At 37.1% G+C, this 144,179-nt stretch overlaps 3 protein-coding genes across 12 annotated transcripts in view; 1 reads left to right on the forward strand and 2 right to left on the reverse strand.

Moving 5' to 3' along the window:
- Positions 1–1,595: 1,595 nt before the first annotated feature.
- On the reverse strand, positions 1,596–44,636 carry TRAPPC11 (trafficking protein particle complex 11). 5 transcript variants are annotated; one of them, XM_016144010.2, is made up of 31 exons: positions 44,457–44,636; positions 43,305–43,387; positions 42,484–42,708; positions 40,521–40,690; positions 39,805–39,875; positions 38,896–39,010; positions 33,818–33,917; positions 33,386–33,459; positions 29,264–29,360; positions 27,522–27,655; positions 26,748–26,895; positions 24,624–24,717; positions 23,805–23,884; positions 23,626–23,704; positions 23,493–23,547; positions 23,031–23,176; positions 22,570–22,631; positions 22,315–22,447; positions 21,773–21,903; positions 19,382–19,537; positions 17,793–17,980; positions 17,522–17,670; positions 17,224–17,345; positions 16,626–16,745; positions 13,814–13,879; positions 13,548–13,704; positions 10,776–10,887; positions 8,750–8,841; positions 7,617–7,750; positions 5,997–6,164; positions 1,596–2,569 (listed from the first exon to the last, which is right to left on the reverse strand). In XM_016144010.2, the coding sequence occupies exons 3-31, from the start codon at positions 42,685–42,687 to the stop codon at positions 2,525–2,527; spliced, it is 3,402 nt and encodes a 1,133-aa protein (XP_015999496.2). In that variant the 5' UTR covers positions 42,688–42,708; positions 43,305–43,387; positions 44,457–44,636; the 3' UTR covers positions 1,596–2,524. The 5 variants fall into 5 exon arrangements, with proteins under 5 accessions (XP_015999496.2, XP_036084570.1, XP_015999498.2 ...); XM_036228677.1 differs by having other exon boundaries at positions 44,543–44,561; XM_016144012.2 differs by lacking the exon at positions 43,305–43,387 and having other exon boundaries at positions 44,472–44,636.
- A 173-nt stretch (positions 44,637–44,809) lies between these two features.
- RWDD4 (RWD domain containing 4) lies at positions 44,810–59,806 on the forward strand. 3 transcript variants are annotated; one of them, XM_016144014.2, is made up of 8 exons: positions 44,814–45,090; positions 47,513–47,593; positions 51,419–51,528; positions 51,611–51,758; positions 53,206–53,323; positions 55,501–55,550; positions 55,689–55,691; positions 57,969–59,806. In XM_016144014.2, exons 1-8 carry the CDS (start codon positions 45,067–45,069, stop codon positions 57,999–58,001), a joined length of 567 nt encoding a protein of 188 aa, XP_015999500.1. In that variant the 5' UTR covers positions 44,814–45,066; the 3' UTR covers positions 58,002–59,806. The 3 variants fall into 3 exon arrangements, with proteins under 3 accessions (XP_036084572.1, XP_015999500.1, XP_015999501.1); XM_036228679.1 differs by lacking the exon at positions 55,689–55,691 and having other exon boundaries at positions 44,810–45,090; XM_016144015.2 differs by lacking the exon at positions 44,814–45,090 and having other exon boundaries at positions 51,423–51,528.
- A 77,496-nt stretch (positions 59,807–137,302) lies between these two features.
- ING2 (inhibitor of growth family member 2) overlaps positions 137,303–144,179 on the reverse strand; it is a 7,554-nt gene continuing 677 nt past the window's right edge. The window contains exons 1-2 of one of the 4 annotated variants that reach the window (XM_016144019.2): positions 143,206–143,329; positions 137,303–139,739 (exon numbers count right to left, since the gene is read on the reverse strand). In XM_016144019.2, coding sequence (XP_015999505.1) covers positions 139,069–139,739; positions 143,206–143,293 — 759 coding nt within the window. In that variant the 5' untranslated portion in view covers positions 143,294–143,329 and the 3' untranslated portion in view covers positions 137,303–139,068. Of the gene's footprint in view, positions 139,740–142,507; positions 143,113–143,163; positions 143,330–144,179 lie in introns of those variants that run through there. The other 3 variants (XM_016144018.2, XM_016144020.2, XM_016144017.2) reach the window with 3 other exon arrangements.

The following is a 144,179-nucleotide window of genomic DNA, read 5'->3' on the forward strand; positions in this document are numbered from 1 at the left end:
GGTCTGCTTACGTGGCAGCGTCTCCCACTGGACCACTGGTCTTCCGGAACAGGGTTCCTTACTGGCTTTAGCTACCAGCACTGACGCCAGCCCACAGCAGGTGATCAAGAAACTCCAGCTACTACTGTTGGACTATAACTGCACGAGTGACCTCAAGCCAGAAGTGTCGTGATAAGCCCCTCTTGGATTCTTGACCCACTAAAACTGAAAAAGAATGATTGTTTTTTTGGGCCAGTATGTACTGGGATGATATGCCTTGCAGCAATAGATAACCAGAACACTGAGCAAGTTACTTAACCTCTCTGTGCCTCAGTTTCCGCACCTTTAAATGGACATAACAACAGTTCCTACACCGCATTGGGCTTTTACTAGTATTAGTGAGATAAGAATATAACTCCCTGGCACACTGTAGCACTCAATAAATGTTGGCAATTATCATTTGGGAAACATAGTTTAGAAATTCTGACCAACCTAAAAAATATTTATTTACAAGTTCTCACTTGCCAGGCATGCCGATGATACATTTGGGATAAGGGTGAATTTCATAAATTAAAAATCAACTTTAAGGTTGCTATGAGTTTTGCAATCTTTCAGAGAAAATAGAATTTAAGTCATCTCTCAGCCTGTAATATGCATGATATATACACCCTGAAGTACAGGAGTGCTTGGCAGTTTTGACTTTGGTTCTACTTCCGCCTTTGGTAAAATATGCTTCAGAAAGGAAAAACAATAAGGCCTTGTGATCACTTTCTCTTTTGTTCTCGGGCATAAGTAATTGAGTAGAAAGGAAAATTTCTCACAAATTTCATCTTTGAAGAAAACCTGAATATAATTAAATTATAAATTTCTTTTCTCTTCTATAGAAACGTGAGATTTTATACTCACTCAGTGAACTGTATGCAGTTATTTTAAGTAGATGTATCTGAGAATGGCACTGTTTGCTAAAATAAAAAAATAAAAAAAGATGGTATGGTGCTCACCAAAGGATGACATGACTATCACTTGTTAGGAATGTTTCAAAACAAACCCATAAGCAAGATGAAGTGCACATTTGTATTTGGTATCCTGTATTCATCCAATGGTCACTAATCACTGTCACACCTGATTGCTTCTCGAAAATTAGAGTCCTTACTATTTATTCACTTTACCATTAAATGACACAACTCAGCTCTAGGAGCCAAGGACACTGTAGGTGCCTTTTCTAGGGATCTGCTGGGACCGCATGAACCACGCCCCCCCCCCCCCATTAAAAGGGTGAGCTCACTTTTCCACTTAAAATGTTTTTTCCTTAAAAGAACTCCATTCTCTCTCACTGCCAACATGGAAATTACAACTCAGAATTCTTAACAGCCACTGTTAGGGAGAGTATCAACTGGAAGACTTTTAGTATTCTGGGTGGAGATATAACATGGGCCATGAAAGAAACAACTGAATTAAAACAAAAGTAAAGAATCTTTCCTTCAAGTGATATGAAAGGCATTTTAAAAAATTCAGTCCTCTACTCTCTGCTGTACCTCAGGCAACAGTGCTCTTAGTAAAAGCTGTTACATGGAACCAAAATCAAACAAATCCCAAATAAAATACATACAGGCACATTTGAAAGAAAACATATTTATTTACATCATTATTTCTTTTTTACACCTCCTACACTTTTAAATAAAAAATTTCCAGGAAATTGGGTGATTTTAAATTACGATATTTTAACAGAAAATTTTCACAATATGATTTTTATTTACATGAATTTTCAAGAGTTTTAAATAGTTCTTTTAGGACTACACTACATAACAAAAACCTTTTATTTAGAGCTTGCATCTTTTTCAAAAACGTTTAGTTAAGGAAATTAAGCTGATAATCAGATCCCTACAGTTCAGACCCTTAGAGATAAAGATCTGATTGACACAAACAAAAACTTGCTCCATAACTGATCCACGTTTTGGCTGCGAGCTGGACCTATCTGGCATGTTTGGATGGTAAGCAAAGATATGTGTTAGACAACTGAGACTGCTTTGACTAAAACTTTCTAGAAGTTTTCTGTATCAGCCATGCAACTGCTTATAAGTTCTTCCATATGTGTTATAAGTACACCATGAACTCATGCAGATGGATGATCTCCAGCTTAGCCAACTCTAAAAGGGACTCATGCGGACTCAGACCTGAACAGATACCGGTACATTTCCCTTCCCTTGTCCCCTCACATGTGGGACGCTTAATTTTCCTCTGTGCACATGCAAATAACTTACTTTTTAAAAAAATTTACTATTCATAAAATGACTTTCAACAATAACAACAGTCTGACATCCTTTCATGTCACACTGACAGATTTCAAATATTTATTAGTGAAACTATACGAGGGTAGATTTTCCTAATACTTTAAGCATGAGTTCCTCCAAATAGTTGGTATAACATCCATTAAAAAATAGAAAAGATTAACTTTTACCATGATCAAAGCTACAGCTCACAATGAAAAACTTATATAGCTCTGTCCAACTTCTCTGTAAAAACAGCCATGGGCCAGTCTTGAAGATCATGCAGCAGCAATAGAGGTATCATCCATAAGTCGACCCTGTGGCTTTAAAGTGAGAAAACAAAACGGTTCACAAAATAACAGCAACACAGGTTGTTAATTGAAAAGATTTTGAAATTCTTAGAACTGTTTCACAAAAATAGATAAACATGTGCAGCTAACAAAATAAAATCTGTTATTCTCCTTTTTTCTCTGCACCTTCTTTCTTCACTAGAACCTGCAGGCGGCGACTGTGTGCCTAGGTGCTGCCCCTGTTACCTCTGAGCCCAGTGCAGACATCAGACACTACTCGCTTAGCCTGGTGTTCTAGCAGCTGCTGCCAATCTATCATGGACAGCGTGTTAAAGGGAACCTATTTATCATTCTTGCTTAAGTGACAAAGTTTTATTCTCTTCTCTTGCTCAATGCGCTCCTGTGTCTCAACCTCTGATAAGTAAGTTCCTTGGGGATTCAAGGTCTCCCAATCTCCTGTTTAGAAAAAGTGATTCACGATGAACTCTAGGCTAGCTAACAATGAATACTACTGCCAGGATAGCAGTAGCAAATAAACACAAAAATTTCTCTTTCTCTAAGGTCCCTGAATGAAAAAATTTAAAACATGATATCCAAAGAGTAAAGGTTAAGAATGAATAAAAGGTATTATAACTGTCTTTAGGCGTAAAATTTCTGACAAGTTAGCAACACCCCAGAATAGAGAAGCTAAAAAAGTGAAATTCCTGCAAATAATTTTATTTTATTATACAGATGTACAACAGCAGACCTCTGTGGGGAAAACATGAGAGAGATGTGTTCAGGACATGAAAAAGAACAGTGTTACGACTTCACCATCAAAAGCCATTCGGTATGCTTTAAGCAGAATGATTCCTGAGGGATTCTCTGAGGGAGTGAGGAAGGGCCCTCCTGTTTTCAGCGTGGCTGCTTTGTGGCTGTGCGCACGTGTTTGTGTGTGTGTATGTATGCACCTCTATATGCACGCATGCATGTGTAAGTCAGGTCTCTGACACTCAAGGCAGGAACAGAATGAATGAAAGAATAGGTGCCTGGTCTTTTATACTTCATATTATTGTTAGTACTAATGGATGATGTTCACTTTTAGAAACAGAATAATGGCTCAACCTAGTTAAGTCCTTATTAAACACAGCTTTACAAACAGAGGCAACAGACAAGTACATCATGCAACCAGAAAACTAAAATGTATTTTTCAAAGGAAGAAAAATATTGATCCCCACCTTGCTCTAGGGCAGCACTGTCCAAAAAAACTTTCTGATGATGAAAATGACTTTATATCGTGCTGTCCAACAGAATAGCCTGACTTACACATGTAGCTATTGGGTACTTGAAGAGCGGCCAGTGCAACTGAGTAACTAATTTTTTCATCAAATTAAATTTTTCCCCCTCTTTAATTCCCCCCTCCTCCACTTCCACCCCCAACCCATGGAAGTTGCCATTTCTCCTTAAGAACTGTATCTCTGAAAGCGGGGTGTCTCCTCCCACACACTCACGGTGTGCACCCGAGGCCTGGCACACCCAGAGCCCCCAGGGCCTGGTGTCCCCAGCACACTCAGGGGGCCTGGTACACCCAGGGCATGATCTATGGCTCCACCTGGGGCACGAACCCAGGACCTTCTGCATGTAAAGCAGACGTGCTAACCACTACCTTGTGGAGGCACCCCTCATCAAATTAAATTTTAATTAACTTTAATTCAAATCTCAGTAAGCAAATGTGGCTTGTGACTACTATATTGCAATAGCACAGGCCTAAGGTTTAATGAAGGTGTGATAAGATGTAAAATTTTAGTCAATGATTATTCAATAAGTGTGAAAAGGGTAAATTAATCCTCGTGCACGGTCCTTCGTGTGACAAGTAAAATGATTTTAATTGTTTCCCCAATTGATGAAAGAGTTGGCTCTGAGAAATCCAGAAGCAGTCAAGTTACCAGAAGGTGGTACTTATATTTGAGAAAAGATCATGGCAATTAAAAATAGCATGTTAATTACAATAAAACTTATGTTTATTGTTCTGGAACCTTTTCTTATGGATTTAAACACTACCCAAAAGAGGTTTACTGTGAAAGAAAATCTGAAGACTGAACTACCATTAGTTGGAACTAAATCTGGATATACTAAGTGCTACAGGGAAAAGAATGAAAGAGATTAAATGATGGAACTGAAATCCTGATTTCTCAATATGATCAACTCTTTCGCATCTCAAACAAGCTCTGTGTATACAGCTAGAATATGACTAAGTCTGCACACCGATACATACGTTCACAAGGCTTACAGCTGACTTCTGAGTTTAGAAACAGCAAATTTCAGAAGGTCAAACAGCTGAAAGGACATTAGAGACAGACCATCCCCACACCACTCCCCACCCGCCAGGAGACTTTGTTCCTACAGGTGACCTCGGACACCCAGCACGGAACAGCAATGGAAAATGTTTTTAGAATGTAATCAGGTGAAAAATGTTTAAAAAACCACTGTTGTGTGGGGGCAGAGGGTATACGGGAAATCTCTGTGCCTTCCTCTCAATTTTGCTGTGAAACTAATAATGCTCTAAAAACAATAAATTAAGTCTTTTTAAAAAGTCACTGTTTAAACACTGGAGATCTAAAATTATGACTGAGTTTGTTTTTTTTACAATTAAAAGTGTAATATCAGATAGGAGCTTGAAAGGACTAATAAAATGATTTTCCTGCAGATGCAAAGAAAAAAATGTATAAGTCTGGAAAGATAAAAGCTAGGAATATTATGAAGGATACATTAACACTGACTACTTTATAATTTAACAAATCCCAGATTATAAAAACAAGGCACCATTCCCCAAAACTTAACAGACACAAAAAAGGAAACAGTAAGCAGTGTAACTTGTTATTCCCAAATGGGGTATGAACTGCAAATAAAAAGTGGGCACACAGGATTCACATACACTTATGGATATCCGAGTTAGCGAGGGAAACCAGAACTACCTGGGGGACAGACAACCTGAACTTCAGGCATCGAGTGGCCTAACCCGACATGAAGCACCGAGCTGGAGGAACCCCCTGTGCAGCCACCTCACTCTCACACACTGTGACCGTCTACATCGTTTGCAACAGACGATCACTTGCAGAAAAGACCCAAATCCAGTACTGCACAGTTCAACTGAGGGTTAAGAAAGTTCAGAGATCATATTTACAAAGTTAATCCATTTTGATTAAAAATTAGTAACTATAATTTAGTAAAGCCAAAGAAAAAACCTGTTTAAGGTACTATAAAGAGAAACCATTATTTACCTAAGAGAATAAAAATCTTTGAAGTTAGTCTATAAAATAATAGTAACTGTAGAAATGAGTAGTAATATTGCCAAATTCATATAAAAGTCAAACAATTATTGTTAGTTTGAAAATACTGTTTAGTGAAGTTTATATGAAAAAATATCTTCTTTTGCTTGTTTTTAAGACAATTTAAAAGGCAGAGAATTTCTAAAACTTACCTTTACAAAAATACTGGTGGGTATAAAACGCCTGAGCAGTTGATTGGTGAAATTAGGAAATCTAAGCAAGGTGATGTTGAGAGATGGCAGCTGCTGGTATCCGGCCATTAGAGGGTAGAAATTGTATAACATTTCCTGTTCGGTGCCAGGTAGGATACGCAATCGAATCTACACATAAAAAGTTATAGATGATCAAATATAAAGACTTGCAATATCTATATGGTGTTACCCCCACCTTATTTACAAATGACTGAACACCCAAAACTTTCTTGTGAAATATTCTCTCTCCTATTCCATCTTTCAGAGATTCCAAAATGTAGGGCTGAATTAGTATGAGGCTAGGACCATGCAGATAATACATATATTAAAAACCTGTGCACATTTTGCAGTTTCTACCAAAATCTAAAAGGCAACTTGTCCCAACTTAAAAATGAGAACACTAGATGGATAGATAATTTTTGCATTTTAGACTATGTAGATTTTACAGTCACAGAATGTTATGGCATAATCTGTAGAATAGAATCTTCATAAATATCATGTCAACATAAGACAAACTAGTTGTTTCTTGTGTTTTCTTTTAGAAATTTTACCTTTGTGGTAAGGTAAGCTAACTTCGGAGGAAGAAATGTTTGGAAATTTTTAGCAATATTCTAGAAAAAAACACCAACGGGTAAGATTTTGGTATTTTACATTATCTAATTAATATGCAAAAAAAATCAGGACACTCAAAAAATGCTTACTCACTTGCAAATGAGTACATATAGGTATATGAAACACCAAAGATATTATATGCATATATGTACCAACATATATAGCTAACATTATACTTAATATGTAAGTTTCAATTAGTGTATGAACTTACAGCATACTTCATGTATAATTCCATTTTGCATTTAACAACAAATATAGCGCTTAGAATATGCACAGTATAAATGATCAGACAGGAGAGGTACTTCTAGATGTCATGACACATCTGTTCCTCTAAGTATGTCCTCAATATAAGTATTTACTGACTATTAAGGGGTGTCTGTTACCATTGTAACAGTGGAAGACAGTGCAGTACTCTCAATGGAACCTGATATTGCCTGACGGTGTATGTTCCACTCAAAAATCTGATGAACGTTTCCACTTCTGATTTGAATGGATCAAAACACTTGAATAATTTATGTGTAGATACAAAATTCTGTCTGAATGTACCAAAGATAAGTAAATCTATACAAGATCAGAATTTCTGAAAACTTTTATGGTAGTTTAGAGGACAATTAGACTTTTAAAATGGGTAGTCATGCCTCTAGGCCTCAAATTAAAAGACAAAGACACACACACACACACACTCATTAGTAATAAAAGGGAAATCTCTTATAGTCCAAGGATTTGTGAACTCTTGTTTTATAAAGAGAAAGAACCTATATGTCTGATCTCAATGTAAAGAGTTGCTCATTTTAATCCTCTTCTAAAGGGAGTTGTACTTAAAAGGTGACTAAAAATTCACTACTATCAAGACAGTAGGGACCACAGTCAGCCTTATCAGTCCATTTGGAAAAACTAAACATACAGCTCTCCATTTCCTGGCCACAGTTTTGTGTCTACATATGCAAACCAATGAGATATGACATGTACCTGTTTAAGACCTGAGAACATGAAGGCATCACTGGGCTCCACAGAAATCTCCACATCTTGAACTAAGTTAGTCTTATTCTGTAGGTGATACTTGACAGGTAGTGATTCTCTGACACGTCCAAATGAAGGCAGATCTGCAGAGGAAGATGACACAATTACCTGGGTTAAAAAATTATCTCATTTAAGGGTTCTTTTTATAAATAAATCTCATTCTGCAGACATGGGATTATTTAAACTAATGATGTTACTGCACACTTGCCAAATAAGAAAAGTCTTTACCTGAACAAGAGCCATGGGACTAAGATAAAAACAGGCTAAGAAGAATCAAAGTCTCCTTCTAAAAGTGATTAACTTAGAAAGGGTCTTGGCTATCAGGAGTTGAATTATGTTTTAGGATTAACTTTTAAATCTACAAAAGATTTCCTAAGTATCAAACATGGTTCAAAAGGGAATGACAGACATTACTTGCCTCTTGATAGGAGCATATACCATTAACTAACTATTAAGTATTCTTGCCAAAACCTTGAACTTAAATCTGACCAAGTCTATAGCTCTAACTACCAATTTATAGGGATAGAGAAACACTTAAAATGAATCAACATAATCAGCAAGATCCAGGCTGCAGGAAGCTCTATAGGACACACGACTCAGCTTCTTCAGTAAATGAACAGCCAGAAAGTGAGGGTGGTGGCAGTGATGTAAGAGGTGGCAGTGGGGTGAAAAAGAGGGACTCTGTCTACCTACAGATTTCAAAAATATGAGACCTCTATCAGCTGCAACGTAGGGACCTTAGGATAAACTAAAGAACATTGAGCGTTAACTAGGGAAATTTCAACACTGGAATTTGACAATATCAAGAAATTACCGCCCATTTTTAAAGTTATGATAATGGTATTATGATTATGTTTAGAAAAATAACCACTAATATTAAAGATGCACACTGAGATATCTATAGATGAAATTATATCTGGGATTTGCTTCAAAATAATGGGGGCAGGAGGAGTGTGTAGAGGAAGAGATGAAACAGACTGCTCATGTTGGACATTTTTCATAATAAAAAACATTAAAAATCTTAGAAGCTAAAATAAATATTCTTACTGAATTTTCTGTATTAGCAAAACGAATGCCATTACCTGCGTTCACGTGGAGAGGAATATTTTCTACAATCACGTGTGGCAGAGTGATGACAGTAGTGATGACCGGGATGTTTTCGATGGTTGATGTCCTATGACAGAAAAGGGCACTTTTTAAATTCACATTTCATGTGAGAAGTTAATTTAAAAACAGGGAACATGTATATTCATCCACTAATTTCAAAGAAAATATACATTACTTATCCATTTTCTAACTTTATTAATAGAAATAGTTTTGTGAAGGAAGAACTTTTAAAACCCCATTTTTGTTTTGAATATTTCCAATTAACAATGTTATAACCCAAGGCTGCTGTTTGGTCCCAGTGGGTGACGAAGTTAAGAAGTTGTGCCAGAATGTATATCAACTATACCTTAAGCACACCATTTCACAGTGTTTCGGTAGTAAAACGTTCTCAATGTAGGCAGTAGTGCAATAATGATTTACATTATGACGCAAACACCTACCACACTGAGGGTAGTTCACAGATGAGCACAGGCCACTGCAAAGTGCACCATTACAATTACAAGTACACAGCAGGAACGCAGAACTAAAAATATTTTACTACCAATAAACAGTGTTATTCCAACATTGCTGAGATAAAGTGAGTAACGATATGAAACTCAAACATTTTCCCCTGTACTCCAGTTATAGTAGAACTATGGGGGTGGCTGGCAGTTGACCGCCAAGTAAAGCCCTCGGAAAGAGTCTGTATCTACAGGTGGAACGGCTGACACACCTTGCAACCACCACAGAGCAAAAGCAACAAGCAAAAACATCTAATGCCTCATCATTAAGAAATATGTCTTTATACCATCACAGTAACATGATGGAATAATTAAGTCATGTCTTCAAAATGCTATTGCAATGCCTATACATACATACATACGTGTGTGTGTGTGTATGTATGTTAAATATCAATATGGTAAATTCAGAAGAAAAACTAGTTTCTTAAAATAAAATTACATGTTTTCCTTTCTCGTTTTTAACAAATCTTATTCACTATTTTATAATTAGAATTTTAATATGCCTGAAATGTTTATATACAGTATATAGCCAAGACCCAATTTTTTCCGAAATGGATGCCCAACTGTTTATTGCCAATTATAAGAGTTCGTCCTTTCCCCACTGATCTACAATGTCACATCTGTAAAATATAATGTCTGTATGTGTGGACCTATGGATCTATTTCTAGTCTTTTTCTGTCCCACTGGTTTACTTACACATCCCTGAGCCATAGTGATGACTACTGTAGCTTTACAAGAAGTCTTAGAATTTAGAAGGGCAATTACCCTTTTTCTTCTGGAGTACTCTGACTATTTATGACTTTTTGCCTTTCCATATAAATTTTAGAATCAAGAGTCTCAAGTTCTACAACAAGAAGCTGTTGAAATTTTGAAAAAAAATTGCACTGAATCTCTAGAACAATTTATAATATTAAGCCTCATCCAAATCCTACCCAAGACCATTCTATATCCTTCCCATTAAGTCTTCCTCTAATGTTTTAAAGTTTTATAATCCTCTCCATAAAAGAAATGTGCATCCTGTTAGATTCCTATGTATCTTATAATTTTGGCTGTTATATAAATGATACTTATTTCAAAAGTACAAAAGGTTCATTACTGACATTAAAAAATCCAACTGACCTTGTATATTGTATCCAGCAACCTTGCTGAAACTCTAATAATTCTAATAATTTATGGATTCCCTTGGGTTTTCTATGTAAACAGTCCTATTGACTGCAAATACAGGCAGCTTCTTTTAACTTTTTTAATGGTCCTATCAACAGAATTAGTTTGGCTAAAATTTCATCAGTGTATAGGTCATAAATTTTGATAAACACCAATGAAAGTTTTATTTTCCCTTTTAATCTTTGTGTTTTTGACAAATGGTCAGTGACGGCATGTGACTTCTGGTCTGCTCTGCAGGACTGACAGAAGTTCTCAACTATTCAATGGCAATGACAAATAATAAAGGCATTAGAATAGCATGCACAATGAAGGAAAGATGGGGCTGATACAGTTTTACCTCTTCCAGGAGATAACATAATGCCCAGTTGCTACTCCACCTTCGACATTTCCAACAGACGGGCAGCGAAGACAAAAGCATTCACTGGCACTCTCTCCGGTCTGTAAGACAACTACGAGAAAGAGATCCCTATGCAATGATTTCATCTGTGAAAGGAGAGTTTTACATGCAAGTACTATAACAAAAAAAGAAAACCTTATTACAAATTATTTATAGAGACTTAGAAACTAAGGCTCAGAGATGTTTAATGACTTTTTCAAGGCCACAAAGTCCCTATTCAATGCTTTTTTTCACATCTATAAATATTCCATTATAAGGAAAACAGGTGAGGCATCTATACGTCTGTGACACATTCCTATGGGAACTAATGAAAGGGAGAAGTCTGGAGTCAGAATAATACTCTTCCAGTGATTAATTTCATTTCTCAAAATTATTCCAAAGGGAACACTTCATGATAGGGAAAATGAAAACAGAAAAATTTAAGTACCCCTTAAGGTACTCAAAATGTCACTCTACAAAACTCTGGCTTTCTCTGAATAAACACAAGTTATTAATACCACTCAAATGGAAAGACATCACGTATCACCTCATTATTGCCTAATGTGGCTACTTACAAGGCTTTCCTCTTGCCAATTTTATAATAGATCTCCTGATGACCAGATAAACACTCATCTAAGCCAAGCCCTTCCCTACCCTTCAGCATGTCACAGCCTGCAATGTCACTCTTTTAAATGCAGGCTGGCCAAAGAGCCCATCTAATGCCAACTTTAGCAAATCTCCAAGAGAAAACTTATATTAACAACAAAGTCTTTAATTGTTAAGTAATTGTGGTTTTTTTTGTTCTTTAGTGAAGAAGGCTGTGGTAAATTAATAGTTATGATTGTGGGTAGATATGAGAAGAGAAAGGGAAAAAAGCTGGGTATGTCTTTAATTAACTACTTTTAAGTAATTTTTAAAGACTAGGACATAATGCTATAGCCCAATAAATAAGAAAGCACATCAATTCAAACCTCTTAAGATAGCCTTTATAAAAACGTGGAACACTCGTATGAAATTCTTCCAAACTCCTCCCTAATTCTAAGAATTAACCGAAATGATCATAAACTTAACAATTAACACTGGGGGCAAGTTTAGGACCTAGAAAAGTTGTGATTTTTAATGTGTCAAACACAAATTTTATAGTGCATCAGTTCTGGTGTTCTGGAGGTGGCAGACATAATAATGTCAACACTCCCCCCCCAACCCACCCCAGATATCCATATTCTAATTCCCAGAACCTGAGAATGTTACCTTAAATGGCAAAAAGAACTTTACAGATGTGATTAAGATAAGAATTTTAAAATAGGGAGATAATCCAGTTGGTCCCAATGTACTCACAAAGGTTATAAGGCAAAGAGGGAGGCCAGAGGGAGTCTGTGACAATAGAAGCAAAGAGAAAGAGAGATCTGAAGACGCTACATAGATAGTTTTGAAGGTAAAGGAAGGAGCTACGGAATCCAAGTGGCCCCTGGAAGCTGGGAAAAGTAAAGACAAGAGCCCAGAAGAAAGGAGCGCTGACATCACTTCGATTTTAGGATTCTGACCTCTAGAACTTTAAGACCATAAAACTGTATTGTTTTAAATCACTAACTTTGCGGTACTTTGTTATGGCGGCAATAGGAAACTAGTAACAGGAGACTCAAACTAGACATCATTCATTAATTTAACGAACATGCATTAACCAACTACTATGAGGCTGGCAATATAAAGAGGAGGAAGTCACAGTGCCGGCTCTAAAGGAGCACACAGTGTAGCAGGGGAACCATGTTTTACAAATAAATAACGATTACAGAATGGAGTTCAAGTGTTGTAAACAGTAGTATGTACAAGATATCATGGCAGGAAAGATAGAAGAGTGCTTAGCCCAGCTTGGTGAGGATAATAAGGTCCAAGCTTACTTGAACCCTAAAGAGCCAACAAGAGTTCACCAGGTTGAAAAGGAAGAGGGAGAGAGTTTGGGAGAAAACTCTTATTATGTTCAAAAACAGATGGGGGCAATGTTTGCTGAATGTAAAATGTTTGGCTTGGTTGAAGTCTTGGAAAGAGCAAAGGGATGTAGAGAGACTGGTGTAGAAGCAGCTAGAAAGGTAAGCTGAGCCTCACTGGGAAAGGTCTGGTATGCGCATACAAGTTTTTAAAGTAGGAATGACAAGTTCAGAATAGTTTTCTGAGGAATCAAACTCTGGCAGCAATAAGAAAGACAGACTAAGGGAGAGACCAACAAGGAGGCAACCAGCTAAGAAGCTATTTCTAAAGGCCAGTTGGGAAATGATGAGGATGGCAGTGAGAATGGAGATGAGAAGCTGGATTTAAGAGATGTGTAAAAGGGAGAACTGGCACTTTAAGCGAAATGACGTATAACAAAATCAATTATACCACAAGCTTATTGATATAAACAAGAGTTAAGTTCCTATGGCAGTTCATCAATGTTATAACAAAACAACATTGAAATGAAAGGATGTTATTTGAAGACCTGCTGTATTATTCTATTTTCAAGTACCTTTGTCAAAAAATAACTTATGGTAGCAAAAAGCTGATTTTTAAAAATAAGGTAAACACAAATTGTAAATGATACTAATTCTACTTTAATTCTAAATATATTTGCTTTTGTGAGCATAAGTCTTAAGTTCCCTCCCTGAACAAAAAGCTAACTCTTACAGTGCTAACCTACACAAACACACACGTGTACATAAATGTCTTCTGCTAATTAAGGGGAATGATCCATATTCTCACCTTTGTCCACTTGGGACTCTAGCTGATCCACTGGGGTCATAGAAGGAGCAAGCTGGAGCTCACTGGATATAATAGTGAGGGCCCAAGGTGAGGCACTTAACAGGTCTGTCATCAACAGAAAGGGGATGTCAGCATAGACCCTTTCAAGGTGCTCAAACTGTCACAAATGAAGACAAAAGGTCCGTCAGGAACTACGTTAATCCATTTATTTTTTCTGTTAATTTCTATAACTTCAATGATTTCCAATATACTTTACAGTGATTTACCTTTGTAGAAACAAATTTAACTGCAACATCAAACGGAAAGATAGTTTCTATTGTCACAGTTTCATCCTGCAGGAAAATGTAAAAGGCACATTCAATAGCTTTTCTAAATATTAACAATAAATAAGTTTTAAAAATAGAAGGCACACAAAACACAATCTATTAATAACCAATAAATAATTTACATATTAAAAAGCTAGGATCTTTCTGTTAGATAATATTTATAAAGATCTATGTAGTGAGACCAGACTATTTTTTCTAATTATCTTATGCTATTACAACAGCTCATGCTGCAAAGTGCTTTCTTACACATTATTTTTCTCAGTATCTACTGAAAGTGGGAAAGGTAGGCACTGTCACCATTTTATAGGAGAGGAACCAAAAGTTAAAGAAGATTTTAAGTGATTGGCTTTAAGCCGCAAAGCTAATGGTGCCAAGCAGAGAATCTAGGAATTTTGTCCAAGTTCTTTTCCTCACCTTGACTCAGAATGACTGAAATAAGTGATATTAATGATAATAAAAATAATGTAATATGACAGTTATAATCACCATACATGTATTATGTAATGCTCATAACTCAAGGAAACAGATGCCATTATTACCATCATTTGAAGATGGAGATGTCACAGAGCTAGTAAGTGACAAAGGAAGAAAGTAAACTGAATCTGATCCTGGAGCCTGTACTTCGAATCAACATGCTACCTCTCCTCTCTACAAGAGTCCACTCAAAAAACAATAAGGTTATTATATCTCTGGAAACAAATAACACACTGTTAGTTGAGAAACCTTTAAAAAAGGTCATGTTGGTTAAAAACTCAGGCTCTCATGCCAGACAATCTGGATTTTAATTCTGGCCAGATACATACTCACTAGCTGTATAGACCTTGGACACAGTGATGTGACCTCAGGAAAGTTATATGGTCACTTTAAGTCTCTGTTTCATAATCCTCACAGGGTTGTTACAATAATTAAATGAGATAATGCACACAAAGCACTTAGTGAAATGCCTAAATCATGTTTTGTATTACTATATGCTTCAAATTATTTCCCCTTTCAGTATCATCAAGCTAACTTTTTAGAAAGTATGATTGGTAGGATATATAACATTTTTATTTCAGCAGTAGGAAAAAAGTGTGCAATGGTTCCGTGCATCTAAAGTTAGGGCCTCAATATTCTCCCACAGAAAAGATCTATAAAACCAAAGAAGCAGCTCAATGATTAGCTCATTTTAGGCCAACTTTTAATTTCCACATGGCCTGCAAAGCACTCATGTACAGGTAAAAATGAGATTTAATCCAGTTCAGGGAAAAGAATTTACATTTAAATTTCCAAAAAGTGTCTTCCAAATAACACCAGGACCTGTAAGATAGTCCATGAGAACAGAGATTCTTGGTGAAATAACTTTGAAAGACAATCACTATAACCATTTGCAAAGATTCTCAATACAAATTAGCAAATTAAATGCTGTGCTATATCTTGAAGTAAAATACCTGATTAACACCTTTTAACCAAGTACTGTCTAAACATATATGACTAATTCCTTTTTTTTGTAACTTCTTTTTATATCCCAGAATAAGTGTCCCTTAAAAGCACACCTTGAGAATGGACTGGCTGAGAGAAGAATACATATCCTCTTCTCTAAAAAGTGACATACACCTCAATAATTTCATGTCTTAAGGAGAAGAGAACATTGTTAAAGATGCAGCAGCACAATTTTAGCCTGATTCCAGGATAGCTATTAGGCAGCAAACAATGGTTTTAAAAACGTAGATTCTAAGTCTACCATACGTTTCATTATAAGTAGAAATGATATCCAAGGGTTAGGACTCTAAAACTGCACAGAACTTTAACACTATTAAATTGAGGCCAAAAGAAGTTACATGGCTAGACTATTTCCAAGTTAGGAGGTAGTCATGTGATTAGCACCCTTATTTCCTAATTCACCATCCTGGGTTCTTTTTATTACATCTGGCTAGATGAAATTTTGACAGTATATTCCAAGCCTTCCTCCCTCCCACTTGGGAAATAACTACTCATTTTCTTAAGATAGTTTTGCCACCAATAAAACGGGCCTTGGTCCAGACTCTGCAATAACTACACTATAAATCCCCAAATTGCTAGGCCTTTTCCTCTGTTGGACTGAGAACTCAAATCCTAAGAAAAAGCTAAGACAACAGGGCTGACAGGACTAAGAAGATACTAAATATCATAATTTTGCATTAATAAAAGAGGAAACAAGCATTAACTATAACAGGGTTAAATCTATATAAAAACATGTCCTTCCCGCCCCCCCAATCCCTATAAAGAGAAAAGAGACCAATAAAAAAATATCATAGTTAACAGCAGCTGTCTGAGGAGGTGTGACTACGACTGTGATTGCTTTCCTATTTTCACGCTCTTCTATGTACACTACCAAGAACAGTTTTCAAAAGAATTGATTTTAATAGAAAAAATATTTCATAAAGGCCGCCTTTCTTCCGAAACCTTCTACATGTAAAATCTAATCACACATTAGATTTTAATCTAATGTGTGATTTTATAAACCAGAAGAAGTTTACAGTCTCAAGACTTTATAGATCTCAAACTTGTTGCTTCTCTATATGAAAAGCCATGTAGGCCAAGTTTCTAATGTTTGAGCAATGAATACCTTATTATCTTGTTCATAATAAATATGATTTTTTTAAATCAAGAGATGTTTAATTAAAATTTATAATAAACTATAAGCACCTAACTGCCTATTTTATAGGTAAACTAAAATAATATAATACGGAATATTCCACATATGATGCTTCTTGAAGTAGCTAAAAAAAAATACCTTGTGACATTTGCAAACAATTTCTTTTTCTTCAATAGTTGTATTGATCAGGTAAGAAACATACACGAGAAACATTCTTGAACCCACTGTTCCACAGCGAACATATAACATTTTTTCTAGCTGTAACAAAATTAAAGTATTTTAATTTAATTATATTACAGAGATTTCCTCCTGATATATATATTCATTCTAGAGTAATGTCACCTTTTCAAGTTCCAAACGGCTAAAATCCTGAACACATTTACAGGCTTTTCCGGTCAGAGCTTAAGAGTGGGACCACTACTCCTCAATCTTTTTTTATTATTATTCTCAACTTCCTAAGAATTTTGTGTGTTCAATTTGAAAAGTTCACTGAAAGGTTACTGCACATAAGTTACAAACTTAGGGTTATTTAGTTATTTTACAGGCAACTAATTCTCTACATTGGGGTCATTTGTTCTAAAATTCCTTGCACATTTAAACATGTAAAATATGTACAAAATGTGCATTAATTATTTTTTTAGCCTCAGGAATGCTGTGAAAATGCTCTGGAACTCACTACATATTAAAAACTACAAACTAATTGATTTCCTCCCCAATCATTGTTGCCCAAATTTACCTGCTCCCCTGGATTTAAGTCTCCAACAGGAATGTCAGTGAGTAAAGCTGGGCAGGACTCATCGCACAGTTCTGCTCCATGAAGAGTCACCTGAGTTTTCTGAGTTAAATTGGCATCCTGTCCTAAAAGTGTTAATATTACTGTTTTAAAATACAGAGAATTCAAACACAATCCTAACAATCAACACTGTAATAAAGAGCACTATATAATAGCCAGATTTTAAACTTCCTAGAATTAACACGACTTGTGCTTATTCATATTGAATTAATACTGATCAGATTTTGAAAGGAATGTTTACCAGGTTTTAAACCAGCAGTGAGCTTTACATCTCTGATTTGGGTCTTTTCATGGGACTGAACAGTCACAACCAAACAATACATTTCATTAGTCAGGGCAGGAGGGTCATGTCGCAGATGTACAGAAATGTTTGGAACTCTGGAAATGATCCTTCAGGGGGGAAAAAAAAACATAGCTAAGTAACTGATTGTTTAAAAAAACAAACTATTCAAACAAAGTATTTAAAGGAAATAAGATGACCTTTCCCCATCTGCCTAGCAAGGTTGACTTACATTGTGCTTGCCTGAATGATTATACTGTCCCAGTGAACCTCATTGTTGGGGAGCTTGGGTCGTCTTTTGAAAGAACGGGAGGCTTGTAAGGCTTCTTGAGATGAAGCAGCATCTCCTCCTCCTCCCTGCCAATTTAAAACCACACATCTTCCCGTCTCCTGGCCCAGAACCAGATCCACAGAGGTAATCTAAAAAAAGGAGGTCTATCAGAAATGTCAGCTCATTCTTGTCATCATTTCCTCTCAACAAATCACATTGTAGATTGCTGGTTTATTGAGTTCATCTAGAAACCCAGGGTGTGACAGAAGTCCAAACACCTGCTGTTAAGAACTGTATCCTGGTTATTAGCTGGGCATTGGCTAAGAGGATGCTAGGTTTCAAATTCTTCACCTTCAGAGATAATAACCTAACTTTCTAGCTAAGACACTGACTGCTATGATTATAGCAACTGCCAATGTGCCTGATGTAATGGATGCTTAATTAGTGGCTAAGTTAAATAAATGATGTTTTACTAACCATTAACATATTCATGACCTAATTCCTAATTCCACATAGTTTCCTAAAGACATCTATATTAACAATGAAATTCTTTACTAATTGAACAAACATTCCTTTCAACTAAATCTACTAACAAATGTACTCAAAATACCATTCATTATGATTTACATCTAGTAGGCTTCCTTAGATACTTTGTAAAAAATATGTAATTAGGGATTTAGTTAAAATCATGAATTTCTTGTCAATGAATAAGCAAAAAACCCTGAATATTAGTTAATAATAAAATCAATGGATTCACAAATTGTTATGGGAATATTGGTAGTAGAGTCTAATATTTCTATCTTAGAAATGGTCCCAAGAATAATTAGCCAACCATTCTCATTCAAGCCATGGAAAACATGCAATTAATGAGTACTTACTACATACTAATGACTATTCCAAGCAATTTACATTAGTTGATTTAATCCTCATGAAACTCTAAGAGGTAGGTACTATTATTATTCCCATTTTACAGATGAATAAACTGAGACACAAAGAGGTCGAGGAACTGTCCAGGGCCACAAGCTAGTAAGGTGGAACTTAAGCCCACATGGTTTGGCTCTAGAGTTTATGCTCAATAAAAATATTATTGTCATCATATATTTCTGAATAGCACTTTAATTATCTACATTAAATGAGTCCTTTAAAATATATATCATTTTTTCTTTAAAAATACACAATCAGCAATGTTTAAATATCAAAATGACAAAAATCTTTAGACTAAATTATGTCATTATATAATTGCTATTTTCCATGTTTTTTAAAATTCCTTAAGTGATTATGTCACCATTAAAAAATGAGGTTGGTCTTATGTACTAGCAGGACTTGACAACTATTACACTATTAAGTGAAAGCAGCCAACTACTGACTACTATGTACAGTATATCTCAATGAAAGGAAACCTACCAAACCATATGAATGGTTTCCCCTGGAAAGTCCAAGTGGAAGATTTCCATTTATTTCGTAAGCTTTTATATTGTTTAAAATTTTTTCTGACAAACACATATACTTTTACTACTCAAAATATCTTTTAAACGAATTTGATAACTAACCTCAATTTTCTTCCCCACATCTTCAGTTTTTGCAACAAATTTAAATAAAAACTTTCTTGTTTTACCAGGAACTAAGCACATCTTTCCCTGAGTCAAATTTTCTAAAACTTCACTTGCTTTGGATGCTTCCTGGATTACACAGAACTGGTTATATTCCTGAAAAAGAGGTTAGCAAGGGTCAGTTTATAAACATCAAATGTCGTATGTTTTGTTAACATTAAACACAAAATGATTTGGAGCTTGCTAAGTTTAATTCCACTAAAAGTGAAACATTATAAAGAGTTATTAATAAAAAGATGTACTTTTTATGCCAAATGGAGGCATTTATCCACTCATCGCTGCCACTAGACAGATAATTCACTACATACAAGATGATTTTGAAAACATTTAGACATCCCTTTCCTAGAGAGACAAAGACCTATTCTTTGTTGCAATGGATGCTATCACCTCCTTTTAAGAGCTTTCTTTCTACGTGGCTTCTGTGGCACTAGAGTATTTCGTTTCTCATCCTCCTTGACAGGGGTGAGAAACAGGAGGTATTATCCCAGCAGATGAATTATCTTCACAGAAAATTCTTATACAGTTAAGTTTTATAATTTCCCTCTATTTTTCATGTCTATTCCATGCTTATAAAACCTAAGAACTTGCTTTTTCTTATGCTTTGTATCTTGAATTTCAAAAAACACATACACATATTCAGAATATAATCTAATTTTAAAAGCATTAAAGCATTGTGGTAGTCTATGTTTGTTCTTTTTTTAAAAAGGGAAGTAAATGGAATATCAGGATATAAGTAAAATAAGTCTCTACATTGACCTTCTAATTCAATTTAGAATATTTCATAGTGAGCAAAATAATTATCTGTCCCCAGGGAGCTTACATTCTAGTAAGAAAAACAAGTAATCTACCAAATAATCACACAAACGTGAAACCACAGCTGTGACAAGTATTATGAGTGGTTGTGCAAGCCTGGCTAAGTTCAATTGGTCATGTGGGTCAGGGGAGGTATAGCTGAGGAAGTGAGGCTTTAGGGGATAAAACATGAGAAAGAAATGTGAAGAAAAGAGAGGAAGAAAGTTAATCAAAGTAGAAAACAAAGCACATACAAAAGCTCCTGTCCTAATACTGTATGATCTCATTTATATGTAGAATCTATAACTTATAGAAACAGACAGTAGAATTTTAGTTGCCAAAGGATGGGAGAAATGAAGAGATGTTGGTCAAAGGGTACAAACTTCCAGTTATACAACAAATAAGTTCTGGGGACCTAAAGTACAGCACATTAACTATAATTCACAACACTGTGCTATATGCTTGAAAGCTGCTACAAGAGTAGATCCTATTGTTCTCATCACACACACAAAAGGTAATTAATTATATGTGGTGATAGATGTGTTAACCAACCTTACTGTGGTGATTACATTTTGTAATGTATGTGTATCAAATCATCATGTTGTGCACTTTAAACTTATACAATGTTATATGTCACATCTCAATAAAGCTGTAAAAATTAATTCTAAAATAAATAAAAGAAAGAGGTTTTGACTTGGGAAAAAAAGGCTCTGTCCTTTATTCATCCTATCTCCATTTTTGATCCTCTATATATACTCAGCAATCCAGACTTACTTACTTTTAAATGTCTCTATACCCCTTTATCTCCCACCACTAAAGCTAAACTTTTACAGGTTCACCAGGGTGCTGAGAATATTGTAACTCTCAATAAATCCTTCCTGGTTAAAGGCTCAGTATACTTTTTTGGGTGACCAGAAGGTAAAGCTATTAAGTGAGCTTATAGCTGAAATTTAGAATGTAACCTAGTACCTGACTAGACTATATCACACTATGTAAGTGTCCAAATGTAGGAAATATAGTATGATCCCAATTCTGAAGGAAAAAAAAGTTGTTTATATATATGTGCACAGAAAATGCCTAAACTATTCAAGAAGTTAATAGTGATGCGCACTGGGGATTGGAAATGGAAGAGTGTACATTTATACATTTACTTTTCATTTTATATCTACTCCACTTCATTTCTTTAACACCAAATATACAATAGTTTTATAACAAAAAACTAATAAATGCTAAATTGTAAAACAAATGATTTTGAAAATTATGTTTCTTCTGAACATGTTATTTGAAATTCAAGTTATATATTACAAAAAATAGACAAAGTTCTTAGGTTTCATAAGCATGGAACAAAAACAAAAATTAGATGGGGAAGTATAAAACTTGAATTGCTGATACAGAAGTTGAGAACTAGAAAAACGTTAATTTTTAATTTGTTACTATGAAATCATTAAGACCTGAAATTTACCAAGCTTGTTTTTTCTAATTTAACATAAGTTACAAAAAGGTACACACATGGTAAAAACACATTGAGGATACCATTACCTGATTATTAAAGCTGACACAGAGCTTAGAAAACCTAATGGGATGTGGACAATCAGGCTTCAGATAGATATCAAACTGCACAGGAACATCAACATGAAAACTTGGGGCATGAAACTTGGCTTTGCATTGTACTGGAAATAAAACAAAAAGAGCTGAGTCACACACTACCACCGACTTTAGACCTACACACATTATTCTCTGATCCACATTAACTCTGCAGAAAGGACACATCTACACTAGACAGTCTCACTGACTTCTGCACATGAAGCATTTCAACAGACATAAGAGTAGCTCATTTTTTAAAAACAAACCAAACTTAAATAAACTTTAGCTCTCAAATCATTTTTAATTTTAAAATCATAGTTGCTCCTAAAATATAAATATAACTGATATAAAATGTTAAAGGAAAAAGAACCATTTTGTTAAACTTATTCCAAAATATCTGCCCAGACATTAAAGCATAACCCTTTTTCTGCATCTGTTCATTTTCTAGAATTAAAGAGGATTCCCCTGAAATAATACCATAGATGTTGGCTACCCACCAAATGGCACAAAGTCCTGTACTCCTATTGTGAAAACATTGCTGCCAGCCAGAGAAATCCGGTCCGCCCACAGCTTCTGAGCAGTTTTCACAGCCAAGATATCACAGTCAGGTTCAGGATCAGGACTCTCGTTCTGCACCAACAGAGTTAAACATTCATTCAGCTAGTTATAAAAAACACATACATAGAAAGAAATACAGATCTAGGCATACGTTATCCTTATGACATATTTTATATAATGAAATTCCCACCTACCATTAAAACATTTATGAGGTTCTTTTCTATCCGCGATTTCTGGTCATCTTTCAGAGTTGAAGCTAATATGAAAGAGGAAAAAAATTACAACTGTAAGGCAAGCAAGTAAGTCCACTGCCCCCACTTAAGGTATTAAAATATTATAAAACAAATGTCTTCTTAGATGGCTAAGCACAAATCCACAAAATTGACAGATGGCACAACTTTCTAAAAGTTATATATCCATTATATATACTTGCATTGAATTCTATGTGAATAATTACTTAATGCCATATTTTTAAAAGGCAGAAGAATTTTGTTCTTCTCAACGATGAGGCTCTCAATTCAGCAAAGAGACTTGCACATAGTAAAAGCACTACCAAATATCTGAGACTAAATTATTCTTCCAATGTTAAGAATAACATTGCTCGGAGTGCTAAATTGTAAAGATTTAGAAGTTTACTGAAAGAACATCAAGTTACCTCTTCCAAGGAGTTCTAGGGAATAAGTAATGTAATCTTTTAACTGGGCCATGAGGTAGGAACACTTCAGAGCTGTAGTCAATACAGACGTGAGTAGAGTCCACCATCCTTCACTGCGGTAATCACACATCACATAATCCAGCAACCTAGAACACAGAATATATGATAGACTGAAACCGCTTCGTAAGAGTTTGAAGAGTTCTGGGAGTGCTTTACTCATTTTTTACATAAACTTCAGAAAATCTTACTAAAATAGTTTAACAGGTATTTTCACATGTGGCTAATGTGAAATTACCTTGAAAACGACTGTAGCAACAGACAGTACTTGAAAAAACTCACAGAAATGAAGTTTAATAGAAGTAGAAATACATATGGAAATAACAAATCCTTCAATACAAATTTTTATTCTAATTCTGCTATTAATCAGAATACTTCTAAAAATAAATAGTGAATAAGACTCACTTCAAAGCTTTGGTATAATCCTTTGCATAATAATATTCCTCTCCCATTTGAACCACTATAAAAGAAAAAATATTTTATGTTCACAATTAAATATTATTCAAAGGTGCATGAAATGTATGGTATGGATACATACTTAGATGACTTTTCATTCTTGGACACTTATACTTCTTAAATTGTGCAACAGCATTGCTCAGAAGAGTTATTATTACTTCCTGTTAGAAAAGATAAAGTATAAAATATTCCAATAAAAATATTTTCATATTTTCCTTAAATACTGTAAAAATTGTTTATCTGGGAAAAAAAAGAACTTACAGAGTGAACGACACTTCTCTCCTTCAGCTGAATGGCAAGAATTCCCACCTTTTCTTTTTCAGGATCAGAAAGATCAAAACCTGTATAAGATAAGACGCAACCCATTTTAGATAGCTCATTTAATATAAATCCGCATGAACACAGGGTGTGTACACTCCTTGAATCCTTTACTTTAATATAATGTATTTAAAATTCTTAACCATTCTAGAATTTTCAAGATTCTAAATGATAGCTTCATTAGCATGAAAACTGCTCTGTGATATCTGTTCTGAAAAGAACATCACTGAGCTCAATATTCTTTTGCCAGGTAGAATCAACCACCTGAAGAATACCACTCTACATATTACTCTCTACCTAGAAGAAACTTCCCGGAGATTAAAGTAAAAAATTTCTTAACACTAAGGTTCAATTGCCACAGAAATTGTTCAAATTAAATTATGTATAAAACACAAAAAAGATATAGAGAAATTATTTTTAAGATGATACAAGTTAATTTCGTTTTAAAATGTCAAATCATTAAAGTTAACTGAAATTAAAATATTTAAATAGATCACGGTGGCTTATTAATTGTATCGTTTAAGATGACAGATGTCCAAATGTTTTAATCATACCCACATCTTTGATTATGTTATTCTGAGATGTAGTGATACAAACAAAACATCCTAAAAACTAAAGAACTGAAAATCTTTCAAAAAATGTTTTAAAAGCAGAAATTTTACCTTAACGTAATTTGTTATGCCTAATGCAGGGAATGGAAAAATTATGATAGCAATCTTAGCCTTTTGAGGTTGAGAGAAAAAGGAGGGAAAAGTTATTTACTTAGTATTCCTTGTCGCCATGATCTTTGTCCATAAAAGTCAAGAACGCCTGTTTGTGTTTCTAAGGGATCAGGATTGGGATACATTATAGAAGCCTGTAAATTAAAACACAATCCTAAATAAGAGTTTACGTAACTCATCACAAACCAACTCTCTCAGTCTTTGATAGAATAACAAAGTTTTCATTAACACAAATACCAAACACTTTCAAATATCAAAATTGTGAATATTTTAACATAAATTTTCACAAAAACTAAAAATGTTTCATTTAATATTTAGGTTGCCTCATGAAAATTGAATTGAATAAATCAACCTGATTCTGATAAATGATTTCGTAGTACAGCAAGTCCTCAAATAACATCATTCCATTCAATGTCACTTCCTTATAACGTTGATCAGATGCTGTAGGAACTTAATTTTTATTTATATCAATTAGCTTAAAGTCTCAGAACCTACTGACAATGCTGTGAGGACTTACTGTAACTAACTTTCTTACAATTTTTTACCTTTGTTACACTAAACCAGTAAAAATATATCACAAATGCTTGATGTCTACTGTACATGTATAAGTACTTCTGTGCAAATGAAAATAATGTTCTAAGGAGCTTAAAAAGAAAAACTATTTTCCTTGTTTATCACTAGTATTTAACTCCTGGTATTGGTAGGAGAGGGGTACTTTTAACACCAGAATTTACAAATTTACATGGCTTTAATTTTTTTTAACTTTTTCCCTCTGAAACCAAAATGTAATACAAGTACATTGCAGAAAACATCCAAAGATAAAAAGGACAGAAGTTTAAATTACTTATAAACCTATTATCACTGTTAACGATGTATACTTTACTCTTCCAGATTTTTTAGGCGACCATTTATTATCAATTGGAATAATTTTTCACCCTGCTCTTTTTCATTTATGTATATTCTATACATTTTACCATACCATTAAATATTCTAAAACATTTTCAGTTTCCTGCTATACCACATTTTAACAAACTCCTCATAGCTGTTTATCTTATTTAGTTTTTATATTACAATTACTAAATCTGTCAGAACAACTTTATAAATAAATCCTAGTACCTGTCTTTGAGAATCTCTTATCTGCAGTAGGCTTCTAGAAAATGAAATTCTGGGTCAAAAGACATGCATGATTTTGAGGCTTCTCACATTTTTATTTGATAAAAATATTATTTTACATTCTAGCCAGTGATATTTGTTAATGCCCGTTTCCTTGTATCCTTAAAAAATCTAGTTTTAATCACCTTTTAAAATATTAAGTTCAAATTACAACATACGAAACTTATAAAATGTAAAACATGCAATGATGTTATATACAAATAAAATGGTAGAAAATAATCTAGTTATATCATAATTTGATGGGGTAAAATCCATACATTTGAAGTACTGATATGCAAACTACTTTTGGAATAGTTTTTTAAGTAGTACTTTTGATAATAGTTATCTATATTCAGAGAAAAAGCTGTAAAATGAAAATACAGTGATATAGCTACATGAATGTAAAAGTATTTACGTATATACATATTATGTTCCTATTTTAAAGGTAGTAACAGGGAAACTTGTATCTAAATATAATCATCGAAGAGAAAGGCAAAATGAAATGTCAAGCTTAAGAAACTATGCAATTAACATTATGCCTCAGATTTTCTTAAGAGTTTTCCATAGAGGAAAACCCCAAGAAGAGAACTAAGTCCAAAGCTGTCCTCTCCGGTGGATCAAAGTAAAAGCACATACTTTCAGTGTCCTTCAAACTCCTACAGACCTGACCACAGAAACAAAAACACTGGATTTATGGTGTGACATGGATTAAACTGTGGCTTCTATTTTAAAGTAATTTTCTCTTCTTTAAATCACTAACTTATTGACAACCACAAATCAGTTCTTCAAAGAAAAACTTCTGTTTAATTTACAGGTGAATGTACTCAAGCTAAACCTGAAAATAATCGTAATTATTTTTTTCATAAATTCCTGAAAATATAAAATATAAGAGAAAAATGGATTATACTCAAAGTCTTGGAAACAATTACCATTACCAATCACCCTTATCTTCTTTCAAGAGAAGATGAATCCATTTCCTAAATGCCAGATAACACGGGAGTCGGTAACTTACTTCATGGCTACAGAGGGTTTTTGCAAGCTGTTTCCGCTCCTGGGCATAGTATGCTGCCTGCTGGTAATAGAAACCAGGATTCTGAGTTTGTATGGCTGTCAACCCTAACTTAATAGCTTCATCAAACAAATCTCCAAAGGCTTGGAATCTTAAAGAAAAAAAAATCAAGAAATAAAAAAAATGAAAAAGGAAAAAAAAGGCTTACTTCTATAATTATTCATCCTGGAACCTTAGCAGATCATATTAAAAGAATGCTACTGATGAACTATAAATTTGAGGAATTTCTTGTGTAAATACTAATAAATACTAATTAAACGTAATTTACAAAGAAATTCTGTATTTAAGTCAGCTTTTTTGTGCTAGCAAGTCTTTATAAATATACCATCAAACTAGATGTTAACATAGTTCCTACCACTCAAATACATTCTTGTTTCTAGGAATAATTTCATTTTAGCAATTTTTAAGCAGCAGTCTCAAACAGCAAGTTTCACGTCAGCAGGGATTTTGTTCTGTTCACTGCTTTCTCAGTACCTAGACACGTGGTAGAAACTCAATACACGTTGAATGAAAGAGATGGTACCATGAATTACGTGATTTCCATTAAGGAACTGTATGAATCAATATCTATTACTGGAAATGTGCTTAACTCTAGATCATTAAAAACCTACTGACAAAAATCTTAGTTCAATTTAGAACCAAAGTTCATGCTAATTCCATCCCTCCAAATTTCAAGTTTTTTTTTTAAACATTCTGTAAGTACAATTTAAAACATACTGTTTAGACATCCATGCAGCATGCTCAAAAGACAACTCTGCACTTCCGATTTTTTTCTTACACAAGTCGATGTGTTTTCTGAACTGAGCAATTGCATCCAATGGGGTGTTGTGCTGAAAACACAGCCTACAGATCTGCAAAATGTAAAATGAACCCCAGAATAAAAAAGAAAATCAGTCGAAAGCCATATTCATTTAAAAATGTGTAAAATTTGAGACTAACTTTAAAGACTATAAAGTTTCCATCTCTGAAGTTCTTTGCGATAGAACTGATTTTCTCTATCAGACTGGTTATGCTAAAACCAAAGGTTATATCCCTTTGATAAATGAAAAAAATTATTCAGTATTTGTACTGAACCTATTCTGTACCTTAGAAAAGTCTTTTAAAGGTATAGAATAAAAATATGTACCCAATGAAGAACATAAAATATGGGCAGATATAAAATATCTCCAACAGGAAACTGAGAAGGGACAGATTTATTTTCAGTTTTAGAACAGTCGGAAAGCTAAAGATTTTCTGTAGCACAATGAGTAGCCTCCACATAAAACAAAGATTACAAAAATTCTTAAAACTGTTGATCAGGGATGCTATTTCGAAGCAGTAATAATCTATGTATATGTAGGGTAAAAGGAAAAACAGAAGAAACACAGCTTAAATTTATTTCCATACATTTATTACCAGTTTTAATTTTATTTTTTAGGTACAAATGAATTCATGAAAAGTTAAGCCTCACATCTATCTCTGTCCCTCAGCCATCCAATATCCCGTTCCAGAGGTAACCAGCATATGTTTCGTGATATATTCTATGCGCAAGTGTGTATGTGCATTTATATATAAAGTATTATTTTTATACAAATAGCATCTCACTAAATAGGCTGCTTTGTGCCTTACTTTTCTCACCTAACAATATATCCTGGACCTCATATCGTATCAGTATGTAGAGTTACCTCATTCTTACTAGTCATATAATATACTATTGTTTGGAGTTACAATTTATGTTAACCAGTTGCTTATTGCTGAGTTGTTTCTAATCTTTTCCTATTACAATATGCAATAAATATCCTCATCTATGTAATTTTCAAGTCTCAACACATGTGACAGATATATTTCCTAAAATGAAATTGCTGGGTAAAAGGGAACATTCATTTTAAGTTTGTACGGTCACTGTAAAAACATTCTCTGTAAAAATTGAATCAATTTACACTTACAGAAATAATAAATTAAAGTGTCCATTTGCCCTCAGTTCCAACTATCTTTAAAAGATGAGTATGGAAAGATTAAAAACAAAACAAATAGCTCTCCCTTGCCTTCTGGGAGCATCTATTTCTACCATATCCAATCTTAAAATGCGTAAATAACATATATAAAAGTTTCCTCAAAGGTGGAGACATGCATCTTTCCTATGGCTATGCCATTAAACCAAGGAAGTCTTACATAGTTCTAATATGTTGCACCTTTTAAAATTCAATAATATAGGCGGCTTTCTTTTCACTTCTTCCTGCTCCCACTTACACAAAAGACCCTCCTAAAGAAGTGAGAACTCTGAGACCCATAAACTCAAAACCAAGCATTACAACCAGTCTGCTAAGAATCAAGTATCTTTGAGATAAAGGACATAAAAAAGAGAGCATAATTAATCAAATACTTTTCAGAGCAAGTAACTAATTTCAATCTTCGATTTTTCCTTTAAAAGATAATCTGATACTTAAAAATAAATTTTTATTTGAATGTAGAACTATTACCTTGTAGTTTATAAATCCTGCCATAGTCTTAATTTCCAGAATATTAGTTTCATGGGCTCTCAATTCATGTACAAGATTATAGGCGGTCCTATAATTCCTAATATAAACATGGAAAGGTGGTTAATTATAAATATTAAGAAAAGATTCCTAAAAACAATATTATTAGAAATAAGATAATATTGACTCAACATTTCTTAGCACTCAAAAGTTCAATAACATATATATTAATCTCTGATTTCCTTAAAAATGATATGTTGATTAATAATGTGTGAGAAGATTCTATGACTTTTCACTAAAAATAGTATCATCAGTGCACACTGTTCTGTCATTAACATCTGTCAATAACAGACAATAAGTTGAAAAACAAAATAAAGTGAACAGTTGTCCAGAATTAAATTTAAAAACTAGCATTCTGTTAAAAAGATAAAAAGTGTTTCTTAAAAGCACTGTCATGAGCTCAAATAAACTGTATGACCCAAAAGGTGCTATCAAGATAGCACATATCAACAGCTTTTAAACCCAAGCATCTCTACAAGTAAGCGGGTATCACTGGCCTCAGGCACTGGCTGGAGAGAGGAACTGTCCTTAGGGCCACTCGCTGGTGCTGAAGGAGAGAATGTATGAGAAAGGAGAGCCTGGTAGGAGGAGGCCTTCCCCGAACATGGCAGGTAATGAGGAAATCTCAACAGTTTTCTCCAAAGAAAATTGTTTGCTCCTAACGTCTCCAAGTAAAATTTGCCTTTCCAGAAATATTTTTTTAACAGAACTGGAACTGAAGGTTTTTAACTAATAAAAAAATAAACTACATTAAAGCTAGTTTAAGTTACGTGAAGTTGCTGAGATTTAGAGAACACAATATTGCACTTTGTACCTCAATAATAAAAAGGTTTCTACTTGAAATCTATGATTTTATTAACCAATGTCACCCTAATAAATTTAAAAAAGAGGTGTCTGCAATAGTCCTCTGAATAACAGACATTTTTATTTATTTCTCTTTTTCTCCACTATACACTTAACCTCTCCTTTATTTTAGGATTTATCAATTTACCCCTTTGCTGCACTCCACTGAAAATTTTCAAAAATTGAGATAAAGCTAGAAAGAGATCAAATTTTATTAACTTGTGCTTAGTTAAAAGCAAATAAAATGTTTAACCACTGCCAACACATCTGCAACTACTCATCGAAGCACTAAACAGAATCTCTGAATGAAGAATGATGCTACTGACAGGCATTATGAACTAAAAAACAAATTTAATTAAAAATAAAATCACAGGGGCAAAAAATTGGTGTAGATGAGAGAGGCTCTGTTCATCCCTCTGGTGACCATATCGAAGTGATGGAAACGAGCAAACAGCAAGGAAAAACCGCTTGGGATCTAGGTGAAAAAGCCATACAATTAGGGAGAAAAATAAGAAATCGCCCTGCAATGGCAGAAGGTAGGTCGGGGTGAGGACTCAGGGCTGCCAGGTCTCGATCAGCTAAGACGGAGGTTGCGTCACAGCAGAAGCCTCTTAAAGGGGTCGTGCCCGCGAGCAGATTTTCATGGTGACGGAACGGCTCACTCTGGGCACCAGAGCCAGCTTGGCTATGCGCAAGGGGCACCAGGGACTTACAGGGAGAGACTGTTGGAGTGAGGGCTGAGACAAGACTCCTTCTGTGTAGAAGTGCCAGCAGTATCCATTGTTCATGTTGAGCCCTCCCCACTCCCAGTGCGCAGACGCAGCATCGCCATAGCTCAGACCTCATTAAACCGGGTAACAGAGATTACTCTGCCCAGAGGATTCCCTGGAACTCCGCCTCTCCCAACCCACAACCCCACCCAAGTCCCATGTAGGTGTATCCTCAGCAAGTCAGGTGCTCCTCGCAGAGCGGCGCCTACACTCACACTGGAGGCAGCTGGCCTCAGTTTCTGGTGTGGCCTTTTGAGGCAACTATAAGCACAGCATCTATGGTTTCCTTGCTGAATCTTAACAGTTGACCCCATGGGGCACAGGCTTGGGCTAAATCTGGCCTACAGCTGAACCCTTCTCAGGATTGTGTCACTGGACACCTACTACACAAATCCGCACTAATAAGACCGGGAGAACTTAGGAGCTTTGCTTAGCACATAAAAACAGACGTGGAAAGGTAGCCAAAACGGGAAGACAAAGAAGCAGAAACCATATGGGAGAACAGAACAGAGCTCCAGGAATAATGGAGTCAAGTAATCTAACAGATGCAGAGTTCAAAACACTGGTTATAAAGATGCTCAATGAACTTATGGGAAGTGTAGATGAATTCAGTGAGAACTTCAACAAAGAGATAAAAAGTATAAAAATGGAAATGGAAATTATAAAAGGGAATCGGTCTGAAATGAAAACACATTATCTGAGATAAGAAGTAAATTAAATGAATAAAGGAACAAACAAAGCGAATAAAGAAGATCAAACAATCTATATAAAGGATGGAAAAGTCAATGACAATCAGAATGGCAAGAAAGAACAAGCCAAGACAATAATGATTTAAGGAGCCTATAGGACACTATTAAAGGTAAAAATATCCATGTCACAGGGGTATCTGAAGGAGGAGAACAAAATGTTGAATATATATTTAAAGAAATAATGATAGAAAACTTCACTAAGCTAGTAAAGGAAATAGACATACAACCCCAGGAAGCTCAGAGAATCCCCAAAACCAAGAACGCAAAACGACTCACACCACGACACATCATAATTAAAATGCCAAAGGTTAAATACAAAAAGAGAATCTGAAAAGTAGAAAGAGAAAAGCAGACAGTTACCTACAAGGGAACACCCATAAGACTGGCAGCTGATTTCTCAAAAGAAACTACGCAGGACAGAAGAGCTTGGCATAAAATATTCAATGTGATAAAGACCCAGCACCTACAACCGAGAATACTTTATCCAGCAAAACTATTGTTTAGAGTCAAAGGACAGATAAAGAGCTTCCCAGACAAAACTAAACTAAAAGAATTTATCACCACCAAGCCACTATTACAGGAAATGTTGGACTTCTTTAAGAAGAAACATGTATTGAAAACAGAAATAAAGAATGGTAATAACTATATTCCTATCAACAAGTACCTCAAATGGAAAAAAATTAAGTACTCCAACCAAAAGATAGAGTGGCTGAATGGATAAGAAAACAAGATCTCTACATATGCTGCCTACAAGAGACTCACTTCAGATTAAAAGACACACAGACTAAATGGAAGGGGATGGAAAAAGATATTTCCTTGATGGACCTAGAAGATATTATGCTGAATGAAATGGGTCAGATAAAGACAAATATTGCATGATTTCGTGTACATGTGGATCTAAAGAATAAAATCAACAACAAAAGCAGAAATAAACTCATAGATACAGAGAATATTTAAAAGGCTACTAGATGGGAGGGGGTTGGGGGATGGCAAAAGAAAAAAAGGCAAAGGGATTAAAAGGTACAAATGGATAGTTGCAGAATAGACATGGAGATGTAGAGTGTAGCATGGGGAAGATGGTTAATAATGTTGTAATAAATATGTAAGGGGGATGAGGGGTACTAAATTTAGCGGGGTGATAACTGCGAGTTACATGGATATCTGATCACTATGCTATACAACTGAAACTGATATATTATTGTATGCCAACTATAAGGGGGAAAAAACTCATCAAATTGTACAATGTAAATACAAGCAACTAATTGTCTATTTTATTTCAATAAAGACAAAAAATAAAAATAAAATAAAATCAGTTGAACAAAATAAATATACTATATATCTTAAGAAATTCATAGTCTGATTTAGATAACGTGTAATGTATATTTAATTTCAAAAACCAGTCTTAACACAAAAATTTTACTGAATATACAAATAAGAAATAGTCAATGCAAAATTTTAATATTACGTGTCTTTAGATCATGAAATTTAAAGTAGACCACTATGAAATTTACTTCTAAAAATGGAATTTTTTTAAATGCCAAAGTATCATGTTCTATTCGTCTCTAGACAACCAAATATTACATACCTGAATCTAAACCAACATAAACACTTTAAAATTAAAGTTTGGTGGAGATTCAGAAATTACCAATATATGGTTGACATAAAGATAAGAAAATTTTAGTTTGACAAATGTTAAAACTTACTTCAGAGCGTTTTGTGTATCTTGCTTCAACTCACTGAAGAAAGCTATTTTGAACTGATGTCTAACAAATAAAAGCTGAAAAACAACAGAAAAAAATCACTCATGTATATTCTCTAATGTAAAAATTATAGTGTTTATAAAGATATAAGAATATGAAAGAAAATATTCAAAATTAAAGCTCAAGAATTACTATTCCAATAAATATGTATAGTTAAGAAAACTATAAGAGTTACCTTTAAGAACTTTAAGGGCATAAGGTACAAACACTAATCCATTTTTAAATGCTTTAAAAAAATTTTAAAAGTACTGAAGCCATTTAAAATAATCAAAGTATTGAAAATAGTTAATATCCCCCCAAAAATAATCAGAGATGATTAATTTGCTCTAGAATGTGCCCATAATTTCCTTCTTTAGGAAAAAAACACATACCTACCTGGTGTGTTGTTTTATTCAAAAATTCTTTATGAGATTTCACTCGTCTGATCTCATTATAGTAATAAGTTTGTGCATGTTCATAAAAGGCATTTTCTAATCTGTTTTTTTAAAAAAAAAAAATCAAAATACTAGAGTTATATTAAACCAAACTGTTTTCAAGAACCATACCTGTAAGAAATGAAAGTAAAATTCTGAGTTTCTCTCATCATTAAGATAAAAAGTGAAGCAAATTATAACCTACATTTCTAGATTTAAAAAATCTAAAACTAAGACTCCTTAAAGACCATTTAAAATTATTTACAATCCAAAAGTAACTGGTCAAAATAACTTTTTGTATTTGTAAAAATTGGTTCATCTCTAAGATTACTTCTCCCTTTATCATTTTATAATAAGAAGTCTAAAGAAAACAAATATCCAATACTCCATTAGATTTGACTATTTATGGTTTTAATATTTAAGGTTTAAAGGAAGAAAACTAATGAGAAAAAGACCAAAAATAAGAATTGGCAAATAAGATGAAACAACATTTGTATGATTTAAAACCCTCTTCATTCCATAACTTTGAGATTACATAGAAACAAAGTAAATCTGGCCAGAGATGGATAAACAACTCAAAGCTCCTCTGTGACGTGAAGTACTATTTTTCAAAAGTATCTGCCTAGGGCATGAAAGAAAGCTAACGTCACAGTCAGATAAAGGTGGAAGTTCAAGTTTCTCCTCAGAATTAAACAGAATTTTGAAGTTGTATTCAAAGGGTTTAAACATATCTAAGAAAGTATGTAAAAAAATGAGTAAGTCAAAAAATTGGACTTTCTAGGTTAAGATTTTTTATCTTCGAAGCTACAGTTTTAAATTTAAATATGAAAATAATTTAAGTTAGATTTTAACTTTGAACGTTTGAAAGAATTCTGATAACCTAAGCTGAACCTTAAAATTTTATAAATGAGTAACAATAAGACACTAACTAGAATGTCTAATCCTATGGAAGCTAAAAATATGTCTATAGGTTATTCTGAATAATTAAAGAAAAGTTATTCTTGGCAGAGAAATCTGTATTATTAATCTATGTTATGTCAGTAAAGATGAAAGATAAGCTAGGTTTCAGTTTCCAAGTTGGATGTGTACGCAGAGATAAAGCATCTCTAAACAGTTAATATAGAGAATTAATAGTAGTAAGCCTGATAAATCCTATTATTTCCTATAAACTTAGTTATACAAAACCAAATCATTCTCTCCCTTTAAATATAACATTAAATATTTATAGAAACATTCCTGAATATACAATAAGTATAAAACTTTCCCTAATTCATACACTTCTTTGCTATTTCAGGGTTTTGTTTTTTTGAGAACAAACATAACCAGTTTAAAACATAAACGAATAAATGGCAGATCTTGTCAATATATGTGGAGGTTAGTGAGAAAACAGATATTCCAACGTCATACTGTTAAGGTAACATCAAATAATTACGAATGCTTTGGGGGAGGAAACAGACCTTGAGTTTGACTTTGAAATCTACAGCAGAAAATCCAACTGCCTTCGTATTTAGTGATTTAAACTCACTAGATTTTAAATATCTATGCTTTTTCATGATGTTCCTCTGCCCTCAAATAACCACTACTTCCTTCCCCCACATCTAAACCTTCATAGCACAACTGCAGTCCTTCCTCTCTTCCCTCCTAGAGGGAACATCTATCTGTTCTCTGAAATCCTACAGGACTTACAAAGTGTACCACAGATTTTCCACTTGCAGTGCTTTGTGGTATTTATCATGGATGTTTTCAGTCTCTTTGTAGATTAGTCCCTCCATGAAGGCAGGAACCTAATCTTGTTTCGAACCAGGTAAGACACAAACACAGACACACATACATGTATTTATTTATACACACACATATAAAAACGCAGACATCTACACTTTAAGTTATTTGACCTGTCTCAAAATAGAATTTCTCCTACTAGATAATTCAAATTAAAATTTTAATAATAAGCAGCTTCCTACTGTAGTGATTTACCAGAGAGTATGAGGTATTCACTGCAAAATTCATACAAAGTTAATCTGGAGTCCCCTTTCTGCTACCACTGCACTAGCACATTAATTAGGCACACTTTTTAAAGTATGTAAACACATAAGTCTCTACAGATTAACTTTGAAAAGATACAACTAACACTGAGAAATAGTTATTGGTTTTCTGGTCAAGAACATTCAAGCTTCTAAGCTATAGATGCAAATTTAAGTCTAAAAGAATCTTTCCTGGATTTTGCCAACTATTTAATAGGGAAAAATATTCACTACCTCTAGGAGGCAAAGAAAACTACTGTATACTTAAAAGGAAGTTACAATTCCAGATAGAACCTGAGCTTAAGACTGAAAACAAAGGGAGTAAGAGGAACAGAAACAACAGCAGCAAGAGTGTCACACTCGTTACATTCTTCTTTTTCCTACAGCTTTTTCAGTAAGGGGGGCAGGAGGGAGAGAGTCACACATATCTTCGATACTGTCTCACCCATCAAAATGTATACAGCAGTCTCAATTCTTATAAAAGGGCAAACAGATTAGAGGCCCAAAATCTAATCAAATGAATCTGTGTATGTGCATACGTTGTTTTACAATTCTAACAAGTTCAGACCCATTTAAACTTTGAAATAATTTTAGTTAAAAAATTGTTTCCAACAATTTCAAGGGTATAGTTGATGATGATAGCAAATAACTATATATATCATACATTTAAATTGGTCTCAAAAAAAAAATAATAATGCCAAGATACATTTTCTCTACAGCACAACTTTTCTCTGAAAAGCGATCACTTTCTCACTTATTAAAATGTCACCTTTGTTTTGAAAGGCAAAGTACAATTTTTTAAAAATCTGCTGCTTAACATGACACTGACAGCCTGTTTCCTACGAGGAAAAGTCTAAGAATTTAGAACACTTATCTTTTCATAAAAGAAAAATGCTTAACCCGTGTGACAATTCTTCTAAGTATTCTGCATTGAAATGATCAGTGAACCTCAGAAATAAAAGTTTCTCACACTCAATACATTACACAAGTTTATAAACATTCTATCACTTCAACACTTGAAACAAAATTAATCAAATCGCGGACACCTTGTATCATGTGTACTAAATACATCAAAATGTTCTGACAGCACGCAATGAGCGAGGGGGCCACCAGTAACTGCTAATTCCTCCCTGATCAGACAGAGTATGAAGATTTACTGATATTCAGCAAATATCTTGAGAAAATATAAAGATGAAGAAAGGGTCTAATAATGTCTTCTGTCATCTCTAATGAACTGCCTCATGCACCCCTGTATGCACATCCATATTTTGGAGGTCTTGGATCCAGAACACTTACTTTTTACATCAGTCATTTTGACACTGCGCTCCTATTTAAATGTTCCATTATTCCCAGATCCCAGTGGTTAAGGGCAGAAGCCACATCCTCTGTTTCTTCTGTTTCCATGACAGCACTAAATTTGAAATCTGAGGATGATGGGATCACCAAGCATTAAGGCAGGGCTCTCAACCTCACCACTGTCAATGTTTGAACCAGGTAACTTTGTTGTGCAGGGCTGCTCCTGCACTGTAAGCTGTATAGCAGTAACCCTGGCTTCTACCCGCTAAATGCCGGAATAGGACACCCTCTGTTGTGGCGATCATAAAAGTTTCCAGGTATTCCCAAATGTGCCCTGGAGGGCAAAATCACCCAAAAATCACTGGGTTGAGATATAGAATAGAGGACAATGACTTTCTAGAGGCTGGATGAGAACTAAGCCTTAAAAGCTGAGTTAAGAGAGAGCCTAAAAAGAGGTGGCTTGTGTGAAAGCACACTGACAAGAAACAGCATTGTGAACAGGGAGCTACTGAAGCACAAAGGACAAGGAGGAATTGGAAAGGCCCAGGGAAGTAATCAGAGGCCAGTTGGGAGGCCGGGATGAGTGCAGCAGAACAGGCAGTCTGCGCGTGCTACCAGCTATCTAGATATTGCCACTCTCCTCTCTGTGCTCCCTATGGGCTATCAGCTCACATTTCAAAACTAATTCTTTACACTTTTCCTCTGTATTCTGGGCAGTTGTCTCAATTTAACTATCAATTTGATTTTCTATAATATAGATTTGACTCTGTACTGCTTCCAGCGTGGAGATTTATTTTGCCAACTGCATTTAAGTTTTCTTGTACTTTATCTTTTCATTTGACTCTGTTGCCTTTTCATGTTCTTGCCTTCTGAATTTACACTTCTCTTTCCATGTCATTTACATATTAATGAGAATACCATATAACTTTCCCATAGATCACTTTCAGAAGTTTGCTTCTGAGAGGTACGAATAGATAAAAAGAAGCAATAATCAAAGATAAACTAAACTGTTCTTGAGTTTAAGGACACTTGTGCACAATGAGAGAGAAAAGCATTTTATAGTTAAAATCAGTGAAAATACTCATATCTAAATAGATAGCAGCCAGAAATATAATACTATAAAACATTTCCTCTGCAACACTAAATGCTAGAAAAAAATGGATAATGGTCACGTAATTTGTGAGATGTTGTAACCCCCAGTAATATGCAGAGTTTATACACAAACTTTATGAAGGTATTTAAGATATGGTGGGGCTCAGACTCTTCTTAAAGATTATTTAAATATACACATCAACATATTGAAAATGAAGTAAAACGTAGGCCAGAAATGGAAACACTGTCATATAAAAGAACAAATAAGTCATAAAAGGACAAACAGTAGTTACTGAGAAGTACATTAAAAAAATGTAAATTATTTTGAAAAAATGAAATTAACCTAGATGTACACATGCTGTCGATGAGGTAATGTCACAGTTCGATATATGTTGTATGATTCCATTTATTTCTATATAAAAAAGACACTTTTAGGAAGGAAACAAAGTTGTTGATAGTGGTTACCTCAAGGAATTGGAGGTTAAAAAGTTGACAAAGGGGACTTTCATTTTTCTCTTATAACTTCTGTATCATTTGAATTTTTTCCCCATGAACGTGTTTTTTTAATAAATGGCACTAAACTACTAATTTCTTAATACTTAATAAGCTAAAGAATTTTAGAGATCTTTACCTTATAATGTAACCCACGAGGTGGTCAGTGTGGGGCAGCACAAACAAAGACTTTCCTGAGAGTTCACATGCATTACATAAAGCTGCGGCCCTTTCAGAAGCAATGACATCTTCTCCTGTTGACAAGTCCCATAAAGTAGAGAAAATAATTAATGTATTTTTCTAAATGAACATTTCCCCAAATCTGAACAATATTATTAAGAATAAAAACCCAAACCACTTTCACCATGCCAGTAGGACTTTTGGGGTCCTTGAGAGCTCTGTGGGGTTCTTTGAAGTTACATAGTACATATCTGATAGAAAAACACTGTGGAATTTTCTACAGGGACAAGACAGACAGGCCAAGTAAAGCCAACAGATATGCCACACCTATTTCAAAAACCATAACTAAGACTAGAAGTGGTAACTCATGAAAGTGGTTTCTGAAACTATTTAGGATGCTGCAAGTCTCAACAAAGAGATAAAAAATACTTTGGCCTTTCAATGTTTGAGAAGGTAGAAGAAACAAGCATTTGAAACTAACACATTTTCTTACAGGAAACAAGAAATCCTATAGGATTTTTCTTGGCCTTACTGAAAATTACTAAAAACATATTACATAAGGAATATAATTTCAAATAGATCTTAGATAAGTAAATAAACTTTTAAAAAAAAAATGACTGCTTTGTCAATTGATATATGCTTACATGGGGAGATAAGTGAAAATGTGGGAGTAGGACTTAAGATTCACATTCTTTAATATTTTTAATTCTTTATAATAAGCATGCATTCATGTATTTTTAGTACTTTTTAAAGTTAGCACACCATCTTTCCCACAACTGACTGCATAAAAGATTTCAACATTAAAAATTATACCTCCTGAGAATAAAAACTGGAGGTATAAAGCAATTAGTTATCGACTTTTTAATACCTGGTGGCAAAGGGGTTTTCTTCTGAATCAGAACCACTGCAACTTTTGTGTTTCTCCCTTGTAAACTTTGCCTGCAATGGAAAAATAATAAAATTCATTAAATAATTATTTTTTTAAATGTATACAGGATTATACAAAATACAAGCTTGGTAATTCAAAGAAAGATAAATCTCAACTAAAAAAAACCACGCAAGATTAGAGGAAATCTTTTCCTGCATACAAAGAAACATACATGCCATAATATAAATTTTAAAAGTATAATCTTATATCAAGCTTCTAAACCTTACAAAAATCTGTTTTAAAAGCAAGAGTTAACTATATACTTTTATGTAAAAGTTATAATACAATTTATTTCTTTGTAGTAATATATTACATAGTAGTCCTCCAAAATAATTATTTTTAAACTGAAATGGTGATAACACAAAAGTGTTATATGAGACTAAAGAACAAATTACTGTATCTTCGAAAAATATATTATAAATGCAAGAAAAAACATCTGAAAATTCAGACCAAATGATCTTCTAACTTCTTCATACTGTTTATAATTATATTAATATTATTGCTACTGTTAGAACTGAAGAAGTTTCACTGGAGGGCAGCAATCCCCAAAGTGACAACTACAGTCTAAACAGCACTCAGTTGCGTTCAATAAACGTCAGTGACGACAGACATGTACAACCTAACCTGGTTGACCAGATAAACGGAGAAGAGCAAACCTGACTATTTCCACTCTGGTAGCGCATTCTGACTGTTTTTCCTTCCACTGAGGCTCGTCCCAGTCCAGTTCATAGAACACAACCACCAAGGCTGGCACCAGATTCAGGTGTTTATTCATCCAGCCAGTCTTTAAGATCCCTTTTGGAATGTACCATTCATATGAAGTTCTCTGCAGATATTGGCAAAAGTTAAAAAGAGTTACTCAGCAGCAGCAAAACCGCCTGTTCTCGAATGCGGGTATTTTATGTGCACTTATCTCATTCATTATATAAATGAGCCATTTTTAAGATGAGGAAACACTGGCTTACAGATATTGAATAAAAGCTAGCAAGCACTAGAGATAGAATCTCAACCCTAGAGTGGTGACAATTTCCATTCAAAGAATGACCAAAGCCAAGTATTTCTAATGATGTCAAGGCTCTCAAATACCCTGGAAGCAAATGGTCCTTTTCCAGATAAATTCTACTTCTATTCCTTACCAATTCCATTTCTGTTCTTGTAAATAAACTGTTATCTAAACCCAACGTGGCGTCAATTGTTTCAAGACATATCACCAAAATGGCATTTCACCTTACTTGTGGATGAAAGACAATTCTTAAATACAGAAGCATAACAGCAGTCACTCGGGGGTCAGCACTAAGTGCCAGGTCATGCGGAGGGAATGTGGTTAATGTATTAGCCCTGGAGAATTCTGATGAAATTTCAAATCACTTTCAAAGCACCTGCACTGACTCAGACTACGATAGCTCATGTTGGTCTAATGTCTACTTCAGGTGAGGAATGACAAGAACAGTAAGGAAAGAACTGAGAAAAGGAAAAAGAAAAGCTCCCAAACCAGAGAATTGAGGAGAAAAGAGGGTGAGTTGTACTGGGCCAAGCCTTCCTTGGCACAAATACCACATTAAAAAAAAAAAAAAAAAAACAATGTGCAAGGGCCAGGGATTCTATTATTTGCACAATTTCAGAGAGGGCTCTCAGTTTCTATGGCTGGGTATAGGAAACTATCTCCACTGTGTGCTTCTCAAACACATAAACAGAAGAATTAGCTGGTAACCAAATCCATAGGTCCTTTCCTCCCAGAATTTAACTGAGGAAGCCTGGCATTTACATTTTTACTAAATACCCCAGGTGATGATCATATACTTAGTCCAGAGACCCATTTGTCAAGAAACACTAGAACGAAAATAAAAGGAGGGGAGATATTTTGATCAGTGTACCTTGTTAACTGACTTCTGGACCAAACTCATAAAATTATAACCAATCAACAAATACATATAACTTTCTTTAAAAAGTAAATTGACATAGTAAGCACTATATGTATTAGCTGCTCTTATTAATACTACCATAATTATAAATCTTTTCTAGGTAAATCAGTCTCTACTATGAATCTCACCCTAAAAGTCAGTTTTGAACTTAGTATCTTTCCTCATTCCACACTGAATAAATTGTTTTAGTTTATCCAGAATTCCCCAAGGACAGAGAATAAGTCCTATTTAAATTCCTAACACCAGCCTACTACATAGTTCCAGGTACTATGGAACTATGGAACCTAACACAAAGCAAGTGCTCAAAAAATGTGTGTGAAACCGAACCGAACTATAAAGACCATGGATTCTATAATGATACTGATAATGATGAATGGGGAATTGAGACCTACCCTTTACAGAGGCCTTCAGGGAGACTTGGGGTTTTTTTAAACAAATGAAAAAAGGAAAACCTACGCTCATAGGCTAAAAGGCCTACTAATTATTATTCCTCTGGGGTTGAAAAAAATACTATTATTAAACATACTTATAATGTATTAAATATATGAAAAACTCCTAGGTTTTCTTTATGTATCACTATAACTATCACCTTGATAAATCCAGGGGTATTCCTGTACAAATAATAGGAACGAAAAAGATATAAACACACATAGAGAGAAAGAGAAGGAAAGCCCCCAGGCAATCATAATGTCATTACCTTGGGTCTACATTTGGGATACTCGTGGTCGCCTGGGAGCACCTTGAAGGAAATTGGTACCCGATCAGCCCTTCGATTGGCACAGAATGCATCCCAGACAGCTCGATGGACAGCATTATAAATTACATCCAGACCAGTAAGAGTAACAAAAGCCATAGGCCGACAACATAATTCCACAGGGAAGTCCCACTGTGTGGGGCTCATGTTCAAAGAGTTAAGAAAAATCTGAAATACAAATATTAACATATTCATAACTAATTTTAAAAGCCCATCTCCATATCTAATATACAAAACACCACCACTTAAAAAACATTACAAAAAGGCAAAAGACTTTGAAGAGTCTGCAAATTGTCGAATACAATAAATCAAAAAGGAAAAACCTTAATTCTTAAATTAACATATTAAAATTTGATTACTATTGGTATTGTATTTTTTAATATCTTTCACATTACAAAGATCAACTTTAAGACAAATCAGTATTTTCAGGAACGTCTTAAAATGCACACATCTGGGATAAGCAGACCAGGAAAGGAGGAAAGTGATCAAATTAAAATGAGTCCCATGAGCTACTTCAGCTATTAAAAAAAAAAAAAAAAATCATTGATTTAGCTATACAACAAAGTACAACACTCTAATTTCTCTATAATTGCTAACATTTAATTTCTGAATTCCTGGAATATTTTTAAAATAGTGTACTAATTATCTAAAGAGTTGGCCCTCCGTATCTGTGAGATCCACATCCTAATTCAACCAATTACAAATGAAAATATTTGAAAAAATCCCAAAAATTCTAAAAAGCAAAACATGAATTTGCCGTGTACCAAGCACTATGCTGAATCCACACAAATGAAGTGATTTGTAGGCATATCCTTTTGGAGCATACATGCATTTTCCAGCAGTCACACTAAATAGAAAGAGGTAGAGTTAATTTTAATAATATTCTACTTAATAAACCCAAAATATTGTAATTTCAACGTTAATATAAAAGTTGTTAACAAGATATTTTACTTTTTGCGTACTAAGTTTCAAACTCTGGTGTGTATTGTACACTCCAATCGGTCTAGCCTATTTCAAATGCTCTATATTCACATATGGTTACTGGCTACCATACTGGACACTGCAGCTCTAAAGTATTTTAATTGTCCCAAAAAATTACCTTATAAAAATTGTATGAGAAATTCTTGCCACACTTTACCTTAAAAGCTTTGGCACTTGAAATGGTCATGTTTAGTCTGAGGCAAAGGAATAGGAATTGCAAAAGACATGTACAGAGATTGTGTAAATCTCCATGACAGCCTATAGGAGAAACTTCTCCTGAAAGAAACTAATGAACCAACTAATCAAATTATGACATGGAAGGAGGTGCAGAAGTAGTAAATGAACACTCTGGATGGGAGATTATGTAGTGCAAGGGAAGTAATCTGGAAGCTGGTATGTAAGACAATAATAAGGAGGACTCTTGGAAAGGATAATATACTGAAAAGAAAGGTGACCTCATCAAAGTGGAAGATAAATTATGTGGTCGCTATTTTTTGATTAACGGAGACTAAGAAGGTGTAGGGCATAAAGCTAGTAAAGATAAAGTTCGACAACAAAATAATCGTAATAGGAACAATAGTTTGGGGAAAAGCTGATGTTGAGGATGTGAAGCAACAATCGATTTAAGTAAGAAAAGTGACCCTCCCAGGGTCGCAGAATTCTGTCCTGGTAGTTCCAATGAGGAAAGGCAGATAAACAATGCTGCAGCCCAAAAAGCAGACTCCATCTCTCCTTTCCTCACCCTCTCTCCCTTAAACCTGGAAGCCCTAGAAAAGTAGGTGCGTCTTTTGTTTAGGAGCTAAAAGAGAAATGCCAAGACTGCACCCGTTGACGCCGTAGGAAAACGCAGGCCCCCCAAAATCAGCATTGTTAAGAGCGAGATTTCTCCCCTGGCGGTCTCGCCTGGCCCCGAAGGTCTCCAAGCCCAGACTCACCCAAGCCGCACGCACCGGGCCCGCTGCAGCAGTGGCCGGTCGCCCCCTGTCAGGGGAGGGCGAGGGGAAGCAGTTGCAGTACTCACGGTCGCCGGGGCCAGTCCCTGCCACCACCACCTCAGAACAGGTTCCAGCAAGCGAAACTTCCCAGTGCCCACCGGCGTAGGCACAGGAAGCACTTTCTGAGCCTGAGTGACAGTGCTCTGCACCAATCGCTGTCCCGGAACTCTACGCTGCTCCGCAAAACGTAAGGAAGACGCTCCACTTCCTAGAGGAGCAGGAGCTGGGAGCGAAGAGATAAGGAGCCAATAGGGGAAGCTAGAAGAAAGAGAAGGCGGAGCCTCTGCCGTTACAGCCGTGTTGTCTCTCCCTACACGCACCTGCGCCCCGCCTGCTGCGGCCCCTGCCTCCGCGCCTTCAGCCCCCAGCCCGCAGCTTTGTGCTGCCGTAGGGCCGGGGGTACGCGTGACTGTCGTCTGTCGTGTGAAGGGTGTGTCTCCCGCAGCCAAAGGTGCAGAACGGCGACTCCCCGGCCTCAGAGCCACTGCTCCTGCTTTCTCTTAGTAGTCACGAACGCCGTCCGCACGGGAAGCCCCCAGCGACTGACGCGATGAGTGCCAACGAAGACCAGGAGGTGAGTCCCCAGGGCAGGAAGCTGCTTGCCCCACGCAGGCGCGGTGCCCCAGCCCCGAGGGAGGGCGACTGGCCCTCGCGATGCACCGGTGAGACCCCGCACCCTGACGGGCAGCCCCGCACGTGCCTTAGCCCCTTCAGAGGACAGAACCTGGCTGGGGTCCCCGAAATTGACCGGTGCCCTTCGAGCAGGGTCCAGGCATGGGTCCGCCTGTGCTCCCCCTCCCCTGCAGTTTTTAGTTTTGTAGACCCCCTAGGTCGCCCCAGCTATCCTTAATAAAAAGAGTGTCCTTGGCCCCGCGACCCGGTACACTCCTTAAATCCCCTTAAATCCCGTGTGTCTAGCGCTTGTGAACTGAGTTATGCTTATTGAACTTTGATTACTTTTAAATTTTGTAGTCTCTTGGTTTGTAGGGAGAGAGTTAAGTTAGTTAAATTTCTCGTGGAGGAAAATAATGAGACTAGCGTCCCCAGTTTCAGGTCATATTGTTTGGTGGAATTATTTACCCATCCAACAGTTGTCCAGTGAATACGGAGTCTGTTTTGAGCATACATAAACCAAAGTTGCAGGGGATGCTACGTGTCATCTCTAGGTGAACCTAATTTTTTTAATGTCTACTGATAAAGAGGAAGGTCTACAAAGGTAAAGCGATTGCCCCACGGCTGCGCAGTAGTAGAATCAGGACTAGAATCTGAGCCTCCAAGCTAAGTAGTAGTTCACTATTCATTTAGAATATATTACTTGAAAGTTAGCACTTTTATATCATAGATATAATAGAATCTCTGTATTGGAAGTAACGTTTGAAGAACCCAAAATCCCACAAGCTAGTTGATATCTGGATCCCTTCTAAAATGGTCTTGCCAGGTGAGTTTCTAAGCCAAGACAGGAACAGTTTTTATTGTAAAGCAGGGAACATGTATCGTTTCTCAAAGTTTGGCCTATGGACGACTACCTTAGAAATATTTGGGTGGTTTGAAAAACTGATGCCTGCACTCTACCTCAGATAAACTATCAGAATTCCTATGGTGGGGCCCAGGGATCTCCATTTTAACAAGAAAATTCCATTCTTTTTCTACATAACTTTTTCAGATCTTTGAAGACAGGTTTCCTGCCCAGTTTTTCAGACCTTCTCATACTAAATAGTTCCTTTTAGCTTTTTTCCATGTCCATTCTTTTTAGTTCTTCTGAATTCGTGTCTGTGGACAAATTATAAGTTTATGTCCTATTTTAAAATCGTGGCATCACAGTTCTCTACAGTTAGATCTACTATCACTTAAAACCAAAGCAGTTTGTTTTTCACCCCATTTACATGTTTAGGTATCTAAGGACAGTTTCCTCTACTTAGCCAGTAAAATTTTCATCTTGTTAGATTGTTTTTCAAGGTCTTTGAATTCCTGTTTTGCCATCAGTATGATTCACTATTTCATCAAATTGTCATCCACAAATTTGGCAAGCCTGCCTTCAACTCTTATAAGTTTGTTTGTTCCAGTCCAGTCTGTTATTCTTGAATCCAGAAAAAAAATATTTTATATATTTATAGAATAAATATATAAAACAAGGTATATGTAAACAATCCTTCTTAGGATAATTCAATTGGTACATTGCATAATAAACAGTCTACCTGGATTTCAGCAAGGTTTCACAAGTTTGTTTGCTACTTTTACTATTACTATTAACTATTCTAAAATTTTGTCCACATGAGTCAGATCCACCTACCTATCTTTGTAGAATTAATGGTGTGCCTTTTTTTGAAAACTAAAATATGTCCCCAAGTGCAGTCTTTCTTGGCTTCTCTTATCAGGTATTCATCAGTAATCACAACAGCAATTGAGTCTTCTCATTTGTAAGCTTACAATGTTCTAAGAAATATTTCTAGGCAAGAATTAAAAGTTATATTTTTTTTGCAGTTCTTTTCCTCATCTTGGATAGATCCTTGTCAACCTTTTTCTATTATTTTTCCCAAAGGTCTTCTTATTGTCCTTAAGTGTTTTTTCAAATTTTGTATTGTTCTGTGGGGAGGATTACAAATATTAATAATATATGTAAATAATAATCTTTCCTGCCTTTTCTATCCCCAGGCTACTCTTTAGCAGAATGATAAAGGGCATATACTCTGGAGTTGCTTTAAACTCAATTTTATTTTTCCCCTGGTAGGAAGTAGAAATAGTAAGATCTTCATAAGATTGATGTGAGAATTAAGTAAGATAATACACTATAAAATGCTAAGCAGTGTCTGGCACGTAGTTTTGAAGTATTAGTGTTATTGTGATATGTTGGTATGTCCATGTGTATTATGAACACCTAAGTCCATTTTAGTTAATGAAGTTTTAAGTAGTTGAGTGGGCTTGAATCAAACTAATGACCCTGTATTTCTAATCCATTCATATGACTAAACAACACTCATTTGATTCATTTCTTTCAGATGGAACTGGAAGCATTACGTTCTATATATGAAGGAGATGAAAGTTTCCGGGAATTAAGTCCAGTTTCATTTCAATATAGGGTAAGACATGACATGAGTAGGAGCACTTACTGCTTTGCTAGAAAAGACTAAAAGTTGCTAAAAATGCTGATTTCGTGTTCTTAATTTAGTGGTTTAAATTTATTATGTCTTTGGATTTTCCAAGTCATTTAAATGAAAACACATCACCAAGACATCAGTTATTTTTAACTTTTAAAAATAAAATTCAAAAACTTTTAAAAACTAACATAAACTTGGTTTTATTGTACCAAAATTATAAAAATGTTAGAAATGAAAGAAACTTCATGAATTATAGAATTTTTACCTTTTAAAGATAACTTCTCTCAGTCATAACTTCCCAAGCTCCCACATTTGTTATCGATAAATATTAGGATTAAAATCCAGATCTATATTCCAAGCCTAGTATTCTTTTTGCTACCCTATGATATAGTCAAGAAAAGTTGATTTTTCATAATTCTGTATTATTACTATGTGTGAATATTTTTTACATGTTAAATGTTGACTTTTCTCTAAAATGGAAGTTACTCATAACTTCATCATGAAACAGTACAAATATTTTTTAGTAAATAATGTAAATCATTTCTCTAAAGATTATAAGTAATAGTGGTATAAGGATTCATGGTTAGTAACATTTCAAATAAATTATATGAGAAATAATCCTTATACATGATTATTATAGACTGTCACAGGAATAAATAATTTATAGTTTTAGTTACCTCTTAGATACTCTCCTCTCTGCTCAGCTTTCTCAGTTCCCTTTCAAGCTCGACAGTCCTCACACCATCTCCATGTATATAACAACAAAGAGACTTTTAGTGGCCAAAGTTAATAATGGAGTTAATTCTAAGGCCCTTCTGTTTGAATCTAACTGCCTCCCCAGACTTCCCTAACCACTGCCACCCTCCCCTTAGCAGATGGAAGATTGAGCTTCCCCTGTACATTCCTAAATGTGTTAGCAACAGCAGTTATTTATTGAGCCCAGTATGCAGAATATTGTAGGATGTGTGTGTCCTGTATGATGAACACTCTGATGTGACCCACAGGCTGGATTTAAGAGGAATGAAACATGAGATTCAGAGATGGTATGTTAAGAATCAAAGGACCTGAAGTACAGTCTGGCTGTGTCCCTCTTAGACCCCTCAGTTCCTGCGCAGACTAGTTTAGAAGCCTCTGAAACTATTCCTCCCTTTCAGTTCTTCAGCTTCCTAGCTATACTTTTTAGTCCTCCCGCAGACTACTAACTCTCTGAAACACATTTAGATATCTCGTTCCTTTGTTTATAAAGGTTTCTCCACGGTTTCTCTTGTCTATAGAATGAGTATTAAATTCCTTAGCTTGGCACTCAAGACCCTTTTGTTTGATTCAAACTGCTTCTCCAAACTTTCCCAGCCATTGCCATCCATTAGATATAATAGCTTGTTAAACATTTCCTGCATGTTTTAATACTATCCCTTTAGACACGTTGTTTGCTCTTCCGCTCACCTGTCATTCATCATCTATCCTACTTCTCCTTTAATACCTAACTCAGGCCTCTGTTGTGACATATTTGGGCCATGTCTCCTGTCTCTCCCCTAAGTTCAAAGCAGAATTGACCATTCCCCAGGTCTTCATACTCTGTTCTTTCACTTTTGAACTTTTGGTCTTCCTGCAGTTTAGTGATTTATCTGAATGTTTGTCTCTTTTGAAGACAGGAATGGCCTTGTCTCTTTGTATCTTTGGTACTGAGTACAGTGTTGAGGATCGTGGCTGTTGTTTCTACATGTACCATGAGTAAGGACCTTTTGGCTGCATAAAACAAGTTACTTTTATTACTTTTTAATTATTTCTGTATAGGTATATCAACAGATCCCTAAGTTTATTTGACATGATTTCTAAGCTCTACTTTATATTGGTATGAGTGTGATTGAGGATGAGGGAATGAAAATAAAAAATTAGTCATCAGAAAATAAAAGTGAATCAAGTAACAATTTGGGGTAAAAAATTGTTTAATTTTATTTTCTGGTTTAAAAATAAATATTTTTAAAAAGCAACACATATACTGAAAATGTTATAGAGGAGACTAGCATAGCCCTATTCAAGGATCATATGCTGGTTCATGAATCATTACATAGTTTTATTAGAAAATTAGCATTTCACAGCCACCAGTGTGATGACTGTTTCACACAAGGATCATTCCTAGATGATAGAACTTTTGGGTGAAAAGTCATTGAGACATAAGATACACAATTTTGTTGTATCATCCTGCAAATTACTTCTTAATTATTAAATAAAAAATATACCTTTACATTGAAGAGAATATAACCAAGTGATCAAACATGGTATCACCATTGATATTCCAGAATATCTTCTGTGCCTCCTTATATGTTGCTAAGTCTGAACAGAGGAAACAATCAAACAGTGCTGATCTGGGGACATTGTGTAAGAAAACTGGCCTAGATTATTCTTGTCATAAAAGACATTTAAAAGGTGGGAAAGAGGGCTGGAGACTATTCTGAATTAAAGGAGAATAAAGAGATTTGGCAACCACATATAATCCATGTTCCTCAGTAGATTATGGATTTTTGACTTGAGAAGGTGGTTTATTAAAGGATGCTTTAGATGTGACTAGGGAACTTTTAATATGGATTATGAATTAGATCATGTTTTTGTATCAATGATGAATTACTTGGGAGTGATAATTGTTTTGTGGTTATAAGGAGAGTATCCTTATTATAATGGTACTTTACCCTTACATATTTGAGGACATAATGCCTCAACATATTTTGAGGACATAATTTCATAATGCCTGCAAATATAGTTTCAGATGGTTCAACAAAAACCAGAGTCACCCACATTGGGACGGGGGCTCAATTCTGTAGTGGAAAGGAAGAACGAGAAAGTTGATGGGGTAAAAGGTATAGTAAATAAGATACATGTCAATAACTGCTTATTCTATTCCAATTACTCTGTAAGGTTAAAGTTTTTCAAAATAAAAATTGAGGGAGAGCAAAAGAAACAGAAAAGACATTTTAAAATTATTCAGGTGAAGAGGGTCCAAAGGTACAAACTTCCAATTATAAATAAGTCATGAGGATTTAATGTACAGCATGGTGACTGTAGTTCATGATAATGTATTGCATAATTGAAAAGACTTATTGTGGTGATCATTTTACAATATACAAATATTGAATCATCATGTTATACATCTGAAACTAATATAATGTTGTATGTCAATTATACCTCAATTTTAAAAAAAAGAAAAAGAAAAAAAAAAGTTATTCAAGAGTTGCTGTCCAGCCTAAGGTATTTCTTTTCTCATCTCCTTGCCTTTTCCATATTTCTCTAACTTTGATATTTCATTTTCTAGTCTCTTGGTATTGTGCTAATACATGTTATGTTACTTGTTCTTAATGCCTCTTATGATTTAGCAGTTGAGAATTTAAGACAAATATGAGATATTTCAAGATTGCAGGTTATTATTTTTGTTCATTCTTTTCCTGTTCCCTACAGTTGATGTTTTATCTTTATCCTTAGAAAGCTTCTAAGGATAAAGATAAACTATCCTTACGAAAACTATGTATGTAAAAGACATAATCTTAGTACTGGAAAAAGCTGCAGAGCTGGTCAGAGCAACAGGCCATGGACATCAACTAAAGCTGTTAAAACAGACTAGGAATGAGTTAAAAGTCGGACTCTTTGCTACCCTCACCCCCTGTTGCGTCTTAGCCTGTACCCCTGAACTTTTTCAAACAATTATATTTCCAACCTGATGATGAGCATTAGAAAAAATTCATTATTTTAAAGATCATAATTTAATATTCTGTCTTCGTATCACTTTTACAAGCCTAAGATTTCCCTTTTCTTCAGATAGGTGAAAATGGTGATCCCAAAGCCTTCTTAATAGAGATTTCCTGGACAGAAACATATCCCCAAACACCTCCAATTATATCTATGAATGCTTTTTTTAACAACACCATGTGAGTAGTATTTCCTTTTTATTGCTTTTTTTTCTTAACACTCTTACTTTTCTCTTAGTGGTATATTTCTTATGCATTGTAGATCCTCAGCTGTAAAGCAGAGCATATTAGCCAAGTTACAGGAAGCAGTAGAAGTTAATCTTGGCACTGCTATGACCTACACATTGTTTGAATATGCCAAGGACAATAAAGAGCAGTTCATGGAGAACCACCATCCTGTTAATTCTACGGTGAGTGTGTGGTTCATTTTGCCAGATTTTTTTGTTTTGATTTTACTGTTAGTAGTTAATTTTGATGAGTTATTATTTTTAAAAAATTGGAAAAAGACTTTGTATTAAAGTAAATTACATCTGAATTAAATAAGAACAATTTTAGACTTCTTAGTGTCTATGTAACTTTAAAACTAAATTATACTTGAGATTTTCTTCTTGTAAGACTGGAAAATTTCATGTGTCCACCAAAACTGAGATATTGTAGTATCAAACATTTTTCAAATTTATTTGATCTTTTTATAAAGCTCAGATAGATTTCTGATGTAGAGCTAAAGTGCATATGAAATTACTTTCTTTATGAGGATTATTTAGTTGTAAATAGTCTCGCCACAGTTCAGTAAGAGTAAGAAATTCTTGGAAATCTAGCTGCCCATCACAGTCGATGTCCAGTTTCTTCATCATGCAGTCAAGGACGCCAGTGTCCTTCCGGTTCTTTATGAGGACAGCCAGTTCTGTATTGATGAAGGTTAGGAACTCAGTCCTAGAGAGACTGCACCATCCTTTCTTTCCAGCATACTTCTTGAAAATAGCAATCAGAGACTCGATACACTGCTCGGCCTCCATTGGGCTGGACATTTTTGCCATGTTGTAGTAGAGTGAGATCCAGAGGCTTGTGAGCACAGAGCGGCATGGCAAGCCTCAAGCTTTGGACACCAAAGGCCATGTCTTCTACTCAAGTGGTTCTGGCGTCCACGTTTCCAGCAGAGCACGGAACACTGAGAGGCTGCTGGAGAAGCAGTGAGAGCGGTAGCTAAGCTTATAGACTATGGGCCACACCATGTGGGTTTATTCTCACTGTACCACTTACTGGGTGATTTGGGGCAAGTTTCTTAATCTCACTATGCCCAGTTTCTTAATCTGTAAAATGACAGTTATAATAGTATCTACCTTATAAGATTGTAGTAAGAATCAAATGAGTAATATATGTACAGCATTCGTAGCAATGCTTAAACCTAGTAAGCATTTTAAATTTTGCCCATCATAAACTTTGACAACACAAACCCAAATTTTTAAAGATGTTATTCACTTCAGAGAATCAGGGTAAGTTACCCAGGCACATGTGATTTTTCTAAAGACATATTTAAATTTCCAGTTAATAGCAAACTAATTAAATTGTAAGATGACTTTGAAACTTCGGAGCTTCAGTATAATACTGTATCAGATTTCCTTTCTCATAGACCTGGTTATAACAATTGCACTAATATTGTGTCCTTCAATGCGAACTTTTAGAGTAGTGAACCAGTAATATGCTAAGGTTACCCGAACTAATAAATGAATATAGCGATATAGGATTCTTTCACTTACAAAATCTAAAAATTATCAACACATTTCAAGATGTAGCCATATTTAGTGTAATTCAGTAAGTGTTAAGGCATGAGTCTAAGAATTATTTTCTTTTTTCTAGACATCTATAAGCAATATTATCTCAGTTGAAACTCCCAATATAGCCCCATCAAGTAAGAAAAAAGACAAAAGAGAACAACTTTCAAAAGCCCAGAAACGTAAGCTGGCAGATAAAACAGGTTTGTACTAGCTTTTTTTTCTTTTATAACATAAATATGTTGCTTTTTAGTGCAATGTAGGTGCTTAATAAGTATGTTTACTTATTAAGATTAATGTAGAAGATTATTAATATAGAAGATTAGTCTCTATATTCTTGGAACATTTGGATCAGAGACTGTCTTTTCACAATCTCTGCATATTGAAAATATTTCTGCTGCTTCACCGCGAGAGGAAACCATTTGAGAAGAAAGTGGATGAGTGGCAAAGTAACTATAAATGAGTTTTGGCTTTGGGGAACACTAGAATAGTATACAAATATGTGTCGTACTTGTTCCTTCTCTGGCATGTTTCGGATTTCCCTATTTGTTTATTTCTATAGTAGATATGCGTATTATTGAAAATGTTTTGAAATATAGCTTTCATATGAAATGAAGTCTGGTATACCATCAGATCGTAGCACAAGAAATAATGTATTTGTCTTTGGTCGACTTATTTATACAACAATAAAATTTGAGAATAAAATTCTTGTGTGTCCTAAACTGAAGTCATGTGGTATCGACCTTTAGAAGAGTGTTATAAACTCCAGCTTATATCAACAATAATTTTTTATCCCTATTTAACCTGAAAATTTACAAATTGATATCACTCTATAAACCCTTTTCCCAGTCAAGGAAAATAAAGGCATTTCCATATGTGCATATGTGCATCATATACATATACACAGTGTGTTACTGGTGTCAGGTTACAGGCTGCCCTTTATTGAGAGGAACTGATCCTTTTACTTCAGTGAAGAGGTTTAAAATAATGTCCTTTCTTTTATAAAGTGTTGGTAGTTTTTTTGGTTGTCTATGTTTTGTTTAATGTCTGTAGCAGAGTAAAAAGATAGCACCCTGTGTTGGCCCTCAAAATACATTTTTGAAATTGTAATGATTTGTGAAATAACAATCTAGGAATCCATTATGCCTAATATCAGAGCAGCATTAAAATACAGTATAAACAACTGAAACAATAAATTAGTAGCCATTACAGTCTGTTTTCTAGAATTTTGGTTAATCACTTTTTGGAATGTTTAGCATCTATGCTAGTTCGTTACCTGTTGCTTTCATACATAATGGCCTGTGATTATTCCCTATTATTAATATCTCCCTGCCTCCATCTCCTTAATGATGCCCACCTAGAAGTCATTATCCTCCTATAATTATGGTATAGAAGTCTGTAATTTGGAGCTTGCATTCTAAATAGAACTTTAATGGGACACTCATGGATGGCACTGTGGATAAGTTTTAGTTACCCTCATAACCAGTAATCAGTGGAATAGATTGGCATAAGGGGAAAAGAACTGTTAGCATCTAAAATTGAACTCCAGTAATATTGCTTCTCTCCTGTAAGAATCATAGGGTTAGTTTTTGTTTACCTTGCTGTAATATAAAATTAATGTAATTGTTTTGAATACGGATTTTGAAAGTTTTATAAAATGAGACATGTAGATACATCAAGCATAAAGGAAATCAAAGCATTTTAAATTGAAAAAAATTTATAGTATATATTAAACAATTTTTTAAATTTGACTATTCTATTAAAAGAATGAAACCACTTTGTAAACTATAAATTCTTATATAAAGGTTGAGCTGTTTTTAAGCACTCCTAACAGATTAAAGTCCTGTTTAAAACGTCAGATTAAATGAGGAATATTTTTTCTCACAGCGCAGCAGTTAATAAGTTGACCAGGCCTCCTCTTAGTCTTGAAGCCAAACATTTATTTATAAGGCCTCTTATCTTGAGCCTAGCTTCCTAGCGTGAAACACTAACTCATGAAATAGTAAACTAACACAGCTGCTTAATTAAATAAGCAACGATCTTGTATGAAGCAGTAAAATTTTTGTTCAGTTGCGTGAAACTAATAAGTTGATTAGTTTTCCTGGGATCACCAACTCACCTCCATATTTTTTCCTTGATATCAGGCTTTGTCTTGAATAGAAATAAGGGAATAATCAAAGGGATACACCTGAAATATTTGTTAAATATCCCCAAGAGAACAGTGCTTTCAACTCAAAATGATGATAGACTTTTTTTCAACTCAGTACTGTGTAATTTAAATTTTTAGCTATTTGTTGTGTAGAATATTATATAAATTTATTATAATATTAATTAAATTACTAATTGGTCTTAAAAATAAGTTACTATTTTTATTCTCTAGATCACAAAGGAGAACTTCCTCGAGGATGGAATTGGGTTGACGTGGTGAAGGTATATAATATTTATAGTGTCTACCTTTCTAAAAGTTATTTTAACTATTACCATCAAATAGTGAAATTTATTTCTTCTGTTTTCTCTCCCTCGACCTTTGGATTTCATTGGGATGTCTGTCTCCTTTTTTATATTCAGCATGTAAGTATTTTTGAAATATCTTTTACATTCTTCTCTTCCCTTCGCCCTCGTTTTTAGATTTTTTTTAAATAATGGAAAAATCTGTAGAAGTAAGTTATAACCAAAACAAAATATGACTGTTTATGTAAGTACATCTTAAGAATGAACATGCCTAAATATGACTCATAGTGATGATACAAAAACTGAAGAAACAAGTCAGAGAAAGAAACGCTTTGATTTCTTAGTAAAAATTTTAACGGTAAATTAATTCTCTTGTAGAACTTCATGAAATAAGTTTTGCATGCCAGGTAATATCACAACTGCTTTGAGAAGCAATCAATATGATCCAAGGATGGTTCAAGATTAGAATTTTAATGAGGTTCTACAAATACAGATAATTTAAAGTTGGCTGTTGGGGCCATGAGATACTTTTCCTATAGCAACTATTTAAATTAATCTTAGTGCTTCTAGAATCTAGTACGAAAATATTACCTGGGAATAGGGAGCCATGAGCTACAATTGGAATAAAGAAATAGTAATTATTCTTACCTTTCAAGGCAAGAGGTCAACCCCATGCAAGATATCTGTATGAGAGAAGGTTCTCTGGCATTCTCTCATTTCGTAGGGCCCCCTCCACTGATGCTTGATTGATAATTCTCGTTGTCCTAGGTATACCCATAGGTATCTCACCAGCTAAGTCTATTCTCTCTTTAAAATGCTCCATGCGCCAGAATGAGCTGGTTACTAAATAAGAATGAGAACTAAATTCTCAATGCAGCAGATCCCAGCTGTAAGTGAGAAGAAAAATAATCTGATTAACCTAAAAGTAATAATGCTTCTTCACTAACTCCAGAAGTGTTTTGTTTAAGAGTCCTCGTTAATGTAAATTAGAATTCATGGTATAAAAGAATCCAGTACTCTTGGGAGATGGGAGAAGATATTTTTAAGAGGGAGGTTACCACCTAGACATGGTTTGGACTCAGAATTCCATTTCCCTAAGTTAGTGGTTTCCATGTGTGGCCTTTGGGCCTCTGGGAGGTCCTGGAAACCCTGTCAGAGGGTCTGCAAAGTCAAAACTATTTGCATTATAATATTAAAGCACTGTTTGCCTTTTTTACTCATTCTCTCACGTGTTTACAGCGGCTTCATGATACATGGTGATGCCATCACTAATATTCTTCTATAAGAGCACTAATAGAATGCATACTTTTGTATTCTTGTGTTTCCCAGAGTTGTCTAAGGTAGTATGTTGGTTTAGGATCTAAATGTATACATTTTTATATTAACTCAGTTCTTAGGACTTGTACTATGTTCTTGTAGCCGTCTTCTGTTACACCTGCCTTGCTATAGAAACAGATTAGTGAGAACTCAGCTAGCTGTCTGTTATTGAGGAAGATAATAAAGAGATTTGCAAAAATGTAAATTTGCATGTTTTTGTTTTACAAAATGCAGTGTTTCGTTTAAAAAAAGTTACTGAGTTAACCTATTTATTGTATATTGCTATTTTTACATGAATTAAATTCTGTTTCTAATTTAAATGCAGTAGGTATAACCTACATTAAAAAAAAAAAAAAAAAAAAAACACCTCTTTGGTATCCTCAGTATTTAAGAGTGAGAAGACTTCCTGGGGCCAGTATATTTGAGAACAGCTGCCCTTAGCAGTTTCTGCTTTTTAGCTTCCCACAGTTTCTGCTTTTCAGCTTCTGGAATTTTAGGATTTGGGTTCAATGGGGATTTCTTAGTTACTAGGTATTCTGGTCAGAGTTTCTTTTGTATTCTTTGACGATTTTATCTATTTCCTCTCACCACCACCGCCACCAAATTTGCCAACTCCTGCTATATACTTTTATCAAAAAAATTGCAATTTAAGATTTTTATCACATTTTCAAAGCTGTACTTTAAGAATTGTCTAAGATAATAAATCTTAACTTTTTTATAAGAAAAAATTTTAGAAATTATAAAAAAAATTTATTCGTAACATAGAAGACAAAAGTAGATGCTATCATTCATTTTATAAATGGCAGCTTTTGTATATTCTTGGTTGCAATTTGTTTTTTGGAATGCTTCAAAGAAATTTCCTTCTTTGTTCTGTCGAGGTTATATTTGCAAAGAATTCTGTTTGAAGTATAGTTATGTATACTTATGAAAACCGGAGAGTGGTTTAAGTTACTTGAACCTTGTTGTTTGTTGTCCTCGTAACTATAAATGTTTACTTTTGATAGTAAGTGGAAAAAAATGAACTTAAATAATAGTGAGACCTTAAACTTGTTGAACATTTGTTTTATCTTTTTTTTATAGTTAAGCAAAACTGGCTCTAAAGATGATGAATAGCACTCGGAATTTGAGACAAGGGAAGAGCGTCCTTTAAAAAGTAAACCGGGTTCCAAATCTTCCATTACTCTCTTTCTGGTATTGAGGTGGCTTTTTATAAAACAATTTTTTTGTATGTTTCTTACATAAAAAATGTTTGAAGCTGAAAGTTCATGAAGAAATTTGGTTCTGTTATTTTCACAAACTTGCCTTAATAAAAGGTGAAAATGTTACTGTTTAGTATACTTTCTGAAGCCTTTTGAGCTTTGTCAATGGACAAATGTGGAGAATAATAAATAATTAATGTTAATTTATATCATCTTATTCTAGTGGATGTGATTTTTAAAAAAAAAAAAAAAAATACGAAGCCCTTCTCAAACTCTTGTCCCAATGGAGCAGAATACTGAGTGAACAATTATTCCACAGCACGATCCATATTAATAGGCTTCTCGTTTTAATAAGTCTTCATCTCTTTTTTTCTCTTAATTACTGAAGCATAAATTGCTTCAGAGAAATTTAAATACTGGTATTTGAACTTTACACATAATATTCTTTGTAGTTCCTTTTTTTCTTTTTCAAGGGTGAACTATTTTTCTTTAATAAATGAATATTTATGCTTTATTTTGGTTTGGGTTAACAACATTTCATCATGAAAGCTTTCAATGGTATGTGTAATAGGAAAATATAAAAACAAATCTGCCAAATATATTAGAAAGCATCTGAATAGAAGTGCTGGTTCCTATTTAAAATACTTGTCTTTGCTACATATATCAAGATGGAAGTAGAAGATGCCTTAATATTTAATTTTTGTATTGTTGGAGACAGTGGCTATAATAAATTTCTATTTACCTGCTATTGTGTATTTTTTATTTATTTAGTAACTGAGGTCTTCTACATGATTGAGCATAAAGCCACATTTCAAGTTTTATTTCTTTTCAAGTATTCAAATGTATTTCTCAATCGGAGGATCTTTGTAATAATAGACATAAAAGTATTCCAGATGCTGAACTGTGGTACATGCTTAATTTTTTTTTTAAATCATTAATAGAAGAAACTATTAGTGCAGTTTCACTAGGGAGTTATTGATGTTTTATGTGCGATTTACAGTGATTCTGTATATGCTCCCCAGCTTAGAAAATACTTAGAATTACTGCTGTGGTATCTATAAGAGTAGATTGTTGGTTCCTCAGTTACACCTGTATAGCTTGGGTCACGTTTTTAAAGAATAATCAACTTTTAAAGAAGTTTTCTTAGCAATAAGAGCAGTTTGAGTTGTATTCATGGTTTTTACTGGGTTAATTTAACATTGGCTTCAGTTAGATCATTTAAATTACAAAGTAAGTGTAATTATGGTGAAGAAGTTTAATAAAAGCTGAGTCACATTTTGTGTCTTGTATTAATACGATAGAGATAGGTTAAAATTCAGGGTCACTGAAATATGCCAACTTGTTTTAGGGTTCGTGTGTAGTTTTTGATGTGTTGATTTGCTTTTTTTTTTTTAAGAAACAAACTGCTACATCTGCTAGTTGAAGAAAATTCTTTGTTGTTCTGAAGATTCTGAAATTGTTCAGGCTTATCATGGTTCATACAGAGAATAATGCTAGTAAAATGCCAATGAAGTGTTTTTACTCTTTTTTTAAATGAAATTTTGGGGAGTGATGATGGCAATGGTGCCTCTTACTACCTTATGTAAAACACTTGAACATTCTCTCATCAATAGTGCCATCATCTGTGTAACACTCCCAAATATATTTTCTCGAAGTTTGTTTACTTAAAATTGTATGGAATGACATAATTAATAAGCAATAAAATCTGAATTACAGTGATTTTTCTACATGTTTTGTTTCAAATGATTTGAAAGAGAATTGTTGTTTTTATAGAACTAATTGTCTTATGGTGCAAAATGAGCCCTCCTACTAGAAACTGTTCAAAATGTTGAATTAAAAAATATCTTTAAATGAGCTTACAAGAAGCTCAGGAATATTCAAAGTCTAAAAAATTAAACGAAAATTGGAACCTAGAAGTTAAGGACTGCTTTAGTTTTCAAGTTCAGGAGGTCCAGAAAGCACATGTGCACGTGCGCGCACACACACACACCATGCACGAGACTGAGACCTATCACCTGGCCGTGACCTTATCCTCAGGAAGAGTTCCTGTCTTGAAGTTTGGTTGTTGACAGAGGGGTAAAATGTAAGTATATGTACACACACACACACACACACACACACACACACTCCTGACAACTTCTATGTCACCTCCCAGCTTAAATTTCAACCCAAATTCTTCCCCATGTGGGCCATCTAAAAAACAAAACAAAACCTTTGAGCCAGGATTTTCATTTAAAGTGTCACCAAGTGGGTAGAGCCTCAGGGCAACTGGTACAAATGACCAACCACAAGTCCTTTCTGGAAGAACCTACCTTCAACCCCACCCTGCAAATAAGCCCCACATGTAGAGAGCATGAAATGTTTGCTCAGAGTCAAAACCACAGTACACAGAAGCAAGGCACTGTGAGAGGGGACTAAAAGCCTCAAGGATATGTCGATATTACACAGATTCTTGAGTGTTCAGAAGAAACTGAGTAAGGAACAGGAAACTCAAAATTATCAAGCAGATTTGGAAAAGAAGATAGAACTCAAAATGAAAAAATAATTGAAATTAAAGTTACAGCTAAAAAGTATTGCTTGCAAAGTATAAATATCCTGGGAAATGAAATCAGTGTTAAACTTACCTTTTGGATTTTCTCTCTTTTTGTTTGTGGCATTAGCATCTCAGTCATACCATGTCATTTTTCACAGGCCCCAACATTTTAGATCAGTTGGGTGATTCAGGCCTTCAAAGCTCTCCTTGAGATTCCAGATGTGCCCACCCTGGACCTTATTTCAGAAGAGAACAATCAGAACAAGGAATTGGTCAGTGTTTCTAGAGGGCTATCTACGACAGCTTTGAAAAATTAAAAAAAAAAAAAATGCTATGTAATAACAGATTTTTTAAAATATTTATTTCACAGAGTAAAAACAAGGCATCATCTGGTAGAGATTATCTGGTATTTTATGATTCTGAATTTTAGTGTTTTCAATGATGAGAGAGAATAATAAGGAAATGATGTACATATGATCTAAAGTGTTTGTCAGCCTTCAGTTTGTGATCCATTAGTGAAGAAATTAACTGAAGGACCTTACCAACAGTTTTAGTGGAATGGAAGAGAATTGAACAGAAAATACCAGTGTATCCTACATGTAGTAAGGGTGTTTTTGTGTGTGTAGGTATGGATACTATGTAAAATTTATTTCTTAAAGTGAGTAGTTGCAAAAAAAAGTTTGAAAGCCATTGATGAGCGCATATAAAAGTTGGAACAAATTTTATATGAAGACAATTTTTAAAAATACATCATGCTCTTCAAAGTGCTAAAAACATTAATTGTTGGTTTAACATTATTTCTAAAGACCCATTAAATAAAGCTACATTACATAGTATAATGAGAGAGGAGGAAAATGATTTCGAGTAGGGTCTTTTGACAATTGTACATTTATAATAAAGAAAACCTTGTGTAACGATTTTTGCTTATATGATGAACCGAAGAGAACATAGAAGAGCTAATGCCTGAATAAATTTTAATAGCTTTAATTTCTTACTGATAAGAATCAAAAGTAAGAAAATTAGTTCAACTATCCCACCATTTCTAGAGGAATAATTCTTTTCTCCCTGAGTTTCTTGTATAAATCTACTTTCCAGATTAAATTGTCATAATCAGATGATGTTGGTGATAAGATAGGAAACATTCCCACAGCCGCCCATTTTCCCCTCTGTGTTACTGCTGGGGTCTGGGAAGTTTTAAGTGATCTCGAATGTGTCTTTGTGGCCTTCTGAAGCTCTAACATGTTCTTTTCTGTAACTTCCGCAAAGATTGGCCTATTGGGACACTATTCTTGATATTTTAAGAAATGCCATCTCTATGCCCATTTCAAAAGAGAATGCAACTTGTAAAAGGAGGAACGGGAAAAAATGCGAATGAAAACATATTGCTTCATATTTAAGTGGTTAGATATCAACTTCGAAAGTTTGAATAGGACAGTTTTTAGACTACAGAAAAAGATGAGAAAGGTTTTCATTTAATATGCGGAATTACAGAGGACAAGCCATAGTATGTGTGGACTGAAGACTTTCCTCGTATCCACTCCAGCACTTCGTTCTGCAGCTCCTACCGCATTGCAAGATGAAACCAAATCCTTGTTTTGGCAGAGGCAGTCAGTCTCCAGATCACTATCACCTTGTTAAAGAGGGAACATACTGGGGTTAGAACCCTTGTACCCGGAGGAAGTGTTCATCTCTCCGAGATTTCGGTGGGAGCAAACACTTTAGTAATGTCTATATTCTCTTTACTGTTTTGTATTCTTAAAATCACTTTCAAATTCTGTCTTATAGTAAGATGTTTTTTAAACATGAAAGACAAAGACATTTAAAAACCTGAAACCTTTTTCTCCTTTGTTCTATTTTACTAAATCTAGAATTTGTCAGTGTGCCATTTCGCTGGATAAATACTGAATACACATTATTCTTTACCTTCTGGGGGCTGCTCAAAGATTAAGCCTTAAATTGATGGATGTTAGTTATTTAAAATCTTCATGATAACTGAGAAATCATGGAGTTTGGTTATAAAGATGCCCATCCATCTGCTAAAAAAAAAAAAGGCTTAACTCCCACTACATTCTGACAAATGCCACCTGTTAAAATTTTCCCTTAGTTTCTATATTTTTTGTACGTCATTTTTAAATTCCTTATTAATTTTTTTTATCAAAGTTACATATATATATATATATATAGTTTTAGGAGTCAAATTTTCTGCAAGGCTTTTAATGTAAAAATGATCATTTTCCCTGCCGCATTCCTACCAATTCCCACCCAACATAGGTAACCGTTTTCAATAATTTTTAGCTTAAACTAGCCCACAAGACCCTCTTTTGTGGTCTGCTGCAGTGAGGCCCAACTGCTGACCCTTCACATTCCTGCCTTACAGCCTTCACTATGGTTCTTGCCTCCGCCTGGGACTCTCCCTAAGGTGGTCATGTGACTAACTCACTCACCTTCAGACCTTTGCTCTAGGTCTGTTTTTCACTCTAAGAGGGAAAGCCTCTAGAGGGTTTTCCATCCAGCTTTATTGACATATAACACTAAGTTTAACATGATGATTTGGTACACATTAATTGTGAAATAATTAGTTAACATCTGCATCACCTCACATAATTACATTTTTTAGTGGTAAAGACATTTAGATCTACTCTCAGCAACCTTCAAGTATATAATACAGTGTTGTTAATTATAGTCACTATGCTGTACATTCGATTCCCAGAACTCATAGCTGGAAGTTTGGACCCTTTGACCAACATCTCTCCCTTTCTCCCACTCTCAGCCCCTGGCAGCCATCAATCTAATCTACTTTCTATGAGTTTGGCTTTCTTAGATTCCACATACAAGTGAGATCATAGTATTTTTCTTTCTCTGACATTTCACTTAACACAAAGCCCTCAGGATCCATCCATGTTGTAATAAATGGTAAGACTTCTTTCTTTCTCGTGGCTGAATAATATTCCATTGTAGAGAGCATTTTGAGCAGAGGAGTGGGGCGATCTGACTTGTGTTTGAACAGTTTATTCTGGCTTCTGTGTTGAGAGTGGGACGAAGCATGAGGGAAGGCAGGCAGACCCGTTAGGAAGCTATCGCAGAAATGCGCGTGAAAAATGATGATGGTTTGAACTAGGGTGGGAGGTGGAAGTGCGTGAGAAGTGATCAGTTTCTGGATATATATTGAAAAAAAGCTGACAGGATTTGCTAATGGATCAGACAAGTGGGGGAGAAACAAGACATGCACCAAAAGTCACTCCTAAGTTTTTGACCTGAACAATTGCAAAAACAAACAAACAAACAAACAAAAAACTGATAGAGTTATTGTCCCTAAATTATTCTCTAAATTTAAGGTAATCCAGTGAAACTGCTCTGAAGTTAAGGAAAACTAAGCATACTAGAACTGCCAGGGGAAAAAAAATGATGAAAAGGAAGGGTAATGAAGCAAAATCAATTCTACCAGTTAGTAAAACATATTTGGAGCAACAAGAATTAAAGTGATAAGGTGCTGGCACCCACTTTCATGAAATAGAATTTGGAAAGAGACCTAAATATGGAGATTTAATATATGATAGCTCTGTAGAAAATACTTCAATAAATTGTGTTAAGACAACTGAATAACCAACCACCAGAGAAAGGAAAGGCATTCACTTTACATCATAGTAACTCCCAGATAGATCAAAAAATAAAAATAAAATGCTGAAGATTCTTAAATGTATAATTTTGGTATGAGATGACCTTCCTTAAGTAGGACATAAAACTCTGATGCCATAGAGAAAATGCTAAGTTTGATGGCATAAAAGAGGAAAAAAAAAATGTGTGTGGAAAAAGTTTTCTTAAATAAGATAAATAAAACTTATTTTCTCTTTGAAAGAAAATTTAATTTTTGAAAGAAAAATTACTTTCAATATATAAGATATATATCGGAAATTATCAAGAAAAATAACTTAATAGGAAAATAAGCCAAGTATGTGACAGTTTCAGAAAAGGAAATGTAAGTGATTTAAAAAGGTATTCACTCCTTTAATAAGATAATTTAAAACTGTGGTAAGATTGTTTTTCTCTTATGAAATTGGTAAAGACGGAAAAGTTTGGTAACACTATTTTTAAAGATGTAAGGAAACAGGTTCAGTCTTACAAGGTTTTTAAGTGTAAATTGATACAACCCTATGAAAGACAATGCAGCAATATCTATCAAAATTGCAAAGGCCTTTGGTCCAGAAATTCAACTTCTTTACTTGTCTGCGTGTGAAATGTTCCGTGTTCATGGATAATGTCCTGTATTATACTTGCTCGTGCTCAGTACCGGTTAGTATCTTTAGACACATCCTGAGTGAAAGGCATCAGATTGGATCGGGGACCAATTAGAGGCTGTGTGGTAGAGTGAAAAGAGTATTTACATTGGAATCAAGTGGATGTATTAGAATATATGCCCTCCCACAATATATGTGTGAATTTAAGAAAGCGATGTGTCTCAGCCTGAGTACTTCAACTATAAAATGGGGGTTTGTTGGGAACAGTGGTCCATGATGGGGCCCAAGGACCCCACACGTCCTTGCCGAGAAGGCCAACCTGCAAGGCCTTCCCATCCTTGAATCTGAGCCGTTAGTGTAGCAGGTCACTCAGGCAGCCACACACAGTACAACCGCCATGCACCCTGCTCATCTCACAGGCAGGACTGGCTGGTTCACCCCTTGCTGTGATGAGTGCTGAGCCCTTGGCCGGGGTTCCCCAGCTACAGCACAACCCATTACAGTAGCCCTCCCTTGTCCATAGTTACCCACTGTCAACCATCTTCCGAAAAAATTGAATGGAAAATTCCAGAAATAATTCCTATTTTAAATTGTACTCAGTTCTGAGTAGCACTGTGAAATCTCGGGAGTCCTGCTCAGTCCCGGACACGGCCACAACATGACCATCCCTTTGCCCAGCGTCTCCGCACTGCAGACGCGCCTCAGCTGTTAGTCACTGAGTAGCCATCTCAGTGACCAGCTCAGCTGTCAGTGTATTGCCATGCTTGTGTTCAGGTCACCCTTATTTTACTTAGTAATGGCCCCAAAATACAAGAATAGTTATGATGCTGGCAGTTTGGATGTGCCAAACAGAAGCTGTAAAGTGCTTCCTTCAAGTGAAAAGTTGAAAGTTCTCAATAGGAAAAGAGAGAACTGTATGCTGAGGTTGCTAAGATCTAGAGTAAGAATAAATCTTTTATCCATGAAATTGTGGGGAAGGAAAAATAAGTTTATGCTAGTTTTGCTGCCACACCTTGAACTACCAAATTTATGGCCACAGTGCATGATAAGTGCTCAGTTAAGATGGAAAAGGCATTAGATTTGTGGGTGGAAGACATGAACAGGAAATGTGTTCCAACTGATACATGTTCCACCAGAAAATGCTGAGCCTGTACAAAGACTTTAGCAAGGGATCCCCTGAAACAAGTGACACCAACCATTTACTGCAGATAGACGAGGGTTAACAGATTTAGGAGCAGGTTTGGCATTTTATCATCTCACATCAAAAGAGGAAGAAGGGTGAGTACAGTACAGTAAGATATTTTGAGGGAGACCACATTCACAATTTTATTACAGTATATTATAATTGTTCTATTTTATTATTGGTTATTATTAATCTCTTACTGTGCCTAATTTGAAAATTACTTTTATCATATGTATGTATAGGAAGAAACATAGTACGTATAGGATTCTGTACAATCTGAGGTTTCGAGTATCCACTGGGGTCTTGGAACATATTTCCCAAGGATAAGGGGGCACTATTGTATGTGCATAGCTACCATTGGACAGATCCCATGGGATATGGGGTCAGAAAAACTGGCTCTATCACACTGAGCTGCTGTCATTTCTTGTGCTGAGAGTAATAAACTGTCTCACTCTGGTCTACTGAGTCTTAATTACTTCCAGCAACTGTGGAGTTGTGGCAAGTCGACCAGCTTGCTTGCTTTGTCATCTCCTTTGGAGCTCTATTATTTCTTGCCATCTTCCATTGAGATTGGGATTGTCCCCTTGACAGGAATAATAATACCTTGAATTACAAGGTTTCTATGAAGATTAGAGAAAATGCTTGGAAATAGCTTCATATTGTAATGGGTACAGAGTAGGCAATAAATGGTAGTTATTTTTTAAATAAATAATTTGTCACCTTTGTTCTTCAAATCAGATATCCTTGAATATCCATATCAAATGTTCTCCAGTTTATAATCTTGGCTAGCTATCATTCCACTATATAAATCAGGGGTCCCCAACCCCCGAGCCATGGACCAGTACCAGTCTGTGGCCTGTTAGGAACCAGGCTGCACAGCAGGAGGTGAGTGGTGGGCAAGCGAGCGAAACTTCATCTGTATTTGCAGCCGCTCCCCAGTGCTGACATCACTGCCTCAGCTCCACCTCAGATCATCAGGCGTTAGATTCTCATAGGAGCACCGGTTCCTGGTGCCAAAAAGATTGGGGACCACTGATAGAGATAAGTGAAATAGAGAAAAATACATTTTCTAAGCTTGTGTTTTTCAAACTGGTTCACAACCTATTAGTGGGTATAAATTCAGTTCAGTGTGCTTTCAGCAGCATTATTTTTAAAGAACAGAACAGAGAAGAATAGATCAGAATACAATGTTCTATATGTTCAAGAGTAGATAACTTTTATGAAACGTTCTCAGCTCATTCTAAACCAGTATATATTTATGTACTGGCTTATGACATAAAATACACTGTGAGTTCTATATTTTTTTTTTAATTGAAACCCACTTTTCTAAACCCTAAATTGCTGCTTGGCTTGGATGTTTGTGTGGGTTTCAATGGAATCAGATAAATAATCTTGTATTAACCAGAACAGTGCTCATATACAACCAAAGATGGCAAAAAGTCAGTAGAAGTGAATTCTAACAAATCAGACAACCAGAGCTCTTTATCTCTGACACCAGTTCATCTAACAGAGTCCTGTAGAGTTCGGTTTGAGAGATTGCAAGAAACAAATTCTACCACTTTCATTGTCAATAAATGGATTCTTGCTTTAAAATTTTAGTTTTATTCTAATTTGAGCAGAATCATGCATTCTATTTAAGCCTTTTGTTAATTTAATGAAACTGCAGAATTAGTTTGTTTCCATTTCCCACCTGAACTGTACCTCTGAGTCATTCTCTAGGGCAGAACACCTACTTTACTACTGGGTTGAGTCATTGGTTAAAAACAAAACTATAGTCCATTTTGGTACCCACATTATGATTCTTTAAGTAAAAGGAGAGTGTCATTATGAAGCAATTGATAATTAGTTTACATTTCTCCATCTTTCTAAATTTCACCCTTAAATACGTTCCTTTTCCCATACTCAGTGATTTTATTTATTGTTGAAAGAAATGCTTAGTGACAGCGTTTTAGTAGGAGCCTGTCAGGCATCTTCACTTGGACAGTGAGCCCATTTCTGGCTCCAAAGTAAACACTTGAACCTGTATCAATATCTGGTGACAAGGACTCCTGTCCTTCTTTCTTAGGCCGTTGGGCCAAAGCAGCTTCCCAGCACTTTTCCTCACTTCTCTCCTGGTAAGGACTATATACTCTTTTGATCTTTATTAATTAACTGAACAGAATTGGGTTTCTGCAAGGGTTTACAGTTTGCATCAGGAAGAAGCAATCTATGGGCACTTAGGTAAAAGAGGCTGGTGAATATTCATTAACTCACGACTTGCAGCACCACCACAGACACAGCCCGAGTAAACTACGGAGGGTGAGAACTGTGTTCCCCAGCCCCTTTCGGTGTCCCCTTCCCCGTCTCCCTCTTCCCTTCCATACGCGTTCAGAGCGCACAGCTGCTACAAAACCCCAAGGTTCCCACCTCATGTCCCCATCCTCTTACCTGCCTCCTCAACCATATCCCAAGTTCCATGTCACCTTTCCCCACAAAAACTCACGCTAATGCCTCTGATTAATGTCCCTCTTCAGCTTGGAGGGAAACTACTTGCTTTAAGTAACTTGTCTCCCCACTATCACAGCCACCACCCTGGCTCCAAGTGCGCTCACTGCTGTTCCCTGATGGACACCTCTGTTCTTACCAAGTCCCGCCTCTCCCCTTGGGTTCTAAATCCCATTGCCTTTAATGGTCTCGAGGACTCTCTTGGGTCTCCAGTTACCATCTACCGGATCATTCCCTTTGGCCAACAAGCATGCTCTGGTATCTTCTCTCAAACTAGGGAAATAAAAGCCCTTTTTAGACCTCCCACCCATTCCACCTTACGACCCCTCTCCCCCTTATCTGCACATCAAAGCTTCTCCTCAATAACTGAGCTGTATTCAGTGCTCAATAAGTGTCAGGCCTGTCCATTTACAGGGGATAAAAACCATTGTCATTCCTGTTTTACAGTTGATCCATTTATTCTAGATTACCTCTCACTTACCCACTTTGTGTATCTTTCTAGCATTACAAATTGATGACATTTTGATACCTCTGAATACCTGCTATTTCACTTCCCTGGATGTTCACTGCATGGTACCGACAAGCATCTTCCCTGATTCAACAGGGACACGTTCGCATACACTTGTACTGGCTGGAAGCCTGTACTCTACTGGGAAAGCTGGACTCCCGTTGGAGAGCTCTGGCCTCCCAGGCCAGAGCAAAGCCCCTACAGGTCCAGGTCATATCTCCCTTCCCTAGAATAAGTTGGGGTTTGTTTTATTTGTTTTGTATTCCTCAGGAGATTTCTTCAGCTTGGCATTCAGCCATTAGGACAGACGGCCTTTATTTCCACATATGTTTCTGACTGACAGCTTCCAGAAGGTGTGTGCCGTAATAGCATGAGCCTCTAAGAGGGGGAGAAAGACACGGCCAGGAAAGTCTGAAGGAGTGGGGGGCAGCCCATTCTTCCTCACCCTGTGCGCCGTTTGTTCTTCCTTATCTCACCCCCTCAATCTTAAATATTCATCCAGCATCTCAAAACATGGCTCAAGAACAAGGCCCTCCTAGGAGACTTACTCCCTTAACCTAAACGCAGAGTAAATCCATTATCCTTCCTTCAAGCCACCATAACCTTAAAGACGTGAAAAACGTGAGATTGCAAGCAAATGGAAGTGCAGAGACACAACACTGCTGTCCTGTTGTAAGGTTTAGTCTGGCCCTACTGAGAGCCAATAGTATGTATGCACTGAGACTTGGCAGGATGCAGAAAGATGCGCTTGCTTTTTGGCTTAAAGCCAAGAGCTGTAAGGTTCAAACTTGCGGCTGCGTGTCACCTTGTGATCAAAGAGAGTTAGATTGTAACAGGGACTGAATGCTTTAAAAGCCTACAGAGGCCAGGTAGTCACAGAAGTGAATAAAACACATTGGATTTAAGAAAAACAACACAAATCACTAAGGAAGGACTCTGAGTCCATGACAATGGAGGTGATGGGGAGCTCAGAGGTCTGCAGAGCATAAAGTTAGCATCACTGCCTGACCTCCACGTCTTCTGCCATGGAAGAAGGAAGGTAGAGTATTACCAGATCTTTAAAGAAAAGCCAAAAATCTGCATTTTTACATAGGCTTTCCTGAATTTTAAACATTAGTTATTAAAATATTTTTGAAGCAGTCCAAATAAACCTAGCTTACGGTTAGGTTAGGGCCCTAGCCTGAGTTTGTGATTCTAGCAAAACAGGACCAAGTGTGGCTATACCTTGCTCACAGGCCTCAAGTGAGGCCTAAAAGTCACGTCACACATTAATCACCAAGCTGTGTGGCCAGGCTTGAGCCTGCCTCACAGGGAAGAAGGAAAGGAGGAATTTCCTTTTCTTGATTTGCATAAAGTGCCCATATGTACCAGCCTGATCCTGCAGCAAAGATAGTAACACATAACAGTAAAGCTACTGTGGGGTTTCCTGGGACATAGGATTCTCATGATAAAACCAGCAAACTCACAGGTGGTCACCCTATGTATGACTGTGCCCAGCCTCTGGTTCTGGGCACAACTTTATCTCTGTGCAAGCTTTTAGGTTGAAAGTTAAGTTGAAGTAATGAGTTTCATAAAATTATTTCTTCTATTAATATTCATTCTGAAGTAATTTTAAATCAACAGAAAAGTAGCAAAAATAGTGCAAAGAAGTTCCTTATACTATTCACTCAGATTCTCCAAATGTTGCATTTACTACATTTTACCGCATTTATTTTATCATTTTTCCTCTCCCCCTCAATCTCTCAATTTCTCCCTGTCCTTACAGATACATACATGTATACATATGTCTGTATACATGAAATATATATTATGCCTCTTTAATTCTAAATACTACTTCGGAGTGTATTTTCCAGGACAAGGCTATTTGCTTTTGTACAGTGATCAAAATTGGGAAATTAACACTGATACTATACTATTATCTAATATACAGATGCTTTCAGATTTTATCCGTTTCCTCAAATGTCCTTTATAGCAAAAGAAAAAAAATGTTTCTGTTCCAGGATCCAATCTGGAATCGAACTCGCATTTTGTTGCCACGTCTCTCTGCTCTTCGGTCTGGAACAATGTCACAGTCTGTCTTTGTCTTGCAAGACCTTGACATTTTCTAATAGTACAGACCAGATATTTGTAGAATGCCCCTCAATGTTGGCGTGTCCAGTGTTTCCTCGTGATTAGATTCGGGCCACGTATTTTTGGGAAGAATATCTCGGAAGTAGTATTGTGTCCTCAGGATGTCCTGTCAGGTGGCACGTGATATCTATTCTTCCTATTCCTGGTGGTGTCAACTTTGAACACTTGGTTAAGATAGTGTCTGCCAGGTTTCTCCACTGCGAAGTTGCTATATTTTTTTACCTTTGAAGTTAACATTTACTAGGGAGATACTTTGACATTATGCAAACATTTGTTCCATGTCTAACTTTCGCCTATAGTTTCTCTTGCTAATTCTTGCTTGAAACAACTGTGTCTATGAAGACGGCCAGTGGTGATGTTCCAATGTTGTCACTTCTGCGTTTAATTGTTAGCACTCTGTGGCATGGCATTCTCTTCCACATATTTACTTTCATCAGCATGGACTCATTTCCATGCTGGATTTATTCTATAATTCATTTTACCATCATCTATTTCGCTGTTCAGTTTCTCTCATATCCAACCCTACCAAACTGGCACCAATATATATCCTTTTGAAGTGTTCCCATTGTACTTGAGCAATTCTTTATTATATGGCACAGCAGTATCCATGAGATTATTTTTTAATGAGTTCTTGAATAGAATCCCAAAATGTGGTTCAAAAAAAGCAATTCTGTAAAGAGCCAAAATACTGTGATTCAAAAATGCTATTGATGGTCTTGTTTGATTCAAGGAAAAAATTCAAAGAAACCATAGGCATGGGCACTCTTCCACCAATCTTTTGTAAATATCACTTTTTTCCTAAACAGGTTTTTGATAAGATTTGGGCATCGAACAATTCCAGATTTTGTTCCTGGCAAAGGTCAGCAGTGCTGTTTCACAGAACTTTCTGTGATGATGGAAATGTTCCATACCTGCATTTTCCAGTAAGGTAGCACCAGCCGCACGTGGCACTGAGCACTGGAAATTTGCCTAGCGTAAGAAGCTAAATTTTTTAATTTAAATTACTTTATTGTAATTTGCATTTATAAAACTACACATGGTGAGTGGCTTCCATATGGAACACACAGGGATAGAGGGAAGGTTTCCTATGGCATCCACGGAGGGTGGATTTAAATATATTAGAACAGAAATAATGAAATGCAGCCCTTAATGATTAAACGGTTAAAGAATTTTGTGGAGTTATTGAACTTAAACCAAATGAGTAGTTCGATTTATGCATTATTTAAACAGTAGATTGCAAAATCACTGCGCTCCACAGAGGCAACTCCGAATCTGTGACAGTATCATCACAGCTTCAGCTTCTGAAATGTTTATCACTGTGTCCTTTCTTGCAGGGATGGTACATGCAGATCCCAAATGTTGTTTCAAATCAGTGACATCTGGGGGCAGTGATGGAAGGAAGGCAAAAAAAAGTCTTACTTTATATTCGCTTTACAATCTAAATTTTACTTAAGTTTGCTTTATTTATGAATTGCCTATATACTTCGTGGAAAGACAAACAGGTTGTCTGGCCCAGAAGACCTAGGTTGCCTGGCAACAGTCTGACTGGCTCCAGAGCCTCCCCGCCCCAGCAGGAGGGGCTGTGCTCAAACGCAACATCCAGCGCCGTCAACAGGTGCCGGCAACTGGCACTCCAGACAGCTAACTCCTGAACAGCTGCCATTTAACCTCAGACTGCCTGATGCCCAAGCAGACACTGTGTCCCAGTTGGCAAGGTCACTCTCATGCTTGCTCTATAAAAAGGGAAAACAACTGAGTGGGGGTGGGAGACTCAGAGCGCTTCTCCTGGAGTACAGATCCATATTAGTGCAACTTGTCCCGACCCAAGTGTCCCTCCGCAGTGTGCTGAGACCAGAGATTGTGTCTGCTCAACCTCAGCTCACGGGTTCCAGGCGGTGCCAAAAACTTCGCACCAGGGTTCGTCTAAGCTTTTAGAAAGACATTTCTAATAGAAATAATCTATATATTTTTTTCCAAATAGCGGCATCAAGGAAAATCTTCAATGAAAATTCAATATATAATCATAAAGAGAAGAATGTGCTTGAGCGAGACCTGTGGATTAGATGGCAGGAAGAGTGCATTGTGAATGTCTTGATTTGGGAGGAGGTGGTTTCGCTTAGGCAGGAGAATGTCCTTGTTTGTAGGAATTACAAACGAAAGGATTCAGGGGTGTTGGGGCATTATATCAGCAACTTACTTGCACATGGTTCCAGGAAGTTTCTTTCACTATCCTTGAAACTTTTCAGTATGTTCGAAATGATTCTAAAATCAGCAATACCCTGCCTGCTCAGGCGCTTCCACTTCCTTTCTGCATTAGACATGTTTGCTTACCCCCATCCATATTCATCTCCCCTCCTTCCTTCCTTCCCAGCAGAACCCTAGCTGCATGTAGAGTGGAAACCTGCCTGTAGCCAGATTCTTTTGCAGCAGTGGTGGGAACAGGACTCCGTTCTGGGCTAAGGATGCGTGCGGAAGTTTTCCCTCTTTTGCTGCCTCTCTTCCTGCCTGAAAGGTGAAAATGAGGTTGGCAGAGCAGCCCTCATCTTGTGATAATGAGGCAATGTACAGGGGGATAAAAGCCAGCACTCAGGGCGGCAGAATAGAACTGTGTATGGAAAAAGCCTGGGTCCCTGATGGCCACACTCAACTGCTGTACCAGCTCTGGGCTACCCACCTTGGGGCTCTTTGCCATATGATAAATAGAAGCCCCTTTTTGTTTAAGCCGCCGTGGCCAAGTTTTTAGTTATTTGCACCCAAGGCATTCCTAACTATTGCAACTTCTCTATGTGTTTACATATGTGTGTACATACATATATGTATGTTTATATGCATGTTTGTACAGTTAGTGGATTTTTAAAATATAGATGGGTCATACTATCCATAATATCTGCATATTCCTTTTTAATTTTTCGCTTGACAATATATCTGAAGGCTCTTTCTATTTTGGTTCTTTTAAACATAGTATTTCATAGTCTAAATAAGCCACCATTTATTTATTCATTTTCCTATTGATTACTTCTAATTATTAGCTATTGCAAACAAAGTTGCATTGGTATGTTCTTATACATATATCTTCCTGTGTGTGCCAGTATTTCTGTAGGAAAGCGCTAGGAGAAGAACTGCTGTGTCAGAGACTGTGTATGTGTGACATTTTGCTAGAGGCCGACGAATTGCTGTCTCAAGACTATACCTTTAAACACCCACCAAAAGTGTTCAGAGCCCATTCACGCATACACTTAGTTAAGAAGAATAGTGTCAGCTTTTAAATAAGTAAAATATGCTATATTATCGTCCTTTTCATTTGCATTCACTTGACTCGGTGAATCTGCACATCTTTTCGTGTACTTACAGGCCATTTGCATTTCTTCTGTCTATTAGTATCTGTTACACATATTTCGGCTTGACTGTTCATCCTTTCCCTACTGTTCTGCAAGAGGTTTTTATATGCTAAGTGGCAGAGAGGCAGGACAATCTGCAGTTTTCTATCCAGCAAATTCTTTAAACTAAGGTCTGTGTTTGCTACTGTAAATCCTAAGCCCGCAGGTTTTCTACGGGTGCCGATGGGAGAGTGGATTCTCTTGCTAACCATCCTCTCACCTGCCTGTGTTGAGTGGTGTAGCTCTCTGCCATGGTTTCTTCAAGAATCTGATTCCATTTGCTGTCAATATTCCAGAAATTCCCTCACCCTACCAATTCTGATTTACAAATGACATCCTTTCTTTTCCAGCCCCGTTACGGATTTATTCTTTTAAGAAATGCATACTGTATCATTTTAATTGGATTTTAGGAGATGGGGAAGGGAGGTAAAGACAAATACTGACTGTGTCATTTACGAAAAGGAAGTTCACTCTGCATTTTCCCCCTGGCTCTCAAGTCATTGTCAAGGGCAAGTTTTCAAGTAGTAAAAGAATGGAGTGTTACCCCAAAGGGAAAATAATTCAAATACCTAGAGGAGCTAATGGAAATTTGTGAATTTTTCAGAAAAGTGGAAAGGTGAAAGTCATTTATTCCTAAAGGCTAGAGCTACTATATGTTTAAGTGGTTAATAGTGAACTGATATTTTATTAAAGAAATGTCTTCCCAGTTGTTTTTAATTAAATGCAAACATCCTTGGGATGCTGCTAGAGGAGTCAATGTTTAAATTTCCAAATGATGGTGAATTTAAGGTCAGGATTATAACATCAAAAAAGTAAAACTAAGGCATGTGACTAAAAGTCTGCCTGGAGTTCAGGAAACAACTTGAGGAGAATTCACACTATTGAGTCTTTATATCTGTGTCTTAGAGAATTTATTTGAACATATAAATGTACTAATTTTTCAAAAAGGAGGTCTTTATTATACCTCTGAAAGTAATTAGAAACAACGGCTTCCCCTAGAAATGTGTTCCAAAACCCTGGAAGAGAAAAGAGTAGAACCGAAGGAATGTCACTTTAACGTCCCTGAAAGACCGGTGTAAGTTGGAATTGCTTGGTGGCATTTAGCACAAGGGAGGTTGGTCAAGGGGCAGAGCATATCAGAGCAGGAAGCAGAGAGAGATGAGAGGATGATAGCACATGTGAGAGTGACCTGTGCATCCAGCAGGACCAGCCTACACTGGAATGGAGGAGATACAGCAGACCCCATACCCCATACACCTGAGGTGGCAGGGGAAACGAAAGCAGCCATGAGAGAAGAGGAGGGCACTCACATCACTGCCACAAGAGTGTGTACAGGCACGTGCTTGGGAAACGGGCCCACTCGGTCCCTCACTATATTCGTCCAGTTCTCCAGAGAAGCAGAACCAATGGGATGTATATAGATATATATACAGAGAGAGGTTTTTTGTTTTTTGTTTTTTTATGGAATTGGCTTGCACAGTTGTGGAGGCTGCCGAGTCCAAAATCTGCAGGGTAGGCCAGCTGCCTGGAGACCCAGGGAAGAGCTGGTATTTCAGCTCGCGTCCAGAGGCAGGCTGCTGGCTGAATTCCTTCTTCTTCAGGGGACTCCAGCCTGTTTACTCTTAAAGCCTTCAACTGATTGGATGAGGCCCACCCACAGTGTAGAGAGTAATGTGCTTCACTCAAAGTCTACTGGGTTAACATTGATGTCATGTAAAAAATACCTTCACAGCAACATCTAGACTAGTGTTTGACGAAATACCTGGTTCCCATGGCCTAGCCAAGTTGACATGTAAAATTAACCATCACACCTTTCCTTCTTCCTGGGTTCTTCCTCAACTAACCAGGAGGCCTGAGATGATCGAGAGGGCTGGATTCCTGCAGCTCCAAGGATAATGAAGAAACAACACTTGGTTTCTGTTGTCATTGCCAAGGTCTGAGGAAAAGGTACATTAGTATAAGCACTGGGAACTAATGATGTTGTGGGAAAATTAACGTTATTGCCACATGCTATACACCATGAACGTGTCCAGTAAGTCAGCCTGCACACAGATGCCACCCCGAGTTGTGACAAATCTCTCTAACATGACTGAAGCCCGTCACTCTCAGGCCTCAGTTCATTAGGTTCTGAAGGAGAAAAGGGCCATACTTCTGTTTGTTTTTTATTACAAGAGGAGAAGAAAATATTAAGCTGCCTATTTTTTTTTCCAAGGAGAGAACAAAGAATGATTTCTAAACAAACCTTTGAGCTTTAAATTTCTTCTGAATGAAAATATATGTTTCTTGGGAATAAAAGATGTATCTGTGAACTCAAAAGTTGGTACTAGAGCTTCCCAGCAGAAAAGTGGTCATATGTCATAGAGAGCCTTGTTGAGGGAAGTTGCAGTGTTTGCTGGAATATCATTCTAGCTTTCAAGGGGCTACTAGAATTGGGCTATTACTAATAAGTACAGAAACTATTGGATCAGGGCAGATCTAGATTCTAATGCTGATTCTGCCTCTCACTGATCATGTGATCTCGGGGAAATCACTTTAACGCTTGGCCCCTCAGTTATCTAGATCTTTAAAATGGACATAAAAATACATGCCTGTCTCAAGGAGTTACCGTGCATTTCAATTCAGTAGCAAATATGAATGTGTAAAATGCCATGTAAATGTAAATAACTATTACTTCTTTGATCGGAGTCAGGTGTTTTAATGAATAAAATAACTTTAAGAGTGAGCCTAAGGTTGAGGTCTTTTACCTGATAATTTTTATCTTTTATTAATAGGCAGTAGGAATCCCATAACTAAAGCTTGCTAAGCTTCTGGGAAAAAGTATCGAGGAGCCAATTTGCTATACATTTTATGAGCTATGGAAATGTTAATTGAAATTTTTCCTTCAAATTTGGAACTAGAACCAGCTATAGTAATGTTGGGGAACTGGAGTTATATGGCAGATAGATGATTTATCCAGCATTTCTTTCCACTGGGATCGTTCCTTCATCCATTCCAAGTGACTCCAGTAAGTCTGTCAATTATGTGGACCCTCTTTCCCCAGCTGTCTGGCCAATCAGAATGCCCACCTTCCTTGACACAGTGATTGGTCCAGAGGGAGTCATAGGACCTCAGCTGATTCCTGAGCTGTTTATGAGACTGACATAAATGTTGAGGAAGATGGGTCCTCTTTCTTCTTTGGGACTGTGAGTATATTGTCTTTGGCTTTTTACTTAAGCAAATGAGTAGTGTGTTGAATGGGTCCCACCCCCAAATTCATGTTACCTAGGAACTCAGAATGTGACCTTATTTGGAAATAGGATCTTCGCAGGTATAGTTAAGAATCTTGAGATGATATCTTCCTGGATTTAGGGTGAGCCCTAAATCCAGTGACTGGTATCCTAATAAAAAGAGGAGAGGACACAGTGATACAGAAAAGAGGTCTATATAAAGATGGAAGCAGAGATTGGAGTGATGTGTCTACTTGCCAAAGAAGGCCAAGGATGGCCAGCAAGCACCGGGAGCTAGATGAGGTGCATGAGCTGGTTTCTACCTCCGAGCCTCCAGAAGGAACCAGCCTGCCGACACCTTGATTTTAGACTTCTGGCCTCCAGAACTGTGAGAGAATAGATTTCTCTTGTTTCAAGCCACCCAGCTGGTAATAATAGTTTATTAAGACAGCCCTAGGAAACTTATACTTGTTTTACAGAATTCAAGGAAAGGTTGACCGCAATGGGCCTCAGGAAAGGCAGGAACCAGAGTGGCCTCATGGACCCGGCAGCAAGCATGCTGACCTTCGGGATCATGCCCTTCTGTGTCTTGTAACTCCAGCTCTTTCTGTCTTAGTGTCTCTTAATTTAAATGAAACAAGAGAAAAAAAATCTGTCCAGGCTTATGCCAGATGCCTTCTTTTGGTCAAATCGCCATGGCCTATGAGAAAGTCAGATACTAAAACTATGCTAGCCAGGGCCCACTCCTTATAAATAAGGGGAAAGTTCTCAGAAAATGGAAATATCGAAAAAAGTGAATATTTCCAAACTTTACTGCACTTCTGTCATGTAAAAGAGCACTGAGATGACCAGTGACTTCTAATTCCATCTGATAATCATAATTTCCTAGAGAACTTTTAAATTGCGGATTACTGGTCCCTATCGCAGATGTTCCTAATGGGAATCTCAACAGATATGGCCTGAGACCTTTTTATCCCCAAAACTCATTAGATAGTTATGATGATGAGCTAGTAGGAAGAGTGAACTAAGGCTAAATAAGCTTGTTGAAGAAGATTCTTGATAGATATGACTTAAACTGGGCCTTGGAGGAGGCATAGAACTTTGTTGGTACAAAGGAGAAAATTCCAAGCATATCTTTAAAAAGATCCTGTGAGTCCTCATAAATTAAACTGCTGTATACACCCAAAAATAGCTGCAAAAGGAAGACAAGTGGGTAGGTAAAACGGATGCGTTTTTGCAGACTGACTTCCCTGTATGGGTTTGTCTGAATTTGTTACACGCTGTCCCATCGTGATGAGTTTAATGAATCAACAGGTTTTATCCTGTTTCAACAAGAATTGTATAATACCCTGGGAGGAATCAGGGCACATGTACCTTTGAATTCAAAGGCTTTAATGCAACACAGTAAGCTCTACCCTGTAGCACCTGGATTTGAATCAACATTTATAAAGGCAATACTGATGTTCTGCCAGCAACCAATAACATAATTTATTTAAGTATCTTGGCCAAAAATCACTCATCATTTCCTGATTAGGAAAGATTTTTTTTCTTCAGTCCTAATTTGGGACTTATTTGTACATCTGTATGTATTACTATACTGAAAGCTTAGATATACTCTTTCTAAATATTTGCATTCCAGAGGGTGGAGTTCTCTAAAATGTTACTCATGCACTTGCATAAATACACACACACACACACACACACACACACACACACACACAGCATCGATGCTTTCCAAGGTCCCATTTAGAATAAAGAATACCTCTAATGAAACTCACTTCAACCTAATACTTATTAATAACTATTTGCTGTGAATAGTACAGATTGAGGCTTTTGCAAAATAGGTGGCTTTGAATGTCCTTTGGAATTTAACCTACAGGCAATAGAGGGGTTAAAATTTTATCTTACAGTGGAGTGAGTTTAGGAGTGAATAGTGATTAAACACTTTCAGATTGTTTACTGTGTGCCAGGTAGTGTTCTAAGTGTTTTTAACTCATTTAAAACTCGCAACAAATCTATGAGGTAGATTCTATTATTATCATCACCATTTAATGAATGAGGAAACCGGGGTGCATGGAGATGATTCAATGAACCCAGACACACAGCTCATAGGTCATGGAACCTAGATTCAAACCCAGGCAGGCAGACTCTGGAGCTGTGGTATCATAAGAAATACATTTGATCTTTGCCCCTGGTTTTTGGCTCAGTGCTCTTAAAACCATAGGATTTTCCTGAGTGATAGCAATGTCTTTTGATATTCATAATGACTCCTATACACGACATCTGAGTTTATGCTAATGAGGTGACTTAGGGTGGACCCCCTACATAGCCTCAGGATCAGGCTGGTTACCAAAATAGCAAGTTATTAGAAGGCTGAAATTGTCCACCCCACCCGCTGACTTCTGGGAAAGGGGAAGTAGGGGCTGGAGATTAAGCTCTATAAAAACTTTTTTTTTTAATTCAGTTTATTGGGGTAACATTGGTTAGTACAATTATATAATTTTCAGGTGTACATTATAATATGACGTCTGTATATTCTATTGTGTGTTTACCACCCAAAGTCCAGTTTCCTTCAGCTACCATATATTTGATCCCCTTTATCTATTTCACCCTTCCCTTCCCCACCTATATTTGACCCCATTTAACTGCCTACCTCCCCACCCTAAACCATTTATTTTTATTTTTATTTTTCAGTTAGAGTTAACATTCAATATTATTTTATATTAGTTTCAGGTATATCGCATATGGTGAGACATTTATATAATTGACACGGTGATCCCTGGGTTTAGTCTAGTAACCACCTGGCACTATACATAGTTACAATGCTATACAATATACAGTAATTACAATATTATTGGCTATATTCTCTATGCTGTACTTGACATCCCCGTGACCCTTTATAACTACAGATCTGTGCTTCTAAGTCCCTTCACCTTTTCTCCCAGTCCCCTAACCCCCTCCCATCTGGCAATCACCAGTTTGTTCTCTGTATCTATGAATCTATTTGACTTGTTTATTCATTTATTTGTTCTTTAGAATCCACATATAAGTGAAATCATATGGTATTTGTCCTTCTCTGTCTGACTTATTGTACTTAGCATAATACCCTCTTGGTCTTTTCAAGTCTTACAAATGGTATGATTTCTTTTTTATGACTGAATAATATTCCATTATATATGTTCCACATCATTATCCAAAAATTCTCGAATAACAAGATTTGATGAGCTTCCCAGTTGGCAAGCCTATCCAGGTGTGGGGAGGGTGCACCCTGGAGAGGGCATGGAAACCTGCACCCCGACCCCACACCTTATTCTAGGCATCTCTTCCATCCGGCTGTTTCTGAGTTGCAGTCTTTATAATAAACCAACGAACTTAAGTAAAGTGTCTCTAAGTTCTGTGACCTATTCTTGTACGTTACTGAACCTGAAAAGAAGGGCCACGGGAACTCCTGATGCACAGCTGGTTGGTCAGAAGTATAGGTGGGTAGGACTTTCAACTGGTATGAGAAATGGGAGCAATCTTTGGGACTAAATCCTCAAGTCTGTGGAATCAGATACTAACTCCAGGTAGTCAGTGTCAGAGTTGAACTGAATTGTTGAACACCCAGCGGGTGTCTGGAGGCTGGGTTGTTGGTGCTCTCAGCATCTACAGTGCTCCCCCTCTACCAGCGGTAATGGTTGATCTTGTGAAATGGATAATCTCTCCCAAAAGAAGGAAGAAGAAAAATTAGTCAAATATAGAACTTTGAGGAATCTTTGGACTTGAGACAAAAGAAAGGGTAAAGGAGACAGAAGAAGGATCAAAGAGACTCGAGAACTCTGCACCACAGTGTCGGAGAAGTCCTGAGAACAATACATGTCAAGCGTCAAATGCTTCTAAGACATCAGAAGGAGAAGGTCCATGGAAGCGTCTTACTGGACTTTGGGGATATCAGTTACTTTTAGAAGTACAGATCTTGAAAAGGACCGGCATCAGAATCTACCGTGTATAGAATTCCGGTGTAACCAACAGTGAGGAAGCAGAGATGGCAACTATGGGAAGACTTCTTGTCTGTTGAAAATAATGAGAAAAGGGTATGGAAACAATTAGCTAGTAGCCAAGTATAAAATCTTTGTGTGTTTCCTTACAAGGATAGGAAAGACATAGTAGGTGCTCAGTTAATTCACACACACACACACACACACACACACACAAAAGAAAATAAAAACTCACATTTATGTTGTGCTTTCTATTTGTCAGGCACAATTCTAAGCACTTTACATGTGTCAACTCAGTTATTATTCCCAACCATCCTATATGAAGTACTGTTGTTATCATCAATCCAATTATACATGAGGAAATAGAGGCACGGAAATTTGGTCACTTGCCTAAATCTGTGCTCTTAGGCTGGCTGCACATTACTGCCTATAATGATGGGTTTGAAGATCAGATGAAGATGAAACTTTCAGAGAGTCTTATTTTTAAAAATAAATCTATAGCAAATTGCATTAATCAATTTCATTAACGATTTAATGCAATATTCAGGGAATGGGTACAACAATGAGAAGCATTAAGGAGAAAGCCTTGCATATTTATAAGATACAAGAGTATTTTAAAATCAACTCTCTTCCTCACCATTGTATCCTCAGCACCTAGCACCACATGCATCATGGGCATTTCTAATGTATTGAAAAATAAATGAGTAACCCCAAATCAAAAATTATTATGATCAGGTTAGAATATATACTGATGCTAACACAAATTTTAGGAATGATGATAAGGAAGAAGTAGTGAAAGAAAAAAGTAGCTATTTTATATTTCATAACTTCTTTAGTTTTTCATATGAAGGTTGCTTCTGTTTTAAATCTAAATCTAAGGGCTATTTCTTACCATTCCTGTCTTAGTCCATTTGGGCTGCTATAACAAAAATACCAAAGACTTAGTGGCTTATAAACAACAGAAATTTGTTTCTCCCAGTTCTAGAGGCTGAAAGTCCAAAGATCATGGTGCTGGCAGATTTGATGTCCTGTGAGAACCATTTCGTCGTGACAGCGTCTTCTCACTGTATATTTACGTGACGGAAGAGGCGAGGGTCTTTCTTAGGCCTCTTTTATAAGGGTACAAATCACTCCCAAAGGCCTCAGCTCTAAATACCATCACCTTGGGGGTTAGGGTTTAAACATGAATTTGGGGGAGACACATTCAGACCATAGCAATCTGCAAAAAGTTTTCTGTTCTTTTCCTCTCCTTAAGAGTCATTAAGAATGTTTTGTTTGGTTGGTTGGTTGGTTGGTTGGTTTTGTGTTTGGTTGGTTTTGTTTTTTTGTTTATTTGTTTGTGTGTGTGTGTTTTGCCATGCATATGTGTTGTGTGTGGTCTTTTGATTTTGGTTTTTTGGTTTTGTTTTTTTTAAATGGCCTATGTTGCTGAAACAGCAGAGGGAGCTAAATTAATAAACTGAGATTGCTGCTATCATCCTCAATGCTTCGAAGAACAAAATATTTGAAAACCAGTCATGTCAGTTTTCTACTCCACTAGAAACAAAGTTTGAACAGGGAGTAGAAGAGTTATAGTAGTTAAAATAAGGCACTAGAGAAAAAGCATCACCTTCATGTGCCAAGAATACCTAACTCATCCAACAACACATTCCAGAGGGGGCCTGCGGGAGCAGTACTTGACTTCTAGACCTGCAAATCCACATACTAAATCTCACCCCTCTGAAAGAGAAGTCAGGCCCAGAGACCTCTGTAGCATGCTATGTCACCTCCAACAGACACAGGCCTCATTGGAAGTGGTCAAGTTAGGAAAAAAAGTCCTGGATCACAATTGATCTCTTTTTACTACAACATATAGTCAATTTATGAGTAATGTAATTACTGATATATTTGGGTTAAAACATACCCTTCTATTTGTCCCATCTGTTTCATATCTTTTTTGATAGTTAATTTTATTTGTTAGCTTGACTGGGTACCCTGATATTTGGTCAAATATTATTCTGAGTGTTGCTGCAAGGGTATTTTAGATGAGATTAACATTTTAATTGGTAGAGTAAAGCAGATTGTTCTTCATCATGTAGTGGGCCTCATCTAATCAGTTGAAGGCCTGGATTGTGCAAAGAGATCAGTCCTTTTCTGAGCAAAAGGGAATTATCCAGAAAATTCCTTCTGGGCTTCATCTGCACCATAGGCTCTCCTGGGTCTCCAGGTGGCTGGTCCGCATTGCAGATTTGGATTTGCTAGTCTCCATAATCTTGTGAGCTGATTCCTTATCATAAATCTCTTTCTATGTATATATCTACATCTTATTCATTCTGTTTCTCTGGAAAACTCTAACTAATAAAAAAATTTTTCTCTCCTTTTAATGTTTATCGTTTTCACTCTCTTTTTTTTCTATACTTGTTTAGAGGTTGTTTCTGTTCTTTTAGTGATTATCCAAGAAATTACAAGATACATACCTAAATTATTAAGGCTAAAGTTTATGAAACTCTCACTTTCTTCCAGATAATACATTTTATTGCTTTAAATTTTCAGAATTTATTTTTCTCCAGTCTACTTATATTATTCTTATTGTGTGTTTTAGTTCTCTGTTGGTTTCCTAACTTCTCAAGTAGTTAACGTCCATTTGTATTTTCCCACTGTGGTGGAAGGTCTGACATCACCGCTTCCCAGCACACAATAAAATTGCTCTTCCCCACCCTTGTTAAAATTAGGTGTGGTTGCGTGACTTGCTTTGGCCAATGAGACGTGAGTGTTAGTAGCCTGTGTTACTTCTGAGTGGAAGCTATTCAAAGCCACTCTATATTTTTGCCATTTCCTTTTCTTCCTGCCATGGCAACCAACGTCATCCCCAAAGGTGGAACCAACACTCCAGATATTTGCTGCCGCATCAGCCTTCATCCCGGAGGAGGCAGTGTGAAGCAGAGCCTCCAGCCAGCTCACAGTGAACACGTGGCATGTGTGGGACGTGAACCTGCGCAGTTTCGAGCCACTGTAGTAGGGGTAATAGGGGTCCTCTGTCCTTTATGCTGCACTGCTGTGTTACATCATAGCCTGTCGTGACTGATAAACCTACATTTTATCATTTTCTTTGTTCTTCATTCCTTCTTACATCTCGGCTTTTTCATCTAACTGCCTTTACTTTGTTTCTGCTTAAAGTACATCTTTTTGAATTTCCTTTAGTGAAGATCTGTGTTAGTGGTGAACTCTCTCCTTTTGTCTGAAGGTTATTTTATTTGCTCTCATTTTTTTAAAAAAAAACATTTTCACTAGATATAAGAATTCTATACTGGTGGCTATTTTCTTTCAGCAAAATGAAGATATCATTGCACCACCTTCTGGTTTCTGTTGCTGCTGTAGAGAAGTCAACTGTAAGGAAGCCACTCCTTTCAACGTCATCTGTCTTCTGTTTTTCCTCTCTCTGAATTCTTCCCAATGTCTTTGGTGGTTTTCATTTTCATTATACCACATCTGGGGGTGCATTTTTTTTCTTATCTGACTTGACATGTATCGGGCCTCCTAAGACCATGGCTTAGGGTCCGAGTTTTCAGCATTCTGAGTCCTGGCCTGCAAACCCAGGAGACCTGGCTGCTCAGCCCATGTTCTTTGGCCCCTGTGGCAGTTAAATTACCTCCTCCTGAGCTTTGCTACTGATGGGCCTGAGATATAAAGATGAGGTTGAAATTAAGTTCCATATAATTTTTTTTAAGAAAGCAGTTACCTACATGATAAGTTTTAGAGGGATTTCTTTCAAAATTGATCAAATTAACATTTCAGAAATTAATGAAATAAGCTTCAGAGATTTGAAAAATTGTGTGCACCATCTCATTCCCTGATTATGATGCTGAATGCATGAGCTGTTACTATCAGCTTATTAGTCTTCCTAGTCTACTTAGTTCATACCCCACTTCATTCCAGAAGAAACATAGCCAAAGTCACACAGTAAGCCTGGAGGTAAAGCCTGTTTTCTGATATTCCATTTACTGATTCAGACACCAAACTAGCTAAGGACAGTGCATGAGCCTTTTTTCTCTGCTATATCTGAGAGAGTTCTCAGCATTCGTCATCAATGTCATACCTACTGATACAGAAGGGGTCACTGCATTGCACTTGTTAATATGCGAAAATATTTGCTTCCGACATCTGTCACTTTGCATAACTATGAGTACAAATCATAGACACCATCTGGGATGTCAGATCAAAGGAGAATGTGACTGTTTGAATTTCCCTTCCAATTTAATTTCACAGTTTTTAGAAGTCTTGTTCTTCTACCATGATCATCACAGGGAAAAATAATTAACAATTATCCTCTGAGTGATAAAATTACTACAAATTAAGAAACAGTTATAAATATAATTTATAAATGATTATGTGACAAGAGCGTGAAAAGTGCAGAACTAATGAAACAAAATTAATTAAAGCTACTGAGAGTTCATTTTGTTGTTTATTTATTTGTTTTGTTCCCTTAAGGACAGGCTGTTTCAAGATGCTTTGCAATACTGATAATCATAATTCAAAAAGAAATGAAGGGTTTTCTCACAAATGCATGCAGCGAATATGTTGAGTTGCATTGCCAACAGTATACAGCTATAGCTCTCATCAGAACTTTCAGAAAAACAGCTATCTTAATACAAAATGTTGAAACTATTGACATGAAAATTAAGTAGGGTCAAGTATGATGATGTCGAAAGCAGTGCTTCCTTTTTGAGAGTTGATGTCAGAAAAATAACAAATTAAGACCTCTGAAAATTATTTTTTCCTGTAAGAACAATGAGAAAACTGGTAAAAAAAAAAAAAATGGTCAGAAAATACTCTTTTCAACAACTGGTGCTGGAACAACTGGACTTCCATATGTAAAAAAAAAAAAAAAATGAATTTAGACACAAGCCTTACACCCTTCACAAAAATTAATTCAAAATGGATCATAGACTTAAATGTAAAATGTCAAACTATAAAACCTCTAGAAGATAAAATAAGAGAAAGTTTGGATGACCTTGGGTATAGCCATGACTCTGTACATACGACACCAGAGGCACCATCCCTGAAACAAATGATAAGCTGGCCTTCATTAAAATTAAAAACTTCTGCACTATGAAAGGCAATGCCAAGAGAATGAGAAGAAAAGCCACACTCTGGAAGAAAATATTTGCAAAATTCGCATCTAAAAAATGACTGTTATCCAATATTTATAATGTACTGTTAAAATTCAGCATTAAGAATACAAAAACACCAATTAAAATGGACCAAGGACTTTAACAGATACCTCATCAAAGAAATACAGATAGCAAATAAGCATATGAAAAGATGCTCCAGATCATATGTCATGAGGGAAATGCAAATTAAAACAATAATGTGGCGGGGGCGGGGGAGAATGATGTAGATGGTAGAGGCTCTGTTCATCCCTCTGGCAATCAAATCAAAGTTGTGACAGAAACAAGGAGCAGCAGCAAGGAAAAATCACCTGGGATCTATATGCATAAGCCATACAACCAGGGAGAAATCTAAGAAATCACCCTGCAATGGCAGAAGGTAGGACAGGGCGTGGAAACGGGACTGGCTGGACCCAAGTAGCTGAGTGAGACTGAGGCTGCAGCGGTGGCAGCTGTAGATGCCTCTTAAAGGGGCCACGTCTGCAAGCGGACATTTGTGGTGACGGACCTGCTTGCTCCGAGCAGGTCCAGTTTGGATGCACGCAGCGGGCACCAGGGACTTACAGGGAGACGTTGTCGGAGTGAGGGCTGAGGTGAGACTCACTCTGTACAGAAGTGCTGGTGGTGTCCATTGTTCCTCTGTTGAGCCCTCCCTACTCCTAGTGCACGGACTCAGCACTGCCATAGCCATGATGTCATCAAACTGGATGACAAAGGTCACTCCACCCAGAGGATTCCTTGAAACCCCGCCTCCCTCAACCCGCAGCCCCACCCAAGCCACATGTAGGTTTATCCTCAGCGAGTCAGGTGCTCCTCGTAGAGCAGCACCTACACTCACACTGGAGGCAGCTGGCCTCAGTTTCTGGTGTGGCCTTTTGAGGCAACTATAAGCACAGCATCTATGGTTTCCTTGCTGAATCTTAACAGTTGACCCCATGGAGCACAGGCTTGGGCTAAATCTGGCCTACAGCTGAACCCCTCTCAGGACTGTGTCACTGGACACCTACTACACAAATCCGCACTAATAAGACTGGGAGAACTTAGGAGCTTTGCTTAGCACATAGAAACAGATGTGGAAAGGTAGCCAAAATGGGAAGACAAAGAAGCAGAAACCATGTGAGAGAACAGAACAGAGCTCCAGGAACTCCATTGAGTCAAGTAATCTAGTAGATGCAGAGTTCAAAACACTGGTAATAAAGATGCTCAATAAACTTATGGGAAGTGTAGATGAATTCAGTGAGAACTTCAACAAAGAGATAAAAAATATAAAAATGGAAATGGAAATTATAAAAGGGAATCAGTCTGAAATGAAAACACATTATCTGAGATAAGAAGTATATTAAATGAATAAAGGAACAAACGAAGCGAATAAAGAGGATCAAATGATCTATATAAAGGATGGAAAAGTCGAAGACAATCAGAATGGCAAGAAAGAATAAGCCAAGACAATAATGATTTAAGGAGCCTATGGGACACTATTAAAGGTAAAAATATCTTTCTCGTCAGAGTACCGAAAGGAAAACAAGATGTTGAAGACCTATTTGAAGAAATAATGATGGAAAACTTCCCTAACCTGGCAAAGGAAATAGATATACAACCGCAGGAGCTCATAGAATCCCAAAAAACCAGGAACCCAGAGAGACTCACACCAAGACACATCATAATTAAAATGCCAAAGGTTAAATATAAAGAGAGAATGTTAAAAGCAGCAAGAGAAAAGCAGATAGTTTACTTACAAGGGAACACCCATAAGACTAGCAGCTGATTTCTCAAAAGAAACTATGTAGAACAGAAGGGCTTGGCACAAAATATTCGGCCCAAGATCTACAACCAAGAATACTTTATCCAGCAAAGCTATCTTTTAGAGTTGAAAGACAGATGAAGAGCTTCCTGGACAAAAATAAGCTAATGGAATTTGTCACCACCAAGCCAGTATTACAGGAAATGTTAGAGAGACTTATTTAAGAAGGAAAAACTATATCAAAAACAGGAATAAAGAATGGTAACAACTACATTCCTATCAATAAGTACCTCAAATAGGAAAGAATCAAGAGCTCCAAGCAAAAGATAGAGTGGATGAATGGATAAGAAAACAAGACCTACAAGAGATTCATTTCAGATTAAAAGACACACACAGACTAAAAGGAAGGGGATGGAAAAAGATATTACCTTGATGGACCTAGAAGGTATTTACTGAATGAAATGGGATAGATAAAGACAAATATTGCATGATTTCACATACATGTGGAATCTAAAGTACAAAATCAACAACAATAACAACAAAAGCAGAAGCTCATAGATAGAGAATACTTAAAGAACTACTAGATGGGAGGAGGGTTGGGTGATGGCAAAAAAGGCAAAAGGATTAAGAGGTACATATGGATAGTTGCAGAATAGACATGTAGATGTACAATGTAGCATGGGGAAGAGGATTATTAATGTAATAAATATGTAAAGGGGAAGAAGTAGGGCGATCACTTTGCGAATTATGTGGATCTCTGATCACTATGCTATACAACTGAAACTGGTATATTATTGTATGTCAACAATAAGTGGGAAAAAAACTCATAGAATTGTACAGTGTAAATACAAGCAACTAATTGTCTATTTCAATTAAGACAAAAAAAATTAAAAATAATGTAACGTTTCATTTTACTCTGGCCACCTTTAAAATTTTATCATTATCCTTGATTTTTAGCAATTTGATCATAAAGGTGATTTTTCTCCTTACAGCTCAGAGTTCTCTGAGTTTCTTGAATCTGTGATTTGTTGTCTTTCACTAATTTTGGAAACTTCTCAACAAATATCTCTTCATATATTTCTTCAGTCTCTTCGGGGCTCCAAGTTCACATATGTTAGACTGACTGATACTGTCTCACAGCTCTTACTTGCTCTGGGCTTTAAAATAAAACTTATTTTTCTCTTTATGTTTCAGTTCGAATAATTTCTATGAACCTATCTTCACATTTATCAATCCTTTCCTCAGCTTTCCAATCTGCTGATAAGCTTATTACAGGAATTCTTCATTTCTAATATCATAGTTTTTTATTTCTAGAATTGCTAATTTTCTCTCTTTAATAGTTTCTATCTCTCTGCTAAAATTTCTCATTGGTTAATGCATGCTATTCACATTTTCTATTAGTTTCTTTGACATATTAATCATATTTATTTTAAAGACCCTGTTTGATAGTTCAGACATCTGGACCATATCTGGACCTGTTTTTTTTGTTTGTTTGTTTGCTTGTTTGTTTGTTTTGATAACTTTATTTCTTAAAAAATTGCTTTTTCTTGCTTTTTTCATGTGTCTCATAGGTTTTTTTAACCAGCCTTTAAAAAATAGACAGTTTTTTAAAAGAGAAGTTTTAGATTCACAGCAAAATTGAGCAGAAAATAACATAATTTCCCACCTACCCCCTGTCCACACACACACACAGCCTTCCCCACTATCAATGTCCTACACCAGAGAAGTACGTTTGTTACAACCGATAAAGCTATATTGGATGCGTCATCTTCACCCAAAGCCCATAGGTTACATTAGGGTTCACTCTTGGTGTAGTACATTCTACAAGTTTTGTCAACCATATAATGACATATATTCACCATTATAGAGTCATACAGAATAATTTCACTAACCTAAAAGTCCTCTGTGCTTGTCCTACTCGTCCCTTCCTCCCTATAACCTCTGGAAACCACTGATCATTTTATTGTTTTACATGGTTTGGCCTTTTCCAGATTATCATATAATTAGAATCATTGACTAGGTAGCCTTTTCAGTTTGGCTTCTTTCACTTAGGAATGTGCATTTAAGTTTCTCTGATGTCTTTTCATGGCTCGATAGCTCATTTCTTTATGGCACTGAATAATATTCATTATCTGGATGCACCGTAGTTTATCCCCTCATCTGAAGGACATCTTGGCTGTTTCCAAGTTGTGGCATTTATGAATAAAGCTACCATAAATACCCATGTGCAGATTTCGGTGTAGACATAAGTTTTCGAGTCTTTTGAGTAAATATCAAGGAGCACAATTGCTATTTATATGCAAAGAGTATGTTTAGCTTTTAAGAAACTGCCAAACTGCCGGTATCTTTACTGCTTTGCATTTCCACCAGCAATAAACGAGAGTTCTTATTTCCACACCCTCACCAGCTTCCGGTGTTGTCAGTGTTTCGGATTTTCACCAGTCTGATAGGTGTGTAGTTGTCCCTCACGTAGTTGTACCTCATTGTTGTTTTAATCTGCAGTTCCTTATTGACATATAACGTTGAGTACCTTTTCACATGCTTATTTTCTATCTACATATCTTCATTGGCGAGGTGTTCAGATCTTCTGCCCGTGTTACACTCTTAAATAGATTTTATTTTTTAGAGCAGTTTTATGTTCACAGCGTATACAGCCTTTCAGATTGTCTTCTTTCACTTAGTAAATATGCATTTAAAGTTCCTCCATGTCTTTTCAAGGCTTAATAGCTCACTTCTTTTTAGTGCTGAATAATATTCCAATGTCTGTCATAATTTTATATAATATAATAAATAATGATACTTGTAAAATATGATATCTTGATTTAACATAAGATTTTTCTGGTTTAGTTTTCTGTAAATTTATTTATTAGGTCAACAAAAATTACAATTTTAGCAATTTAATTTTCAATGAATATAATTGAAAGCAACATCAGTCAGTCCTGACAATTGAAAAATCACAAATAATTTTTGATAATTTTTAATTTTGAGAAGGTTGAAACTACTTCTGGAGCTGTTAAGAGCATTTATGGTCTGTGACAACATTGGAATAAGTTTTTTTGAAATATAAAGTCTAGCGGATCTAGAGTTGATTTTGAGAATAATTTTTCTTAGAAAGGTTTAATTCATACAAATCAATTTTGTGTAAATTTGAATTAAATTAAAATTTTTTAATGGATACACTAGCATTTTAAGCTTTTCTCTGACATTTCCTCTATGTGGAAGTTTCCCCAGCCCCCTGGCAAGTGTTTAATGTTTAATTTTTTTGTAAAAAGTTTTTGAAATTGGCTTCATAACTTTTATGTAACTTAAAAGATTTGTTTATGCATTTTATAATTGTATCTTCAATTATAAGAAAGATTTAATTTAAAATTTTTCTTCATTAATAATTGATTCATTTGAAGCTTCTTATGAAAGTAGTGTTCTTTTCAATGAACTTTAAATTTAATTTCCAAGCCTGTGGATATTTGCTTTGCTTTGCAATGTTCCAAGAGTTTTAAAAATTGGAGATCCTAAATTCAGAATTCTAATAACTTCTCAATATGCTCTATTACAATGCCCATGTGTATGCTTTTCTTTTGTAATAATTTACTATCAAACTTTCTGCCTGAGCACTGCAGTTTCTGTCCTGCTACTCAGGCCAGAGAGTTAATTTTTGTGCCAACACTGTAGAGATGGGCTCTAGAGACAGAGGGTCCTGGCACTGCCCCCATAAGGAACACTCTTCTCTTCTGTGGCTGCAGCTACTGCCACTGCCACTTCTGCTGCTGCTGCTGCTGCTGCTGCTACTGCTGCTGCTGCTGCTGCTGCTGCTGCTGCTGCTGCTGCTGCTGCTGCTGCAACTGTCAGGGCCCAGGTCCTGACGTGGCCACACTGGGGCCCCATGGGGCCGAGACTGTGCCCTAGGCATGCATGTATGTGTCTGGCCATCAGGCCAATTACTCAGTGCCTGGGCCCCTGGCACAACTTTGCTGCTCATAGACATATTCCATTGTCTCATAGGACTTCACTCACAAAACACAAATTCAAAGATAATATTATTAAGAATTTCAAGATGGCCATAACAGAGCATCGAACCACACGCTAAGTGAAAGAAGCCAGTCGCAAAACACCACATACCAAATGATTCCATTTATATGAAACTAAGTCACAAACTCAGGAAACCAGTCCTAACCTTCACTGGCTCATTTCCCAATGTTTTGCCATCTCCTTTCAACAGCCCCTAAGGGCCATTTCAAGTGGCGGCAGGCATCTTTTACCCCACATTCCAACCCCAAATCCCCCACTCTCCACTTTCACCCAGGGTAGTCACTGCACCTCCTCCATGGGCTCCTGCCTGACACATGTCAGTCCTCAGAAGTGGCTGTGCCCCTCTTCTCCAGAGACTTTGAAGACTATTACTCCAGTGCCAATGGGCCCTTCCAATCCAGCGGAGCTTCTGACCAACATCCTCTCTTGCTCCCAGGCGACAGGCTGCCTATTTTGCCAGATAAAGGACTGACATTCCTTGCATGAGTTGGACCACTCTTCTCTTCCTGCCCATGACCCTCTATCCTCCTTTCTGGTGGCAGTATCTACAAGGCAAAGGTGCAGACAACATTCAAAGAGATCACATTCTAAAACACAGGGATTACTAAGTAAAGGGTGCAAAAGAAGATATATTTGGATGATGCGTTGTCGTTTTGTGTTTAAATTATAACATTCCAAATAGAAGAGCTAACCTAACCAGAATACAATCATTGTTCACATTTGCCTGCATAGTCTGGACAAGACTTGTATTTGTGGTCCTCACCAGTGAAGCACAGTAACAGCCTTTGAGAGTATCATTGGAAGCGGGTGCTCATGGGCAGCCCATGGATGATGCAGCGTCCTGAGTGACCAGCATTAAATAATCGGCATGGGAACTGCAGAGATGAGCAGACCGCTGTTATTTCAGTGCATGCAGGTTCTGAAGAGCCAGGGCATTTGCTGAGTAGCAACAGTGTTGCTGCCTTTTTCTCATGATGGGAGATGCAAAAATAGGCAAGAATGGGGCATTTGACAATAAAGGACACAAAGAGATGATTCCTGGACATGAACAAAAAGAGTTGGTCCCTGGACACAAGAAGAATTTTTATGTGCCCTGATTGGACAATAAACACATATTTTAATATCTCTTCTCTAACCATCATTCTAAATCTTCATTAAGAAATCACTATACCTCATATGGATCTATGGATTTTATAATACATTTAAAAAATGAAATTACTTAGAAAGACAAATGACTTACAAAAAGTATTTGCCCAGAACTCACGCATGGTGGGTAACTCTTATCTCCCATTAGACTGTAAGCTCGCTGGGAACAGCAATTTTGCCTGCACTGTTTATTATGCATTCCTGGTACCATAGTGGATTCAGCTGATTGCTCTCTACATATAAACTTCCAGTGAACATCATGGGTCTCTCTAAATGATGTGTTGCACAGAAATTGTTTTGTTGAAACCGTTGCGATAATTGGGACCTAGAGATTATTTTGTAAAATAGAGTTTGCTATATTGCTATTTGGCATAAACCAAATTGGAATCACATAACTCTTCTCGGATTCAGTTAATAGTTACAGAACACCCGCCAGATTTCAGGCACTTTCACATGCACTATTTCAGCTCGCCATTCTGACAGTCATTGTACCATCCTCGTTTACAGTGGAGTTAGCAGACACGACAGCTTGGTGTCCCCATATCATTAGTGAAGCAAGCGTGAAAACATAGCCCTTGAGTTTCCAACACATCTGTTGCCTGTGCCTGCAAGCCACTGTGCAGCTCGCTCCCTACCCTTGGGTCTATATCCTGGGCTACAATATTTTATTATTTTATTCCTAAATCATTCAAATTAGTCTAGGCAGCCTCTAAGTGCTATGAGGGTGTCATTTCTATCATAAAGCGCTTGATGCCACTCACCTAGAGAATTATAATGGTAGCTATTCAGGTTCTCCTGTTCCCACTACAGCCAGTGTTATAAGTACTAATCTTCAGGCAATGAAATAGCACCATTTATGAAAATGATTATTGGCAGGTAAACTGCATGTCTCTGGAAAAAAATGGTTGAGGTTATGTTTGCAAATGGGCCCCAAAGTGTTCTTTATAGACAGTGAGTCATGGCTTCTAGAAGGGCGTATTCACACCCTGCACCTCTCTGCAGCCTGGGACACCACACAAACCTCCCCTCACCAGAGTCAGAGCTGGGAAGCCATTTGAAAGGCTTGAATCTAGAGAATGGATTTAGTTTTGGCTTAGTCTGAACATTCCTGCCTATTTAGGACATTCTCACTGAAGCATCACCAGGTAAAAATCTCATAGATTTAGCTACAGCATCACTGACAGGCTTGTCACACCCATGTCAGTGCTCTTAAGAACATGCTTGTCCCACTGCTGAACCAAAGATTGTTAAGAGATGAGAAAATGTCAGAGAAAAGGCTCTACTCATCCAGAAATGTTTAAATAAAACATTACACCTTCTATAATTCATTTGTTGTGTTATAATTCATAGCCGGCCTATCAGATAAATTACACTTCAACTAGGATTTAGGAATTCTTGCAGAACATGTGTAACAGACAACCATGACAAATGTCATGATTATATATCAGCCACTATTTCTCTTCTATGCACTTCCTGTTTTGGATGTCCAATAACTGATGAATGGATAAATAAAATCCACACAATGGAATATTATTCATTTGGCAATAAAAATAAATGAAATATTGATACCAACTACAACATGGCTGAGCCTTGAAAACATTACGCTTGTTGAAAAAAGTCAGTCACAAAAGATAACATATTGTATGTTTGCATTTCTATGAAATGCCCAGAATAGTTCAATCTATATAGTCAAAAAGTAGATTAATGGTCGCTTAGGGCTTAGGGGAGGGGGTGTTTGTGGAGAGAATGGAGAGTGACAGCTCATGGGTCCAGACATTTTTTTAGAAAGGGGAAAACATTCTAAAATCAGATTGTGACAATGTTTGCAAAACCTGGTGAATGTACGAAAAATGTTGAATTGTAGACTTTAAATGGATGGATTGAATGTATGATACATAAATTACATCTCAATAATGCTATAACATTTTTATGAGGGTTTTAAAGTATTAATAAGTTATTACAAATTATAATTTAACTTTAAAAATTGGAAGGGTCTCACTTCAGAACCGGGTCATTTAGATCAATAACTTTAGGTGTAGGCCTTGTTTATAGTACTGAATACAACAATTAAAAAGGGCAAAGTTATAAATAGCCCGGTTCTCATGCTCCTCTTGTAACTTTACTGCTGTTCTTCCCTGACGTCTTGTCAGATTCTGGAATGAGGATCTCGTGAAAGCTGTTCCAGTGCTGGAGGACGGCGACACTTGTGTAGTGTGGCATGTGCCTGGAAACTGAAACATAACTAAAGCTGAAAGTTGGCGAATCTGCAAGATTTACGGCTCCTCTAAAAATATGCTAACTCAATTGTAAATTGATACAACATCAAACTGAGCTCCATCTTCTCATATAACATGGTTTAAACTGTCAGGCACAGTCTTTGTGGAGAATTAATTGCAGTGTGTTAAATTTAAATGGCGTCCCCTGCGACTTGACAGAGCCCTTTCAGAGGCAGGAGGTAAGGTCTCCGAGCAGCTTGCAGAAAGAAGACATGAAAATGGTTCTCCAACAAATACCTTCAGCCAAAACAGTGTAAGAGATTTGAAGAAATTAATTCATGAAGTTCATTGAAAAGCAGTTGGAATTTTTGGTCTTTGATTTAACTTCATTTAACCCTTTAGGACAAGTGCAAAGGCTCCATATGCCTTTACTTATGAAAGTACAACATGGAGCATTAAAATCTTCTGAGTACAATCTTAAAAGATCACAAATTAAGAATATTACTAGTGAATGTCTTTATCACTCTTGTTTTTTCTTGTGTTTCTCTAATGAAAAGAGTAGCAATTGAAACTGCTTCATGAAATAGCTGGAGTTCCAAGCATCTTTCAGGCATCTCCATTTTCTGGATAACATTTGCCTCCTAATCCCAGGTCAGTAGGACATGATCTCTATATGATGAGCCAATCAAGACTGGTTAAGAGCCAGCATCCTCTGGTCTATTGTTTGTTTCCAGTTCACTTCTGGGGGGACTTCCATTCCTTTTACACAGAGCCTCTGCATCTCATCCCGCTGCCTGGCGCCCCCTCATGGCACTCAAGACTCCTTGGAGCACCAGGTCTGCCTAACTCACAAAGGGCCTCCATGGAACCTTCTACCTATTTATATTTCCCTTTGAATCATCTGGTATTTTGAATGATGACCTAAGGTCTATTTCTGTTCATGTGATCCCTCTGCATTTTGAATTCATGACATAGAGCTTAGTATTTAATACTCTGCATTTCAAATTCTCACTTTCTGCAGTTTAAAATGCTTAAGGTCTTATGCTTAAGTAGGACAGTCTGCTTTCTTTACATACTATCTCTGACTAGAAATTTAAGAGAGCTATTTTTCAGAGTTATGTTCCTTTCACCACCCTGACTTGACCATATTTGTAGGGTGTTTTCAGGTTTGATTAACATTGAGAATCCCAAGATGCTAACAAGTCTAGGTTTTCCTCTGTCTTTCTCTCTCCTCATGTCTATAGCTCTCATTCTCTTCTGACCCTTAAACAAACAAACAAACAAACACAACTGGATTTGCACACCAATGTTCATAGCAGCATTATTCACAGTGGCCAGGACATGGAAGCAAACGAAGGGTCCTAGGATAGATGATTGGATAAAGAAGCTGTGATACATATATACAATGGAATATCATTCAGCCATAAGAAGAGATGAAATACAGCCATTTTCAACAACATGGATGGATCTCGAGATAATCATGCTAAACAAAACAAGCCAGATGGAAAAATTTGAAAACCATATGATATCAATTATATGTGGGATATAAACCTAACCATTCTAGTGGGGATGAGGTGGTATCTGACTGTGACTATTTATTTTTAAAGGATTGTTTAACACAAGTGGACCATTATAGGTAAAAAGAAAAGAAGACTTCACCAGCTTGGGTCACCTTTGTCATCTGATAGAGTTTATGTTCTCTGTGCTGATTCCATTGTGTTTTAGATTAGTGTTCCTCAATCTTTTTTTCCCCTAACCTAAGCTCCCCTTGGAAAAATATTAAAAACTCAATCCACCATGAGATTCTCATATACCTCCCCAGTTGAGAATCATCCTAACCATTTATCTGAGACTTTTTGATTTCACAGATCAGAAAAATAAAGTTGCTAACTTTGTATTAAGCCGATTAGAAACTACAGTAAAAATAATTTTATCAAACAAAAGACATTTAACCCTCAAAAGAGCAGAACTATTTCAGCTAAAAGATACTTTTTTTCAAATTACCTGCCCAGAGGAGAAAAAAATGCTGGTGGGAAGCTTCACAATGCAGGAATGGGTCTGACACATCTGGCACTTAATGATCAGTCTCGACCTTTCTAAAAGTGAGACACATAATATGATGCCAAAAGGAGTACACAGCACCTCATATGAAGGATTCTTAACCGTAAAATTGAACCTGAGCCTATCATTTAGACATTAAGTCTAACTATCAACTTATAGGAAATACAGGAAGTTTACAGAACCAGTTAAATGATGCCATGAGGAAACGATCAGCCAACATAGGTTGTGGGAGAATTTAAAGACAAATCATTCATTTCCTTTTACATACCACAGCATGTAGAAAAGGGACAGCTTATAGAATAAAAGAGATTTAAGAGGCGTAGCAACCAGATGTAATTTGTGATACTTGTCTACGTTCTGATTCAAACAAAAAACCTGTAAAACTACATTTTAAAGATAAACTGAAGCATTTCAAATATGCTCTGGATATTAGTTTATATTAAGCAATGGTTATTAATCTTCTTAAGTGATAAATGTCAGAGTGGTTATATCCTTTGAAAAGTCCTTATTAATTATCCCTTAGACATGCACACTGAAATATTTATGAGAGACATGTGGTCTGAGATTTTCTTCAAAATGCTCAAGAAAGTTCCATAACTTGAAGCAGGCCCAGCAACTTCTTATGTAACTGGCTTCCCATTCCAGGGTAGGCTGTAATCAAAGCCAGCCATTGGCTCTAATTCTTAAACAGTAATCTTTCGCATTGCTTTGGGGAGATAATCTGATGCTAACCCACTGATTTAAATATGATAGAAACTGATGACTTTACAAGTCACCAAAAGATTAAAGTAAAACAAAATTCACCTCCAAGTGGAAGGCAAAATATAGAAAACTCTCAGTGATCATGAGTGAAGAAATACCAACCATGTAGCCAAATGGGGACAAGGAAAATACACTTTTACCCTTGGAATCACAAAACCAAAGGGTTTTTAATAGATATTTTGTTTCACTGTTGATCCCCTAATCCTGTTACTTCTGACAATGACATTTTCCATTCAAGGCTAGAGTTATTTCAGCTGAGTAGAATGAATGGTCTTGGCCTTCTGCATGCACAGGCGCTGGATTTTAATACTGTTCCCCTGGTAAGAAGGTACATGACTTGCAACAGGTCCAGTAACCTCCTATTCTGCTGGCTTCCAATGCCAGGATAGGCTGTAATCAGAAACCAATCACAGGCTCTAAACCTCACTAACACCCAACTATTCTCTTGGACAGTGTATGAGGGAGATAGATGGTTAAGCCACGTGGAAGGACTCACACCAGTGTGGATGAGATCAAGTCTTTAATCGAAGTACCTGGGCAAGGAGTTGGTACTAAGAGACCCTAGGCCACCTTCTACGTCAGTACTGTCTAAGAGGGACACCACAAATGTAATATAAAAATTTTTATTGGCCATATTTGAAAATTATAAGTAAATGTATAATAATAATGTCAATAATATTTTTATTTAATCCCATTTATCCAAAATATCACTTCTACATGTAACAATATAGAAAAATTACTGACTATATACATTCCCTTTTCTTATGCTAAGCCTTCAGAACCTGGTGTACAGTTGACACACACCTCAGTTTGGACTAGCCACATCACAAGTGCTCAGTGGCCACATCTGCCGTCCGTTACTGGCCACCGTAATGGATGGCGCGGTTTTAAATGACTGGTGGTAGAATCGTATAGATATAAACTAGAAAGCCTTCAGCAATACACAAGAACAAATTAAATATTTTCTTAGCGGGGAAAATATTAAATATTAAATTAATTAATTAAAATAAAAAATTAGATATTAAATATTAAACTTCAGCGCTCCCAGAAGAGGCCCCAGGGGCAGGTCCCCGCCCTTAGCTCCCGCCTGCTAGCTCCCACCTGCTAGCTCCCACCTGCTAGCCACCTGATGCCCATGGACCAATCCACGGGTGCCAGGACTACACTCATGGCGCCAAACCGCTGCACCAATGAAAGAGCCCCCACGCTATGCTTTTGCCTTTTTTGAATCTTCTTCTTCCTGGACGCGACCCTTAAAACCCTGCCCCGACCCCGCCCAGGTGTGACTTCTCTGGCCCCTTTCCTCAGGACCAGAGAACCTCGCCCGGGACCGCTTGCCTTTCAATAAAGGACGCCTGTTAATCATGAGTCAGACTCTGTCTGTTGAGCAGCCGAACCTTACAAGTTCACTTCTGTCTTGTGAATGGTGAGATGAGGTGGGGGACTCTAATCAGCGTTAGAAGTGAGCTAAGGTTTCTCCTGTTAGGTCGGAGGACTGTGAATTATGTATAAATAATCACAGGAATGACAAAACTTTTTCATACAGGCATAGAAACGTAGGTTATGGTGAATATAAAATTTGTAATTCCTAAGAGGAAAAAGAATTAGTAATAGCTAGAGAATTATTACGAGAACAAGACCAAAACTACTCCTGCAAGTTTTATGGTTAAATAACATTTACAGAGCCCAAATTCTGGCTAAGAAACCAGCTCTGCCCAGGAAGTTATAATGCCCAGATATACCTTCACAGAGTTCGGTTCATCCTTGCTTTAGTTATATTAAATTCACAACTGTCTCCCTGACTGCCTGTGTGTGTACCACTAGTGTCCAACAAGTGTGTTTTATAGGCTGAGCTCACACATCTGGAATCCTGTTCATTGAGAATCAGAAAAAGACAACTACCTCTCTTGCAGTGGGCTACCATGTCAAACCATTGCCTAGTAGTACAAAAAGAGCAGCACAAAGTTAGGGTCAAGAAAAAATGTCTGCCAATTAAAACTCATGAGGTGGCCAACAGTGCCTCTCTGAGGGGCTATGAAAACTCTAAGTGATAACACCATCTTTTTTTTTTTTTTTTGGCTAAAGAAAACTAGCACAATCAAAATATACTAATTAGGTAAAATTCATGAGGATCAGAAACGTCATTCTTGGACCCAATAGATTGTGGCAAATTAGAAGTTAATTTAGTTTGAAGATCACTTTTATCAAGATCCAATTGAATTGGAACAATCTTATCCAGCATTATTTTAAAACTTAATGCAAACATCTGCTTCACATTTGTGAATAATGGCTTGCCTGGCACTATTGTCACTATTTTACTAATCCTATGATATTTCTAAGACAAAAAGACACAAGCCCCCTTTTTCATTTTCTGGTAGGGGATTCCAAATACGAGAATTTGCCCTATCTTAAGAGTATTGTACACATTAAGTCCCATGCTGTGGGGAAAAGTGAAGGTAGGATATGCCAAGGAATTCATGGAAAAAGCCCTTTCAGGGGCTTCTCAGCCATTTGCCATATGTGGCTCTTTTCTTCATCAGAACAAACGTGGGCTTGATAAAATGTTGCTAAAGTTCCAAGAACATGATGTTGCAAGGTCTGGGCTGTACCATTCGGCAAAGATGATTAATATAACTTGTAACAAAGGAAAGAGTACAAAATACGGAAGTTCTGCAAACCTTTTCATTTAGTGGCAAGAAAGTACCACCACTGCGCCTACTTTGTAAGGATGAATCAACACAATTTAGTTACCGCTTCTATTAGAAAATAGAGAGGGCCCTTCCTCCACCCCCACCCTCCACCCCCACCCCGTTTCTCATATGAGAGAGAAGTTCTGATTGGATATCATCAACTGTCATTAGTCTCATATATTTTTTTAATGGTCAGGAGCTTGACCAGAAAGACAGGGACCAGTTCACAGCCTCTAAGCCCGACTATAGATGAACTTCTTTGTTTATTCTACTCCTGAGAAACAAGGAACCTTCAGTATTTAGACATTTGAGACAAAAAGAAACTAGCAGAGGGCTGAGAAATTGGTGTGTGTGGCAGTATATTGCAGAGAAAATAAAGGGGCCCAATGAAGAAAAATATACTTGGATTCAAACCTTAGACCATACACTAAGGTAGGCTCCATCCTCATGAATTGAAGCCCTAGTTGTGAATGATAAAAGCTGTGCAGTAACCAGAAGGTAATGTAGGAGAATATCTTCGTGACTTAGAGATGAATTAAAGATTTCTATTCAACAAAGAACACCAGGAAGAAAACTAACACAGAAATTACAAATTAAAGTTAAATATTTGCAATTGTTATGTTTATTTTATTAATATTAATTTTATTAATTTTGTGTCTAATGTAGAAACTCCTACAAATCAATAAGAAATAGTAAATGAGTAAAGGATTTGAAATGCAGTCCGCAAAAGAAGAAAACCTACATAGAACACAAGGAGTTAAAGAAATACTCAAATTCATTAGTAACAGAGAACCATAAATAAAATAATGAGATATCAATTTGTGCCCATAAATGGGACAACAACTTAGAAAGCTTGCCACAGGGGAATGCAGGAATCCTCATGTTCTACTTCTTGGTGCAGTGTGGATGGTACAGACTTTCCGGGAAAAAAACTCTACCAGCATTTAGTCAAATCAAGTTTGCACATGTGATAAGCCATCCTGGTCCTAGTTACAGAATTCTCACACAGATGTAGAGTGGATATAGGTGAGGATTCTTATTATGGCGCAGCTTCCACTAAACGGAGTTGGAAACGATCTAAGTGATATCTCTGGGCAAAAGGTTAAGTAAATAGGGGAAAGGAGTGGTAGCACGTATTATCAGGTACACACGGCAACACTAAAATGAGAAAAGTAAGAAACAAGAAAGTCTAGAGCACAGTGCCATTTTCTTAAAGTGCACCCATTACAACATTACTCAAATAAAAGAATCTACAGCAAACATACTAGAATAATTGTGATAACCGAGTGGGAACGGGGATATGAAAACATAACTAAATAACAATGAAAGTTCCATGAACTGAAGAATATGATGAACCCAACCCAGATCTCTTCATCTAAAAGTAGAAGGTGGGAAAAGCAGTTAAAAAACAACAACAACAACAAACCCTTTTGATTGATTTCTGTTTCTTCAAATTCTGAATTTTCCACTTACTTTTTGAAAAAAAAAACAATAATAATAACGATTGATTTCTGGCAGTTCAGGATTCCTCCTAAGCAACTGGAAATCTATGAAAATATTCATGAAAAGAAGCAGCTCCAGCTGTCTGCAACAATAATCTAAACCAAGATTCTAGCTTTTGAAATCTCCACCAGCCAAGAATATTTTAACAAGCTGTACGTTTTAGTTTGTATGATGAAAACAATTTTGTTTCATTTTCTACACACAAAATTGTGTCATAAGAGTGAATGCCTTTTTAAACTGCTTGTATTCTTACAAATGGTCTATTTTTGCATAACAAATTACTCTGAAACCTACTGGCTTCAAACAACAAACCTTTTTTTATCTCACAGTTCTACTGTTAGGAAGTCGGGAGTGGTTTGGATGAATGGTGTGGCCCAGAGTCTCTCGCGACATTGCAGTCATGATGTCAGCCAGGGTTACTGTCATCCGAAGGCTTGACAGCTGGAGGGTTTGCTTCCAGGATGGCTCACCCACATAGCTGGTATCAGGAGGCCTGTTTCTTGCCTTGTAGGCATCTCCATCGGGCTGTTTGAGCGTCTCCGTGACATGGCAGTTGGCTTCCTCCACGGTTGGCGATCCCAAAGAGAAAGCAGGAAGACGCCACAGTGCTTTTTCTACGTAGTGTTGGAAGCCACACAGTCAGTTTCACTACACTCTATTCATTGGAAGTGAGTTCCTAAGTCCGGCCCCCACTCAAGGAGGAGGGAAATTAGGCTTCACCTCTTGAAGGGAAGAGTGTCGAAGAATTGAAGGATATATTTTTAAAACACCACAACACTTGTTGGATATACTTCTCCTTGGGGGCTGCTCTTGACCTCCCTCATACCCACCCACTATTGATAAGTTCTGCAGCATCCCCCTAGAAGGTTCTAGCCCATAAGATATTTTCTCTCCAGCAATATCAGGATCCCCTGACACAGGCCTCTAGGAGAACAGACTAGGCCAGAGCTTTTAAAATTTCAGTTTAGGACCCAATAGTGTGTCTTTGTCAATTTTTTTTTTTAAATAGATGAGATGAAAAAATACGTGCATGTATTCCACATAGTAAGAATAAGTTTCATGAAACATTTATATGAATTCTAGTCATTCTTTGGCTTAAATATTTGTTGAAAACATACAATGTGCCAGGCACCGTTTTTGACACTTGCAATAAATAAGTGAACAAAACAAAGACCGCCGATCTCCAGGTGCTTACAGTCTAGTGTAGAGATTGAGATCATAAAAATAAACACAATAAAATCAATTATTTAGTATATTCAAAGATTCGATGGAAAGAGGGAAAAAGTAAGGGTCGTACAGAGGGGTTTCACAAGTTGGGAGGTGTTAGTTGCCATTGTAAATAAGGTATATAGGTAGGCCTCCTTGAGAACGTGACAGAAATGACACATGTGTGTATGTAAGTGCGAATGTATGCATGTGTGTCCATGTATGTGTGCACTGGGTCTACTCGAAAACTAATTCCTCGCCATGAATTATGTAATCTGAAAATCACTGCCTCCAAAACAGTGTGGCCCAGATACAATGGGAAGGAAGGAGACAGGGAGAAAAAGGAAGAGGAACATCCTTTCTTCCCCTTCGGTTTCCAGAACAGGAGATGGTACTTGTTTGGGAAGGAGTGATGCTGGGGCCCTCTTTCATGCTGGCCCTGGGCTGGTGTGAAGCATCATCTCACACCAGGATATTGTTAACCCTTTTAAACTTGCCAAACCCAAGCCTCTAATTAGAACTATCCCAACTTTTAGCAAGTTCACTAGTAAGCTCATAATTTCAGCGAGCTACGATGTATGTCACGTAAAGAAGGAACCTTGTGTTGGGGGAGCATGGAAGGGTTCCAGATCCTGACAAGATGCGAGGCGAAGGGAGAGATCCCAGGGAATTTCCTGGAAATTGAGGTTATGGGGAAAGACTGTGCAGGGAGAAGGATTTCTATTGAGAAGGAAAAGTCCGCGTAAGGTCCTGCAAGAGAGGAAACGTATGGCATAGAGAGAAGGCAAGTATTGTGATTCTAAATATGGGATGGTAAAGTGGTGAGAGCAGAGCCAGGCTGACTTTGAAACCCGTGTCAAGATATTTGGACTTCATCCTGAGGGCACTGTGGCTTTTAAGCAGGGAGAGATTTGTATTTTAGAATGTTGACCCTAGCAAAAATGAATAACGATGATCTTCAAAATGCAATGCAAGCAACTTCTGAGGTGTGCAAAAACAGTCTGTTAAAGAATGAGAAAAAGATATGACATCTACTTTTTCTTCTAAAAAATTAAGCTTCACTATTTACTATATACTTAATCTCTTAATAGTTAGTCTATATAATATTACTATTTAAGCTATATAATATATTTAATCTAATATATAGATTTCAGCATATAATTATATATATAATTATAAATAAATATATATTGGGGGTACATGCTCAAAAACTTTTACTGATAGCGATGTGCAATCAAACACGTTTGGAGACCAAGACTTGGAAGGATCCCCAGGAAGTCCTTACCCCTCAGTTCCTGGTGAGCTCAATTCCAGCTCTGGGAATAAGGGCTCCAACCAGGGCCTTATTCACAGCTGAGGAGCCACCCAGCTCAGTGATGCAAGGACCGGGTGAAAGGATTTCATGGCCGCCATCCCAACTCTTGCCCCAACAGAGCAGTGTCCAAGAAACAAAGGAAACCTGGCAGTCCAAGTAGAAAAGACAGAAACAGGAAGTCCTGGCAGGACCCCGGGGAGTAAAGCCAGCAGGACTATTTGGCAAATTTTCATTGCTGCTCAATAACAAGTTTGTGCAGAGGCACAGGATAAGACCTCATCACAAATGTAGAGTTTGACCTTGAACTATATCCTTTTCTAATTGGCACTCTGCTAACCATTATAAAGGCTGTTGCCATGGTTACTCATGGTTCACCATTTGTACTGATAGTGAAGAGCTTTTGGCCACCCAGGCTAGAATGCTGAAAGAGAGAGTTTTTCCATGTTAAAACTATTCTTATGCATTTGATGACTTCTCGCCAAGAGAGCAATTTGAGATATAAAAAGACTATTTAATTGTTTGTGCAACTTGTATACTGTGACTGCATTGTGAGTGAAGTACCTTTGACAATACGCATTTCTTCATTTGAAGCTGCTTTGTATTGTTTCCATTTACCATTTACTTTTCCCTTAGCTTTAAATTGAGTATATGTAAAATAGGATTTTACAATCAATTGTCGTTTATTGGTTCATGCCCTTTTTAAAAATCTGCTCTGTGCACTATTTTCAGCCTATTTTAATTTTGTATACTCATCACTTGCCACTAAATAATTAATAGTTGTCAAGTACACACTGAAATTTTTCAAATGTCAGCCTTTTCCAGAATATAATCTAGGTAAAATGTAGCCAATGAATAATGCAAGAATTTAGATATTATGGTTTTGTAAATTTCTATTTTGCTCATAATAGAAAGTCATTAAACATCACTTCATTGTTAGCTCATGGTTCATTATTAGATGGTATAGAAACCCATGACCTCTGGTGCTAGCTAAATCTGAGGATAGAAGGATAGCTTCAAGAGAGGGGAGCCTCGAAAAATCTGTATGCTATCCGGTTTTACCAAAGTTCCTTAAAAGTTGTTTAGTCTAGGGCGTTGTGGCAGAGGACAAAAGAGGACCTATCTAGGAGGTTAAATCGGCAGAACTGTGTTGTGTTGAATTTGGAAGGTGAAAAGCGATGGGTGAGGACAACGCATAGGTTCCTGCTTGTGCAGCGTCACGGTGGTCCCGGTCATTGAGCTAGGGGACAGCGGAAGAGAACCAGTTTTGATCAGGAAGACAACAAATTCAGTCTTAGACATGTTCAGCTTGAGAAACTTTTGAGACATCCAAGTGGAGGAGTAAAGTAGGCAAGATCTGGAGTGGAGAAGAGAAGCTTGGGCCAGAGACGTCACTTGGAGAGTCATTAGCATGTAGATAGTGACTGAAACTATTGGCAAAGCTGAGATTTACCAAGGAGAGTATAGAATGAGAACAGAGTTTAGGACTGACCAGTAAAGAATCCTGATATTTAACGGCCAAAGGATGAAAGTTTCAAGAAGGACAATAAATTGTTACTGTGTTAAATGCTGTTTAGCAAGAAGTTAAACGGTTGTGGGATGATGTGAAGAGCAATGGAAACACCAACGTCAACTACATGGACGTGATATGAGTGGGCTGAGCAATGAGAGGCGAAGAAATAAAAAACATAAGTCTATTCACATCTATCAAGAAATTTGGTTACAAACGAGAGAAGAAAAACATAGCGGGTTTTAGAGGGTGTGCAAATGAAGGCATAGTTTTTTGTTTGGTTTTGTTTTCTTTCAAGATGAAACAGGAGCACGTCATGGAAAGAATCCAGTTGCAAGGGAGAGGCGGAAGCCACAGAAGAGCAGAGGGATCATTGTGAGCAGTGGGAGCGCAGGTCTGCAGGTCAGGAAGAAGGAATGCCTCCCAACGTACCAGTACCAGAAAGCACATACCGGTACCAGAAAGCACAGAGGCCAGATACGGGCGCCAGGTGCTTCGCTGGAAGTTGAGAGAGTACTTGGCTGGTGGCTTCCACTTACTTTAAGAAGCTGAGAATAAGAAGGGAGGCAAAAGGATTAGAGGTTTGAGGAAAGTGGGAAGTTTCAGTACAGACTCTGAAAAGAGAGGCAAAGTGAGTAAACCAGAAAAACGTACTAGGACTTCCAGGCCATGCAGAGCCCTTTTGAGATTGGCGATGATTAATTTATAAATTCTCCTTTTCACAGGCCTAATGGAAAAACTGCCAAACACATATTAAATGTTAGTATCTTGATAATTACTTTTAATAAGGACCTCATAGCAATTGTTTTCTTCTACACATATTTTATTGTGTCTATTTTTCTCTCATCACCCTTGAGCATAAAATCCAAATCCATGAGAAAGAGTTGAGATAACTGTATCTAATCTTTTTTTCTTTATGATTTAAAAAAAATGTGCCAGATTGGCTAAAAAAATAATCCTTGAAACCTCCCAAATACTAATCCCGGAATTCATATTTGGAATGCTGAAGAGGACACACAGATAAAAACGCAGCATAAAGAGTGCCCTTGAAGGGTGGACTGGAGGAGGGATTATCTAAAAGTGTGCGGAATTCAATAATTCATAAAGAATAAAGGAGTCATTAAGATGCAATTAAATAGAGAGTATGCAAAACCAAATTCAGAAAATTAAATAAATGCAAGAATTTGAGTGTCTAAAGCAAAGTAGCTGTGTCGCCTTTGCTCTATGAGACATACAGTAAAAAGGACAGTATGAGACCAACAGATGGCCGATATGGTAATAAAGGCAATGAAATAAACAGGGAGGGACAACAGTAAATGTTGAAGACAAACATTTGTGGAGGAATATAAATATAAAAAGAAACAAAGATAAGTTACAGAAAATATTGTAAATGTACCAGCATTTATTGTATCCCTTAGTAGCTCACTATTAAGAAGCTTCTGTCTCCTGGAGTTCTGGGGAGAGAAGCAGTGAGGGATCTTTGTCCAGATGTTTCCATTTCAAAGAGCTGAAGGTGAGGTAAGTCCTAAGGTTAGCCAATCACATCTTTCCACCTTGAGCTCCACTCCTTCCTCCAGGCTCTCTACTGGGAGATGACCCTTCTCTTCACATGTACACATGTCTCTCCTTTAGTGTATATCTAAGGAAAGTCTACGTAAAAGACCTGCATCTTTACCATCCACTCAGTTGCCGAAGCCGGGAGTCTGTCTGTGCTCAGCTCTGCCGTCTCCCTCACCAGCTGCCCACATTTAATCCATCTGCAGTTCTACTTAATCCTCGCACTTCTACTACTGAAATGTTTTCCGAATCCATTCACCTGTCCCTCAGTCTCCACAGTTTCTACCTTGGGCTACCATTGTTTCTCACACAAAATACAATTGCCTTCAGATTGGCCTCCCTGCCCTCGTTTGGTCAATTCCCACAGCTCACCCTTCCCCAGTTCAGTAGCTGCATGGCCAGAGACTTTTCCAAAATGCAAATCTGATCGCGCTAGTTTACTGCTAAATTATGCAATGGCCACTTATTGCCCTATCACCCTAAGTTTAAAGTCCAGACTCCTTAAATCTTGATCACCAGGCCCTTTGTCTTTTTTATAGCCTCCCTCCAGCATTTCAATGCCAGGCTAACTAAACTCTCTCTTGCCCTCACCTCACCCTGCCTCTTTCTCTCTTCATTTCCTCCTCTACCTTCTCCCACTTCCTGCCCCATTCACTGCACAAACTGCTAATTCCCATCTCTGTTTAGATACTGTACCCCAGCAAATCTTCCTAAACCTAATTATTTCATGTAGACTCAAAATTGTTCTTTTTTCTAAACGTCACTTCCAAAAAACCCCTGTTGTATTTTATGGCACTTATTAGTTTGAAAGCTTTCCGATTGTCAGGATTACGTCTCTTTTTTTCTGTGTTACAGTCCTAAACACAGTGATTGAGCTGTTAGAGGCTTCCAAAAATACTCGATTAAATAAATAGGAGATCAAATGAATTCCCAATGCAACCCACAGTTTAGAAACTAGATTTGATCGATGTTGCAGATTTGACCAAACTTGAGGAAAAGACTGACAAGGCATTGAATCAAATTAATCAGAATTCCAATTTATTCATTTCAGTAAGAAATATAACTGACAAGCAGGCCCAGAGTTCATGTAGACCTTATATTCTCTGTGGATTTGGGAAACCAAATCACAGAATCTTTTTTGATAAGCATAGATTCAGAGAGAAGAAAGTTATAATTCAAATGTTTAATGACATAAGACTTTAGTTGCCTGATTTTCTTCATTTTTATGATTGGTGGATATGTCTGCCAGGTAAAGGCTCTGTGTCCTGTCCAAGGATGGCACTGCCAACACCAGTGTTTCTGACTGCTATTTCTTGGGCCTCTCTGCTAGCAACCCCACCCTCTCCCCCCATATTACAGCGACACATTGTTTAGATAAGCAAACATCTTCTTTTGAATTGTTAGAGTTTTAACCAGACAGAGTCATCAGAGAGGTTTGCACATCTCTATTCTGACCCCTTAGAAGTTTTGATTTTTCTCTCATTTGATATTTCCCTCATTCTCACTTGGTATTTCCCTCATTTAAAATCTCCCTCATCTCCAAGTCCTAGGTGCTGACATGCCCCAAGTAACATTTTCCACATGAACATTCTGAGCCAGTACCATTGACTGGTGGAGATATCGACTGCATTAGGTAATTTACTGGGCCATTGACTCGTTTGAAAATTGAGGGCTTCTTGGCAATGATGTTTGAAAAGAGAAAAATGTTAAGTCTAGGAGACAAGACAAGCATTAAAACAGCTTTTGGGTGCCAAACCAGCAAGGTGGCTGATGCAGTACAGTAGAAAGACAGGCTGGTGGCGAAGCTAGAGGATGGTCATTTTAAAATTTAAAAACCTGTGCTTCGAAAAACTTCAAATGTAAATATCTTGTCATTTCTGTTTTCTATAATTATTTCTTATTCTCCCTTAAGGTATACAAGTTCGTCTTATAAACACCAAAGAGTTCCTTGATGGTTCTTATGATAGCAATAACTCTCTTTTCTATGATTTTTGTATCTTCTCCCACTAAAATGACAGCTCCATTAGGAAAAGAATCAAGGAGTCTGCCTCATTCATCTCTGCAGCTCAGGATCTAGAAGAGAATCCAGCACAGCAAATATGCTGAATTAACTATCATCAAAAAATGAATGCTCAGGAGAGCCAGAGAAAGATTGTTTTGGCTGAGGTTGGAGTAGCGTTCAAAGTGGGAGAGTGTGTCCTGTGCCCCGATTGGGAGATGATAGAGGAAATTAAACTGAGAGAGTCCACTTGGAAAGTGAAGCCTCAGAAGAAAAGAGAAGACAGGTTACAGAAATGATTCAGTCCAGACCCAAGGTCACCTTCCGGCGCTCTCCTTGGCCGAAGCCAGTGTTTTGTATCAACACACGAGGGGCTCCTGTGGACAAATATGGCACAAGAATAGACAAGATGCCTAACCGGGACTCGGCAGCAAACACTACAGGAGCGTTCAGTATTTGAAATTTTTTAACTTATGTATGGTAACAAAATGTTACATAAATTACTTACTTTTTAATCCGGAAATAAACCGAAAAGAACAAAGGAAAAGAAAACTGGAAAAAGTGATGAAGTAGGTCATGGTTCTGCTAACTTGACTTTCTGAAACTCAGGAAATTTCGAACCATTCTTTCACTCTATTTTCAACTTTAAAGACCAAATAGCCCACTTCAGTCTTCTTGATGACCGCTTCTGAATATGGCTCTATCAGATGGTTCTAAAGATCAAATGACATCAGCACCCTGTCAAAATGTTTTACAGAATTATCTGGGCACATTATGCTCTTGTCTCTTTACAAGGAAGGCCATGTTTTTAAAATTTCCGTTGAAGTCTCTGCCTTAGTTGTTCAGTGTCCCAGGACCAGCTTCTCTCACAGTTTGATACTGGAAAGAAGTTTATCTCCCAAAGAACTGGCATCTTTTTAAATGTCTAATAATGGAAGACCCATAAGTCATCAATTTTCCTTGGCTTCCATGAAGCTCAGAGATCAATGATGGGCTCAATTAAATCATCCTTAGCCTAGACCTTGACCCAGGAAACCCTAAGTTAGAAATATTTGGATAATATGCTTGAATGTCTGTAACTTCTATACTGTAAAATCATGGAAGTATGTGAACAATGAATATTTTATTCATACTACTTGGTTTTGTCCCACAATGAGCTCCAAGAAGAATCTAGTTCACAACTATTTTGTTTTCCTCAGTCTCGTATGGAGGTTCATTAACTACTGTTCCATCCATTTATGCAAGTCAGCATACAGAAGAAGATAGGTTATGTGATATTGTGCTTTATATTTTAAAAATAAACTACATTACTTACATTTATAATTATATGTGCTTTTTTAAGATATGGAAAACAATGGTAGTGGTTACTGAAAAACATTTTGTTTGGATGCCATTCTCTTTTCTTGTGCAAGGTGTATGCTCGTGTACCCATTTATGTTAGGCTCCAAAAGACAAATGGTCACATTCAGGACCGTTTGATAATCTGAAGACAAAACTGTACAATTATCTCCCTCATTCACTACATGATTCTCATTAAAGCATTCACATTTTAATCATTCTTTATAAAACTGTGATTGCAAATTCTTAGAATCTTTTTGAGTAGGCTGGCTTTAAAAAAATACATGAATTTTAAAACAGAATTAACCCCACATATAGCATATATCGATTAAGCAAAAGTCTTTTCACAATGTTTTGATGTTGAAGAAGTTTTTGTGATGGACAGTTCCATGGCTTACTGATTGTTATAATAGTGGTTTATTTCTGCACCTATTAAGCACTTACTGTTTCTTTTAGGTCTGATTTTATGTTCAGAGATGGAGAGAAAGATTAAAGTGATAGAATGTAACTTTCTTTTCTTTGAAGGATTGTTCTAGGCAGAGGAAGACCATAAGCAGAGTTGATGTAAAGAAAATCAGTGGTTAGTTGTGGCACATTCATGCCTGGAAGTGGGTTGGATGGAGACCTCAGGTGGACAGTTAGAAAGAGACATTGGCCTCTCTTACTTAGACATTGGTTAGAGAGCTGACTGTGGGGGCTGGGGGTTGGGAGTTCATCTCTCAATCTGATATGCACTGAAGAGCCATTGTAAATTCTTGATTAGAGCAGTGAGATAATGGTAAGAGGTTTTGTAATTACAAGATAAGAATAGGATATGAAGTTTTCATCAGCATCGAGAGCTATCTGAGCTACAAAAAAAATCTCTAGCTTCTACAGAAAACTAAGGCTTAGGTAAAACAAAAGAGAGAAGAGAGAATTAAATGATAGTTTTGTGTTCAACAGAACATATTTAAAAGACTAAAGTTTTGAGGATTACACTAGGGGCATAGTAAGGCTTAATAAATGTTGTTCTCATCATTGTGAGATCATTTTGTGTTATATTTTAATGGAAAATATAAAAAGTGAAGGAATATTACATTTATCTTTGCAATAACCCTGATATGTACATGTTAATATCCTTATCTTTTATAGTTGAATATACCTGCTCAGAATGGCTAAGAAACACACATACTCTAAATGACAGAGTGTAGGTTTAGACCCAGATCTGTCTGGCTCTGAAATCCATCCTTTTTCCATTCTGTCTCTGAATTGGGAATCAAAAGATCTTCCAGGATCTAAAAGAGCAAATGTATAATTGAAACCAATTGATGCTGCAAACACGCCTAAAGAAAAGTGTCAGTGAAAGGGGAGAATGTTCAACAGCGGAGCACTGGGGGAAGGGGGGCCTGAGAGGCAGAATTTAGCTCTATAAAGCAGAAAAATTCACTCTGACTGATACACATAGTCAAGTGGCTTCCTTTGAACACACTCGGAGCTCCAGCTTTACTAGGCAGGGATGCTATTTTCCTCATCTTTCCACATTTACCCAAAGGTTTCACTCACTGGTTTCCCAGATACCTTGTTAGAGAGGAATGTGTGCTCTTTGTAAGGGAGAAGAACTGGAAAGCAAGATTCTAGGCACTGGAAAGGATATCGTCCTTCATAAATTGAAACACTGATGATCTTATTTATGCCATGGCCCCTTGTGGATTTTATTAGCATCAGTCATTTTCTGCATATAGCTAATCAGTCTGTCACTCTAATGTGATGACATTTCTGAACGTGTACAACTATGAATACCGTGATAAAGAAAATACTACCTGTGAGGTCACTGGTAGCCAGAGGACCCCCTCCTGGTGATGCCTCTCATTTAGAAGTTCAACAGTGGGGAGTTCATATTTTAGATCTCCCGCTGTGTCTCTACTCCTGAAAACCTTTTCAGTTCAACTTATCCTCGTTGAAGTTTCTATTTAGAAGAACCATATGTCAGTTCCATTCACATTTCATTCATCAGAGCAAGTTCCATATCCACATCTAATGTCAGTGGTGTGTGAAAGTATAACTTTTGACAGGAAAAGCAGCAAATACTTAGGAACAAAAATATAACTTACTACACAGGTATGAGTATTTGCTTACTTGTCTAATTGAAGATTCTTTTCCTACCAATAGTCAGAATATTTTCCCTCTTCAATAAATTCCCTGTAATTTCTATTAGTATTTGCTTCAATGGTTCATATGAAAGAGTATGATTGTTTCACTTTAAGAATTTTGATTGACTTCTGTACGTAGTCAGCTTTGCTGCAGTCATAACTCCAAAAATCTCATTCTTTTGCAATAGAAACCCTTTTTATATCTTGTGTATGTTTCACGTGGGTCTGTACGGTCAACTCCAGATTCCGGTTCTGTGCCTAGGCTGCGGGGTCAGTGGCAAGTCTGCTCCCTACGTCTTCTCAGTCTGGGACTTCAGATATGAAATGTGATTATTTTGTCGACTTCCTTGTTTATACCCTCAGCACCCCTGATCTTGGAAGTGCTATCCTATGACAGGATCTGAAGCAAGAGCACAGGCTGAAGCAGCCAATCACAGTTAAGCCTTCTGCTTTTGTGTGCCCGCTGCTCACTTTCCACTGGCCCAGCTCAGCAAAGGGGTTTGGGAGTACACCCTGCCCCTGCTTATAGGGGTAGTGTGAAGTCTCATGTAATGAACAGGGATGTCTAATCTTTTTTTATAGAAAGGAAGAATGAGCAAGTGCAAACAATAAAACAAAATCTGTCGGGTTTTCTACTGAGCTTTGTCAGGAATTTGAAGGACTGTTGCCACATGACTTAACATGTTACTTCTGTCTCTGCATTCTTAGATTCTCAAGCACCTTTTCCAACCTCAGCTATCACTGTGTCCATCAGCTCTGTGTGGGCTCCCAGCAACTCCACACAGGCACAAACTCAGTAGATACTTTCTTCTTCCTTCCCCCTCTGAATATGTCCCGGGAAGTGTTTGTTCGACATCTCAGAAGATAGTCCCTGGGATCAAGTACTGGCCAGCTTGATAAATCAGCTTCATAATACCTGTCCCCCTTCCCTGCCTCACCCCTTAACCTTTCCCATTCTCTGGAATTGCACTCCTGAGAAGTAGTAGCACACAAGCTAAGAAAGTGGTAGGTTGAATGTTTATGTTCCCCGAAAATTCCTATGTTGAAGCCCTAACCCCAGTGTAGCTGTATTTGGAGATAGAGCCTCTAAGGAAGTAAGTAAGGTTAAATGAAGTCATAAGGTTGAGGCCCTATTCCAATAAGATTAGAGTCTTTAAAAGAGGAGAGAGACATCAGAGAGCTTGCTTTCTCTCTGTCTCACTGTGCAGCACATAAACTGAAGAAAGGCCACATGAGCACATGGTGAGAAGAGGCCTCGGGATGAAACCTTTCCTACCAGCACCTTGATCTTGGACTTCCCACACTCCAGAACTGTCATTAAAGCCAGCCAGTCTGTAACATTTTGTTATGGTAGCCGAGCAGATTAATACAGATGGGCATCTAGCATATAGTAGGCATTCAATAAATGGTAGCTGTCATGATCATTTCTTCCATATACTAACAGCCTTCACCTTCATCAGTTGGTTTAGGAAGAAGTCAAGATTTATAGTATTCATTTTCCTTTCTTCTATTTTTACCTCCCTTTTCTCACTCCACTCTTACTCTTCTCTCTTTCCAACTTTTTACTACTGTATTATGTAATATTTTGCAGAAATTCTGCATATTTTGTACTTTTTAATTGAATCTTGTCTTATTTGCAGAAGTCATTTCTTTTCGGTTACTTAAACCTTATGGATCAGAGATACCACAAGAGAAAATAGGGTCATTCCAATTAAGGTAAGTTGATGAGAGTTTAATAAAGAGATTGTTTACAAAAGTATGGCTAAGATGGAGGAAAACCACAAAGGATACTGCCACACCACCTTTGGGCTGACTGGTCAAAGAGAAGAGCATGCGCCAGAAGAGAAAGGAGCGAGTCTTGTGGAGGGGCCCACCTGGACAAGAGCTGTGACCCGGGGTCAAGGATGAAGAGGACAGAGGGAACAGAGTGCACAATGACAGTGCCTTTTTCTGATAATCCATCAGCACCAAACCACTAACACTCTGCTTTGATCTTAAAATATATGCAAATCGTCCTCATTTATGATTTTAAGAAATGACCAACTTAGGCCTTGTGAAAAGAAATATGTGAGGAAAAAATAGGCCACTATGATGTTCCCACCCAGAGCACAAATGCAAGGTGCTTAGAGGAAACTTGTCTACCAGGAAACAGAGAATATATTTTAGTTCTTATAATCAAGAAGGTTAAGAAAGGTAAAAGCTCCTACAAAGGAATTCTCTTCAGTGCTCCCTGCTTATAAATTTGATGAGAAGCTCCAGTTCTGGAGTCCCTAGTTCTCATAAACCTACTTACTCTGGGAGACAAATATGAAACACTAAAAATAAGCAAGTTGAACAAGCTATACTTCTTATGAGTCCATTTTAAAGTCTCTGAAAATGACCCATCTTCAGAGTAATGAAAATCTATAAATACAACATTCAAATTGAGCTAAAATGATTCATAGGTTTGACTAAAATTTATGTGAACTTTTTATTGGAAATTTATACATAAAATATTGCTTAAATGTGGTAACTGATGCAACTCAAGTTGGGTATAATTACAATTTCATTTCATTATGGTTTAGCATAATACTTTGAGATAATATCTTTGTCATTGAATAACAATTCAGAGGAAATTTAATTTTCAATTTAAAATAAATGTAACCTAAGAAACGAAGCTGTCACTCTTCAGCAGAAGTAAACCAGAGACGAAATCCTCAGAAATCAGTAAGGGAGTTTGCTTTCCCTTCCTGTGTGCTGGCCACAGTTCTGCTAGAAAATACGAGGACCCCGGGCCTGCTCCCACCTCACAGGGAGGCTCACAAATATTGCTAAAAGCAAGACTGATACTTATTTTAGAGAAAATGAAGGCGAGTCACGATCTAACTGCAGACTGTTCAAAATACTCTTCCATCCGGCAATGTCAGCAATGGAATAGAACTCAGTATAGAAACTCTAGCTGAGTCAAGACTATTAGTCCATTTAGTCATTTAGCAAATATTTATTGACCATCTACCATATGTCAAAGTCTGTTCGGAGTTTGGAGGATAAAGCTATATTAAAAAAAAGTTCCTGACCCCCAAAATTTTGCCTTCTAGATGGGAGGGAAACGTTGTAAACGGTAAATATGTCAGGTGGTGAAAAAATGTTATATAGAAAAATTTAAGCACAGCAAAAAGCAGAGACATGTCCACCTATGTTCATAACAGCATTATTCACAGCAGCCGAAAGGTGGAAACAACCAAGTGTCCATCGAGGGATGAATGGATCAACAAAATGTGATATGTACATGCAAAGGAATATTATTCCTAAAAACAAAGGAAAGTCTGACACATACCACAATATGGATAAAACTTGAAGACATTCTGCTAAGTGAAATAAGCCCGTTACAAAAGGACACATATTGTATTATTCCATCTATGGAAGGTACTAGAGTAATCAAATTCATAGAGACAGAAAGAAGAATGGTGGTTGCCAGGCGCTGGGGGTTGGGATAGGAGTTATTGCTTACAGAATGCACTGGGGAGATAAAAACTTCTGGAGCTAGATGGTGGTGATAGTTGCACAACAATGCGAATGTACTTAACTGAACTGACTTGTACATTTAAAATGGTTCAGATGGTCAATTTTATGTGTATTTCACAACATTTAAAAAGAATATTTTAAGAAAGGATTTCTCTAAACAGACTACAAGCATCCTTACCCAAATGGTTGGAGACGAATTTGACACCCATTTACTACAAGCTCGCCAGCATTTGGAACTGGGGCGGGATAAATAAAAGAGTATAAGTACTAATTTCTTCTTGGTGGAGGCTAGAAGGAGGTGGCTCTCCCCAGCACACATTCAGAATGATGTAACTGAGGCATCTCAGACGACATATCTACTGAAGAAGAAACCTGCCCATCTTAACAAAATAAAGCCTCCTTTTCAACATTGGCAAACAAGGGAGAATCTCTCCAAGGGAAAGGCCATTCATCCGAACTTTATCTTCCCCTTGGAGCTCTCTCCCTGAATACGATTGCTATTCTTCACTGGCTTAAAGGGCTATACTGTCCCTTTATGTCCTTGAAGCTATTATGGCACAGCTACAATAAGACTAGATTATTTTTGTAAGACTTTGCTCAAGAATATTAAAAAAAAAAAAACATGGCAACATATAACTAACTTCTTTGGCTTATAAAATATATCTTTCTCTGGGTGTTGCAGGCTGCAGTCTAACTATGACCTGATCTGCAGCTACGAGGTGAGGGCTTCTTGAAATCTAGACTCACGAGCATTTAAGACCACATTTTGAAAGACAACTTCTTGGCTGAAAAATGTCTTCCTTGTCAGATAACTGACATTGGGCTCAGAGTCGTGACCTCCTCAGGGCAACCTCGTCCCACACCCACACTCACACAAAAGCTCCCTGTAGCCTCAACAGGAGAAGCATTCTGAGTTCAACACGGTCAAAGAAGAGGTTGTTTCATCACAGTCCAAAATGGAAAAGTCTCTTGCCTGTCACACCAACCCCACTGCTTTCCTGGGTTCTCCGTTCTCTTAAACTAGAGACTAAAAATTATTCTGGACTCCTGTCTTTCTACTTCCCACCTCCCCACATCCAAATAGTCACCAGTCCTCCTGTGAATCTGCTTTCTGAAAGCGCTTAAATTACTTCATTTCTCTCCATCCCAATTCCACTACCTAGTTTTCTGTCTTTATAATCTCTAATTAGAGATTATAATCTCTAACCACAGTCATCTTCACGGTAGTTTCCGGCCTCCAGTTTCTCCCATTCCAGTCTGCCCTCCACACTGTCCACACTGATGTCCCCAAATCCAAGTCTATTCACAACAAAAACTTTCGCTGGCCCCCCTACCTACAAGATCCATCCTGAGATCCTCACAAACGGGCCTCTGCTTACTGGCCTTATTTCTTCCACCCCCCTCAAAAGACTTTATCCCTTATCCTTTGAAACAGCTATCGGTTCCCAGAAAACACAGACTTTTGCGGCTCTTAAAACTCGTCCCCATTGTTCCCTCTGTCCAGAATGGCTTCTCGTTTTCCAATTGGCATATTCTTAGTCTTCCTTTCAAATCCATCAAAGGTTTTTATGGGGTATTTTTTTTTAATGTTAAATTTCCTTGACTGCCCTTGACAGTTAGTGGCTCCCTTCTCTGACTACAGAGTACTTTGAATAAAACTTTAATAGCTTCTTTCATATTTTATAGTAATTGTTTTCAATTCTGCCATTCTTCCTCTTCCCTAGACTGTAAACTTCTGAAGAGAGAAGACTGCATTGGTCTTTGTATTTTCATCACTTAGCACAGGACCTAGATAGAACAGGAGCACAAGAAATTTATTTGTTAACTCACGAAAAATAGTCACTTAGTGTCTGCTACTTGCCAAACTGTGGGCTAGGCGCTGGAGATGCAGCAGTAATAAAAACATGCCATCCCTGCTCTCCGGAGACTTGAATGACGAATGATTTCACTGAATTTCCCCAGACCACATTTTTCTTTAACCTAGGCTCAGCTTTGCCCAAACTCTTCCTATCCGTTTCTTAAAACACCAGGTCTGCCAGTGATGGTGTCGATCAGGACAGATAAGTATTGCAGGGTCAGGGATCCAAAGAAGTTTTTGTCCTGATCTCTGCCATCCAGAGGCATGTAGTCTGGGTGAGGAGTAAAATCCCAACACGTGGAACGACTAAGAAACAATATAGAAACATAATTAAGTGGTAACTGTGTGGGACAGACTGCATAGTTTCAGAAGGGGGATAATGAAGTTAGCCATATAATCAGTGCATAATTTATAATGCATGCTGCGCACATCACCAGTGAATTCAGAGCAGCAGCAGAAAACAAGGCTTTGCTCCCTATCATGATAGAAGAATCAGGTCTGTGGGAAAACTGACCTGTTCATCTGCTCAGAAAGTGAAAGGGGCCACTCTCATGATGGTATGTAAAAAGAAATAGAAAAAACACCACCCGAAAAACAGATTTCTGGAGTCCTGTTTGCAGGGCATGGAGTTCCCAGGGACGAAGACAACTGGAATTTCATTTATTTATTCATTTTAAAATATATTTCAAGGAAAAGAATTAGAGCACAGTTAGGCAGGGTGTCACCCAAGGTCCCCAAATCCTCATGCTCCCTGTGTCTCATTGTCAAGGGCAGAAAAAAAGCACCAGTTATAGGTTGAACATCTGTGTTCTCATATAAACATATTTTTCCCTTTGAACAGTCCTTTTCTGGACATCCTTATTATCTCTGCCCCTAATTCCTCATAAGCCAGCAAGCCTAGTCTGTGGCTTTGACATGAGCCAGCCCATCCCTGAGTTACCCTCCTCATACCAACCCTTTCCAAGGGGCCAGCTTGGTTCTTCCTGTGGCACTGGAGGCTGCCGAAGGCAGATGACTGAATTCCAATTCCTCAAGTTGTTTGCAACTCATCCTGCCTCCTGGAAATCCTCTCAATTGGGCTATCCAGAGGTTTATGCTAATTCACCCAATCTATACTGGAGAAAAGCTCTTCCTTCTTCACACTAAACCTCCTGGCTAAGGAGTCTAACTCAGCACCAACTGACCTCCTGCAGCATAAGAGAACACAGGGGCCAGTTACCTAAATGTGTTAACTACCTCTGTTAGACTTCAGGCAACAAGAAACAGAAAAATTAGATATGATTTTATAGACATAAAGATTCTATATTTAAGTTCATTAAAAGGCCACTGGATCGACCGTCCCTTATCAAGAAGTCTACTTCACGTCCATTCCTCATTACTGTAGCATTAAGAATTTATGAGAGGCCATATCATGTCAAAAATGTAAACATAAAATCTCTGAGACCAAGAAGAGCAGGTTCTCATGGTAACCCAGGCCCAGGTTCAGCACTTGCAGTTGACGTACTGAGACTTTCCGTGAGGGTCGGGGTGAAGAACCCAAGACTGAGTTTCAGTCTGGCAGGTTCCACGGAGGTGAAACAGCACATGGACACCACTGACAGGGACGACTCACGTTCGCTTCAAGGAGATAGGACGCTCCATTTGTTAAGGACTCGATTTTTATTCTTACCTTAAGTAAACGGGTTTTTCTCCTTTACTTCTGATAATGCAATGACTCTATGAGCACTTGGAAACATAATTTTTTTTTCTTTTAGCGCAGTAACTAGAATCTTCTTTTAAAATCTTTTTTCCCAAAAAGAAAAAAAATTTCATCTGAAGGCAGTATTGATATTTTCCATATCTGTTGGCTCCTAAGGGTGGAATTAGTATTCAGATTCAGATTCAAGCGCAGGCCTGGAGGTCACTGAAGCTGCAAACACGTGAGTCCTTAGCAAATGAACCAACTTCATGGTGGGAGATGTGGGTGAGGACTAAGGGGGGAGGGGGCGAGGTGGGGAGCTCTGAAATCAAATGCTCAGCCTGCCTTTGAGATGAAAATTTATAGGCAATGCCGATTGAAACATCTCCTCTGACAGAAAGGTCAGAGATACATTTCACTTTGTGAGATGACAAGACAGATGTTCATGGAATGTCTAAGCTGGTCCCAGAGAACTGAAACTCACGGTAGCACCAGGATCTACTCAAGTCTGGAAAACTCCAAAGGCATCCATCGCTGAACTTGGTCCCAGGGTTCCCAAATCTACATCCAGGATCATGCACAGGTTCAACAATCTGAAAAATATTTGCCCATTTAGGGAGAAAATATTCTAAATTTATCTATGATATTACAGTAAGCACAAATAAGATTTAATTTTTCTACCCCTTTCAAGCTGTCATTTTACAAAAATTTGTTTTGCATGAGTAGGTACTACATAAACACAATACAAAATTCAAATTATATAAAAGGGTGTAGAGTGAAAATACATCTCCCTCCCACTCCTGACCTCCAGGCCTTTGGTCCCCTTCCCTAGAGGCAAGCGGTGACACTAGTCTCTTATGTATTCTTTTAGACAAATTACAATGGCATTCTTTTAAAGTATTTAAAATGCATTTTTTGTAACTTTTACCTCGTGATTGGAAACCCCCATATAGACACTCTGACAGAATAATACACTGTAGTTGTTGCCTGGGTAATTTCTCATGAAGGCTAAATAGTGACAACCTAGAGAATTTGAAAGTTTCTAAGGAAAGTAGATTGCTGCCTGATTCCTGTGTTTTTTCAGTATTTTGTCTCTAATAGCTATATTTTCTCCTGAAGTCATATGTCCACAAACAAATGGACACACAGAATGAAGAGCTCACAGCATGGCTCTTCAGAAGTTGCAGTGTTCGATGACCAACTGCCTACGTCTAGAATAGTCAACAGAAAGTCAGTCTTTATGCTGAGACAAAAGTTCATAACCTTGCCTCTTCAGATAATTTTTCATTATCTGTGACCAAAATCAAGAACCATAAAGAACTAAATTAAAGGAAAAAAATCAAGGACTAACAGTGTTGCGGCTCTTTCTGAAATTTCTCTAATATTTGAGCATTTGTGTAAACACTCACTACCCTTAACCCAACCTCATTATTCCAGAAGCCTTCTTTCTTTGCTGGGACTATTAAAATAGACTCCTTTTTGTTATCCCTGCAAAATCATCACTGGGGCTAAATCTTACTGGGGGAGCAGGAGAGAGTTATGAAGCAAAGTCAGAGGTTATAGAGACCACATTTAATGAGTTTAGATTTTATTGTACTGATGCTGACAGTGAGAGCCTTTGCAAGATTAGAAATAGAAGATACATATCCTCTGTGCATGTGTGTGTGTATCTAAATCACTCAGCCTACCATGTAAAGAATTATTGTAGGAAAGCAAGAGGCTTTGTATTACTTTAGCTGGGAGATGATGGAGGGTGAAGTATGGTAGTAATTGTGGTGATGGAGAGAATGAGATGGATTCACTGCATGTCTTCGAAGCAAATTAGGCAGAACTTGCTGTTGCATTGAACATGAGAGGGGGTGATGGAAAGAGAAATGAAAGATAATTTCTAGATATTTTGCCTCTGCTACTGAATGGCTACAGTTCTATCTTGAATTGGGATAGGAAAAGGAGGAAACAGAATTTGGGAGTGGCATATGGAGGAGTCGAAAGCTGTGCTTGGGCCATCTTAAACCTTCGGTACCGAGCCGATGTACTGACTTCCATGCTGCCTCACTGGCTCCTTCTCCTCAGGCTTCTCTCATCTCCTCCATTGCTTCCTACTGGAGGGACCCAGGCTTCTTCCTTGGACCTATTCTTTACCCACTCACTCCCTTGGTAACTTCCTCCAGGCTCATGGCTTTAGAGGCTGATATCTCCCATATGTTAATCTCCAAGGCGAGAACTCACTCCCAAAATCTAGGCTCATTTATCCTACTGCCTACTCAACATGTCTAACAGGCAACTCACACTTCCCTCCAAAACTAGGGTTACCAGATAAAATAAAGGACATCACCTGAAGTAGAATAACAGCCAATAATATTTAAGTGTAAGTATAAACAATATTGCATGGTACATACATAAACTAAAAAAGAATTTGTTGCTTAGCTGAAATTCAAATAGAACTGGACATCCTGTATTTTCATTTGTTAAATATGGCAACTTTATCTGAAAATTTGTTCAACTCACTGTCTTCTCCATCTAATTTGATAGTAATTTCATCTTTCATTCCAATTGCTCAAGCCAAAGACATTGGCTTCATCCTCACTCTTCTCTTTCTTTCATATCCCATATCCAATCTAATATCCAAATCCTATGGGCTCTACCTTCAAAATGTATCCACAATCTGAAACTTTTTACCATCTTCACTGCTTCTACTCTGGTCCAAGACACTATCATTGTTTAAATTACTAAAATAGCTTCTCAACTCTTCTCCCTTTGTCCCTGGGAGTCCATTCTCAACACAGTAGTAGACAAAGGGATCTTTAAATAAGTAAATCAAATTATATCACCCTTATGCTTAAAATTACCAATAGATCTTCATCTCATTCAATATAAAGACCAAAGTCCTTACTATGCTGACCAGGTTTTATGAAAACTATTCCCACTTCACCTCTTTCACTTCTTCTCTGGCCTTCTGTTCTACCACCCTCCCCTCACTCACTTTGCTTCTGCTGTACGGATCTTTTTGATGTTTCCAGAATGCATGAAGGCACACTCCTGCCCTGGTTACTTTACACTTACTGTGCCTTCTGCTTCAGTTATTATTTCTCCAAGATATCCACATGGCTCACTCCCTCACATCCTTCAAGTCTTTCCTCAAATGTCACCACCTTAGTAAGACATTCTGTACCATCCTGTTTAAACTTGCAACACCTCAACAGAAAGAGATTTGACTTTGGGCGAATACAGTGCAATATACAGATGATGTATTATTGTACACTTGAAACTTATACAATTTTATTAACCATTGTCACCTTAATAAATTTAATTAAAAAATAATAATTTAAAAATAAAAAATAAAATTGCAACACCTCTTCCTCTATCTTGACACTCACATCTGTCTCCCCCACTTACCTTTCTCCAAGTAACTACCAGCTTCTAAGATACTGCCTAATTTACTTATTTGTGTTGCTAATTTCCTCCACATCTAGAATAGTGGCTGGAATACATGGATGATCAATAAATATTAGTGCATACAATATTATTGTGTCCACTAATTATTGTTGGAATTAATAAATCTATTAATCAATTAATCACTTAGGCAGTTGGTTATACACATCAGAAATTCCAAGATGACAGGGCTGGAGATACCAATTTGGGCATCATCGAGATATAGAAGTGTGAAAGCTACAGGTTCTCACCCAGGAGAGAATGCAGATGGGCACAAGAAGAGGGCTCAGGACAATGGAGAAGGAAGAACGAACTAAAAGAATGAGAAGTAACATTCCCTAAGGCAGAAAGAAAATTAGAAGAGACTGGTGTCAAGAACTATGAAAAGAAATTGTTTCAAGAAGGAGGAGGGTGGTAAACTGGATTGAATTGAATCCTGCTGAGAGAGATACAAAGATGCTACCATTGAATTATACAACCCGAAGGTCACTGGAAATATTGACAAGAGCTCTTCATGTAAGGTCCTGGGATGAAAGCTAGTCTAAAGTGAGGTGATGAATGAGGGGATAAGTGGAGACTGCAGCAATACACACTCTTCCAAGATACCTCGCTAGAAGAGCAGCAGAGAAATGGGACAATAGCTGGAGACGGTTTAGGGGAGAAGAAAGGACAGAATCATTGTGGGGGAGGGGTATCGTTATTTTAAAAGATATATAATATTAGAATGGTTTGTAGACTGAGAAGACTGGTACAACAGAAATAAAGTGATGAGGCAGGGATGAGAGAAGGATACTTGAATAAGTCATTAACAAAGCAAGAGATAGGCCCAGGACACAAGCAGAGGGGTTGGTTTAAGATAAGAGCAAACGGGATAAAGGACAGAGAGTTTGGATGAAGGTACTGGTAGTTTGGTGGTTCTGGTGATGCGAAGATGAGGGTGTACCTGATTACTCCTTACAGATGTGTGTGTGTGTGTGTCCATCTCCCCTATTAGGTTATAAGCTCTGAAAGGACATTTTCTCTGTTGCCTCTCCCCGAAATCCCCCTCAGTACTAACATGATGCAAACACATAAAAGACTCACATGGTGAGTGAGGGTTTATTTAATTGAATCAATGGACAACTGAAGGGTGGCAGAATATACCACCCCCCAAATATGCTACTTTGGCTAAAGATTATTTAGAGTTAAAGGCATTTGAACAAGAGCAGATGAAAGAAGGGTGCTCTAACCTTCCTTTTTCTTCCAGAATTCAGGAGATGAAGCTCTCTTCCTACATCAGGAAGAAAAGAACATTCTTATCGCCAGAGATGGGAGTCAAGGCTGAGGGAAAATCTTTAAAAGCAAACCTTGTTAATCTCATCCTTATCTTCCTAGTGACCTCTCCACGATTAACTGCCTGAGCCAAAGTCCCTACGTCTTGTTACATTTTCACAGTTTAGTAACTTGTTACAGTCTTGGTCTAACTTGGTGTGTAAGCATTTGGCTCTATCTATTACTTCATGTCTTCATTTTCCTATGGGGGCTCCCATGTGCATGTGAAAATGTATATGTTTTTCTCCTGTTAATCTGTCTTATGTCGATTTAATTCTCAGGCCTAGCTGGAGACCCTGAGAGAGTAGAAAGAATGTTTTGCTGACCCCGACTACACTGCTATCTTCTAATAATATTCTACCTAGCAGCCTTATCCAGAAATGACTCCAGCTCACACATCAAAAATCTCCTGGAAAAAACAAGGTGGACAGAAGAAACTACAAGTTATAAATGTCACTTGCCTGAAGCTGCACTTAGACTGGCCAACCAATTTTTAACTGGAATCAGAATGAGATGAAAGGGCTAAAATATTGGTAGCATCATGAAGGATACTCTTAAACCAAGTGGTAGGTACAAAGAAACTGGGAGCATGACTATCCTCCATATTTAAGTCAGGTTGATGATTTGAAATCCTATCATCTCTCTGCTCCATTATATACTATAACAATACTACATGGTCTCTAAAGGAAATGTTTAGGAAGACAACATAGTAAAAGAATTATAGTGTAACCAGAATACACTAGACTAATTAACTCTGTCTTCCTACCGATAACTTGCTTTCCCCAGAGTTATGTTCTGTCTCTAGAGCAGACCTAAGGAGGAAACACAAATTATGAGCCTTCTGTGAGATTCTCCTTATTGACCCTCTCCTCCAAGGTGGGGGCATGTCACTGACACCCGAGCAAAAACTCATCTGCCTATAGGGATGACACTTTGTGTTACAGGGAGTTGTCCAGCTGGCCGCTATGTGGATTTGGACATAAGTAGCTAACTGCAGTACTTTTGTCAGATATTTGCTGTTCCTACATCTCCCTTTTCCTGAACCATACAAGGCTGTGGCCAATCAGTATTTCTTCTAACCTCTCTGGGACCGTGGACATTTGCACTTTTGTCTTCCACTTCTTTAGATGAAGAACAACACCTAGAAAAGAAAGCATTTGTATACTGACAGAGACAGTCCCTGGGAGAGGTCTTTCTTGATTAAAGTCATACAGTTTTGAGGTTTAGATAGCAATGGATGGTTTTCTACATTTTAACAGGAAATTGAGGATAATAAGCTGGTCCTTCATCTTTCCCAGTGGATAAGCAGCAAAACCCATGAATATGGCTTGATTATTAGAGAATAGGATAAACTTGTTTCTGAGGTCACAGCAAGTTCAAGTAAAACTTCAAAGAGCCCTGTCTTTCTTTATTCAAACCAAACTACTCAGCAGATAATTAGTATTTTGTGATGGTGACTATCTATTTAATGCCTCAATAACAGGTTTGTGTTATATACTCTTCCTTCAAGAATTAAGCACTGTTAAAATTAATTTCTCATGTTCTCTACTCAATAACAGGTTTTACTTCTTGCTTTGGAACCAAAAGTATTCTTATGTTTGTTTCTCAAAACATGAACTAAATGCACCAGTTTTTAAATTTAGAGAAATAATGCAACAGCTAAATGCTCCCATAATGCCCTGACAAGTATATCTCCTACTAGAACCATTTAGTATTACTCAGTAATAATGTACAAGCACTTGGTCCACCCAACATCTTCATTTTAAGAAAACAATGTTTACTGCGAAGGGATGATATGTTTAAAGATCGAAGGCCTTGGATTAGATTAACAAAAGTTTCATGACACTCATTCAAAAAATATTAAGAATGTGCAGTGTGTCAGCACTGTTCTAAGCACTGAAAATATAGCTGTGAACAAGACAGACATAGTTTCTGCTCCCAAGAAAGTAGAAGGAGACAGTCAAATAACCATATACTATGAAGACAAATTAATGATCAAGGGCGAGATAACATTGGAACATTTATTCTTTTCATTGGTGTTTTCTTTTCTATTTGAATAATCTTTATATATTATCTCCAATTTCCACAAATGCAAGATTTGTTTGGATAACTGTAACATTAGCAGGACTAACAATATTAAAATTCTCTGAGAAGGTTAAGGTTGGATAACCGGCCTTTAGTGAGTTTTGATGAGTCGGAGGAGCATAGGGCATAAAATTCCAGAACATAAAACAGCTACATGATAGAGGGAGCAAGTGAGATGGAAATCTGAGAGCAGACCATTGCAGGCAAAGGGAAGAATAAGTGCAAAGGCCTGTGGTTGGAGAGTGAGTGATGTGCTCAGGGCACAGCTGGGTGGCCTATGAGGCTGGAATAGAGTGAACAAAGAGAGTGCGAAGAGAAGTCAGAACTTGGAGCAGATTAAGTGGGGCCTTTCAGGGCATTGTAAGGACTTTGGATTTTACTATAAGAGGGGAAGACATCGATGGACTTTTAGCAGAGGAGAGGCTGACTTACTGAATCTCTTTAACTGCCTTGTGGAAAATAAACATATGGGCAAAGGTGGAAAAATGAAGGTTGGTTAGGAGGCTATTACAATAGTTCTGGCATAAGTGAGTGATAATGGTCTAGATGAGGCAAGGAGCAGTGGAGCATCAAGCTGTTGAATGTATTTTGAAGGTCAAACTGCCAGAATTTGCAGACAAATCTGTTTTGGAGTATGAGAGAACAAAAGGAGTCAAAGATGACACTAACATTTTTGGCATGAGCAACTAAAGAATGGAATTGCCTTTTACTGTGAAGAGGAAGATGGGAAGAGTATCTTCCTGGCCAGAAGGGAGTATAAAAATCAGGAGCTACATGTTAATTTGGGGGTATCCATTAGACAAAGCAAAGGAAATGTTGGGAGAGCAGTTGGATTTGTAAGTCTGGGTATAAAGGCTGGGGTACTGATATACATTTGGGAGTCAGAGCATGAAAGATGTTTAAGTCGCCAGACAGGGTGAAATTACCCAGAAAGTGAGGGTAGATGGAAAAGCCTTCTGAAGCCTTAGCCTAGGACACTCAATATTTGGAGGACAGGAAGAAGGATTATATTCAGCAAAGCAGAACAAGAAGAAACAATCTGTGACACTGGAGATACTAGATAGAGCAAGTATACTTCATGCCCTGGAGGCCACGTGAAAAAAAAAAATGTTTTAAGAAAGAGTGATCATTTGTGTCAAATGCTAGCAGGAAAAAATAACAGAAAACTGACGATTGTATTTGATAACATAAAGGCGGTTTTGTTGAAATACTAGAGAAAAAGTCATCTAAAAAGAATAAAGGAAAGAAAAGTGAGACAAGTATACACAACTCTTTTGAAGAGTTTCTCCCTAAAGGTGAGAAAAAAAGGTGTGTGTGTGTGGGGGGGGGAACACTAGTTGATAAGGGATATGGAGCTATTGGTTACATTTTTCTTTCTTGTTTTTAAGACTGGAACTATTATAACATGACATACCAATAGAAAAGTCCAAAGGAAGAGGAAACATAGATAATTGAGACAGAGGGAACAACTGTAGGAAAGAAGTTTCTATACACAAATAGAGGGGTTGTTGGCCTTAAGAACAGTCATCAGCATAAGGCAACAGAAGGAAGGCAGGCCTATAGTTCTGCTAGAAATGGCGGGTGGAGATTCCTGATTAACTTCCTTGTTGTTTGTGAAATAAGAAGTGTGTTAATCACCTTGTGAGTGTGGAGGCAGGAGGATATTGGAGGTTTGAAGAAAGAAGAAAAAGTAGAATAGGAGTCTCAGAGATTAAAAGAGTAAACTGACCAGAAAAATGTGGGAGGATTGTCAGGCATCTCTTAGGGCCTGCTTGAGACTTGAAAGGAAGAAATGAGAAGCTAGCACAGTCATGTATTAATCTACTTCTTCCTAGCAACCTGGGTGCAGAAGCCAAGTGGACTGAATTGGACTGAAACAGGGTTGAGGGAGGGAAAGGCCAAAAAGAGCTAGTTGAGAAAGCTTGAATCAGGTAATCAGCCCAATGGGCCTTGGAATCTGAGTCAAGTAAAGAAACAAAGCCAACCTGAGAAGGCGAAAAGGTGGGAAGGTTAGGTGGGAATATTTTGGAGGTGCTACGGTGTTGATAAAGACTCTCTCAAGTTGGAGTAGTGAAGGGAGTGAATGAGAAGGGAGTGAGGGAGAAGGGAATGAGTGGGAACTGTAGAAGGTGGTGGTCAGTGGGTGGAATGGTGCAAGTTGAGAGTTGGTTTTCAGTATTAGGTAAAGATTTTAGTAGTTGCACAGTCTGAGGTAACACCATAGAAGTGGGTGGCTGAGGTGAGGCAAATCATTTCAGATGAGGGTCAAGGCCTAAGTATTAAATAAACTATTTCTGTCAATGATTTCTGACCTTTAAAATGTTTCATCATGAGTATACATGACTGCAAAGAATATATATTCTTGTATATTTTCTCTACTGGCATTTAAAAATAAAACCAGTACATCACTCAAATATATTCAGTGGAATATAAATAACATACCATACGTTTTAAAAGTACCAGCAAAGTTTAACATTACTTTTTCCCTGAAATTACATTTCCATTCCACTTCTCCCACAAAATAGTTTCCTAATAATATATTTTAAGTATCATTTGATTATCCTTTTATATTTCTTGCAACAAAAATATGAGTTTTTAAGTTAAAAACTTTCTTCTGAATTATTACAATTAGTTCACAATTGATTAAAACGTCATAAAATTGATATCAAAAATAGCAAAAATCTATTAAACATGACAAAGATTTAGGGATGAATTTAATGGTGCTTTGAGAGAAGGAGGTTTCCCGATATCAGTATTTCAAATGTTCCCTATGGTGCGCCTGAAACTTAAAATTCGAGGCAACTAAATGGGTTGCTCTCTAATCTAGCATGGTGTTAAAGACTATAATGAAGCAATGAGAGTAAAAAGCTGATTCTTTTTCATTGTTTTAGAGGTGATGTTTCACAGTAAGGTCGTGACAAGAGAATTTTGCTTTTCTGTGTGTGTGTGAAATGGGCATGACTGTGGAAAAGAAGGGTAATTTTCCCTTAGCCAATCATCCTCACTTGGACTTGACACTTTATTCTCTTCATGATAAACATTAAACTATTCTCAAAATAGCTTTACTAAACACATTTATAGAGACCAACAGGGGGCCTGTTACTTCTCAGTATATAGACACCAACATATCAAATACCACTTTAACATAATTTTCTGGTTTGGGGAATAATTTAATATTCTTATTCTTCACAACTATTAATGTTCCTAAAGACCTCAACTAATTTCAAGGTGAAACAAACTATAAGATTTCCTACTCTCTCTCTAAACTGTGCTAGAAATGGTAAATAGATCTCTACCGGTGACTGTCTGAAGCTATAACTTGGGAAATTGGCTACCTGTGACTCATACACATTACAGGTTTTTGTTCTAGCTACAGAAGGTGCTTCCCGCCCTGTCATAGAAATTTTTGACCATGACATTGATTAAGCAATTCTGCCTTTTCAGTAAATGCATTTTGCAGAAACCAAATATATTTCTCTGAAATAACAATGAAAATATCCAAGGAAGACAGTGTAGATGATCTTTACAGGTTCTAGAGCCAAAGGAGTATCACGATGTTAAATTCTAACAAATTTCAGAGCCCACTGGGAGCGCAAGATTGTTAGCCACAGGTCAAGTCTCATGTCTACTTGACCAATATGGTAATAATGAAATTGGGCTTCAACTCAGATCCTCATTATTTCTTGCCCTTTGTAGTCCATGCTTCACTAGAAACAAGTATAAGATTAACAGTGGTCTCCTAGAATTTCCTCGATCAAATATAAAGTTTATAGTCCCAGTATACCTAGAAAACCTAGGTTAGTTCTGCCAATCAAGAAACTGAACAAGTTGAATTATTTTCAAGAATTAGCTAATTAATACAACATAACTCAGTTATACTTGACACAGTGAAGACTTAAATAGAAGGAAAATAATTTAAATCCTTTTTTTCCTTCTCTTAACTACCAATGAGAAATTTCTTTATTTTTCACTGTGCAATTAGAAAAGTTCTAGATTGCCAGTTCCACTAAATTTCATCTTATATTTAGTCAGAATGATCCCAACTTAACAGTAAACTAATGTAGATGTAGAAAATAGTTGATGCAACACTCAAGTATCATACATTCAAAGCCTGAACCACTACAAGCATTGTGGTCAAAACCGAATAACTTTTCAGGCACTATTTTGCTACAGTCTAAAATCACTTTCCTTAATCTGTAAGAATTAATTTTTTAAATTGATGAGAAATGTAAGTTTATAACCAAAAAGCAAAAAGTACTCTAAAGATCATAGAAGAAAATTTCTGATACTTGGGGAATGTTATCATGTCTCAGTAAGGCACAAAAGTGCAATTAAAAGTCAATCTGAAAGTCTTGGAATTGCTATATGCTACCGTTTCATACCCTTGATAAGTAAAACAGCAAGTTTTCTTGGTACCAAAATCATTACTTCTCACCAAAGGCATGATCCCATATAACTAATTTAAAACCTGAACCCCTAGAGAGGAAACTAGCCAGTTGGCCTAACACCTTTGTTTCTAAGTGGGAAGTTTCTAAGATTACTGTGCTATATAAATAAGTTAAGGGCTCTGGTCAAACGAAGTAATTGGATCTTGCTGTTCAAGGCAAGTATATATAGCAAAACACTGCCATGTGAACACAGTCAAGAACAGGGAAGAAAAAAAACTCACATACATAAAAAAAACCCAAAGCCATAGATTGAAACTCAAACACTAGATCCTCGCTTACAATCTATCTACTTTTAAACTAGACACAAATTTGACCAAATGCTTTTCCAACACATAATAAACTAAAAGAGGGATACAAGCTAATAGGCAGTTTTAGAAGCCAGTAAGAATGAAAATCATTAAAAGCAGCGAATTTATTTTAAAAACCAGTCTAAGACAAGTAGAGAGGTAACAGTCCTTCATAATGGGGAGAGATTGAAGGTTGTCACTGTATATTAAGTTGGTGAGGAGTCAAAGGATGAAGACCTCAAATCTTCTTTTATGTCCTACCATAAGCCAAAAGGGATTGAAGGACATATGCAAGACAGGATAATTTTTACCCAATATAATAAAAATGTGAAAGACTACTTTAGTGCTTATAGGTGTACAGCTAAGCAACATACCAAATATACTGCTCTATCAAAAATCTCATTCCTTCAGTGTTTATGACAGGCATGAACATGTTGGTGCTATCCAATTCATTATTATAATTTTTTAAAAAATAATGTTGACTACTAAATCAAGAATCCACTAGCAAGTGTGTAGCTGAGGAGGCTATCTGGAAATTTTTAAGGGTTTTTTTTCAAGGCTGGAATAATAGGACCAGCAGTGACTGTAGACAAATCTGCCCAGGAGCTCTCTCAACTCCTGAATTACAGTAGTGTTGGAGAAGCTGCAGTTTTTATACTGATTAGAAAACAGGCAAGATTAGAGACTCATGAAGAGTCAGGATAATGTCAGTCACTCTAATACTAATACATATAATGCTGATCAATACCTTAGGACAGGGGCTCCCAACTCCCGGGACGGGACGAGACACAGACGGGAACCACCACTCTGTGACCTGTTAGGAACTGGGCTGCACAGCAGGAGGTGAGCGGCAGGTGAGCCCACAAAGCTTCATCTGTATTTGCAGCTGCTCCCCAGTGCTAGCATCACCACCTCAGCTCCACTTCAGATCAGGCATTAGATTCTCACAGAAGCACTGGTGCCTGCTGCCAAAAAGGTTGGGGACCATTGCCTTAGGGGGTTTACAGAAACCTTTATTAAGAGGCATATACCATCTGCATGTAGCTAGATAAATGCTTTTAAATTAAGACAATGTTAATATTTCTGTTTATTAGTCAGGAAACTGCACTGGTTAACGTTCTATTGCTTAAAGTGTTTCCCAGGGTAGGATGGTGAGGCGGTTTTCAAAATTCTCTTCAAATCCATCTGATGACATCATGTAGACTCAATTTAATATTTATGTTTTCTACCCTGATGTAATATTATCTACTAATTGCACCTTTTAATAAAGAGAGGGTAGAGTTTGGGCTGAATTTTGATAGGCAATACTACATAGCCGGAATTTAATAACACTTGTTTTTCATTATATTTTAAGGTATTCGTCTATTCAAAGAAAGTGATACTAATTTTCCACTTACTAAAAAGATATGCTTCCTTTTCAAAATAGATATCAAAATGTGAGTCATTTTAAAGTACATCACAAATACTTTCAAATATAAAATTAGAATGGTATATGGAAATGTCAAAATCCAAGATCATGCTGTCTGAAATTTAGAAAATACTGCTCCGAAGTCATTATCACATATACTGAATTAAAAGCTGTTATTTTATAAACTATCCAATAAGTAACTTTGTGACCAGAACTCCTTCCTCTAGTGTTAAATGACATGAATAATCGCATTTTTAGGATAAAATATTTTAAATATTTGTTTCACAGCTGAACCAATCACAGGCCAAGGACAAGAGACCTACAGTGATCACCGAGAAATCCACAGCTCTGAAATCCTGGTCCAGAGCACTGTCCTCACATTTAAGTGAGACATGACAAAGGAGCTCTGGTTTCTCTAACTGATGTAAAAAGTTTAGGAATTTAGTAAAGGTAATTCCAAGGCAATTTATACTTTAAATAGATTTGAATGGCATCTAACTGTAAGGACAATTCAGGAAGGACTGATGAGCTGTCTAGCTTATTTATACAAACTGCTTCTCGAAGACAGGTTTCTCTCCATTTTAAGTAGGGGAAATGCGAACAGATCTCTCAGAAGCCACATAGTGGGTATATAAAAAAGGATGGGGGAGCTGTTTTTCTGGCTTACTAAATTTTGAAATTTTCAGTAATTTTGTACCTTTCTCTTTTTTCATGCCTGCATCCAGGCAATGGAATGAGTTATCATTTCATTTGAGGTTATGACCAAAGACTCCAGGTGACCTACAGTTCTGACTGGCATTTCTGGTCCCTTCACTTTGCCACTCTCCTAAATGATAGTTCTCAGACACCTCTCACTAACTCCTACAGACTTCCAACATGCCTTCCTTGTCCCGTTCCTTCACCGGTAGAGTAGAAACTATTAGAAGAGAATGATCTCATTTCCCCAATTCCAAATTTAGCAAGCTATCTGCATTTACGCCCATTCACTCCAGAATCTCGGCACCACTAGGATAGACTTTTGTCTTCTTTTGGTCACAGCTTTATCCCCAGGACCTAAAACAGTGTCTAGTAAATAGGAGCTGTGCAATATTTGAACAAATGAGACCACCTTCCCATTTGACACATAAACTGGAATTGACCCTGTGCCTGATGAGACTAACCCCTCAAGTCCCATTTCTCACTGCCGCCTGCCTATTCAGATTTCACTCCTCCAATAAACTGATCCTACCTACGGCACTCATTTGTCCTTTCTACTGGAATATTCCAATCAGCATATAATTATCTGTATGATCTCTTAATGCCCTCCCTTAGCTCACTCATCCCTCAGCTACATCCTGTTTGTCCCCTGTACAACTTGAGTTGTCCATCTTGCTATTTCTATCCCTTTTTGTTCCCAATCCACTCCGGCCAGCCCTTCTTCCCCTAAACTTGCAGCCTGTTAAACTTAACAATAACCCAATCCAATGGTTAATTTGCATTCCTCATCTTACCTAACAGCACTTGAGCGATCATTCTTTTTGAAACTTTATTTCTGGCGAGCCACATTTTTCTGGTTTATCTCCTGAGAGATGTTAGTCTCCCTTGTTGGCTCCTCCTTGTTTTAAATGCTGGAGAATAAGCCTTCATCCATCCACCTTCTGGATTTATATGGTTGCTAATCAAAATGTGGGTCCCTGAACAAGCAGCATCAGCATAACTGATGAGCTTATTAGCAAAAACATCTCAGGCCCCAAGCCAGACCTACTGAATCAGAATCTGCATTAAAAAATCAGTAACTTATATGCATGTTAAGATTTGAGAAGTGCTGCTCTATTTACATGAGCAATTTCGGTCATACAACTTTAAACTCCATTTACAGGTTAACTTGAAATGTTTATCTCCTGTCCTCTCCCTTCCCCTTCAGCCGTCCCCTTCCCCCAAATTCCATGCTGGACCCCACTACAAATCTACCAGGCATCTCAAACCTAAGAAACAGAAATCCCAATTTTTTCCCAGAAGGCAAAAACCTGAGTCATCCTTGTCATCTTTTTTCCATTATCTGGGCTAAAGTCTTCCTAATAACTGTAGCTGTGAAACAGAGTCCAACCATTCACCACCACTCCCACTGCTACCACCTTAGTCTAAGTCACCAATATTTTTGGTGTAAAATCTGAACATCTCAAAAATCTCCCTATTTCCACCAAGGCTCCCTACAATAAATTTTGCATGCAGCATCGAGTGATCGTCCCAAAATGTCTACAATGGCTTCCAAGAGCCAACATTTTCTAGCCCCTTCCACATTGTCAAACGCTCTAGTCAAATTGACAAGTTTGTTCTACTCTTTCCTACCCTAAATCTTTGCCTGCCTTACTTCCTAATTTCTTTCTGGTCTCAGCTCAAAGATCCCTTCCTTAGACCTTCTTTAATCATCATAACTAAGCCTCACTTCCTTTCCATTCCTTTTCTACCTCCTTACTCTGCTATACTTTCCTTTAAACACTTAGAGTTACCTGACATTAGATATATCTGACTCTCCCACTAGAATGTACAGTCCATGAATGGGGACTTTTACTTCTTTTTAAACCACAACTGCTTAGCATGGTGCCTAGTACACAAGCATCACTCAACAATTGAGTTCAAGCACTGAACTGTTGAGGGCAGAGGGGACAAACTCTCACACACGTATCAGCACATATATATACTTCAGAATCACACAAACCTGGATGCAGGAAAATTCACTAGCCGTTTTCAATAGGTTCAAATTTTCACAATATGGCAGTGGTTCTACTTTTCTGTACATTAGAATCACCTGGGGATCTTTCAAATATTCTAATACTTAAGTCACATTTTAAATGAATCAGATCACAATTGTTGGGGGGTGAGGCAAAAGCATATTTTTGAAACTCCTGAGGTAATTCCAATGTGAGATTAGTTTGGGAACCACTGGTATATAGTATGAGTTGGTAAGTATAAGATTTCATATAAGATAGTATATGAAATCTATAATAATTTCCTTTGTGGTAAAGAAAATTTTTAAAAAATTATAAAAACAGAACTGTTTCAAACATTAGATCTTAAAGAGAGCACATCTTTCAGGCTTTTCCATATTTGTTTTACTATCAAGCCTAATCCAAATTTAGGCACTTCTATTTGGAAGTTTATTTTTCCCTATATGCTGAGGCCAATTTATGTATGAAAAAGTGTTGACTTCTATATAAGTCACATCTGAAAGCTTTTGGGAGCTTTGCATATATTGATATTTTTAATGGTGTCAGGCAAATAGCTCTATCCTTGGTAACAAGACAAAATGCTATATTCTCAAGAGAGAAAAGGATTTCTTTACAACTCAACTAAGTTACAATAAAATAAATTCTTAATCATGCTAATATTCTGACTCAAAAAGTAATATAATTAACTCCTGTCATCAATCAAAATATCCTTAGAACAGAAGCTAGTCAAATATTGTGCATTTACCTGTCGCTAAGCTCTCCTTTAAAAAGTCTTCACACTTCAGAATAAGGACAAAATTAATGAAAGAGAAAACCAAGTCATTTGATTATTAAAATCCTCACAACAATGCAAATAGTATAGATTTCAAAAGAACCTTAGAAATAGTTAAGCTAGCCTCATATTACATACATATGAATAACTTGACATCCAGATGAGGTGAAATGACATGCCTAAAAGTCACACAGGAGAGCTAGAAGAGAAAAAAACAATTTTTTTTTTTCCAAACGAGCAGACAGGATTTTTCACATGTTAATCAAAAAGGATCAAGGTCATCAGATTAGGAAGAAATGAGGACTGAAAAGTATGTTACACATAGATTTAAAGGACTAGTCAATTTGTTGCCCTCCCCCCCCCCAAAAAAAACAAAATTCTCTGAATATATGGACATATATCCATCAAGATGCTTACCCTTAAAATATTAGGATCTTGGAAAATTCAATTTACAAATACATTATTAACTGCATTGTTAATGAAATTAGTTCATTAAACATGAAGACATCAAACAGCACCAGTACCAGAAAGTTAAGAAATACACTGTTACTTAAAATAATATATAATCACTGATTGAGATAGAAATGAACTATAGCCACTAGCAAAATTTAAGCTACAATTTGACATAAAAGTATATGCCCTTTTCCCACCGATAGGGCTGTGTCTAGGCATCCCAGCAGTGGGTCAATGTAGAAAATATTATTAAATAAGATGAATTTTTTGAATTGGTCAACCTTAAACCATGATACTACATAATCCGAATTTTGCCAATATAAGCCAATGACAGCATTTTTGGTATTCTAACTACTCATACCTTTCCCAATTAAAACAGAGCAGAATATAACTCCCTTATTAGTCATTACATTTGGATATGTCTATGAAGCAGCAGCAAGGCATTTACAAATGGGCTACTGACAGTGTATCAAAATGCTACTAAGGAAAAGACAGCAGCAAATGCTCTAATAAGAGCACATTATTCCACATGGAATCCCAAATTATTATCTCCAGTTCCTTAAATTCTTGGAAGACTAGAGATAAACAAGTGTATGGGGCCAGAGAGAAAGAAGCTCTAAATGGTATAGTGTTCATATTTTAAATTACCCAAGATAATTTGAATGCTTGCAGAGAACTCCAACTACATATAAATTTTTTTAAGCGTGTAGAACTAAAATGCTAGTAAAACTTTGGTGTTTACCCAAAACATAGCATTGCATTTCAAGTGAAAATGAAATAGGCATGGTTTGTGAAGGTTTTATAATATTCACACCACCTCTCCCTATTCCCTGCTCCTTTCATCAGGTGATCTAAAGACTACCTGGTTTAAAATATTTGGTAATTCAGTGCAGAAAATTAAGGTCACAGACAAAGTACAACAACTTTTAATACGCCAGTAATACTAATGATTAAAAAGTATTGCATAGTCTTATGCATTTACCCTAAAACATTTTCTGAAAGTAAATTTTGAAAGAATTATATAAAAGACAAATAACCCTTTAAAATGTGGATGGCCTTTACTACCTCGATCTTCTATCTTTTTTTGTCTTTTCAGTACTTTTGTCCATTGTTTTCTCATTATCTCCCCTGCACTTTGGGCAATACCATTTCCCCTTTGGTTTATAGGTAAGTGAAACACATGAAAAGTGAAACCATTCAATTGGACACTGTTCATTGTCACATCCAATCATCTCCCCATAAGACACTTGGTTACATAAACAGTACGTAGGTTCATTAGGATCTATTGCAAACTCAACAGGTGAAGCTTCCCTTTCTTGCTTGGCCTTGGAGCGTTTCTTCTTCTTGGCTGACTTGGATTTCTTTTCTTTAGGTGGCTGATCATCACAGTCTTCTATTCCATTTGTCATGTGACATAAATCACGGCTTTCACTGGTTCGCTGTCTGCGAGGTCTCCTTGAAGATCTTTCTGGTTGGCTGGAATCCATTTTTGCTTTATCTGAGGCTCGTTCACTTTCAGCAGGATCTTGAAAACACTGTGAATGTAGCTCCATTTGCCTTGCCCGATTTTCAACCAATTCAAGCATTTGTGTGACAATTTGAATTTTTTCATCTCCCAATTCTTGACTATTGATTAATGCTCTCTGGAGATGCTGCTGTAGGCGTTTTTTCTGATTTGAATCATCTTCTTTCTTATATTTTTCATAGACATCATCAATTTCCTTTAATGTTTCTAAAAAAGGAAAAGAAAAATGAGAATGTTATTGTGTTAGCACATATAGCATTTTTTAAGTTATCTTTCACAGAATTAGTAAAGTTAGAATGACCTCAAACCATAAAACCGCACTCTTCTATAGTATGTAACATTAAAAAACATTATTTCCCATACAAAGACGATATGTTTTCCAATATTAAAGTATATTTAGACATAAACGAATAAAAAAGAACACAAAATTCTCTAATACTCATTAATCTACATTAAAAAGGATAAGAGACATGAAGTTGATTAATAATCAAAGGTATTTTACATGGGCAGGCTTATTGTATGCCATTTTAGAGTCTACCTAGTGCTACAGTGCCTATATTTCATTTGAACCTCAAAATAACACTGTACAGGGGAGGGGGTAGGTAGAAAAGGATTAAAAGGGATCAAATATACAGTGACAAAAGAAGATCTGAACACACACTGCACTATATAGCTGATGTATTATAGAATTGTATACTTGAAACCTATATAATTTTATTAACTAATGTCACCCAGTAAATTTAATTTAAAAAACCCTGTATACAAAATTTACATGCTGAACTCCAGCTATAAAACTTGAGATTCCAGGACGATGCAACAGATTACTGCCCAACAGGATTTACAGTTCAGTGACTTACTACATGACTCCGGAGAGACCTTTACTTTCATACCACACCCCTGAAGATTCTTAAACAAAGTAGACACAAATAACTCAGCTTTCCATCATATAAGCTTTAATGGCTCTTTTATTTTTTTACGCAGAGATTATGAAAACAAAACTATTTCCAGAGAAGGTTTAGGTTCGTGTTCTGGCATCAACTGACTAAGCTACTAACAAAATGACAGTAAAGTCAGCATTGAATCACTAGGATTCTGTAGATAACTCAGCAGTTGGTTCTAAGCTTTTTGAACTGCTGATTTAGGTATTGTATAGCATGTAGAACACATTAATTTCAATCAAAAAAGGCTGAGTCGCTAGAAGGTATACAAAAATCTGAAGATATATTTCCGGATGTCACCAAAAATTTAGTATTTTTAGTATTTTTAATTTAAATTGTAATTTAGTATTTTTAATTTTAAAAATACCTTAGTATTTTTACCCAAATCTGTTCTATTTCTTATCTTTATGAGATATAGTGCTATACGAAAGAGTTCCATCTTACTGCAAGTGGAAAAACAAAAAATTAACTCTCACTTATCACACCACCTGGCATACCACTGTTTTATATTCCAGTATTAGTAGCATATGGCACACCATTATTTTATCTTCTAATATTATTACTCTAATAAGAACAGAAATGTTAGACAAGTAAAATATATACATTGGAACTGCCTGCAAGTATTCAATACAACTCTTATGAATTACCTCCTCCCTGGAAATTGTAGATACTCACACTTGATGGACAACTGTTAAGCCTGGGATACATGACAAAGTGGCGCCACACATTTTAGGGTACTCATATCTGCACAGCATATTTTTTAAAAAAGTTCCTATCTAGCCCATTTGCCCAGCTAGGTTATGTGAGCAGATTTCTTAACCCAATTTTCCTCCAGAAAAAAAAAAAAAAAGGTAATTATGTATTTTGCCCCCAAACACAAAATTTGAGGATTAAAAAATAAAGGTGAGCCTTATATGAAATATTCTGTATCTAATAATCTGGAGTTAAAAACATTATACCAGCACACTCACACTATACATGATGTAAAAATTCACATTTTAAAGACACCTTATGAAGTGAAAGAAAAAAACTAACACTGAGCCCCTTCTGTGTGGGGCAATCCTACAGCAATCCCATGAGGAAGCCATCACTTCTATATATGAAGAAAATTTAGCTCAAGAGGTAACAACCCCAGACTTTGAACTCTGCCAGATATGTATGTCTGGCTCTGCCACTTAATCAATTTCTACTAAGCTGCATGGAAGGTACTTGAAGTGAAGTATTAAATATCAGTTCAAAAGTTATTTACCCAAGAAATTAGGAACAAAATATTGAAACAAAAATTGAGGTTCTGTAATAACCATATCCCATAATAAATGCTTCAATCAACTGTAAAACTTTCTTCATTTCTCTACTTTAAAGTTAAGGTTACTTTTAAGTTTCTTCAGTAATTTCTGAAAGTGTCTCAAATAAGTAGGAGAAATGTCTGACTGTCTATATATCACTAAATATTGCAGTATTAAGATCCCAAAACAGAAAATACTTAAACACTAGCAAAAAAATAAAAATAAAATCTGAACCAAGAATACACAAATATATAGAGCTAATAAACATAAAACTTTGAAAGCTGAGCTTAATAAGTATGTGCAATGTTAAAAAGGTTGTTTTATATTATTCTTAAAACTAACCACAATCTTAATGGAGCTGAAATATTTTCCCTCTCAATCTTTTATGGCCTAATACTGTTTCTCATGTTACCAGAGCTACTTATGACAATTCTAGATGGTCAAGATGGAAGATTTCTCTTTGAACAAATTGTACCTCCCCAATTTAAATAAAAATAAACAGCTTAACTTCTGTGAAGGCAAATATAGGCATGTGTCTTTAAAGAAATGTAAAAGCCTGCAAGCTTTATAAACTTCAGTTATTATTGGAAAAACTAAAAATTGTTCAATATACAATTCTTAAACACATACATACTATTTTTAGGTTACAATTCATGTACTATATGTGCTCCATGTCTGTAGAAATACCTTTGGAGAGCTTTTATTTTTTAAAAATCAAAAGTCGAAATAGTGTAAAAACAAAGATGTGCACCTGAAGCAGCCAGGGTGTTCACCAAATGTTCTCCCATCTAACTGGACAAGTTACTTAAATTCCTTCTAAGTTTTAATTTGTCCATAAAACAAATTGACTTCATAAGGTTATCGTGAAGATTAAATAATAATTTTCTAGACGTGGCACAGCGAGTGACACAGTGAATAATCAGTATCAATTTTCTTCTCTGCTAACAGAGATCAGTCGTATCAATCATGGATTCAGAAAGCAGAAATACAATTATAGATTCGAAAACCCAGAGACACATATATATTCTAACATTGCTACGGGCCAGAAAATATCGCCCCAGAATTGAGTTCCTTAGAGACTAAATCATACAATTAATGACGTGTCTAAGAAACAGAGACTGGGTCCAAGAAGTCATCTTTTTAAAGTCTTTATGGCTATTTCCACAATATGTCCAAGGTCTGTTCCTTGATACAGCGTTATTAAAAGCCCGACGACTTTCCATTTAAACTTCTCCCTTCCTAGCAGCATGCGAAAGGTCTACCAAAAGTAGATGATAAATTATACTGTAAGGAAGGTTGACTCCCTGTTCTAGCTCCTTGGGTGGTTTTTGCCTCATCACTTAAACTTAGCAGAGGAGGGACCCAGGGGTTAAGGGACGCCAGGCGGTTGCCCAGTCAACCACCTACTTCCTTCTGGGTCCCGGAGGTGACGCAAGGCCCGGAACCTACGCGGTGCTAGGGTCAGTGGCGGTCTCAGTAGCTGTGTCCTCATCATGACTGAGTGGTTAGGAAAGAGTCGAAAAACCACAACAAACATGGCTCAAACCCCAACACTGACTTTGCTAAGGATGAACTAATGTCCTGCACCGCTCCAATGCCCTCCCAACCTGCCGGGTCCGCCCAAACCTTCCAGCAACCAGCCATTTTCAAGGCGGGAGAGAGCGCCCGCGCCCCTCCCACGTCCTACGTAACGCCTTCGGGCTCCGCCCCCAGGAACAGGGAGGCCCTCCCCGACACACACACTCGACACACCACTCAGACACGCACACCCCTCTTCCTTTACCCGCAGGGACCCCTCCCCTTTTAACCATTTGGCTGAAGAAGGTGGGAAAAGGCTACAGCCCGGAACTTTCCCGGGGGTGGGAGAGGGAAATTGACTCCCCGATTCTCGAGCCTGGAGCTAGAGAGCGGAGGGAGGGACCTCCCCGAAGTCCGCCTTCACGGCCCTCTCTCGCCCCCTCCCCCCGCACGTTCCAATGCATCTGCTCTCAGGGGGTGGGGGCTGTAGGGGGCTGGGGGAAGCCAGGCCCCGGAGACCAGCGGGAGCCCGCCCGCCCGCTCACTCTCTACGGCTTCCCGCCCGGCTGCACGCTCCCTCACCAGGGCAGGAGGGTATGCGGCACCGAGCAAGCGAGCGCCGAAACAAATCCTTGCTGCTTAAAATGGCTGATTCCTCTCCACGCCAGCTGCAGCCGCTGGGTCTGCAGTGGGGGCTGACGAGCGGCCCCCACCCCCACCCTTGAGACCCCACCGAAGTCCTCGCCGACCGCAGCAAGGGAAGAGAGGGCCGCGAACCCGGTCTCCCCGTCCCTCTTGCCCATCCCACACAGCAACCCCCCTCTGTGCACTCGGGGAGACTGTCACAGTAGAAATGTAAAGTGTCACTTCTCCGGGCAGGCTCCGAGCGACCGTGCCCGGAGGCC

This window comes from Rousettus aegyptiacus, unplaced genomic scaffold (assembly GCF_014176215.1).
Source record: "Rousettus aegyptiacus isolate mRouAeg1 unplaced genomic scaffold, mRouAeg1.p scaffold_m13_p_11, whole genome shotgun sequence".
Classification (NCBI taxonomy): Eukaryota; Metazoa; Chordata; class Mammalia; order Chiroptera; family Pteropodidae; genus Rousettus; species Rousettus aegyptiacus.

Coding starts and splice junctions, on each gene's coding strand:
- RWDD4 (XM_016144014.2), top strand. CDS start 45,067: ATGAGTGCCAACGAAGACCAGGAG. Junction 47,594..51,418: donor CAGTTTCATTTCAATATAGG/GTAAGACATGAC, acceptor CCTTTTCTTCAG/ATAGGTGAAAATGGTGATCC. Junction 51,759..53,205: donor ACCATCCTGTTAATTCTACG/GTGAGTGTGTGG, acceptor TCTTTTTTCTAG/ACATCTATAAGCAATATTAT.
- TRAPPC11 (XM_016144012.2), bottom strand. CDS start 42,687: ATGAGCCCCACACAGTGGGACTTCCCTGTGGAATTATGTTGTCGGCCT. Junction 16,746..17,223: donor ACTTAAATCCAGGGGAGCAG/GTAAATTTGGGC, acceptor ATTTTGTTACAG/CTAGAAAAAATGTTATATGT. Junction 7,751..8,749: donor TCCTCTCCACGTGAACGCAG/GTAATGGCATTC, acceptor CTTCCTCTGCAG/ATCTGCCTTCATTTGGACGT.